Source organism: Callospermophilus lateralis, chromosome X (genome assembly GCF_048772815.1).
Source record: "Callospermophilus lateralis isolate mCalLat2 chromosome X, mCalLat2.hap1, whole genome shotgun sequence".
In the NCBI taxonomy this organism is placed as follows: Eukaryota; Metazoa; Chordata; class Mammalia; order Rodentia; family Sciuridae; genus Callospermophilus; species Callospermophilus lateralis.
The window spans coordinates 68,475,371-68,619,549 of record NC_135325.1 but is presented as its reverse complement, the minus strand read 5'-3'; the positions used below and the strand labels follow the sequence as shown (position 1 = coordinate 68,619,549).

At 38.3% G+C, this 144,179-nt stretch overlaps 2 protein-coding genes and 1 pseudogene across 3 annotated transcripts; 1 reads left to right on the top strand and 2 right to left on the bottom strand.

Annotated features, from left to right (window-relative positions):
• Positions 1-46,505: 46,505 nt before the first annotated feature.
• Drp2 (dystrophin related protein 2) lies at positions 46,506-73,953 on the top strand. 2 transcript variants are annotated; one of them, XM_077106776.1, is made up of 22 exons: positions 46,506-46,622; positions 50,856-51,019; positions 52,702-52,858; positions 54,052-54,172; positions 55,969-56,237; positions 56,615-56,761; positions 57,433-57,511; positions 59,155-59,215; positions 59,517-59,578; positions 61,447-61,521; positions 62,370-62,528; positions 62,773-62,877; positions 64,426-64,583; positions 64,923-65,089; positions 67,019-67,130; positions 68,374-68,510; positions 68,821-68,886; positions 69,134-69,199; positions 70,036-70,179; positions 71,795-72,032; positions 73,345-73,465; positions 73,762-73,953. In XM_077106776.1, exons 1-22 carry the CDS (start codon positions 46,506-46,508, stop codon positions 73,884-73,886), a joined length of 2,850 nt encoding a protein of 949 aa, XP_076962891.1. In that variant the 3' UTR covers positions 73,887-73,953. The 2 variants fall into 2 exon arrangements, with proteins under 2 accessions (XP_076962891.1, XP_076962890.1); XM_077106775.1 differs by having other exon boundaries at positions 62,370-62,571; positions 62,792-62,877.
• Positions 73,954-84,540: 10,587 nt separating this feature from the next.
• On the bottom strand, positions 84,541-125,456 carry Taf7l (TATA-box binding protein associated factor 7 like). The gene is made up of 13 exons (XM_077106464.1): positions 125,201-125,456; positions 120,632-120,699; positions 119,747-119,825; positions 115,037-115,170; positions 110,397-110,523; positions 110,132-110,187; positions 104,540-104,581; positions 103,308-103,380; positions 102,856-102,966; positions 102,163-102,420; positions 101,855-101,967; positions 100,634-100,700; positions 84,541-84,704 (listed from the first exon to the last, which is right to left on the bottom strand). Exons 1-13 carry the CDS (start codon positions 125,454-125,456, stop codon positions 84,541-84,543), a joined length of 1,548 nt encoding a protein of 515 aa, XP_076962579.1.
• On the bottom strand, positions 122,241-122,511 carry LOC143639499 (U6 snRNA-associated Sm-like protein LSm1 pseudogene; annotated as a pseudogene).
• Positions 125,457-144,179: the final 18,723 nt, after the last annotated feature.

The window sequence follows — 144,179 nt, the reverse complement described above, 5'->3', positions numbered from 1 at the left end:
GACAGTGGAATGCATTTCAATTCTTATTATACATATAGAGCACAATTTTTCATATCTCTGTATATAAAGTATGTTCACACCAATTCATGTCTTCAGACATGTACTTTGGATAATGATGTCTATCATACTCCACCATCATTGCTAATCCCCTGCCCCCTCTATTCCCCTCCCACCCCTCTGCCCTATCTAGAGTTTATCTATTTCTCCCATGCTCCCCCTCCCTACCCCACTATGAGTCAGTCACCTTATATTAGAGAAAACATTCGACATTTGTTTTTTGGGGATTGGCTAACTTCACTTAGAATTATCTTCTCCAACTCCATCCACTTACTTGCAAATGTCATGATTTTATTCTCTTTTATTGCTGAGTAATATTCCATTATGTATATATGCCACATTTTTTTAATCCATTCATCTACTGGAGGGCATCTAGGTTGGTTCCACAGTTTAGCTGAAAAGATACTTCTCAGAAGAGGATATACAATCAATCAAGATATATATGAAAAAATGTTCATCATCTCTAGCAATTAGAGAAATGCAAAACAAAACTATTCTGAGATTTCATCTCACTCCTGTCAGAATGGCAGCTATTATGAAGACAAACAACAATAAGTCTTGACGAGGATGTGGGGAAAAAGACACTCATACATTGCTGGTGGGACTTCAAATTGGTGCAGCCAATCTGGAAAGCAGTATGGAGAGTCCTTGGAAAAGTATTTGTTTTTGACAAATACTCCCCTGGTGGAGACTTTTGCACTACATTAATTCTGGATTAGGTAAAATACAGGTTTTTTTTTCTTTCTTTCTTTTAAGTAGTGTCTTCCAGGGAACCAACCACCAGACATGTACAATAGTGGCAATTGTCTAGGGATGATACTTTGAAAGATATTCAGCCTTTTCCTGCTTCCTTGTTTGTCTGTGTGACTCCTGTGGTGCTTGTTTTCTTAGAAATATGGGCTGTTTTTCTTAATTTATTATACTGGAGATTGAACTCAGGGTCACTTAACTACTGAGCCATATCCCCAGCCCCCCCTTTTTTTAATATTTATTTTTTATTTGTAGTTGGATACTATACCTTTATTTATTTATTTTTATGTGGTGTTGAGGATTGAACACAGGGCCTCACATGAGCTAGGCGAGTGTTCTACTGCTGAGCCCAACTCCAGCCCCCCCAGCCATTTTTTAAATTTTGAGACAGGGTCTCTCTAAGTTGTTTTAGGGTTGCTGAGGCTGGCTTTGAACTTGTGATTCTCCTGCCTCTGCCTCTCAAGTTGTTGGGATTACAGGCATGTGCCAGCATGCCCAGCTGGGCTATAATTTTTTGAGGCTACCAAAGAGTTGGAGAGTGGGAGATAAGTTAAAATGACATTAAAGCTCATTGTTATTAAGGAGATTCAGGTCTTTTTATATGTGTGTAGTGTTGGAGACTGATCCCAGAGCCTTGTGCATGCTAGACAAGTACCCAAACCCCCTAGGTGTTGTGCTTGAATACATGTTCCCCATTTAATTAAGCTTTTGGTTAATTTCTACAGTTCTGAAAATGTTGATCCTGACTAATTTTGCCAGGATTTTTTACTTTTATGGAGGAGTGAATTTTGGGGGGTCTTTACTGTGCTATTTTCATTGACATTACCTCAAGGATTATTTTTTAATAATGAATAATACATTATCATGTGCTAAAATTTTAACAGCAATGGTATAGCTAGTAAGTAGACCATTTAAATTAAAGTCTTTGACAGTAAAGAAATAATTCATCCATATCCTATAATATTACAAAAAATGAAAAATGATACACATAATTAACTGCTATATTGACTAGTTCTAAGACTTTCGACTCAAGAGAGCAGAGTGTTTACAGCCAGTAATACCATCTGTATTCTAAATAGTTTTTTAATGATACTAGCTTTGGTTAAATTATGTTACATAAAACCTCCCAGAGAAATGAAAAAGAGCACAATAATGAACAAGACATATAAAGTTCCCAAACTCCATTAGCCTTTCCAATGTGGTCATCCCAGTAATGAACATAATTAATTTCTAAAAAAAAATTTCTGTGAAATTAATTTATCCCACATATGATACAGCAGTCTCACTACTGGGTATGTATCCTACGGAAATGAAATCAACATGTTGGAGAGACTTCTGTATCCACATGTTCATTATAGAACTATTCATAATAGCCAAGAAATGAAAACAACTTAAAGGTCTGTCAGCTAATGAAGGGATTAAAAAATGTGTACATATACACAATGGAATACTCCTTGGTCATCACAAAAATTAAATCCTGTCATTTGCAAGAACATGGATTGAACTGGAGGTCATTATGCCAGGCACAGAAAGATAAGTACCACATAATCTCACTCATATGTGGAATCTTAAAAAGTGGATCTCATGGAAGTTGAGAGTAGAATGTGGTTACCAGAGACTGGGAAGAGTAGGATGGGAGGAATGGAGAAAGGTTGATCAATATACTAGGAGCAAGAATTTATGGTTTGCTTTTTCACAATAGGGTAACTAGTGATAAGAATAATGTACTATACATTTCAAAAAGCTAGAAATGATTTTGAAAGTTTTCACCATAGAGAGGTGATAATGTCTGAGGAAATTGATATGTTTAACCTGATTTGAATATTACATAATGTATACTCAAAACATTACATGATATCCCATTAATATATATAACTTTATGTTTTTATATATTTATTAAAATAAATTTTTAAAAATTAAGAGTTTAGGAGTGGTAAAATGCATTAATAAAAATATGAAAAACAAAAAAGATCACAAATGGGTAAATCCACCTCTGGTTCACCACTACAGGATTTTAATTCATTGAGATTTTAGTTTGTAACTGATCCAAATAAATGTACAAGAAATTCTTTAAATAATTTTTAAATTGACATATAATAATTGTGCATATTTATGGGATACAGGGAAAATTGTGTATACAATTATTAATGATCAAATCAGGGTGATGATTTTTTTCCATCTTAAAGTTTATCTTTTTGTGTTGGGAACCTTCAAACTTCTTTCTTCTCATTCTTTTTCAAATATATAATAAATTGTTTTAAACAATAGTCACCTTTATGTTCTGTAGAACACTAAAGTTTATTCCTTTTTGTTTGTTTGTTGTTGTAGTTGGACACAATACCTTTATTTTATTTTTATGTGGTGCTGAGGATCAAACCCAGTGCCCTGCATGTGCTAGGCGAGCGCTCTACTGCTGAGCTACAACCCCAGCCCTAAAGCTTATTCCTTTTGTCTAGCTATATTTTGGTACCCTTTTTATAACCTTTCTCTGTTCCTCTTACCTCCATCCTTCCTAGCCTCTAATGGCCTCTATTCTACTCTGTACATTTTTTAAATCAACTTTTTTAGTCTTCACATATAAGTGAGAACATCTGGTATTCATCGTTTTTTGCCTGAGTGAGTTTGTTCACTTAACATAATGTCTCCCAAATGCATCTATGTTGCCACAAATGACAGAATTTCATTCATTTTTATGACTGAATAATATTCTATTGTGTATATATACTGCACTTTCTGTATCCATTTGTCCACTGAGGGACATATCTAACTTTATAGATTCAGAATCACCTTTTTCTTAGAAAGTATCCATCATGATCTAGTATGGAAAATAATTTTTAACATTACTGTAAAACTCAAAGGGCATCCAAATTTTCTAATTTAGTGATATCCACTTATTTAGTTCTCATTATTCATACACAGATAGTATCTACTACAGTTCCCAGTCTATATTTTTATTGATTTGCCTCTTCTTGCACCAGCTGAAATGTCTCTCTCAATTGCAAGGTTTTGGGAAATACTAACGATTATTTCTAGAAGTATTTTATTGTGTTTGAAACTGGGCTAAGGCAATTAGTCATGCTGAAAATTTTAGTTTGTCTATACTTAGTTCTGCTATAGCCTGCCTATTTGAACAGATTCTCTCTCAATGAAATTTATGGTATTATATGAAAAAGAATATAATGACAAGAGGGCTGAAGTATACCTATTTATACAATGTACCTATGGTCCTAATTCTGCCCTCTGGAAGGTCAAAGAATAAATTCAGTTCCTCTTCTCTATCTTGGAGAAGATGGCTGTGGCTCCTTTTCATCTTTGCCCTAAGCATTCTCCTTTTTGAGTGTAAATAACTACACTTTTGCTCTTTTGGTTATCCTCAATATGCTGTCTAGTTTATTGATGTTTTACTTAACGTTATCTACTTTTTAACAGCCTCAAATCCTGTTTGTTCACACAATGGAATATTATGCAGCAATAAAAACATATGTATTGCAGTTTATTGCATCAGAATGAATGAATCTCACAAACATAATGTTGAATGAAAAGGCCATGCACACAAGAATATGTCTTATTTGATTACATGTGTATAAAAATTCAAAAACTAAGAAACCAAACCATTAATGTTCAGGGGTACATGCTTAAGTGGTAAAGCCATAAAGAAAGATAAGGACATAATTCTCACAAATGTAAGTCTAATGATCACCTTTGTGGATGAGAAGTACTCAATGATGATTGGAATTTTGGGGAGCTAGTATAAAAATGTGTATTTCATGATATGGGTGCTGGTTACATGACTGTTTAATTCTTGGTAAACCACTGAACTATATATTTCTGTGTGCTTCCTTTTCTGTATGTTATTTTGTTGTTGTTGTTGTTTTGTACCAGGGATTGAACACAGGGTTGTTTAACTACTGAGCTTCATTCCTAATCCTTTTTGAAATTTTTTATTTTGAGACAGGGTCTCACTAAGATGTTTGGGGCTTTACTAAGTTCCTGAGGCTGGCCTCCTCAGCCTCAGCCTCCCAAGCCACTAGGATTATAGACATGAGCCACGACACCCAGCTGTATATGTTATTATTTACAATATAAAAAGTGTACAGCAACATGATGCTTTAATGCTTTCAGATTTCTGAAGCTCTTCCTTTGTCTCTGTTTCTGAGCAATTGATTGGGATTCAATATTATCCATAAGTTCTTTGGGATCCATCCAGGTAAAGAGAAATTATTCTTGATGTTTCAAATAGGGAGTTTCATAAAAAGAACTAGATACAAAGAGGAATTAGAAGAAATTGTAAGGAAAAAAAGGAATGGTAGAGTTAAAAGGAGAAGGACAGGGGCAAAAGAAGAAGAAATGATGCTCAGAGATCAGAAACTAATACTGATACACTACTTGTACCACTAGAGACGTGGCTAAAAACTACTGGGGCTCTTGCCATCAACCCATACACTGAGCCAAAAGCAAGAAACGTGCCTTTTTCCTGCTTTCTGATCTCCTACCAGTGCCTCCTATTGGCAGACCTTACCTGCAGCTATGTCAGCAAGAAGAGAGCCTGGGAAATTAATACAGCAAAGAGTCAATGGGGCAATTGGTTTGGGCCCTTACAATTTAATTTTAGAGTGTATAGATGTTGTCTTGACAGGTGGCTTACTCATTTTCAGATAAAATAATCAATAATTGCTTTACCGCTTCCAGACCAACAAATGATAATTTTCTAACACAGAAAAGACAGAACACAAAGAGATATGGTGTAATTCTGCTTTCTCTCTTTTGTTCTTTAAAATTTGAATGTTTGGAAGTGTCCAACAAAAACTTGACTTAATAGAGTAGTGGTTAAGATTCTACACTCTGAGCTGGGCACCATGGCACATGCCTGTAATCCCAGCAGCTGGGGAGGCTGAGGCAGGAGGATCACAAGTTCAAAGCCAGCCTCAGCAACAGCGAGGCACTAGGCAACTCAGTGAGACCCTGTCTCTCAAAAAAATATAAAATAGGGCTTGGCATGTGGCTTAGTGGTCAAGTGCCCCTGAGTTCAATCCTCGGTATCCTCCCCCTGGGGGAAAAAAAAAAGATTCTACACTCTGAAGCTAGATTGCTTAGGTTAGTATCCACACTCTTCCACACTCTAGGTGTATGACTTAGGTGTATGACTTTGTTTAATCTCTCTGTGTCTCAGTTCCCCTATCTGTAACACAGAAGTAATAATACCACCTTCTTCTCAGGTTTTTTATGAATATTTTGTGAATTAATGCATCTGAAGCATTTAGAACAATTCTTAGTATATAATGATACTTGATGAATGTTAACCATTACTAATATTACTTCTTTACCAAACTTATTGCCATTAAATAATAATATATAGAAAGCAATAATGACTGTAATTGATGGATTTAAGATTTTTTTTGCCTAAGAGTTAAGAGTTCTCTGAAGTGATAATCTTTATTCAAGAGGATTCTGAGTATTTACTGGGAGGAATTGAGTTATGGGGAAAATAGTTAACTTGGTTCTTGTTAATGGTTCTGCCATTGATATATATTATCATTAAAAAATAATGAGTAAAAATAAAACTGACAATTCAGACATTAGCCATTAAGAAATAAAGGAAGATGAAGGGCTGGGAAGGAAATAGGAATGAGCTCTTGTGATCGTCTCCTAAGTGTTTTTCTATTGCAAATAGAAGAGGTCTTTTTTCCTGGAGACCAAGTGAAGGGAGAAAGGAGCCTGTGGGTCCTGCAGCTACTAATAGAAGGGCAGACATTTGAGAATACTGAAATAACAATATAAATATTGAGAGAAACTTAGAACTGTAGAAGATGTAGATGAGGGCTAAATCATTCTGGTTAATTTGTCTGAATGCTTGTCCCAGGAAGGAAAATTTGTGAGACCAGGCAATCATGTGGTATGTTTAGGATAGGAAGTTCAGTTCTATAACATGAATTAGGTTGCCCGTGAGATCTTTTTTTTTTTTTCATTTTTAAAATTCAGGGTAGAATAAGGAAAGTGTTGTGGTTAGCTATTTTTATGTAGCAAACTACTTCAAGTCTAAAATGATTTTTATTTCAGTGTTGTGGGTTGAATAAGCTCACCTGAGCAATTCTTGCCTGAGGTTGAAGTCATCTAAAGGTTCAGTTAGTCTAATGTTCAGAATGGTTTATGCACATCATTGGTGGCTGATACTGGCTATTGGCTATGAACCCAGATGGGGCTGTCAACTGGAGCACTCACATGTGCTGTCTCCATATGACCTGGACTTATCACAGCATAATGGCCAGATTCCAACAGGAAGTGACACAAGGGCCTAGGTGGAAGCTCTTTGGCTGCTTCTAATGTAACCTCAGTACTCACATAGTGGTACTGCTATCTATTGGTCAAAAAACTCCCAGAACCAGCCATGATTCATGGAAGAAGGATATGGGATAGGTCACATAGGGTATGATTATAGGAAAACATGGTTTACTAGGGAACCACCAAGGAAAAAAGGTAGTAATGTGTATTTTAGCTTATACAGAAGTGTCAGAGCAACAAAGAAATAATATGAAATGAAATAATGCCACTGAGGAATTACTGGGGATTATCAACCATGAAATAGAGAGGGAAGGGAATTGAGTATCAAATGTCTACCATGAGTAGGCACTGATTACAAAGATGAATAAAATATAGTCTGTTTCCCCTTTAGGGTTAAGATCACTTGAGGGAATATTTTGAAAATATTTTCTGTCTTTTTGTTGGTAGTGCATGTGAGTATGGAGAGAGACATATTGAATGTTAACACAAAAATAGTGCTTTTATTTTATCTCTAATAAAAGAAGGAGAACCGTGGGCATAGGCTTAGTCATAAATTTCCTTTTGTGCTCAGTTAAGGAATTCAAATGCATCTTAAATGATATGGGGAAACTTGAAGGGTATTAAACAGTGAGTAACATGATCAGATTTGGGTTTTCAGAAAGCATGAACTATAGTGTGAGTAGGGAGTGTATTGGAAGGGACTACACTGGAGGCAAGGGGACCAACTAAAAGACTTTTTGCTACAATTAAGGCAAGATGAAGGCCTGAATTAAGGCTGTAACAATAATAATAGAGTGACAGATTAGAAAGATTTAAGACATAAAATTGAATGTTGAACTTTCTGACTGATTATATAGGAGCATGTTAGGTTAGGTTTCTAACCTAAGCTAGTGGGTAAATAAAACAGTAACGTTCACTGAGTTTAGTTTAATCAGAGAACATTGGTTGCAAGCAGCAAAAATATTCCGGCTGGCTTAAACAAACAATGAAATTTATTGGAAGTTTATGAGATGGGTCACACCAGAAGGAAGAGCTGAGCTACTAGACCTTAGGAGGGATAGGAACAGAGTAGCTATGAGTTTTTCTGTAGCCAGATATTGGGGAATGTCTCTTAGTGTGATGTTATTGGACAACCAAGCCCTAGTCAACTTCCATTTTCATATACGCTTGAGATTCACCTTATTTAAGACAATCTGACCTTGCTTAGGTCACATACCCACTACTATGGCAGGGAGGTGGAGGTACTGTGATTGATTTCCACAAGAACTAATGAAATAGGGGCAGTCCAGTTCCCTCAAACAATGATGACTTTTTTTTTCCCCAGAAGTAGGGTCAATTATAAGTAGACATATATCTACTCAGAGGAACAGATTATGAAAGAAGAATGGTTGTATAGAAGTAAGCTATGGTGAACTCATTTTTTCATACTTTTATTGGTGCATTATAATTATGCATAATAATGGGATTCATTGTTACATATTTGTACATGCACATGATATAAGAAAGTAATTTGTTAAATATCATTTTTCAGTGTTTCCCCTCTTCCTCCACTCCTCCCTCCCCTAATCCCTTTCCTCTATTGTATTGATCTCTCTTTGATTTTCATGAGATACCCTACCAACCTTTCTTTTCAAAAAGGAACTCAGTTTTTAAGCATGTTCAGTTTGGGGTGCCTGTGAAACATCCAGAAAGACCTAATCAGTAAAGTCTTTAAAATGTGGATAATAATAGTTACTACCCCATAGTGTTGTAAAAATTACATGAAGTAAAACATGTAAAGAATTTAGAATGGATTTTGAACTGCTGAATACTAAATAGGTGTCACTTACTATATTATCCCATGGCCATCCTTTCAAAAAGTATTTTCTGAATAATATGAGCTAGACACTGTTCTAGATGCTTAGGGTTGCCATGGGAATGAAAAAAGAATGCATATAAAGCTCTCTGCTGAGTATCTGCATGTGGAAAGAAGCAGAAGCCAAGTAGAGGAAAGATCTACTGAGCAGAGGATGCACTCTGGTGGTTGGTAGGGGTAAAGAAAGGGAGAAAATAATTTATTCTGTTTTTATTAACACATTGTTAAAATATAGGCACTTCAATGGGCTGGGGTTATAGCTCAGTGGTAGAGCACTTGCTTTGCATGTTCAAGGCACTGGGTTCGATCCTCAGCACCACATAAAAACAAACAAACAAACAAATAAATAAATAAATGTATAAAAAGGGCACTTCAAGATGTGATATCACTTTTAAGATAACCAGCCTCAATTTCTCCATTTGAAAAATGGAAGTAACACGAACTACTTCCTGGGCTGTGGTGAAAAATAAATGAGATAATGGCTATATTGTATAGCACAGTTGGTACTCTATACATATTTGTTGAATAAGTGAGACTTTTAAAACTCCCCTATTGTATTCCTAATGCCACAAGTAAATCGAGGATGAAAGAAGAACATGATGATCCTTAGGATAAGTTATTTCAGGTGCTTGACTAGTGATATTGTTGTAAACCCTAGCAGAAACTTCTCACTAGTCCCATAGATAAAAGCTTCCACTAGAGAAAAATCTACCCCCAAAGATCCTTTATGCAGAGGACGTTCTTACGTCTACCTTATGTCCTACTAGGTCTTATTCCTAAAAAAACAGTAATTCCAATTAGAAATGGTCCTCATTCATTCAACAAATATTGAATGGTCCTGTATTAGTTGTATCAGTGTGCTCAGTCTGCCATAACAAAGTGCCACAGGCAAAGTAACCTAAACAACAAAAATTATTTTCTCACAGTTATGGAAGTTGAGAAGTCCAAGATGAAGATACTGACTAATTTAGTTCCTGGTGAGGGCTCTTTTCCTGGCTTGTAGACAGTTGCTTTCTCACTGTGTTTTCATATGGCCTTCCCTCCATGTGTAAGTAGAGAGGGAGAAGTCTGATCTCTCTTCCTCTTGTTACAAGGACACTAATCCCATTGGATTAATACTCTGCCCTTATGACCTCATCTAGCTCTAACCACCTCAACAAAGGTTCTGTTTTCAAATATGGCACATTGGAGGGTAGGAATTCAACATATGAATTCAGGGATGTTACAGATATTCAATCCGTAACACTGTGTAGGTACTATGAATAGAATAGGGTTAGAAAGATAAAGGAAGAAAAATCCCTATCATAATTTATCTTCACAGTACATATTTATTATAGTACAGCAGGGTGATTTTGAAACTACAAAGATTTGAATTAGAGTTACAGCTATGTGATCTTGTGTAATTTATGCCCTTTTTGACTTATTTGCAAAACAAAGTAACCAACAATACCTAGTCCATTAATTCATTTAATAGACATTTGTTGAGCTCCTAATATATGTCTACTATTTGTTCAACACATTAGATTGTGAAGCTGAAAGGACTAAAAATACATAATATACTTAGCACAATGTAAGTATTCCATTAATGTGAGTTATCATTACAAAGCAGGGGTTCACTGAAAATTGAATTCTAGGGTTAATGCTACCAACTTGATATGTCCAAAAATCAAGGTCATAACTTCCTCATGATGTGCCTTTTACCTCTTAGTATTCCCTTACCCAGGCAAACAAATAAATCTGTTCTTCCTCCTTGATTCCCTCTCTCCATCCCCTTAATATCTAAAGAGTTATCCATATTAGACATGTCCATGATCTTTGATTTTTCTCTTTTCCCTCCATGTCTAATTGGCCATTTTATAGTGCTATGCTGCAGCTGGCTCATACTGGCTCAAGAGAGCTGATTGAGCACATGACTCCCAACTCTACACTCAGCAATGTCCTGTTGGTAGCTTGAAATCAGCCACAGGAGACTATTTATACCATAGAAATCAGCAAACACTATGAATGAGGATCTTATTTTTCTTTTGGGGGGGGCAGTTGCTTGCCAAATTACCACTGTTTCTTAATGTTCAAATCTGCTATCTTTTGATCCCTGTAACCACTACTCTAGATGTAGTTCTCATATTTCTTATCTAGACATTTGCTAGAGCCTCCTGAATAGCCTTCTTACCTATGCCAACCAAACTCTCTTACCTGAGCTCATGTTGTAAATGTGGATTGAATTGTTTCATCTTCTTAGAATACCCCATGGCCTAAAGAAGTAACCCAACTCCCTTAACATGGCATTCAATGCCCTTCACAATCTTCCCCACCCTACCTTATTCCTTGCTCCTACTGCCTCCATTGTAGCCCCCCTCTGCTGTTTACTTTCTTGAACTTGAATATGAGAACAATGCACTTGAATACCTCTGTGTTCTTGCTTATCACTCGCTCAGCCTGAAATGTTTTTCTGTACCTGGTGACAACTTAAATATTAGCCCCTCTTGGAAGTTTCACAGATACTCTTTCCTTGAGGTCAGAATAAATTTCTCAGTCCACGTGCTATCAGGCTGAATTTCCCTCCAAAAAGGAAATAGTGGTTAAAAAATTAGTGATAGAAGTAGTCTCAAGCTTTCAATAAATAGACCTTTTGGCTAGCTTGGGCCCTGGTAGGTTTGAACAGAAAAGATTTTCTGAGTTGGTCTAAACCTGCTTCTCTCTGTGAGAGTAGGGAGTGTAACCAAGATTCACAGGGCTGGAAGAGGCCATCTCTTTACTTTCAGGCAGAACTGTGCCTGACCCTCCCAAGAGTTGCAAAGTAGAACTTTTTGAACTTGTCTTGCAGAAGAGAAAAGTAATCATAGAAAATTACTTTCCTCTCCCTGGTACTTCCCCCTCACTGTGAGCCTTCTTACCCTAAGTGGGAGGTACAAGGAACTCTGACGGAGGAATCTGGAGAGTGTACCAATGCGTGGGTTGGTAGTTCCTTGCTGCATAAGGTTGATTTTGCTCAGTCTGCCATTGCCCTGCTTCCCTAACAATTAGATTGCTCACAAATGGTTGTTCACCAGCCCACTGTTTCTGAGAATCAGTCCATGGGGAGTGGAAAACAAAAACAGGGCCTCCAAATGGCAAAGGGACTTGAGAGAAAATAGCAGAGCTGGCATAGGAATGCCTCATGATGTTAACCCACAAGATGTTTGCCCTAGTGGTCCTCCAGTCCTTTCTTGGAAGGCTCAGAGATATTTCACTGGGTTACTTTTTTTGTTGTTTAATGCATGTGCACGTGTGTGTGTGTGTGTGTGTGTGTGTGTGTGTGTGTGGTATTATACCCAAGGCCTCACATATGCTAAGCAAATGTTCTACCACTGAGCTATCTCTCCAGCATGGTTATTGTTTAAAGACTATGGAATGCCAGCCCAATGAGGGACTAGTGTAGCAGAGAACATAAACATAGAATTTTATGCAGTTCTGGCTGCAATCCTATAACAAACAGAAGTGCCCACACATGGTTTTATGTCAGTTTGTGAATTGAGTTCAAAAGGCCCTAACTCTAAGGGCTGTATATAAAATAAAAGCAATTAGTGCAGCTGTTACCATTATATTCTCCAATCTGAAATTAAGTTACAGGCAGAAAATACAGAATATTTTTCCCACTTCAGTTTAATTACAGTTTGGAAGTAGGAAGCTCATTTCTTGTTTCTTTTGTCTCCCTTGCAATGCTTGGCACTACAGTACACAGGGTAGACATTCAATAAACATGAAAGCCAGGAATGGGGTAAAATAGATTTCTACTTGACAGCTATTAGTATAATCCAAATAGAATTCCATTATTCTGTGGCCTGGGAGGCTGAGGCAGGAGGATTTCGAGTTCAAAGCCAGTCTTAGAAACGTAGTGAGGCCCTAAGCAACTTAGTGAGATCCTGCCTCTAAATTAAAAAAATATATTAAAAAAGGGCTGGGGATGTTGCTCAGTAGTTAAGTGCCCCTGGGTTCAATCTCCGGTTTAAAAAAAAAAGAAGGAGGAGGTGGGGAGGAGGAGGAGAAGAAGAAGAGGAGGAGGAGGAAGAAAGGGAGGGAGGAGGAAGAAAGGAAAGAAAGAAAAGAATTATGTCATCTCCACCTATATTTCTTTTGAGCCTTGTCCTGGGAGCAACCCCCTCAAGTTAGTTCTAAATTAATTCTTTCCTCATTATGCTTATCAATCAGCTTTTCTCTCTGCCAAAATTTTGCCTTCTCTTGGGGTCAGTTGGGGTACCCTCAATGCTTAGAACTACTTCCAAGTAAAATATTACTGGAGGAAATTTGGGATAATTTGGTTCTAGGCTTTGTATCCGAGAATCATTGCCCTAGGTCTGCATTGTACTTTATATCCTGTGATGGAAAACAGGGATTCTAGGGGCTGGGATGTGTGAGCAGGAATCATTTATCCTATAGCAGAATATATTGATGTGCAACAATGTCTTCTTTGGTGTTAATATTCTTCTGAAACTTCAGTGCTGCAGTAAGTTATTCTCTGGCATTTAGGTGTCATTTCTGCTTGAGTGCCTCCAATCATGACACCTCCTCCACCACTCTTCTCAGCATGTACTTCTTCCTCAGAACACTTCCAGCAATGGGCCCATTAAACTAACTGAAGGGTTCTAAAATTTTACTCCATAACCATTTTCTATTGTCCATTGATCCCTGACAGGCTTGCTCTGATTCAGCATGAACAATAATAATAGCTAACACTTATTAAATTATTACCATGTGTCAGGCAGTGTGCTAGACCCTTCACATGTAGATCTCATTTTATCTTCCTACCTACCCTCTGGCATGAATAATTATATTTTTTGTTTACTGAGAGAAGAACTAAAATCAATAAGCAGAGAGTAGGTCTTCAGATCTTGTTCTGGTAACAACTATGCCAGTACCACTCTGAAGTATTGAAATTAAGCATTCAATAAATATTTGAATAAGTAAATTATTAGAGGTCTCTAACTTCCAAAGTGCTTTTCCAAGGCCTCCCTCAGGTGGAATCACATGTTTTGGGTCCACTGCTTTGAGGAGAGTTTAGACAGATGATTGAGGGCAATTAGATTGTGCTTGACATTTTCAAGCACAATCAAGTCCTACTTCAGGAAAGTAGAGAGCAGTTCAAAAGTGAAATTAACTTCTCTGGCTGTTGAATATGAGTTAGCTGTGCTCTGGCATCCTTCTTACTCTTAGCTACTCTTAGGAGAAAGGTTTAAGACCCCAAACTTACATCATTAGTAACTGTAGCTTCCTCATGGTTAGGGGCGGGGGTAAGATGGGGAAGACTCATAGAAGTTTAGTGTGACAATGAGATTTCCTTTTAAATTTATTGGTTCAGTTAATCTCTATGTGCCTCAGTATCTCCATTTATGAAATGGAAGCTTCTATAGTTTGAACGCTGAATGTCTCCTAAAGGTCCATGTGTTAAAGACTTGGTTTCTAGGGTGGTACTAATGAAGGTGGTGGAAACTTTGGGAGGTGTGACATAGTGACAGGTCCTTAGTTCATTGGAGGTGTGCCTTTGAAGAAGACCATAGGACCCTGGTTTCTTCCTGTTTCTGAGTTGGGAGTTTGGAAGTTCAAAGCCAGCCTGGGCACTTTTTGTCTGCTTCCTAAATCATGATTTAAACTGTTTGTTCTGCCCCACACCTGCCATCATCTGCTGCCTTGTTAGAGGTACAAAGCAATGGGGCCACTCAATCTTATACTGGAAACTCCATAGTTATGAGCCAAAAATCCTTTTCTCCTTATAAGTTATCTTAGGTATTTTATTATAGTAATGTGAAGCTGACTAACAGAGGAGTAATCTCCCTGGATTTGCTTCTTATTTCCAAACCAAAATACTGAATCAAAGTGGTTCTAAGACTACAAAGTCTCTCTGAAGACTTAACTGATTATAAGTACTAACTCCAAAAGTTGAAGTGTATTGATGCAAAGAGGTATAATGGGAATGAAAAAGGTAAAACGGTAGTTTGAAGAGGGGACAATGAGAACTGCTGAAGTAATATATGTTTGTTTTTGGTAAGAAAGTTGCAATGAGAGATTATTACCGATAGTGTAGTTTCAAATTACAAAGCACTTTATGACCATTTTTTAGTATAGTCCTATAAACTGATATAAGACCAAAAGTAGTGAGGCAAGGCCTGAAAGAGTCAGCCAGTGGATGGGAACTATGAATCATCAATGTAATGAGAAAAGGACAAATATACCTCTTAGACTTGTTCCATGCTCTTACAACTATTTCTTAGAAAACTCTGGTTTAATGATCTAGCTGGGTAGGAAGGATGAAGATCTGGGCTACTTTGTAACATTTTGAGTTACTTAGCACTGTATTTTGGAAGAATTGTCTGCTTTGCCCTAAGATCACTCTGTATTTCCATTGCTTTATTTATAATACTTCTTGTATTCTCATTTTTCCCTAATTTTCATTGGAAGCAAGTACTGAGCCAGAAGCAGCACAAGAATGAAGCAAAAGTCTGTCTAGACTTTTATAATTTATAAACCAGTGGTGAACTAAGTTGTAGCATAGAACTTTTTATATTGTCAGGTAAAGACATGACCAACTATATTCTTCCATGCCCATCATTTCATAAAAAAAAAAATTAACATCTTATTGTGGCCAACTATGACTTACAGACTACCCCTCCTTAGGTGCTGTTCAACTGCAGGAACCTAAGCAATTCAACTGGTCCTAGTGCTATATGGCCTAATAATGGCCGATCAAGCACATGCTCAGGAAACCAGCTAAACAGAAGCATTAAAGTTTTTTTCTTTTTAAAATAATTAGGTATTTGATATCTCAAAACAAGGATTGGCTTAATACCACTTTACACCCTCTAGGATGCCTATACTTTAAAAAACCCAGACAATAATAATTATTGCAAAGGATGTAGAGAAATTGAAACCCTTGTACATTGCTAGTGGGAATGTAAAAATGGGTAGCCACTTTGATAAACAGTCTATCACTTCCTCAAAAAGTTAAACATAGAGTAACAATAAAACTCAAAATTGTATTCCTAGGTATACACATAAAAGAAGTGAAAACATAACCCAGCATAGTGGCACACACCTATAATCCCAGCTACTTGGGAAGCTGAGTTGGGAGGTTGGAGGTTCAAAGCCAGCCTGGGCAATTTAGTGTGACTCTGTCTCAAAATAGAATACAAAAAATGGGCCTGGGGTTGTGGCTCAGCGGTACAGCACTTGCTTAGCACACAGGAGGCCCTGGGTTCGATCCTTAGCACCACATAGAAATAAGTAAATAAAATGGAGGTATTGTGTCCAACTACAACTAAAAAATAAATAAATATTTAAAAAAGAATATAAAAACGATTGAGAAAAAATAATAATAGAAACAAAAGCAAAAACTAAACTAAAAAAAAAGAAAAATTGCTGGGGATGTAGCTCAGTGGTAGAGTGTGTGTCTACTATGTGCCAGGGCTTAGCTGTGGATGTAGCTCAGTGGTAGAGCGTGTGTCTAGTATGTGCCAGGGCCTGGGTTCAATCCCCAGTCCTCAGTAATCCCCAGTCCTCAGTATTGGGAAAAAAAAAAAGAAGGAGAAGGAGAAGAAGTGAAATATGTCCATGCAAAAACTTGTATCAATGCTCATAGCAGCAATATTCATGATAACCAAAAGGTAGAAACAACCCAAAAGCCCATCAACTGATGAATGGATAAATAAAATGTAGCATATACATGCAATGTAATATTATTCAGTCATAAAAAGAAGTGAAATTCTGATACCTGGTACAACATGGAAAAACTTTATTAACATGCTAAGTGAAAGAATACAGATGCAAATGATTGCATATTCATGATTACATTTACATAAACTGTCTGGAATAGGAAATTCTATAGAGACAGATGTAGATTAGCAGTTGCCTAGAGCTGGGAACAGAGTGAAAGGAAATGGGAAGTGACTAATAAGTATGGAGTTTTGGGAGGGTGTGATGAAAATTTTCAAAAATTGATTATAGTGATGGTGGCATAACGCTGAATATACTAAAAGCCATTGACTTTTGTACTTTTTAAAATTCTAATCTGTTATATATGACAGCAGAATGCATTACAATTCATATTACACATATAGAGCATGTAGAATTGTGTATTTTTAAATAATTAATTGTATGTCAATAAAAAAAAGGATTGCAGTAGTAACTATGGAAAAGTTTAGTTTTTAACTCTCTTGCTTAATTTACAGGTTAGTATCATTTTGATTTCAAATTATATATGGGTGTTTAAAGTTTGTACCATTATCTCTTCGGTGCTTGGGTTTTTAAATGTCTTAACCTAGCCCTGTTAAACTCTAGCTGCACATTGTATATCACATTGGATCTTTCTTTTAAAATTAAAATTTAAGGGCTGGGGATGTGGCTCAAGCAGTAACGCGCTTGCCTGGCATGCGAGCGGCCCGGGTTCGATCCTCAGCACTACATACAAACAAAGATGTTGTGTCCACCGAAAACTAAAAAAAATAAATATTAAAAAATTCTCTCTCCCTCCCTCTCTCTCTCTCTTAAAAAAATTAAATTAAATTAAAATTAAAAAAAAAAAACTGCCGCAGTCTGGCTGGGCACAATTCAGGAGCCACTTGTCAAAAGAAACGAACTTTATTTTTAGAACACACACACCACACCACACAGCTCCTCAGGAAAACCCTCAGAGCCCAACTGCCACCACCGGCTTCCCACAAGCCTCTCAACCTCCCCCACTCCTCCTGTTCTTGAGGCCGATTGGCTGAGTCGTGTGGGCGGAGCCAAAAAAAAAAAAGTCCCTCAATGAGCAGCTCCATGGTCTGAAAAGGTGGGGAAACAGCCCAATGTGCATCACCGCAGAGGAGCCAATCAGTTGGCAGCTAGAAGTTTGCTGGGGCCCTGTGAGCCAATCATCAGCTGGCAGCTGGAAGTTTGCTGGCAGCTGGAAGTTTGCTGGGGCCCCTTCGGCTGTGGCTCTCAACATCTCCCCATCTCTGTTTAAACAACAAGCATGTGGCTTAGGGACCGTTCCTGCCTTAGGTTGTCCAATACTACATATGGTTCTTACCCGTCATTGGATGAGCTGACCTCAAGGCGTCAGCCTCCTGTCTTAGGTTGGTTCCATTGCAATTGGATCTTACCCGTCATTGACTACTGGTCCAGCATACAGCCACACCTGTGGATAGGTCTTTGTACCAGCGGGGGGGGGGGGGTGAGGTTCTTTGCCTTACCTATGTTGGCCCCCAAATTTTAGCTGAACGGCCATCACAAGCAGAAGGGAGGAAGATACACCAAGTCAATTGACAGCTCCTTTTGGAAAAATTGTACCACCGATGACAACATCAGCAAAAATATCCCTACACTACCACAAGTCGCTGCACCAACAGATAGTTCACAATGCATACAAGTGAGTTCACAATGCATACAAGTGATGCATAGTCCAGGCAAGTTCTTCAAGCAGTTCAGTGATAGCTATTGCAGAAGCTGTAGATTGGTTTTATCTTTGTCTTCACCAGCACTGGGATGAAGATAGGAATTCTGGCAATGAGGGCTGAAGAAAAAATTATGTAACATTCCAGAAGGCACTAAAAGAAAACAATTTTCTGAACAATTTACATTATCTTGAACAGAATTATTAAATATAATGAAAAGGAAAGGTGAAAGTAAACAAACAGATCTGTTAGCCTCCTTTTTTGTTCACATTTTAAAACAATTCTCAACAGCTGTTTACCCAATTTAAATTAAACCATTTAAATCACGTGAATAAAAAAAAAATATTTGGATCCATTTTTTCATAAGCGCTCATCATATATGATATATGGACATACGTACATACAAACATACAACACAAAACACAAGTGTGCACACATAATATAATACATACAACACATAACATAATAGTAAAGGCCTTATAACTTTTTACAGGTGAAATATCCATTGCAATGTTTAAAAACTCTATAGTCAAAAAATAGAACTGATCAGCAAAACATTAACCTAGGTCTGTATGAATTCAAAAAACAAAATAGAACTTCATGATGTGGGAAAGGGTAATAATAAAATAGATATTGAAAAAAGCATCCTGGGGGGGAAGGAAGATGGCAGCAAAGGGAGTGCATCACTCCTGTGTACCGCGTCACTGAGCAGGAAAAGGACGAGGTAGAATGGCTAAAAGTTAGCTGGTTAGGAATTTCCAGCAAAATCGGGGTGCTCCGAAACCTAGAGGAAGGATTTCCATCGGATGAGGATCAGCTACTGGGGCTCAAACACGAGAGATTTATCCGCAAGGAGGGTCACGCTGCTTATTCAACAAATCGCCCCGCGGCCAGAGTCTGCGGCCCGCGCTGGAAAACCACGAGATAACAACGTAAAGATACAGCGATGCGGATTCTGCAGGCTCCTGCCAGCTATGCAATTACTGTACTCAGAGCTGAATTCTGGGTTTGAGACGGGGAAGGAAGTGGTTCAATTCGGTTCTCCACACTGGTCAGAAAACAGAGGAAGCCAGCGGCCACCATCTTGGAGAGCTGACGACACCATCCCTGTTTTCGTCTGATCGCAGCTCTTTCAGCTATAGAACAGCGGCGGGGGGGGGGGGGGACTTAAGTGCCCCTCCCAGCTCTCCCGTAAGCGCGATAGCCAGACCGAGGGAATCAGGAGTGGCCCGGGACTCGCGGCGGCCCGGGACTCCCGGCTACTGCTCCCACCAGTGCTGACAACTGAGGTCTCTTGCACCAGATATCGGGGGCGTGGCTACCGGAAGGTAAGCAAATTCGCTGGGGGTTCTCAGCCCAAAGCTCTACAAACTTAGGGTCTGAGGGAGGCAAACAGGGAGAGTGTGCCCAGGCGCTAATGAAAACAGGGCTCCCAGAAGCAGCAGACCTGGCGTGTAGCCAGTATTGTGAGTGAGCCTCACAGGTGACCAGGGCCTGGCTCCAGGAAACACAAGAGAAGGCCCTAGACACTCAGGATTGGAGACCCGCCCAGTCTGGGAGGAAGAGCTGCTACACAGTGACTGGTTCCCACCTATTGAGAGGAGAAGCTTGACCCAGTGGGCACAGCTCCACCTACTGGAAGAGAAGTTAATCGAACTCTATGACTGCATTTATTATTACTATTATTATTATTATTGTTGTTGTTGTTTTTTAGTTTGGGTGTTTTTTTTCTTTTCTTTTCTTTCTTTCATTTTCATTTTGTTTTTTGTGGTTGTTGTTCTTTAACTTTTTTTAATGTTTTTAAATTTTTTTAACTTTTTAAAATTTTTATTATTACCTTTTTTAAATTTTAACTTTCATTTTTTTATTAGCATTATTATTTTTTTTAAATTTTTTTCTTTCTTCCCTTATTTTCTATTTTTTGTCTTTTCAATTTTCTTATTCCCCCATTCTTGAATTCTACTTGCCTACCCTCATTCTCTTTAGTGACTTCTTCCCTTCCCTTCTAATATCTTTCCTCCCAAGCATCAAATAAATTTATAAGAGTCAACAGTAACTCAGCAATCAAACAGAACAAGAAGTAACATGAGCAGCATAAAAAAGCAAGGAAGAAAGGGAGTACAAACAATGAAGGACAGCCTAAATATTCAGGAGGACCTAGAGTCACCAGAAAAATGGTCATACAAAGAACTCAAGGAACACCTTAGACAGATGGAATGGAACTTTAAAGAGGATACGAGACAGCAAATCCAAACTGTGAAAGAACACATTGAAAATGAATTACATAAACAGATAAAAGAAGAAGTAAAGCATCTTTATCAGGAGGTAGAGATTATAAAAAATAATCAAACAATAATTCTAGAAATGAAGGAAACGAAAAACCAAATTAAAAACTCAATTGAGAGCATCACTAACAGAGTGGAGCAAGTAGAAGCCAGAATGTGAGATAATGAAGACAAAATATATCATCTTGAAAAGAGTCTAGCCAACTCAGAAAGGCTGGTAAAAAATCACAAGAAAAACATCCAAGAGATATGGGATAACATTAAAAAACCAAACATACGAGTCATCGGGATAAAGGAAGGTACAGAGAATTGAACCAAGGGAATGAGTAACCTTCTGAATGAAATAATTACAGAAAACTTTCCAGAAATAAAAAAGGAAACGGGTATACAAATTGTAGATGCATACAGAACACCAAGCACACAAAATCACAGTAGACCAACGCCAAGACACATTGTTATGAAGATAGCCAATATACAGAACAAAGAGAAAATATTAAAAGCTACAAGAGAAAGGAGGCAGATTACATTCAGGGGTAAACCAATAAGGTTAACAACGGATTTTTCATCACAGACGCTGAAAGCGAGAAGATCCTGGAATAACATATTTCAAACACTGAAAGACAATGGATGCCAACCAAGAATTCTGTATCCAGCAAAATTAAGCTTCAGGTATGACAACGAAATAATAATCTTTCATGATAAACAAAAGCTAAAAGAATTTGCAGCCAGAAAACCAGCATTGCAAAGCGTCCTGAGCAAAACACTACACGAAGAAGAAATGAAAAACAACAACCAAAACCATCAGTGGTAAGTGCCTCAGTAATGTCAGAGGTCAGGGGGGAAAGCTAATCATAGAGAAACAAACTAAATTTTAAAAAAAAGAAAAATAATCAAACATGGCTGGCAGTACAAACCATATATCAATAGTAACTCTAAACGTTAATGGCTTAAACTCTCCAATAAAGCGACATAGGCTGGTAACATGGATTAAAAAAACAAATCCACCAATATGTTGCCTCCAGGAGACACATCTGATTGGAAAAGACATACACAGACTGAAGGTGAAAGGGTGGGAAAAAATATACCACTCACACAGTCCTCGGAAGCAAGCAGGGGTGGCCATTCTCATATCGAATAAAATCGACTTCAAGACTAAGTTAATCCAAAGGGATAAGGAAGGACATTATATACTGTTAAAAGGAACCATTCACCAACAAGACATAACAATTATCAATATTTATGCACCAAATAATGGTACTGCGACGTTCATAAAACAAATTCTCCTCAAGTTCAAGAATCAAATAGACCACAACACAATAATTATGGGTGACTTCAACACACCTCTCTCACCATTGGACAGATCCTCCAAACAAAAGTTGAATAAAGAAACTATAGAACTCAATATCACAATCAATAACCTAGACTTAACTGACATATATAGAATATATCATCCATCATCAAGTGGATATACTTTTTTCTCAGCAGCACATGGATCCTTCTCAAAAATAGACCATATATTATGCCATAGGGCAACCCTCAGTAATATAAAGGGGTGGAGATAATACCACGCATTTTATCTGATCATAATGGAATGAAACTGGAAATCAATGATAAAAGAAGGAAGGAAAAACCCTACATCACATGGAAAATGAACAATATGTTACTAAATGATCAATGGGTTACAGAAGACATAAAGGAGGAAATCAAAAAATTCTTAGAGATAAATGAAAATACAGACACAACGTATAGGAATCTATGGGACACAATGAAAGAAGTTTTAAGAGGGAAATTCATCGCCTGGAGGTCATTCCTCAAAAAAAGGAAAAACCAACAAATAAATGAGCTCACACTTCATCTCAAAGCCCTAGAAAAGGAAGAGCAAAACAACAGCAAATGTAGCAGAAGGCAAGAAATAATTAAAATCAGAGCAGAAATTAATGAAATTGAAACAAAAGAAACTATTGAAAAAATTAACAAAACTAAAAGTTGGTTCTTCGAAAAAATAAATAAGATCGACAGACCCTTAGCCATGCTAACGAAGAGAAGAAGAGAGAGAACTCAAATTACTAACATATGGGATGAAAAAGGAAATATCACAACAGATGCTACAGAAATACAGAAGACAATTAGAAATTATTTTGAAAACCTATATTCCAATAAAATAGAAGATAGTGAAGACATCGATAAATTTCTTAAGTCATATGATTTGCCCAGAATGAGTCAGGAGGATACGCACAATTTAAACAGACCAATTTCAATGGATGAAATAGAAGAAGCAATCAAAAGACTACCAACCAAGAAAAGCCCAGGACCGGATGGGTATACAGCGGAGTTTTACAAAACCTTTAAAGAAGAATTAATACCAATGCTTTTCAAGTTATTTCAGGAAATAGAAAAAGAGGGAGCTCTGCCAAATTCATTCTATGAGGCCAACATCACCCTGATTCTGAAACCAGACAAAGACACCTCTAAGAAAGAAAACTGCAGACCAATATCTCTGATGAACCTAGATGCAAAAATCCTCAATAAAATTCTGGCGAATCGGATACAAAGGCACATCAAAAAAATTGTGCACCATGATCAAGTAGGATTCATCCCTGGGATGCAAGGATGGTTCAATATACGGAAATCAATAAATGTTATTCACCACATAAATAGGCTTAAAGATAAGAACCATATGATCATCTCGATAGACGCAGAAAAAGCATTTGACAAAGTACAGCATCCCTTTATGTTCAAAACATTAGAAAAACTAGGGATAACAGGAACTTTCCTCGACATTGTAAAAGCTATCTATGCTAAGCCTCAGGCTAGCATCATTCTGAATGGAGAAAAATTGAAGACATTCCCTCTAAAATCTGGAACAAGACAGGGATGCCCTCTATCACCACTTCTATTCAATATAGTTCTCGAAATACTGGCCAGAGCAATTAGATAGATGAAAGAAATTAAAGGCATAAAAATAGGAAAAGAAGAACTTAAATTATCACTGTTTGCGGATGACATGATTCTATACCTAGAAGACCCAAAGGGGTCTACAAAAAAACTACTAGAACTAATAAACGAATTCAGCAAAGTGGCAGGATATAAAATCAACACGCATAAATCAAAGGTATTTCTGTATATCAGCGACAAAACTTCTGAAACGGAAATGAGGAGAAACACTCCATTCACAATATCCTCAAAAAAAATAAAATACTTGGGAACCAACCGAACAAAAGAGGTGAAAGGTTTATACAATGAAAACTACAGAACCCTAAAAAGAGAAGTAGAAGAAGATCTTAGAAGATGGAAAAATATACCCTGTTCATGGATAGGCAGAACTAACATCATCAAAATGGCGATATTACCAAAAGTTCTCTATAGGTTTAATGCAATGCCAATCAAAATCCCAAAGGCATTTCTTGTAGAAATAGATAAAGCAATCATGAAATTCATACGGAAAAATAAAAGACCCAGAATAGCAAAAGCAATTCTAAGCAGGAAGTGTGAATCAGGCGATATAGCGATACCAGATTTCAAACTATATTACAGAGCAATAGTAACAAAAACAACATGGTACTGGTACCAAAACAGGCGGGTGGACCAATGGTACAGAATAGAGGACACAGAGACTAATCCACAAAGCTACAACTATCTTATATTTGATAAAGGAGTTAAAAGCATGCAATGGAGGAAGGATAGCATCTTCAACAAATGGTGTTGGGAAAACTGGAAATCCATATGCAACAAAATGAAACTGAATCCCCTCCTCTCACCATGCACAAAAGTTAACTCAAAATGGATCAAGGACCTTGATATCAAATCAGAGACTATGCGTCTGATAGATGAAAAGGTTGGCTCCGATCTACATATTGTGGGGTCGGGCTCCAAATTCCTTAATAGGACACCCATAGCACAAGAGTTAATAACAAGAATCAACAAATGGGACTTACTTAAACTGAAAAGTTTTTTCTCAGCAAGAGAAACAATAAGGGAGGTAAATAGGGAGCCTACACCATGGGAACAAATATTTACTCCTCACACTTCAGATAGAGCCCTAATATCCAGAATATACAAAGAACTCAAAAAATTAGACAATAAGATAACAAATAACCCAATCAACAAATGGGCCAAGGACCTGAACAGACACTTCTCAGAGGAGGACATACAATCAATCAACAAGTACATGAAAAAAAGCTCACCATCTCTAGCAGTCAGAGAAATGCAAATCAAAACCACCCTAAGATACCGTCTCACTCCAGTAAGATTGGCAGCCATTCTGAAGTCAAACAACAACAAGTGCTGGTGAGGATGTGGGGAAAAGGGTACTCTTGTACATTGCTGGTGAGACTGCAAACTGGTGCGGCCAATGTGGAAAGCAGTATGGAGATTCCTGGGAAAGCTGGGAATGGAACCAGCATTTGACCCAGCCATTGCCCTTCTCGGACTATTCCCTGAAGACCTTAAAAGAGCGTACTACAGAGATACTGCCACATCGATGTTCATAGCAGCACAATTCACAATTGCTAGACTGTGGAACCAACCCAGATGCCCTTCAATAGATGAATGGATTAAAAAAAATGGGGCATTTATACACCATGGAGTATTATGCAGCACTAAAAAATGACAAAATCATGGAATTTGCAGGGAAATGGATGGCACTAGAGCAGATTATGCTTAGTGAAGCTAGCCAATCCCTAAAAAACAAATACCTAATGTCTTCTTTGATATAATGAGAGCAACTAAGAACAGAGTAGGGAGAAAGAGCAAGAAGAAAAGATTAATATTAAACAGAGACATGAGGTGGGAGGGAAAGGGAGAGAAAAGGGAAATTGCATGGAAATGGAGGGAGACCCTCAATGTTATACAAAATTACATATAAGAGGTTGTGAGGGGAAGGGGAAAATAAACAAGGAGGGAAATGAATTACAGTAGATGGGGTAGAGAGAGAAGAATTGAGGGGAGGGGAGGGGAGGGAAGGGGGGATAGTAGAGGATAGGAAAGGTAGCAGGATACAACAGTTATTAATAGGGCATTATGTAAAAATGTGGATGTGTAACCGATGTGATTCTGCAATCTGTATTTGGGGTAAAAATGGGAGTTCATAATCCACTTGAATCTAATATATGAAATATGATATTTCAAGATCTTTGTAATATTTTGAACAACCAATAAAAAAAAAAGAAAAAAGCATCCTGGTTCTGTTGCAGATGTAAGAATAGCCAAACTGGAGTTTTGGATATCAGCTGTTATGGATTTGAGTCAAATCATCTTCTTTTTGGTCTGTAGAAATCGCTTTAGTTAATCTTTCTGGAATCTAAATCGGCTGCTGTTCTCCCTGTGGAAACACACAAACAGACCCCGGACTCCAGACAATTACTGGGTCAGGACCTTTCCATTGTCCTGTTAGAATATCCTTCCAAAGTACCTTGGGCTTATGTACATTTTTTGGACACATATGCCTTTCCGTAGCACTAAGACCTGATGAATCCAAATTTAAAAAGTTTAGAGTAAAAAAGTGTTAAGTTTATCTTTGGGGAATATATCCCCCTTCCCAATTCCCTCTTTTTGCTTTAATAAGTACATTTTAATAGTTTGATGAGCTCTTTCAACTATGCCTTGTCCCTGTGGATTGTATGGGATTCCTGTTATATGAGTAATGCCAAATGATGAGCAAAATTGTTTAAAAGAGGTAGAAGTATAACCAGGGGCATTATCTATTTTTAACTGTTTTGGAACACCCACAGTGGCAAAACTTTTTAAGCAATGAGCTATAATATCTTTAGTTTTTTCTCTGGCATGAAGGGAGCCCATCAAAAATCTGGAAGAAGTACCAACTGTAACATGCAAATATTTTAATTTTCCAAATTCTGGCAAGTGTGTGACGTCCATCTGCCAAAATGGTTAGGTATCAGTCCTCTAGGATTGACTCCAAGATTAACTTGTGGTAAAAAGGTCACACAATTTTGACATTGTTTTATTATTTGTCTAGCTTGTTCCTTAGTTATTTTAAAACGCTTTTGTAAAGTATTAGCATTGACATGGAACTTTTTATGAAAATGTGTAGCTTCTTCTAGTGTAGAGAAAATATGTATGTCATGTGTACTTTTATCTGCTAAATCATTGCCCAAACTAAGGGCTCCAGGCAATCCTGTATGTGCCCTGATATGTCCTATAAAGAATGGATCTTTTCTGTCCCAGATTAGACTTTGTATAGTGGAAAGCAAAGAGAAAACAGTAGAGGAAGGGGAAATCCTACCAGCATCTTCAAGGGATACTAAAGCATTAACTATAAACTGACTATCAGAAAATAAATTAAATACAGAATCTTTAAACATCACAAAAGCTTAAATACTGCACTAAGCTCTACCTTTTGAGCTGATTGTTTGGGTACCAAAAATGTAAAAGTTTGATCAGGTGTAACTATTGCTGCTGTACCATTATTTGACCCATCAGTGAATATATTTGGAGCATTCATGATAGGTGTTTTTCTTGTCATTTTTGGAAAAATTACAGGATGCAATGACCAAAAAGACAATAAAGGATTAGATGGTAAGTGGTTATCAAATGAAACATTAGATTTGCACATGATTATTGCCCCAGTATTTAACTCATTAGCTAACTCATTAATTTGATCCATAGATATGGAGTAATAATTTTATTGGGAGAAATTCCAAACACTTCCTTTGCTGCTTTTATTCCTTTGAGTATTAATTGTCCTACAGTCTCAGGATACCTAGTAAGAATATTGTTAGGAGAATAAGATAAATGTATCCATAATAATGGACCTTCTTGCCAAAATACTCCTGTAGGAATATTTTTGTTGGTAGTACAATAAATAATAAAGGCAAACTTTTATCAATTCTATCTAAATGAATATTTTCCATATATGTTTCAATAATTTTTAATGCCTTTCTTGCTTCAGGCGTTAACATTCGGGGTGAATTTGGATCTGATGGACCTTTTAGGACATCAAATAAAGGTCCCAACTCTCCTATTGGTATACCTAGATAAGGCCTTATCCAATTTATGTCTCCTAATAACTTTTGAAAGTTGTTAAGTGATTTGAGTTGATCTACTCGAATTTGAATTTTTGGTGGATGGACCATGGTTGAGGATAATAGAACTCCTAAATAATTAATTGGAAAATTTAATTGTACTTTATCTATTGCTATCTTTAGATTATAATTTTTTAATAAGTTTGTAAGTGTGGCTTAACATTCTAGCAATGTGTTTTTATCTTTGTGTGCTAATAATACATCATCCATATAGTGAAGTATTTGTAGTTCATGATTTTGATTTCTAAGTGGCTGGATTACTTTGTTAACATAAATTTGACACATAGTTGGGCTGTTAGCCATCCCTTGAGGGAGTACTTTCCATTCATATCTCTGATCAGGACTTTCATGATTCAGTGCAGGGATAGTAAATGCAAAACGTGGACTATCCTCAGGATGAATTGGAATTGAAAAAGAAAAACAATCTTTAATATCTATAACTAAAACATACCAGGTTTTTGGCAAAGCAGACAATTGAGGAATCTCCGATTGAGCAGGTTCCATAATAACCATCTCATTATTAATGGCTCTTAAATCTTGCAATAATCTCTATTTACCAGATTTCTTTTTGATGACAAAAATGGGAGTATTATGGGGAGATACAGAAGGTTGTATATGTTGTTCCGCTAATTGTTGTTTGACCAGGTCATGGGCTGCTTGTATCTTTTCTTTAGTCAGGGGCCACTGAGGAACCCATACTGGTCTTTCTGATTTCCAGTAATCTTTATTGTCTCAGTGACCCCTCCTGAAAACCCAATCCATGTCTATTTATTCCTTGATCTATTTGAATTGGTGCTGCTATACCTTGTTTTTGTTCTCCTAATCTTTTTTCTTTCTTAAAACCTTGTCTAGCCCTAATAGTGGGTGCATTTGGATTGATGTTATTTGTAATGTCAAACCTAATTGATCTAGGACATGTCGTCCCTATAAATTTATAGGAAGATGATCCAATACATATGGCTGTATAGTTCCTTCACATCCTTCAGGATCCTTCCGATCTAATACCATTGCACTTCTGTGGGGATTAGTCGCCACTCCTAGGCCTCGAAGTGTTTGAGTGGCTTGTTGTAATGGCCAATGTTTTGGCCATTCTTGACGAGAGATTATGCTAAGATCTGTACCTGTATCCAGTAGCCCATTAAATTCATGTCCTTGAATATTTAGTTTTAGCATGGGGCGAGAATCTAAATTTAAAGAAAGCATAGCCCAATCTACACCTGTGGAGCCTAATCCCTTGGAACCTCTTTCTACAGTACGACTGGAAAATTTATCATGTAGGCTGGGTACTATTAATAACTGTGCTATTCTATCTCCTGGTGAAATTACTGATATACCCTTTGGAGAACTGGCTATAATTTTTATTTCACCTTCATAATCGGGATCAATTACCCCAGGACTTATCATAAGTCCTTTTAGAGTAGAAGAACTGCGTCCCAATAATAAGCCTACTGTTCCTTTGGGAAGAGGTTCTTTTACCCCTGTGGGAATGATTTGAATTCCCATCTCTGGAGTTAGTACTGTTCTGGCGGAGGCGCAGATGTCCAATCCTGCGCTTCCTCTGGTTTGTCTAGTGAGGGATCTAATGGACAATGTGTCCTGGGTACCACCCTGATGGGGTTGCTGGGTTCCTCCAGTGCCCCGTATATTTGTGGTCTTGGTTCCTGGAGCATTGGGCCCCCCTGTTCGTTTTTTGGCAATGGAGCCTGATGCCTTTCTCCATGATATTGTGGATAGACACCTGGTCCTTGTTCGTTTTTTGATAATGAAGTACCCTCTATGGTGGTTTGAGAATGGCATTCATTAGCCCAATGTCTTCCCCTATGGCATCGTGGGCAAATACCCGGTATTCTACTCCTTTGATACCTAGTTTTGTTAAACCCTCCTCCTATGGGGCAATTCCTTTTAAAATGTCCTGTTTGTTCACAATTGTAGCATGTTCTTGGCCTGGCATCTAAAACCTGTTATACTGCAGCTGCCACGACTTGCCCTTGTTCATTAATGTCTCTACATAATTTAATATATGTGTTTAAATCTTCATGTTTCCATGGTCTAATGACTTCTCTGCACCAATGATTCACTTGCTCATAAGCCAGTTGTTTTATTAATGGCATTGCTTGTTAGGTATTCCCAAAAACTCTGGTAGCTGTTTAAATAAGCCTATCTACAAATTCAGCATAAGGTTCATTAGCTCCTTGTATTACCTTAGATAATTGACCTTGTAAACCTCCATGTCCTTGTAAAGTCTTCAATGCCCTAACCACATCAACAGCAATTTGTAAGTATACGCCAGGATCATATGCAATTTGTTGTTACTGATCCTCATAAGGTCCCTTTCCTAACAACATATCTAGATTTCTCTGAGGATAACCAGCTGCTGCATTTCGCCTAGCCGTCTCCTTGCAAAATTCCTCATTGACAACCTTCCATAACAGGTATTGTCCTCCATTTAGCACAGCTTTACACATACTAGCCCAATCTGCTGGCGTCATGTTCACGTTGGTAATGGATTCGACCATGCTTACAGTGAAGGGTGCTTGAGGACCATAGGTTGCTTCAGCCTCTTTTAGCTGCTTCACTGTTTTGAAATCTAAAGCATGGTGTATTTGCTGCCCTCCTGCCTGCTCAAATACAGAGCATGTTAATATTTGAGGTCTTGTCTCAGGATCCCATCTATCAACTGCGGGGGTTAGGGGCCTCCCAGCATATGGAGGTGGCGCTGTTGGTTGGACACTTACGCCCTCTGGTGATAGAAAGGTGTTAGTAGCAGTCTCCTGTTGTAACTTTTCCCCTGATGGCTTTTTCTGCTCTAAACTTTCTTCCTCTGTCTGACTAGTTCGAGAGACTTTCTTTTTTACTTGAATTTTTTCCTCTGTCTGACTAGTTTGAGAGACCTTCTTTTTTACTTGAATTTTTTTCTCTGTCTGACTAGCTCGAGAGACCTTCTCTTTTACTTGAATATTTCTACTATAACTATAATACAATCCAACAAGATAACGCCAAACAAAACTGAAACAGAGTGAAACAAAATTGGAACAACAAAAAATCATTATATCATCCTTTCTATCCTCCTGAAATGTCCATCCGTCCTTTCTCCCTATCTGTTCCTCAGATGTGAGTGGTTTTTCTTCCATCTTACACATCTCCAGGGACAGGCAACTTAAAACAAAAGTGAAGCAAAACAAAAGAAGAATCTTAAAATGGCTACCCATCCTCTCACCCTGCCCTCAGGGTCGAGCAGTTTACCTTATCACTTACCCTCAGTCGTTCCCCATGTGAGCCACCAAATGCCGCAGTCTGGCTGGGCACAATTCAGGAGTCACTTGTCAAAAGAAACGAACTTTATTTTTAGAACACACACACCTCACTACACAGCTCTTCAGGAATTTCCTCAGAGCCCAACTGCCACCACCGGCTTCCCACAAGCCTCTCAACCTCCCCCACTCCTCCTGCTCTTGAGGCCGATTGGCTGGGTCACGTGGGCGGAGCCAAAAAAAGTCCCCCAATGAGCAGCTCCGTGGTCTGAAAGGGCGGGGAAACAGCCCAATGAGCATCACCGCAGAGGAGCCAATTGGTTGGCAGCTAGAAGTTGCTGGGGTCGCTGTGAGCCAATCATCAGCTGGCAGCTGGAAGTTTGCTGGGGCCCCTTCAGCTGTGGATCTCAACAAAAACTTTTTTAGTTGTAGATGGACACAATACCTTTATTTTATTTAGTTAGTTTTTAATGTGGTGCTGAGGATTGAACTCGGTGCCTCATATGTGCTAGATAAGTGCTCTACCACTGAGCCACAACCCCAGCCCCTGGATCTTTCTTTTTACCTTCCCCTTCAAAATCATTTTCCCTGTGTCTCATACCTCTCTGGTGATTAGAATGAAAGTGACAAACTAATGAGTATAATGTGCAACAACTGAAGATAGCACTTACATTTTGACAGGTGTTTTAACCTGAAGGAAGTGATTAATAGGGAATTGCAGGCAATGTGACAGGGCCAGTGGGAGAAGTAATTTTGATTAGTGATAGCATTTCAGTCTTCCTCAAATCATACCAAAGTATGTACCTATTGTCTCTATCTACTCCTGTAAGATTGAATTTAACATTGAGTCTAAGAAGGGGCCAGTATGAATTTGATTAGTTATTGGCCAGGCAACTGTATGAGGCATCTTTTATCACTGACAGGTCCTCACCTTTAAGTTGTCATTTTTGCCTCTTCCAGGCAAATATCTTGCCTTTCTTTTGTGAGATATATATAGTTCACTATGAGATGTAAAATATGGACAGCTCTTATCTTTTAGGCCCAGGCTTGCTTTAGATTCCAAAGCAAATTCAGGATTTTTTAAGGCATCCATAAAAGGGGCCTCTACCAGTTGATGGTCAAGGTATTTGCCAGGTGTTATACCAATAAATGTTTAAAAATATATATATATATATATATTTGAGAGAGAGAGAGGGAATTTTTTAATATTTATTTTTCAGTTTTCGGCAGACACAACATCTTTGTCTGTATGTGGTGCTGAGGATCGAACCCGGGCCGCACGCATGCCAGGCGAGCGTGCTACCACTTGAGCCACATCCCCAGCCCCCAATAAATGCTTTTGAGTGTGCCAAGAATTATGAAGTTGTAAGTTATAGGATGTGTCCTATTTTTAATATTGTGGGCCTGCTTAGAAGTAGGAGAGAAGTGGGAAGAATATCAGTTTGGGAATCAGAAGGATTTGGGATTGAATCCCAGCTTGCATTTCTTAATGGCTTTCTAAACCTGTGCATATTGTTTAACTTCTCTGAGCTGCAGTTTTCTTGTCTATAAAGTTGGAAATAATAACCCCTACCTCATGTTGAACACTACGGAGGTCATAGATGTCAAGTATCTTAATACTGTGTTTGGCACAGGGTGTGATCCCCAAGAATGTTAATTCCCCTTCCCCTCTCAATGCAAGTAACAAGTAAGAATTGCTTACCTTGCTTCAGCAACCTAAACCTAATGAAACAGTAGTAGTTCTGTTTAGTCTAGAAAACCAGTCGTTCTTATTGAGTTTTATATCTTATCCTGGAAGCTCATGGGAGTATGCATATGTCTAGCCGTCTGGGTTGGAATAAGGATAATGTGAAGGATGGTAAATAATAGTCTGAACTGTGTTGTTGGTATGTCTAGTTAAAGAACTATGGTATCTGATCCAGCATGGAAACAGGGAGCTAATTATATTCCTGACACAGCTTCCTTAGCTACTACAATCTATTCTAGGTCTTTATGTCCTCTGTAGAGAGGGAAACCACCAGGACCTTGAAGCAATGGAAATAATAATCTCTTATGTTTAAAGAGCACTTTATGATTTTAATGTATTCAATATATATTCACACCCATTATACCATTTGATTCTCAACCTAATCAAATGAAGTCAACAGAGAAAATATCCCCTTTCTGGTGAAGGAAAATAACCAGAACTCAAAAAAGGTTAACAGCAATTTTGTAGCAAAATTGGGAGTAGAACCTTTGTCCTTTGACTCCTAATTCATTGCTCTTTCCACTGTACCACTCTGTAGCTTGGATGATTTTTGTCTAAATGAAATATATCTGAAAACATAAATAGAGCATAATATTTTGTTATATAACACCCCAGCTGCTGGATCTGGTTTAGCAGAAGCTTGAAGAAGAGGGTGGGAGGTCTGAATTTTAGGATGTTTAACAAAAGCAGCAGAGAGTGTTCAGAGCATTGACCGGGATGACACTAATTCTTCAACCCTCGTATATTATGGCTTTTTGGCCTTTTGACATTGTGCCCCTACATCTCTAACATGTTCCTTCACCTTATCTCTCAACTACCTACTTCCTTCATTTATGTCATACATGCTTGGTGGAAACCTGTCCCTGTGGCTCATTCTCCCATCCCAATTAGTACTAATCTTGCTTGTCCTGAGGCATTTAACTTTTCTGTTACTCTACCAACCCTTTAAAATTTACTACATGGAATTTCCATTCATTGGAAGCAATCTCTGCTACATAAATAAAAGAATATGACAGAAGACATGTTGCAAATAATAACTGATAAATTATTATTATCCTCTATATTTTAGTCATATATTTTATTATTATTATTATTATTATTATTATTATTATTATTATCCTCTATATTTTAGTCATATATTTTAACTTCTTAATCTCAGCTGAAACTTGAGAATTCTTTGCTGTGTTGATTTTGCTTCCCTCCATACTTTCTCCAGCTTGTCAGTAACATGGTTTTGACCTGGTTGCATGTATGATGTGTGTGGGGTGGTGCTGGGGGGAACTTTGTCTAGTGGGGAAACATTATTCCCACTTCCCAAATTCATAGGAGTTAGCAAACTTTCTGTTCCTAATGTGATTGTAGGCAACAGGAAAAGACTCAGAGATAATGAAAAGATTGAAAATTTTTTAAAAAGCGAGGGGGGCAGTGGGGGGAGAGGATTGTATAAGGAAGTGCCCAGAGGAGATAAGGAGAGAATGTTGCAAAGTTATTAGGTAGAGACGTTTACCTCAGGAAGGAAAAAAAAAGATTTTATTTTGTCCAGAGATGATGTAAAGGGAAGACTTAAGAAATTCTGAAGTAGAGAAGATTTCAGGGATAGCAAGAAGGAAGGTTATTTGCTGAGGTAGGTTTAGGAACAGTAGAAATATTTGAAGTAGTACTTTTGGTAAACTTGGTCAGAGAGTCAACAGTAAAGTTGTGGAATGGTAAAAACAGCAATGGGAATTAACTAGACCACCTCCCAGTTTATTGACTTTAGTGACTAAGCAAGTAATCAAGCTAGGAAGCAAAGATAAAAGGAAATGGCAATATGAAGGAGATCCACTAGGGGGAGAAGGCCCATTCTTCCAAGACAGGACTAATTACCCATTTTTCCACCCTCACTACAAATTGCCCTACTTCAGGTCCTCAACAGATGAATGTGGCAACTGCCACCCTACTAGACTCAAGCTTCCAGCCTTTCTCCCTTCCAAATCATCCTTCATTATACTCATCACCCTGTTGCATTTATGTTGAATTAGTTATCTCACCTATTAGTCTGTGAGCAACTTGAAAGGAGTTTCAGAGCCTTCTCTGTGTCCTTGGGTCTAACACAGAACCTAGTGTGTAGTAGGTATTTAGTACTGTTTTTTTTAAATTGAAAGCCACTCATTAGGTTGATATTTCTAAAACATAAATCTGATCATGCCACTTTCCTATTGAAATTTTTAAAATGATCCTTAGCATGAGATTCCAATGCCTCCAGGGTCTCTGATACTTATGCTCTTCAATGCTTTGTATCTTGCCATCTTCTCCCCTTCCCAGCCCAATCCCTATCTTAATTTAGTCATACTTAACTAGTACTTACAGTCCTTTGGCAAGCCATGTTCTTTGAGCTTTGTGCTTTCATATATATTTTCTCTTTACCTGAAATGACCTACCTATTCTTGTCTACCTAGCAAAGTTTGGCTCAGTAATATCAGAGCAGGTCTCAACACCCTCTTTCCAGTTACAAGGTGGGTGAAAGTCAAAGCTTGTGACCCAATCTATTTTATCCTTGTTTTCTTCCTTGCAGAAAAAGTTGAGGCTAACCTATTATCTTCTCTGTTTTGTATAGATGTCTACTGGGCAAAAATGAATCTTCCTGATGTTTAAATGTGAGAGTTGTGATGGTAAACAAAGAAATCGTCTCTCCTGAAACACAGCTAGAGGCTCTATTCATCCTAATACCCCCTAGAAAACCCAAAACAAAATAATCCTCCAAATACCCTAACAGACCAACAACAGTAAGGACCACACCTTCACTGGCATAGGAAAGGCACAAAATATAGATAAACTACCCTGGGAATTGTGCCCTAGTCGTATTTAGTCTAATTAAGACTAATTAAGACTAAATCAGGCCACTGCTAGGTGAATGAAGGCACTATCGCATAGTGGTTAATTATGTAGGCATTGCCCATAGGGATCTATATTAAGTCTTAGATCCATAACTTATTAGCTATGTGACATTGGGCAGGTCACTTAACCTCACTGTGTTACAGTACCCTTTTCTGTAAAATGGGAGTAATAAATAGAAGCTACTTATTATGAGGATGAACTGAGCTACTAAGTGTGCAAGACCCTTTAAATGGTGCCTAGCTTATAGTAAATGTTCAGTAATGTTGGCCATTATTAATATTTTATTATCATAATCTAATAATTAAATCTTAGGTGTGACATACTGATAATGGTTTAATGTTTTCTGTCTCCTGGAGCTGCTAGAGCTTTAATTCTTGATCTATTTGTATAGAATGGTAGTGATGGGGGCCTTCTGACTACTAACTATTCACCCATTCATTCATCTAATTTACTCATTCAACACATATTTATTAAGTAACCTGCTGTGTGCTATGCACTTAGTAAAGAGATGTAATATCCCCATCCTATTAATGGTTTCTTCCAGGTTCCTCAGGGTGTTTGGAACTCAAACCTTTAATGAAGGTGGCAGGTAAGAGTAAGGACTGGTATAGACAAAAGCAGGAAGGGTGACTCGGGTAGTCTAAGAAGAGATATGGAGGAGCTATATTTTCTCAAACCATTCAAAGTTGATTTTGTTTTTCCTACTTGTTGAGATTTTTTTTTCTACATATAAGATCTATGAGGGGGTGAAGGTAGGATACAGGGGGTCAGACTGGAAGACTGCCTTGGTCCTAAGACTGTTCTTTGAGTACCAATGACAATTCTAGAGAAGAGTGTTTCAACCCCTAACACAGAAACTGAATTCTGGACTGGCTACCAAGTGCCCTTGCCAGCTCTGGCCCTGAAGTTGGTTTGGCTCTGCGATAGATCTGTGTAAGTTGGGGCCCAGCTTGCTCAGCTCAGCAGCTTGTATTGATCTCCCGGGTTCTTTTGTCTCCTCCTTCCCAGTAGAAGCCTCTCCTCTCCCCCTCTCTCCCTCTGCTTCTCAGGCTCTTCCGCTTTCCTCCTTTGCCTCTAATGAATTGAAATCTCTGAGAGCCGCCACAGCTCTGGTAGTTTTACAAAACTGTCCTTGCTCTTTCTGCATTTGCCCAGTCAAGGGTGTCTTTGCCTGAGGTCGCAGTGATGCTATTAGTCCTGGTGATGATTGCATAGCAACACAGAGCAGCTCGGAGAGGGGAGGAGGAAAAGGAGAAGGAGGGCAGGGAGGTGGGAGAGACAGAGGGAGAGTGTGCATACAGCAGCTGTCGGCATCCCTGTCTCAGGGACTTCTTTGCTGATTCACAGAGGCAGTCCAGCCCCAGCCTCCCAGCTTCCAGCTACCGCCTGCTTCTCAGACCTGACGGAATCAGAAGGTAGGCCACAGAGAAATTATTTCCAAGCCTCACCCTTGTTCAGCTAGCTGAGGGGAAAAACTGAAGGAGGGGAAGCTCCCGAGGTACTGTGTAAGTGTGTGTGTGTATGTGTGTGTGTGTTGCGCGCGCGCGCAAGCCTGTCTGCCTATCTGCCTGCATGTGCCTTTGGGGAAAAACTTGCATTAAAAATGCTCATAATGAAGTAGCCCCTGCTCAGATTCATAAAGAAAAAAATGTCCAGGAATACAAACTCAAGGCAATTTGATCAATGGTGATCCAAAAATGAATAAGAGGGAGGTCCATGGTCTGCTTCTTTGAGAGGAGAGGATTGATTATTTATTTATTTATTTGTTTGTTTTAGGTTCTCAATGACATGCTTTTTGTCCAAGGGTATATTTCCTGGTGAGAGGGAAGGGAAGGTGTGTAGAAAACATCGCCTAGAAAAGGAGAAGAGAGGAAACACAGGACCTTTGAGTAGATTTTCTGAGCATATGACTATTCTGACCAGCAGATAAGACACAGGAGTTCTTCCCTGAAGTAAATGGGGCTCTGACCTAAGAGCCTGGGGCTCAAGGGCTCATCTAATCTCTGCATATACTTCCTTCATTTTCCATGTTGCATTTCAGTTCCTTTTGTTCTTCCCTTGTTTCCTTTCTACCCCCCCCGTAATCAGGAGGCATCTCTCTATTCTTGAGAACATAGCTTGGAGTGGTTCAAAATCGAGCTTACTTCTCTTAGAATCCAACCCCCAATTTCCTTCTGCTCTCCCTACCTTTCCAAGGATCAGACCAAGCACCCCAGCCTGGTAAATGAGCCCAAGACTGTATGGGTAGTTAAGGTTTATTCTTCCTTTGGTAGACAGGTAGAGACAGGCCTCATAGGTACTGGGTCCAAGCAGGTGGTGGAGCTGGGTTGGGATAGAGGAGGAGGGATGTTAGCAACATCTGCTGTTTGCTTCCGTTGAGCATGGTGTGTGCTGTCTGGAAAAGAACATACTTTTATGTTTTCTTTTTGATTGTTCAAAAGAACAAAGGCCTTTAAAAAGCTGTCTAGTTCACCTTACTCCTGACTTTTCTAAAGAAATCCTTGTTTCTAGATTAAAGGTCCTCAAGTAAATCACCCTTCAAAAAGACCCAGTGTGAGCCACAAACCTCAGATATTTCCCTCTAAATTTAGGTGGGGGAAATGGCTCCAAAAAGTCTTAAGGCCTTTCAAGGACCACCCCCCCCCCGCCCCAAAAGGTAGTACTGCAAGTTGAATAAGTATCCTGTCTCTGAAAGAAGACTGAGCTCCTCTTTCCCCGGGAAGACAGGCCTATTTGCAGTCCAGTTCCCTGCAAACTATTTCTGTGGTATGAAGGCACATGGAAAGAGCTCCTTTTCCTATGAAATTTGTAACTCCAGGTATTCAGCCCTAGCTAAACAGCTCAGAGCTCCTACCTGAAGCATCCTTCAGCTCTGCTATCACCTAAAGGAGGGGAACATGGCTTGAAGTAGAAACAGCAAAGGCATAATAGCCAGATATAGAGAATTTATCTGGGATACAGCCTCCAGCCACAGATGCTCAGAAGTTTCCGATGTTAAATTTTCCACAATGTCAACTGGGATGGAGTCTCACTAATGAAATCTGGGAAGATAACCTTATAAACTTATCAGCAATAATCACTCATAGGAACTCTACTCAGTAGAAATTATACTATAAAACTACATTGCTCACTTACAAAGGATTCTAAACACACTTTAGAAACTAAAGTAACAAGTAAATCCTTTTATGATAGCCTTTATTCTGGGAGATCATTAATAAATTCTGTTCTACATTGTTGCTGTGTATGTGTGCTTGTATGTGTGCATGTATGTGTGTTTATGTGTATGAGCATTCTGTGGTTCAGTAGATTTTTGGAAATACTTCTTAACTGAATTTTCTTTTTTGGGACTCACAATGTACATAAGCATATTAAAGGCTCTGAGAAGTACTGCTGTGAATAATAATTTTATTTAACCCAGAATATCTCAAACTGATTTTACCAGGGAACACTTTTCTAAATGAAAAGCACTTTAGCATCTTGTAGACATGATTTTGAGAATTGCTGCTAAAAAAGACCCGCCAACAACCAAACAACAACAAAAAAACTTGAAAGCAGTAGTCACATGGAAAAAAAACTTGTAAAATAATCTAGTCCAACACTGCATTTTTAAACATAAAAAACCCAAGAGGTTAAAAATATTCTTCTCCTCATAACTGGTAGATTTCTCAGATTGTCTTCTGATTTCCAGCTTACTGCACCCAACTGCTTCTGCTTCTCTAGCAGGTTCTGTCTTGTGAAATGAGTTCCAGGAAAACTAAGCAGATTTGAGGAATAATATTTAATTTCAAATCCAACATTTGTATTTAATACATTTCCTTTACTATTTTATTATATTTCCAAATGATTGACTTTCCTTTCGGCATGGGATTTGTGGCAATTTAAAAACATTTTGTTGAGGCTGGGGTAGTGGCTCAGTGGTAGAGCACTCACTTATTACAGGTGAGGCACTGGGCTTGATCCTCAACAACATATAAAAATAAATAAATAGGGGCTGGGGTTGTGGGTTCGATCCTCAGCACCACATAAAAATAAAAAAATAAAATAAAGGTATTGTGTCCAACTATAACTAAAAAATAAAACATAAATAAATAAATAAAGGTATTGTGCCCATCTATAACTAAAAAAAATTAAAAACATTTGTCATGAAATATTTTGTATATTCAAAAGGGTATAAATAATAATACAGTGAAAATCAAAAGTCCCCACTACCCAGTTTAAGAAACATACTAGTGGAGTTAAACCCCACTTTCTATCCTTCCATAATTAAAATTCCCTCCCTCCAAAGTAACCACTGTTCTGGATGTAGTGTTTATTACTCCCATGCATTTATTTATATTTTTACTACAGATGTATGTATCTTTAAATAACATATACTATTGTTTTATATGTTTAAATTTTATATCAATAGTATGTTACATATATTGTAACTTGTTTTTTTATTCAGTATTATATTTGTGAAATGCATCCATGTTGTAACATGTGGCTCTAGTTCACTATTTTTTTCACTGATCTATTTATAGACATGCCATAATTTGACCATTCTGCAATTGATGGATATTGAGGCTATTTCAAGTTGGGGATGATCACAGTTACTGTGATCATTATTGCATAGATATTCTTAGGTGCTTTTTTTTTTTTGGTACTGGGGATTGAACCCAGGGGTGCTCACTGAGCCACATCCCCCACCCTTTTAATTTTGAGACAGGGTTACACTAAGTTGCTTAGGGCTTTGCTAAGTTGCTGAGGCTGGCTTTGAACTTGTGATCCTTCTGCTTCAGCCTCCTGAGTTGTAGGTGAACATTTCAGGAAGATATGTGGGATGGAATTGTCCCCTCACAGAGTATGAACCTCAGCATCCTCAGGCGATATTGTATTCTCCAAAATGGTTTATAAATTATACTCCCACTAGCAGTATATAAAAAATTCTGCTTTATTGCATTGATTGGCTCTTGGAATAAAATTCTCATCCATGGGGATATATCTCTGATTTTTTCAGAGGAAACTACATTTCTCAAAATTGCTTTACCACTAACTTCTCAGGAAAACATTTTCTTGTTTCCATTTGTAAACAAGGGGATTGGCCTAAGTGATATCAAAGGTCCCTTCCAGTTTGACAATCTGAGTTCCTCTGATTTATTCAATAAGTGAGGTACATCTGAAGCACAACCTTGGTTTTTGGCTGTATTGTAGGAAATTACTTGAGGAACACATAACAAAGTTAATGAAATGTGTGTCTCCTCTCTTACTGCTATGCCATCAGGTACAAGGGCAGTGTTACAAGAGGGAAGGCAGTCACGCAGCATCACCTTAGATTGGGGAGAAGAATCTGTGGCCCATGAGAAGGGGAGTCTTTTTCCCACTTCCATGTTATTTCTCACACTTCTCCATCTTAGAAGTCTTTCCCTATTTCTTGATATTTTCTTCCCCCCAAATTATTTTAAAATATATAATATATAATATATATGCATATATCTGATATGTGAAAATCCCTTCATACAACTCGCCAGAAATAATGTCAACAGTTTGGTGTGTATTTATGCAGGCTTTCTTTCTGTACATATGCACATGTACCGTTTAATTATTTTTTTTACAAAATTGGACTTCTACTAGACATACTATTCTGACACTTGTTTTATTTTACCTAAATATATATGCTTGACATTTGTTAATTCTTTCTAACAGTTTACATAGTATTCCATCGTGTGAGTGGCTATCATAATAGATTACATTTGAGTCCTCACTGAATGCCAGAAACTATGGATTAACTGCTTGCAACAAGACTACAAGGCAGGTATTTTTTTTGTTGTTGTTGTTATCCCTACTTTATAGATGTAAGAAGTAAAGTACAATAATGTTAGGGAGCATGTCCACATCTATTCTAGTAAGTGGTAGAGCCAGAAGCAAACCTGAGCATCCAGGCTCCAGGCCCATGTCCTTAAGCAGCACACTGTGCCATCTCTTGGACATTGCGCACTAACCAGTTCTCTGTTGATGGACATTTGAGTTGATTGCATATTTTTACTATTACAATCAGTACTATAGTAGACATCTTTGTTCACTTCTGTAAGTCTTTGTGTAATGGAAGTTCCTAGACTTCTCTAGGTTTAAGGAGGAAAGAGCTTATTCTTTAATTCAAAAAATATTTATTGAACTCTATCCACTGGGGAAGCTCTGAGCTCAAGTTAAGAGAGTTGACCAGAACTTTACTTCTCAGATGCCCTAGAAAATTCATTTAAGTGCTTTGTAAAATTTGCCAGCCTGGTGCTGTCCCAGACCTAGGACTTAACTACATCCTATCTGTTCTTAATTGCTTGTGTCTTTGCTGGGATAGTGGTATAACTGAATTGGTGCTTGGACTTCCATCTGATGGGCCATAGCTAAAAATCTTCTCTACCTTCTAGGATGTCAGTGACTACAATGCCTCAGATTCTGGGTTCCAGGATTTACACAGGCAGAATAGTATAATGGTGAACTTATAGTCTGGGGCACAACTGTCTGGGTACAAATCCCAGCTCGTCACCACAAATTCACAGTGTGACTCTGCACATGTTACTTACTGTCTCTGTGCCTCTGTTTTCTCATTGCACATCAAATATAACAGTAGTAATTACTTCACAGGGTTGTCATGAAGATTAAATGAGTCAATTTATATAGACTTCTTAGTTAATATATGCAAAACATGGAATACAGTAAATTGTAACTGCTATTATTTATTTGGATATAGAAAAGCTGCTAAACCAATCTTGCCATAAAATTATTGAAGAGCTCCATGATATTTTGGAGAGGAATGGGGAAGGAGAGAAGTAACTGTTATTAAATGGGTAATATGTTCACATGGTTCAAAATTCAAAAAGTACACAATAATATTCAGTAAAAAAATCCTATTAATGTATCTACTATTGATGATGAAGCTTTTGTGGTGTAATAATTAAATTTCTCAACCTGGCCAGTGATTGTATGGGGATTTGCTTTATAATAATTCAGTATACTTTACATATATGCTTTATGCAATTTTTATAAGTATATTTCTTTATTAACTAGGGGGAAGATAGAGGGAAATACCAAAGGAATGGAGAGAATTCTCTACAGTAGCTATTCAGTTCCTTTATCTGATGGTAACAGGTTCTTTGGTATACTTCCAATGATATTTTATGCAGATTTAAGCACAGGTTTTCCTTTTCTATACAAATGTAGATTAACCACCTTGTTTTTTTTCTCTTGTTTTCTTTTTACTAAAATATATCTTAAGAGGCTTTAAATAAAGTATTCTTAATTCTTTTTAAATAGTTGTATAGACCTCAATTATATGGAGTTATTTTATTTAAATAATCCCATAGTAATGGACATTTAGTTTGTTTGCAACTTTTTGCTGTTTCAGGACTTGCTAACATTGTGCATACAATTCTCATACATGCAAGTAAATATGTGTACAACAATGATTATACCTAACACTTACTGAACCATGCACTATTGCCAGACACTGTGCTAAATTATTTAACTACATGGTTAATTTTAATCATTAGAATAATTCTGGTATCACTGTAAAATAATGTTTTAGATATGTAGGTAATGGTACTCTAAAATGACCATGATATAACAAGTAAAAAAAAAAAACAGGACACAAAATGATAGCTAGCATATGATGACTATTTTATTTAAAAAATGCATGTATATATTTTTTACAGAGAAACTATCATGTCTTCAAACCTGTTATTAATGGTTATCCCTGGATGGTAATATTAGAGATTATTTTTATTTTTATCCTCAGGATTTTTTTGTATTTTCCAGTTTTTCTATAAACAACATGCATTAAGAGCTGATGGAATGTTGCCTACTATGCACAAAGCCCTGAGTATGATCCCTAGTACCACAAATCAATACAATTTTTAAAGAGGATAAACTTTTAAGGTCTGAGGACATAGCCCAGTGATAGAAGATTTGCCTAGCATGCATGAGACTCTGGGTTCAATCCCCAGCACCACAAAAATCTGTGTTTTTTTTTTTTTTGATTTTTAAAAGCATCATTATCCTTGAAACAAAAATAAAATATTAATCTAAAAAGAAGTCTGAAAGGAAAAGAAAATGTTTACATATACACATATTACTCAGCCATAAAGAAGAATGAAATTATGGCATTCGCTGATAAATGGATGGAACTGGAGACTATCATGAAAAGTGAAATAAGTCAATCCTGAAAAAAAAAGTCTGAATGTTCTCTCTGATATAGGAATGCTGACTCACAATAGGAAGTGGGGGGCAGGAAGGAAGGGAAGATTACCTGATTGGACAGGATGGAGTTGGGGGAAGAGAGAGGAGATGGGAATGGGAAAGATAGTAGAATGAATCGGACATAAATTTCCTATTTTCATATATGAATACGTGACCAGTATAACTACACATCATATATGACCACAAAAATGGGAAGTTATACTCATGTATATATGATATGTCAAAATATATTCTAATGTCATGTGTAACTAAAAAGAACAAATAAGAAAATTTAAAAAGAAGTCTTAAAGTAAGACTTTTATAGCCTTTATGCTCATAACACATTCATAGCAATACATTTTTTTTATCTGAGTGACCAATTTTTTATGTTGGTGTCTGATCATAGAGGAATCATTTTTTTAGCCATTCTTTGGGGAATTTACTTGTGAGTAAGGAGCTCTGTAGCTATTTTCTCTAGGGATTTTGACTGCAAAGTATCCTTCTGGCCACAAACTCTTGTGCCTTCATAATCTGTAATTGTTTCTAATCTTTGGGCTACAGACCCCTGAGGAAGAGGGAAGAGTACTTGATGCAAGGAATCTAGAGATCTTTAAATGTACAAGTGTTTTTCTCACTCTGTAAGTTCTAAAAGTACAGATACTATTGTGGGCATGAGTGGGTGAAGTGAGATTTTTTTTTTTAAATCTTAAGAAGGGGCCCTTACACCTAAAATGTAGGGAACCACTGGAATAGAGTCTAAAAATGGTGGCTGTTTAATCATCAGCATTGGGAATTCAAGAGACTCAGTTCTTGCCCTTTAGATCAGGATTTTTATGTATTTTGCCAGGCATTAAGAGAGAGCACCTTTATCATTTACAAGCATCGTCTTTGCCACCCATGCTCATCACATTTGTGTACATTTGTACATATTCACTAAACCATCAATTGGTTTGTACATTTAAAAGTTTTGCTCAAAACTCTCCTTTTCTAAGCTTAGCTCCTGACACCTAAAACTTATAAGCACAGCTATTATGTAATACTATTCTCACACTTCTTAGCATACCAAATTTTCTCTTTCTCCTGTCTTCCCTCACTTGCTGTTGGCAGTATTGTCCATCCAGCTCCCAAATTAAGAACTCCTTCACGTCCCTTACCTTTCACATCCATTTGATCACTGAGCCAAATATATTTTCTCTCTCTTATGTATTTCCAAGCTGTGCTGCCTGCTCTATCCTCACAGCCTGCCTGTTATACCAGCTATTCAATGGGTTCTTCCCTTGGGAGAATCACTCCACAAGGCAGGCAGAGGACTCTTTATAAAATGAAATTCTGGTTATGTCACTCTACTGCTCAAAGTGCCTCCCTGTTGTCTTCAAGATAAAGGCTAGAATCCTCTGTTTGTCATTTAAGGCATGGCCCAATCTGGCCAGAGCCTCATTTTCCAGCCTTATCTCCTGCTACACCACACAAAGCACCTACCTTGTCCTCTGATCATATTGAACACACCACATTTTATTTTTGTGTTGTTTGGAATGTTATTTTTTGTTATTTTTTTTTCTCTTTTTGGACTGGGGATTGAACTCAGGGTCACTCGACCACTGAGCCACATCCCCAGCCCTATTTTGTATTTTACTTGGAGACAGGGTCTCACTGAGTTGCTTAGGGCCTTGCTAGTTGCTGATGCTGACTTGAACTCATGACCATCCTTCCTCAGCCTCCTGAGCTGCTGGGATTACAAGCATGTGCCACCATGCCTGGTTGGCTTGTTTTTATCTTCTTTGCCTATTGGAAGTTCCATTTCATTTTCATGACTCACCTCAAGCATATTCATTGTTCTTGAATGCGCTTGAACTTACTGGATAAAAGTCATCTTTCCCTCATCTGTCTATTTACTCAATACCATAAATACTTCTATTACAATGAAAATAACACTTCCTGGTCTCTATTTTCCCTGTATGTGTTCTCTCTCTATGTGAACTCCTTAGGATCAGGCTCCATGATTTTTTCTTCTCTGTTCCTCCTAAACTCTAGCTAGACTGAACTCACTGTTCTCTGAATATACTGTGTCTTCTTTTTTAAAATATATTTTTAGTTGTAGATGCACGAATACCTTTATTTTATTTATTTATTTTTATATGGTGCTAAGGACAGAACTCAGTACCTCACATGTGCTAGTCAAGCACTCTACCCCTGAGCCACAGCCCAAGCCCATGCTATGCCTTTTTGTGACATCAGCATTTGCAAAAGTGGGTTAATCTGCTAGGAATGCCCTTCTCCATTTCTCTCCTCTCTGCATAGGCAAACATCTACTCTTCTTTCAAGACTTATCTCAAATAGAGTGTCTTTGAATCTGCACATTCTCAAATCGAGTTATCTGTTCCCCACTCTCTGCTCCCCTAGCCTTCCAGTCTAATCTTGATTGTAACATTTGCCTATGTGAGCATTCTGTTATAATTATTAGTTTACCTGACTGCCTACCCTGCCTACCTCAGGCATCAATTCATCTTTGTATCATTGGCATCAAGCTAGCATGTAAATAATAAATAATGACTTAATCAATAATTAAAGTATTTTATGGCATATGGTGGCCAAGGAAGAATTAATTGATCATCAGTAAGCTTTGAATACTTATTTACATAACTGATCAAGGCACTAGTCTTGACTTGAAATTTGTCCTTGTTATTCTTCCAGGTGCTTAATGCTCAAAAGTCAGTCTACTGCCCATCCTCACCCCCCATGAGCCTTGGTTCTGATGCAACCTATGGTCATGCAGGGATGCCCTTACACCCTCCCACGTTGTCATGAATGGCGGGCTGCTGACAGATTCCATCAGAGCAGCAGTCTCCGAAGCACCCAGCCTCAGGTAAGAGTCCAAGAGTAAAAGAAAGACCTGTGGAGAAAGAGTGGACATGGAATCTATGTCAGTCCTTGGGGTACCCATGTTTTCTAAGGCTTAGGGGTGTTCTCTGTATGCATGAAACCCTTTGGATAGCATGGGGTCTCTTTGAGGCCCATTCATTATCACTGATAAGGTCTTTTATTGGGGGCATGGTGCAAGGAAGGTGTTGGGCTGGGCAAGCCAAAAGGCCCACTGTGAGTTACAGATCTGGGGAGGCTCAAGAATAGCATGAACCTTCAAGGCATTGCCTAGGACGAATCAAGGCCTTCCCTTGCTTTGTGATATACCTCACATTCTGCAGGTATCTTTCTCATGCCATTGGCTTTTCCTCTCATGTCCCCAGTATTCCCTGTAGTTCCTGGCTCAGCCAAGATTAGAACTCCTGATTTCATACCTGTCTCTCCTCTCTCTCTTCTCCCTTCTTAACACAGTGATGGCAGTGTACATATCTATATGTGTATGCTGGTAGGAGGGTAGACAATGTGTGAAAGACAGTAATCTAGAGAGGGCATCTATCTTTCCTGATGATGAGGGAGGTCCAAGGAAAGTTGAAGGGAGATGCATAAGTATACTTTGGGTTGCTTTGAGATCCAGGGACCACAGGGATGTGAGCAAGCACTATGTCTCCTAGAGTCTCATAATTGGACTGCAGTGCTGTGTCACTGCTAGAGTACCAAGGGCAGCTAAATGTACAGGGAGAAGAAAGGAGGGAGAAAGTAGGATGAAGAATGTGGGTTCTGGAGAGCCTATATGTAGAGGATAATGAGGGAAGGTCCAGGTCCAGGAGACATGAAGGTCAGGTCCTTCTGAATTGTTTCCCATATCTAGCCAGAGAGAAATTTCTAGCTCTAGCATATTATCAAACCCAGGGTCATTTTATGAGTCTGCCAGTTACCTACCCCTTTCCTGGAGTGGGGCTTTCATGAGGTTGCAAAATTGAGATGCCTGGGCCCTTCTAAAAGGCTGATTTGCTCAATGTTCACCCATTCCAGGCTTCACCACCTAGGCAGAGGGGCCTGAGAACTTTATTTTGTGAGTGTGAATGGTATATCCCAATTACTCTTTTCTGCCATGGTTTTGTTTCTCTTCCCACACAGCCTTTGTCTCAAAGTTTCAAGGGATGTGTAGAAAGCCCTTTGGGGAGTTGGGTGTGAGAAGCAGACATCTTGGCCACAAAAGCCAGAAGTAGAAGGCAATTGATAAGGAAATAGAAAACAGTTACTTTTCATGATTTGCCTATTTTGTGCCTAGTTCTGTTAGGTGGGACTTGAGAGTATAAAGAGAACTGGGGGAGAGAGGAGAACAGGGTGCTGGAGAATAGTGTGGGAGCTGGGTGGGGGTTAGGAAACCAAGACGGCTGGAGGGAATTAAAAGCTAACATGGATAGAACCCAGATTATCGTGGGTGCTTCCTCCGGGACAGCCAGGACAACTTGGTTATGGCTAGGTCACATAGACTATTTCTAACTCTGGGGTATATTCACTCCAGAGGACTCTCTGAGACTGGCTTGAGCCCAGTTATGCCAGAACAAGTGAAGCTGCATGTAAGAGCTAGAGCCACTCCCCACTCTTGGCCTGTCATCCCCTAGCCACCACAGTTGGCTCCACCCAAAACCCCTAGAAAGGGTCAGACAGCTGTTCCAACTATTCCTGTAGGTGGGCCTCAGCATGGAAACAATGTGAAACTGTGTAAAGCACAGAAAACTCTGTGGGAGATAAATGAGGATGAGAACAGAACTCTTTTTGGTAAAAATGAAGTGTTTTCCCTAAGTGCTGAGGGGTGGAAACCCAGCTCAGGAATGTTAACCTTTTCCCAGGCAAGTCTGCTAGGATATGGAAAACAGCAGCCACTTCCAGGAGGGGTCTACTCCTTGGTCAGTGACTTATGGGAAAGGATTTCCCTGCGCTCCACCAAGGGTAACATGGGCTTTACAGGAACCTCTTTGACACTGGCACCCTGCATGGAGCTGCTAGATTCCGTTGCCCCTCCCTTTCCTGAACAGCTCCACAGGGAAGCCCAGAGACCATCCATGTTCCTCTGTCTTCAGAGTACAGTGAGAAATTTCAATGTTATGACTCTTCCTTCAATCCTCTCTCTCTCTCTCTCTCTCTCTCTCTCTCTCTCTCTCAAAGTCAGGGCAGAGCACTCCCATATTTTCACAGTGGGCTCCAATGAATCTTTTGGCCCCTGCATTCATTCAATGAGAATTAAATTAAAAGGCATTTGGCTGCCCCTGCTTCCTGTTGCTGCCATCCCATGGATCTGTCCACAGGTGTGCCTCATATATTCCTTACTGCCTCTGAGGAAGCTTGGTTAGTTACTGAGTTGAGGAGAAGGCTTGTCTCTCTCCCAAACTTATCCTCCTGCCAGGCCTTGGGGAAATTACTTACCAGAGGTTGTCACCAAAGAGGTCTGATCCTTTCTTCCACCTCAGAGGATGGGATGAACCTGGAGGTGGAGTGAGCCCTTTGTGTCTTCCATGGAAAGGGAAAATAAATCAACAGAAGCTACTCTCTGTATGCCCCTCCTAAGCACCATGGAATGCCCAGTCCCACTCCTGCCATCCTTGCCAGCCTGGGAGGGCCATCCTGGCCCCGGTGTGGCGGGCCCAGTTGGGAGCGAGCCGGAATTCTGCAGGAACAAAGCTGTGATTCAACAGCCAGGCCCTGACATAGCCGCCCCCTCCAGATTCCTGGGGGGTCAATAAACAAACAGGGTGACAGCCCCCGCCTCCTGGCCTGGCTCAGTTCTTCCTGCCTCCCTGAGTAGGCTTGCTCAGAGCTCATCAGGACTCTGCCTGCCTGTGGCTCACTAGACACTGGATCTGGTTTCCTGCTGAGGGATAATCATGGAGCTGCCTGATCTGGCCATGGACTCCCCAGGCAGCACAGGTAGGGTCAGCTCAGGAACCACAGGGTGGCTGAGTTCTGAGCGTGGTCCCCAGAGCTTGGAAGCTCCTTCACTTAGCTTTCATAGTGTGGTTGTGAGCTGTGATTTTAATGAGATGATTGATTTCCTAGATTGCCTGGAGAGTCTTGTGTGAGGACAAAGTATGGTTTAAAGGGAGGGGAGATTACAGGAGTCTCAGCCACTAGCAGAGCCAGTTTCTTTCCACAGGAAAGCAGCAAAATAGACAGGCAGGCCTGTGGGTCTCTAGCTGGGGCAGAGCAGCTCAAGTTGAGATTTCCTATTCTAATTCCCTTGCCCTTGCCCTATCCTGATCCCTGGCTGAGCAGGCTTGGGACTGTGCTATGGGTAGCTACTTTCTTAAAGGCTATATAGCATAACTACACTTCCCCCAAACCCCACAATAACCTAATAGGGTCCTACTAGTACATGGCAGAGCAAGTAATGGACTATGAGCCAAAGTTCCCAAGGCTAGAGCTTGGTAAGTTCCATGGCTTGTCCTCTTGGCTGCTGACTTTGGGTCAAAGTCCTTTGGAGATCAGGATTCAGATTGCTGCTTAAGTCCTCGCTTAGTTCATGCTCATCTTCATAACCAGTGCTCTTTAGGATGATTTCCAACCTTCCTGACTGGTGGGATGTACAGGTGGGAAAGTGAAGAGACCACATAAAGGCCTAGGTCCATTTGGGGAGTAGAATATATACTACTGACAGCTCTGGTTGTTCTGCTCCCTCTCTGAATCTTTTTTTTTTTTTTTTTTTTTTTTTTTTTTGTGGTGCTAGGGATTGAACCCAAGGCCTTGTGCATGCAAGGCAAGCACTCTACCAATTGAGCTATATCCCCAGTGCCCCCTCTCTGAATCTTTATGGGCCAGCCTCTCAGCTTTATTTTCTAAAAGATTAGTTAAACTGTGGGACCCTGAAATATGAGCCTATGGCTCAATTTGAATGCTATGGTTGTCAGCATTTGGGTAATTCCAACCAGCTTCTTACTTAATGCAAAAGTTCTTTCAGAATCCCATCTGGACAGTGGTCCTGGCAGAACTTACAATAAGAGTAGCAATAATAGTAGTCAGCATTTCTATGGACTGACCTGTAACAAGAGAAAGCCTTGCAGTGAATAGGGGTCACAGATTCTTTTTGTATCTCACCCTCTGAACACACCCATAGAAAATAGGATTTCTGAACCCTGGGACCAGCTCTTCTCTCTTGTTGTTTACTCTTGTTCCATCCTTGACTAGACATAGATGAAGGCATGGCACACTCCAGGGATCAAAGGATGTCTGTGTTTCTGTCCAGGTTAGAGCTGCTGTCACCTCCCCTGCACCTTCTCAGGATGGTGCCAGGGTTCCCTGCCTAAGTCCAAAGCTGTTGAACGGGTCTATTGGTGCTGTTGACCCCCTGGAACCATCAGCCATGAATCTGTGTTGGAATGAAATAAAAAAGAAGTCTCACAACCTCCGGTAAGGCCTGGCCCCTAGAAACAGGTACCCATAAAGAATTGGCTGTGACAGCATTGGGCTTCTTTAGCTGCTGTACTTTGTCGTTCTCCTCTCAAGCCTGTGTCCCCTCCTTTTCTCAGCTTTACTATCCACTTTTTTAATGCCCTCTATTCCTACCCATTAGTTTTTAGCCCAGATAAGAGAAACTCAGCAAGAGCCTAAAGATAATTTCTCCCCCTCTTTATCTGGCACTGGGGAAAGAACCCTGAGTTAGAATTTAGGACATTTAAATTTGAGCCTCAATTTTAAGTAGTTGTGTCACCTTGGATAAGTTGTTTGAGTTCTCAGAATGTTAGCTTCTACTTTTTTTGTTTTGTTTTAAGGGGAAAAATCAGTGAAGGAATAATACCTATCCTTACTACCTCAGTATTATCATGAGAATTCAAATAGAATGTGAAATGTTTTCTAAACTTAAACATGCTGATGCGTAAATGAAGAAAATGATTCCCCCTTCCTCCACTTCCTCTCATAGCTGTTCTCTATCCTGTGGGTCTCATGATTGTTTCCCATTTTTTAATGCCCTCTATTCCTACCCATTAGTTTTCAGCCCAGCTAAGGGAAACCCAGTAAGAGCCTGAAGACAATTTTTATGTGTTATTCTCTTCCCCCTACCTCTCTATGTGTGCCTGACATTTTTCCTCTCCACCCCATCATCAAAGCCCAAACTCCTGGCTTCTGGTGGGCTCTGGTGAGGTTGAGGCAATGTGGAGAAATTGAAAGAATGCCAGCCCTGAAGTCAGATAACCTGGGTTCAAATCATAGCACTACCAGTGACTCTTAACTGTGTGACTTTGGGCAAACTACTTAACCTCCCTGGGCAATAGTGATGCCTATCCCATAAGGTTGTTGTGAGAATTAGTTGAATCAATGATTTAGGTAAAGGGCTTAGCCCAGGTTAGGGAAGCAATGCATGAAGATAATTGTTATTGCCAGCTAAGGGAAATGGGCTCAGTGGCTGCACTCAACCATGACTAGCCTCTAACTTCCTACCACTGGGACTTAAGCTCATGTTTCATTTGCTGGATAAGGGGAGGTAGAGATGATCATATGGTACACATTTATTGTTCCATATCTTAGACCTTAAGCCAATACTCCTTGTCATCCTTTGGGTCCCTCAGGCTGATTATATTTGTATGCATCCTTGCACATATGTGTGGCCCTGATCAATCATCTACCTTGCCTTTTCCATTTCCCACATCCTCTTGTGCTTAGAAGGCAGGCTCAGAACAGCCTCTATGGATGAACAGTTTTATGTGATTTAGATGTTTTCCAGGGGGAGAAGGGAACAGCTGTCATCCCTAATGCCCCTGCTCAGTTTTCTTTCCTTCCCAGCCTGATGATGAGCATTCAACTGAAGTAACTGACATTCAAAAAAATGACATTTAAGCTATTTGAATTTGGGTTATCTGACCACCTGTGGTGTGACCCATTGGTTTTGGTATTGTGATCCATTTGGAGGGGCCTCAGGAGCTTCTGTGGATGGGTAAGAAGGAGGGATTTGGGCGTCCTTTCACTCCAGTAGAGCAGCTACTCTTAAATATGTTTTATATATTAAAGTTCCACATAAGTGTTTGTTTGAGAAAAATATGTTTTGTTACTTAAAAAGAAGTTTGAACAACACTGGTCTTACCCATTGTGTGCAGTGCTCGCCTAGAGGCCTTCACAGACCACAGTGGAAAGCTTCAACTCCCTCTACAAGAAATTATTGACTGGCTCAGCCAAAAGGATGAGGAGTTATCAGCTCAACTGCCCCTACAAGGGGATGTGGCCCTGGTGCAACAGGAGAAGGAGACACATGCGGTAGGTTAGAATCCTGGAGGCCATATTGTATAGCCTCTCATCATGGGAGGAGTCCCTTCCATAATACACTGATAGACAGGCACCCAGCTCTGCTTAGACACCCAAATCAACAGGAAGCTGTATGCAGACCTACTAGTCTGTGCATAGTATTTCACAGACTGTTTTTCTGTCCTATTTAGAATCCTGCCTTGATTTTTAACAGGGACATGGAGAAATGAACATAATATGATATCAGGTGAAAATGCATAGGATACAAAACCACATTCAGATGAATCTCAATTGTGTGAAAATGTATATAGATATGTATGCATATATATAGATATGTATATATATCTTGACATTGGAAGGAACTATATAAAATGTTATCAATGGTTAACTCTAGGAGATGAAATTGGAATTCATTTTAATTTTATTGATTATAATTTTCTAAAATTTTAAATATTTTTGTGACATATATTGCCTCTATAATCAGAAAATAACAATATCTCTTAAAATGAAACAGAATGGAATATAATACAACAGGAAAATAAGCTATAACTGCATGGTATAACATAGATGAAATTTACAAACAGTATCTTGAGTGAAAAGCAACCAAATATAAAAATAAAACATATTGTATTATTCCACTTATATTTGAAAGTAAGCAAAAAACTAATTGGTGATTAATCAGGATCATGGTTACCTTTTAGGGGAAAGGATGAGATACTGACTGGTAGGGGCCACCAGGGTGTCCTTTGGGATGCTGGTGGAGTTCTATTTCCTGATCTCAGTACTAGTTGCACAGATGGAATCACACTATGAAAATTTATCAATCTATGCACTTCTGATATATGTACTCTGTGTTTCACAAAAATTACAAAAATGAATATAATTTCTGCCCATTCTGTTTTTATTCCTGTTAGTCTCTCTCTTAAAAGGGACTTTCTCAGTCTTCCAGTAAAACAAGATCCCCACATTTCTTTTTATCCTGTGACACAGCCAGACTCATCTCATACTAAATAGACCTTCATGAGTTAGAATTATTCTTCTGCCTATAGGCAGGACCATACCTCTTTTGATCTAGTAACTCAAAGACATTTGGTAATGCCAAATCAAGTTGTACTGATAAGAAGAAAGATTATTAATTGTAGAATGTAATTTAAAGTGATTGAAAGACTTTCCTTTCCTGTTGACTACATTGCTAAACTTCACAGGCCTTTATGGAAGAAGTCAAATCTCGGGGCCCCTATATTTACTCTGTGCTGGAGTCAGCTCAGGCCTTCCTGTCCCAGCACCCATTTGAAGAATTAGAGGAGTCTCATTCTGAGAGCAAAGGTGAGTGGTCTTCTGTTCTATCCCCTTCTTTTTGAACTATTACCACTAAACAAACACCTTCCAGCTTTCCCCAAACTCATTTTCTCATATAAGGGAGGCTAGTTTTCTCCCATGAGTTCAAAGTTGGAAAGAAGCAGGATTCATATTGTAAGAAAAAGCTGAAAGAGAACAGGACCTGGAACAGGGATCACCAGCATATGGCCCAAAGCTGTATATGGCTCTCTGGAATATCACATGAAGACTTTAATGAGACATGAAAATATTTTAAAACATTCAAATCAATCAAACTAACTGTGAGTAAAAGTAGCAGTAGGTCCTTTCAAAAAATACTGTTTTCTAGCAACTCTGGAGGCTGAGGCAGGAGCGTTGCAAATTCAAGGCTACCGTTGCCAACTTAGCAAGACCTTATCTCAAAATTAAAAAGTAAAAAGGGCTGGGGTATACCTCAGTGGTGGTAAAGTGCCAGTGGGTTCAATCCCCAGCATAAAAACAATTCAACAAACATACTACTTTATTCCAACATTAGAGGGACATGTAGCAATACTCTAATCAACCAGCAACTAAAAACCTTTTTAAAATCTTAAAAATTAGGCAACGACCTTTGAGAGAAAAAATTGAGTGTAGCTCTTTGAACAACCTTGATGACTTCCAGCCCCTCCCTTGATAGAGAGGGATACTCTCAGTGGTTTACAAGGAAGCAGGGTAGGATCCATATTGACTAGGTCTAATCGCCAAGGGATGATAGCCCAGCAAGCCCTCTTCTCCAAAAAGAATCCTCAACCCTCTGAGATAGGCTGTAAATATCTTGGAGAGGAGCCCTCACTAATTGAGCCATTTGTCAGTTCCATTCCCTTTCTGTTTATTTCTAGCTTCACAGTAAGAGGGCTAGTACTTAATTTGTTGCCCAATGGGTCACAGATAAGACATGAGCAAAAGAAAGCAAGACAATTTGAATTCGCCTGGGATTTTAGGGCTCTGAATCTTCTTCCATGGGGAAGTCTAAAGGAGGAAGAAGAGATCTACAAACTATGAGCCTATGAAGAAAACCTGGGCACTTTATACCAACATTATCCATGCTGGAATTTTATAAAATGCCTTCCTCCTTTAGATATAAGTGGATAGCAGTCACTAATGCAAAACCATCCCAGGGTCATATGGATATGACTGAAATATTTTACTACTTACCTTGCCCATTTTAAAAATATTTTTTTAGTTGTAGATGGACACAATATCTTTATTTATTTTTATGTGGTGCTAAATATCAAACCCAGTGCCTTACACATGCAAGGCAAGCGCTAAACCACTGAGTTACAACCCAAGCCCCACCTTGCCCATTTTTTAAAATATGAAGAAAACTTGATGATATAGTAAGCAGGAGAAACCAAAGTGGTAGTAGATACATGAACCAACATGGGGTAAAATTGTATAGAACTAAAGTGGGAACTCTGAACAAAATTGGTAGATTATGTCAATGTCAAAATTCTGGTTGTAATATTGTACTATAGGTATATAAGATGTTACCATTTGGGCAAAGGGGGCATGAGATCTTTGTACTATTTCTTACAACTACCTGAGAATGTATAATAATCTCAAAATAAAGTTTAATTTCAAAAGAAACTTGAATGTGCAAAAGGAACTCAACCATGTAAAATATGCATTTGTGTGAGTATGAATATATATGCAAACATGTACACAAGCATGCACCTGTACACACACATTATACAAAAGGATGTCTGTCTTTTCTTGGGCTGCTCTGGCCTGTTTAGCCTGATCTGGCTTCCTGTCTACACTTGCAGATACCTCCCCCAGACAACGGATCCAGAATCTTAGCCGCTTTGTATGGAAGCAGGCGACAGTAGCCAGTGAACTATGGGAGAAACTGACAGCCCGCTGTGTGGACCAGCACCGTCATATTGAGCGCACTCTAGAGCAGCTGTTGGAGATCCAAGGGGCAATGGAGGAATTAAGCACTACTCTGACACAAGCTGAGGGAGTCCGAGGCACTTGGGAACCTATTGGGGATCTCTTCATTGATTCACTTCCAGAGCACATCCAGGCTATTAAGGTATGCAGGACCTCTCCCCTGATTATAGTCACATCTGAGACCTGATGCTTTTCTGATTCCCGATAATATTCCTCCTGCTGAGACTCCATCATTGTCTTGGAACACAAATGAACCTCTTCTGGTTTATGTGCTAGATTTGGGACTGGCTTGGCTGTAGTTCCCTCTATATTTCTACAGTTTTTCTCTGATTTTCTATGATGAATAGAAGATGAGTATGAGAACAGTGGCCACACACACTTATTCTTGTTGCCCTAATAGGAAAGCACCTAAGTTGTGTTTTTGAAAGAAAACCTGGTAAAGAGGAAAGAGTTGAGGTCAATGACTAATGAGTTCTCTTTCCCACTCTCTGCTGTGTTACTTTGGTCCTGGTTCTCCAGCTATTCAAAGAAGAATTTTCCCCCATGAAAGATGGAGTGAAGTTGGTGAATGATCTGGCACACCAACTTGCCATTTCTGATGTGCACTTGTCAATGGACAATTCCCGGGCCCTGGAACAGATCAACATCCGGTGGAAACAGCTACAGGTAGAAAAACAGCCTGGAATGAGCTGTGCAGAAGCACCTCAGTGTAATTAGGCTTGGGGAAAACTTCTTCAGGCACAAAGGAAATGAAAGTGTATTGAAATGAAACCTACATGGAAAAAGAGTACTAGAAAATGTGTGATCTGGGAATAAGCTTCTTGCCTCTGAGCTACAGGGAATGATTGAACTGAAGAAATGAGAGGGACCTGTTTAGATTTGAGCACTCAGGGTAGACAGGGACAAGAATGACTGTGACCTGGAGTTAGGGTGGCTCTTCTCTGCTTTGGAGAATGTGGGAAGGCTAGGAGTTGGGTGATGATTGGAGGGGCTGGAACCAGAGAAAAGCCAGCCTATAAAGGAGTTCATGAAGATTTTTGTTGGGCCAGGCACAGTGGCACATGCCTGTAATCCCAGTGGCTCTGGAGGCTGAGGCAGGAGGATCATGAGTTCAAAGCCAGCCTCAGTAAAATTGAAGTGCTAAGCAACTCAGTGAGACCCTGTCTCTAAATAAAAGATAAAATAGGGCTAAGGATGTGGCACAGTGGTTGAGTGCCCCTGAGTTCAATCCCCGGTACCAAAAAAAAAAAAAAAAAAAGGATATCTGATGGAACCTGGGGATCCAAAACTAAATAACTAGAATAGATCTATTGCTTTTCTACCTGTTCTTTCCATAGGTGTCAGTTGGTGAGAGGCTTAAGCAGCTCCAGGATGCCCATCGGGACTTTGGACCTGGGTCACAGCACTTCCTCTCTTGTATGTGAGCCAAACTGAACTTCACTTAGCAGAACCTCAACCACCTTCCAAGAGAACCTACATTTTTCTCTGGGGGCCTCGTGAAACCTAGGATAACTTGGCATCCATGAAGCAATAGGGATAAAGCAGAGTGATAGTTAAAAGAACAGGTTCTCCAACCAGAAAGACCTGGGTCAGAGTCACTGTTCCTCAATTTAGTAGCTGTATAAGTTTGAAAAATCTTTCTGAACCTCAAATTTCCTATCTATAAAAAGAGGAAAACATTATCTAGCTCATCAGGCTATGGGAATTAAATGATTTTATTTGTTAAATAATGTTATTGTGGACCAAATACTTTTTAGATACTGGAGGACAGTTTACATTCTAGTGAAGAAAGGCATATTACAAACCAATATGTAAAATATGTATAAGGTCAATTTATAACAAGTGCTATGGAAAAAAAAATAAAGCTAGGAAGGCATGGTTAGGGAGTACTTAAGGGAAAAGATATTACAGAAGCCTCACTGAGAGGGTAACAATTGAACAGATGCCTAAAGGAACCAAAAGAATGAACCATGGGGTAGCTGAGGAAAGATACTAGGCAGCAATTTGAGATTCTTAAAGCAGAGGTGTACAGAGGAACAGAAAGGAGGTCCATGTGCAATAGAGCAAAAGGAGGAAGAGTAGGGAGGCCAGAGCACAGCGGGTCTTGTAGGTGAAAATAAGAACTTAGGATTATTCCAAATAGAATGGAGGTATACTGGCAGGGTTTGAGATGAGTGATGATGTGATCGGACTTATGTTTGAATATAGTGTTAAGAGTAGATTGTTGGGAGGCAAGAATGGGATCAAGGAAAACTGTGAGGAAGCACATTGCAGTAATCTAGCCCAGACCAGGTGGGTAGCAGTGGATATACAGAAAGGAAAATTAGATCTGTATACAAAGTATGAGCACATCTAACCTGGCACATAGTAGGAGAACCATAATCATTAACCATGGTCAGGTTTGTTACTGTTATAATCAGTGACATGCATCTACACCCACAGAGGATTCTTGTACTCAGGGAAACTGTCGTGAATAGGTCAGTCAGACTTGCTGAGTCTCTCCTGGGAGATCTGGTGGATAAAGACACAGGGATGATAGAGGCATGAGTTTCCAGAGTTCCTCATAAGAGGTGGGTAGGGTAGGGGAAAGAAGGAGAGAAATGGGCAGTACTGTTTCCCTCTATCCCACAGGATAAGAAACTTGGCCTTCTTGTGGAAGGGCTTTAAATCCCATGAGGAAAGTAGGATCCACTTCATATGCACAGGATCAATCCAGCTGCCTGCAGCTAAATGGGTAGAAATGGCAGTCTGTTCAGGGAGAAGAATGTCAGGGTAGGCAACATCATGTATTCCTGTTTGTATCCTAGCCACATTTCTGATGTATTAGGGCACAGGGACAACTTTTTCCCCTTTCCCAATATCAGGGAGAGCAATGTATTCTTTAGAAATGTTTGCCCACCCTCATGGGTTATTAAGAACTGGCAGTGAAATTGAGACATCTCCTTTGGGGCTTGACTGCCTTTTTGGGGAGGATAGAGCAGGGGAATGGCCAGGAGACTGGGAGGCCTGAAGACCATTAGCGGACAGTGGCCAGCTTTCTTTCTCTTTTCCTTTACCAGCCTCTGTCCAGGTTCCCTGGGAAAGAGCAATTTCACCCAATAAAGTTCCCTACTACATCAAGTGAGTGATCGTCAGAATCAGAACTGGTCGGTCAACTGCCCACCCACTTCCTTGGTTGTCCTACCTATCCCCGTCATTCCTTGTCTGTGGGGATTCCTCCATCTACTCCAGTGTTTCCTCTTACTCATCTCAAGAGCTCAAGATTCTACCTGGGTAAAGGTGAACCCTTGTGCTTTGGGACCTTCAGGGTTCTATTGTAGCTTTTTACATCCAACCTATCACTGAGTGTATCGCTGTGTGTGTTGTATGTGTGTGTGTGTGGGGGGGTGGATGATGGCACTATTGATGCTTTTGTTTGTAGCCACCAGGCTCAGACCACATGCTGGGACCATCCCAAGATGACTGAGTTATACCAAACATTAGGTAAGAATGTGGGGTACTTGTATAGGGTGGGGATCTATACAGCTCCCTTTGTCCTGCAATGTACATCAATGGATGAATGGATGGAGAAAATATATCTACACACAATGGAATACTGTTGAGCCTTAGAAAGAAATCCTGCCATTTGTGAAATAAGCTAGGCACAGAAAGACAAATATCACATGACTTCACTTATGTAAGGAATCTAAACTCATAGAATGAGAGAGTAGAATGATAGGTTTCAGGGCCTGGTGGAGGAAGAAATGAGATATTGGTCAAAGGCTGCAAAGTTTTAATTATATAAGATGAATAAGTCCTAGAGCTCTACAGCATAGTACCTATAATTAATAATACTGTTTTCATACTTTAAATTTTTGCTAAGAGGGTAGATATTATGTTCTTATCCCATACATACTACTACTACTACTATGACAACAACAATGACCACTAATAATAATAATAATTAGTAAGGGGGCAGGAGGAAACTTTTGGAGGTGATAGATGGATTTGTGACATAGATGGTGGTGATGATTTCACAGTTTATACTTATCTCCAAACTCATGATGTTTCATATTCATTAAATACATATGTTTTTTATATCAATCATACTTGAATAAAGTGTTTTTAAAAAAAATAGAAGGGAACCTCAGTCAATAAGCAGGTGGAACAGAAGTGAGTGCTTTGTTCTTTCTCCAAAAGCATTCCTTTCTTTCCCCTCTGCACCTTCCTCAACTGGAGGCTATACATTTCTGACCAACTATTCTATCATTACATTAGGGAATTATGACCATAGATGTGAGGTCTAATCTGCTTTGAAAGACACTGACCAAGCTGCAATGAGTGTGACATTTGTGTGCCGTATCTTTGACTAGGAAGAGAGACTCATCATTATGTTGCAAATCTTATCCATGTTGATGAGGTGAATACAGTTCATTCATTTTCACTGTTCTAGTGTGTTACATTGTATATAGTAATTTCTTTATCCATTCTACTGTTGATGAACATGTGGGTTTCTAGTTTGGAGCTAAGAAGAACAATGCTGTTAAGGATTTCTTATACATGTCTTCTCGTACTTGTGTGCAAGCATTTCTCTAAGGCATGATTTTCAGTCTATGGATTATAACACCATTTTGGTGTGTTGTAACAAGCATTTAAAACTGAAATAGACTAAGAAATGTCAATATGTAACAAATCCTTAGTAAGTGTTGTATTTGATAGTAATTTTGTTTTTACATTATTAAAAAGCAGATTAGACCTCACATCTATGGGCATAGTTCCCTAATGTAATGATAGAATAGTTGGTCAGAAATGTACAGCCTCCAGTTGAGGAAGGTGCAGAAGGGAAAGAAAGGAATGCTTTTGGAGAAAGAACAAAGCACTCACTTCTGTTCCACCTGCTTATTGACTGAGGTTCCCTTCTATTCTTTTTAAAAAATACTTTATTGAAGTATGATTGATATACAAAAAACATATATATTTAATGAATATGTTAGGTATTGTTTTCTGACATGTTTAAGTCATTTAAACATTCACAAAAGAGTGTTTGCATATTAGGTCATGATGTAAAATGAATTTCTTACTGTGAATCTTGGTCAAAAATGTTTATAAATTACTGCTGTGTGATATATACCTGGTTATGTGGTAGGATACATGAGCATTCCATTTTTCTAGGCAATGCCTGAGTTGTTTTTCAAGGTGATTATATAAATTCACACTTACACTAGCAGTTTTCATTCATACATATTTTCGTTGACACTTGCTGTTGTCAGACTTCTATTTTTTCCCCAACCTGGTGGGAATAACATGGTATCTTGTTGGGGTTTTAATTTGCATTCTCCTGATCTGAGTGAGTCTCTTTCCATTCTTTGCAGCTGATCTGAACAACATTAAGTTCTCAGCTTATCGCACTGCCATGAAGCTCCGCAGAGTCCAGAAGGCCCTGCGCCGTATGTCTCCTGTCACATTTCCCTAAGGCTTTGACCTTCATTGTCCTGTTCCTCATCTGTCTGCTGTTTCCTACTTTCATCCTATCTTGGCCAGGATTGTTGTTTATTGGTTTGGTGGGAACTCTCCAAAGGCTTGCATATTTTGTCTGTAGACACATGCTCTTTCTAGGGTTCTTCTACTCATTCCAACCCCTAGACTTGTTTCCAAATTAACCCTATAGCTATCCAATTCTTTGTCCCTTTCCCCCTGCCCAACAAGGATAATCAAGCAATTAGTTCCTGTCCAGAAGTATCCAGATCATGGTTTGCTATCTTGGGGTTATTGGATATAGCAATAACTGTTCTTTCAAGTTTCCTGGCCTAGGCATATCTGGGTAGGCTCATTCAGCCTTGGAAGTCATTAAAATGTACTCCTGATATGTGTCATATTTACCCAGCCATACCCAAGCCTTCACCAATATTATCTAGGTTTTCAGAACAAGGTTCAAGTATAGACCTACTTAAAGTTGAAAACTATGTAAAGACAGAGAAACTTAAAACAAAATATGATCTCTTAGGAGATCATAGGAGATGAATTTATTCATGCCTCATCATCTTCTTGAAACTGGTGTCAAAGAAAATATGAGTATATAAATATGTTTGATTAATTTAGGGGATCTTTTGCTGCTCCCCCTTCTTGGGATAAGGGTCTTTAGTAAAGGAGAAGCTTATATTATCCTTGTACATGATATAAGCACACAGTCTGGAGATTGAGTCAAATGTGGGGATGTCGGTGACTTTATCTCCTAGTTCAATACTTGGTGTCCTACTTTTGGCTATATATTTTCCCTTTCTCCTCTCTCTTCCAGTGGATCTGGTAACTCTAACTACAGCCCTGGAGATCTTCAATGAGCATGATCTGCAGGCCAGTGATCATGTGATGGATGTGGTAGAGGTCATTCACTGCCTGACTGCCTTATATGAACGGCTAGAGGAGGAAAGAGGCATCCTGGTCAATGTGCCACTATGTGTAGACATGAGCCTCAACTGGCTCCTTAATGTTTTTGATAGGTAAGCAATTTCAGTCCTGCCAACTTCCAGGATAAATTCAGTGGGACATCTTCAGTGGATATGGTGGGAAGGGGTTGCTCCCGTGGTGGACTTGGACCCAGCTCAGTTTGGGGCATGTTTGGTCAGAGCTCTGCTGGAGTCAACTCAGTGAGGACAGTGACTGCCCAGATGTTAACACTTCACATATATTCATGTTCTTAGTCTCTTCTTTTAAACCTAGTGGTCGCAGTGGAAAGATGCGGGCATTGTCCTTTAAGACTGGCATTGCATGCCTGTGTGGCACAGAAGTGAAAGAAAAGCTTCAGTGTGAGTACAACTCCAAAGTCTGGAGTGGTCTTGGGTGGAGGGAGAGGTGTTTCAGGGAGGAGTAAAGGTCTAAGATAAACAGAAGGTAAGTCTTGTGACTCAGCAGAAGGCTGCTTGACCCACTTTGTGATGGTTCTTGGTCCAGGATTGCCAAGAATGCATGGCACCCAAAGGCCAAATTAACCCTAAGGCTTGTTATTATTCCCAGTGTCATTCTGAGGGGCTTAGTTTCTTCTGATCTGATGTAAGTACTTAGTTAGAATCCATGTTGATATCATGGGGTTTCTAGGGCCCTGACTTTTAGTTCTAGTCTGAAGCTGAAGGTGTGTCACACATTCTCCTGGAGATTTCTCATGTCATTACATAGACAGGTTGCAATAATCAACATTCTCTAGGAGATGAACAGTACGTAGTTTTGTAGTTTTTAAACTTTATGGTTTATGGTATCTTTGTTTTCCCCTCCATCCTCAAACTTGTAATTCAGCATTTTGAACTTTTCTGCAGCACAGCGGCAGCTGTTAAATCCTAATGTATATAGAGCTCTCTGCTAAATGGGGTGAATGCTAGGTCAAATTAAATATGGTCCTTGCTTCAAGGGGTTTACAGTCTGGAGAAGGAGATAGACGTACATAGAAAGCATGTACTTTCCAAAGGGAAGGGGACTTTTCCAAGTATGTTTATGGCTCTATTATTTATTTTATTCAACATTCCTTTGAGATGAGATGATATACAGTGATTATTTGTCCTCAATTTTCAAGTAATGAAACTGCAGCATAGAGAGGTTTATGACTTTTCCAAGATTCTGAAGCTAGTGAGCAATGGATCCAGAACTCAAACCCAGGCCTTTTGCCTTCTGCTTTTGTGTATTTTCTAGACCTTTGGCGAGGTATGAAGCAGACAGACAATAACCTCTGGAAGAGGTTTGCTAAGATTGGCCTGAGATGGAGGAGGTTCTAGAAGTGCCAATTCAGTCCATATTCAAATATAAGTACTCTAGTATATTGCACAGCACGTAGAGGTCATTTTTAGATGATCGGATGTTTTGAATTAGCACCTCTTTTTGATTTATCCATGCCATTGCTTCCTTCTATTTGTGTGGACTATTGAGATATTACTGCAGTATTAAACTACATGAATAGGATAGGGTATGGAAGCCCAACTGTGATGCATGTGTAAATGCCCCTGAGCCTGAGCTCTCATACTGCTTCTTAAGGAATCTGTTTTCTCAGTGGCATCATTGTGTCTGGCACTACTCTTACACACAGCTTGCTTTTTGTCCTTCTTTGTCTCTTTCTATTTCTCCCTCTCTTCCTGATGCTTTCCATGTGTGTCTGTCTTGCTTTTGCTCCCTGAACTCAGAGAATGCTCTTTTTAGAACTTCTAGGCTTCTAGAAGCTAAGGGATAAATCTCTATGTATTCTGGTTTCAAAAATCATTAGCTTCATCAATATATTCTCTCCCTGTCTTCCTTTTCTGATTTTTCTCCTTATATCATTCTCTGGCCATTCCTGCATTGGGGTTGGCCATTCTTCATGGTGGGCCCAGCAGACCTCTTCAGCCAAGTGGCCAATTCAGGCAGCCAGTGTGACCAGCGCCACCTCGGTGTCCTGCTTCATGAGGCCATTCAGGTGCCCCGTCAGCTGGGTGAAGTGGCAGCATTTGGGGGCAGCAATGTGGAGCCCAGTGTCCGTAGTTGCTTCCGTTTTGTGAGTATGGAACTGTGAAGGGCAGGATGGAGGGAAGCAACATGGAAGAAAGGGTTGGAGGAACTGAAGGAGGACCAAAAACTAGCTTTTAACATGAAATATTCAGATGTAAGAGAGTTTGTTGGGATGGGACAACAGAACAGAGGATATTCTAGGTCTAGGGTTGCAGTACTGTTGGGGAATGTGCCAGCTCCATTAAGACAGGGTAACAGGTGGAAACCTCTGAAGAATAGGCCAACCCAGACCCTGCTGGTTCCCCTGTTTCTTGGAGGGCTGCCACTCTTAAGGACAAGATATGTTGGGCCTCAATCATATCCATTGGACTTGTTATTTCCCCAGAGCACAGGGAAGCCAGTCATTGAAGCTTCCCAGTTCCTGGAATGGGTCAACTTGGAGCCCCAGTCCATGGTGTGGCTGGCTGTCTTGCATCGGGTCACCATTGCTGAGCAAGTAAAGCATCAGACCAAGTGCTCTATCTGTAGACAGTGCCCCATCAAAGGGTTCAGGTAGGAGAAACAATACCTGCTGGGATGATAATCATCATAAATATGTCATGGGAAATATAAATCAGATATTACAAGATAACACATTATATAATTATTGTATAGTTATAGCTAAACTATTGTGTATGATTATATATTGTTGTAATTCTTTCTATTGCAAAATGTTTAACTTTTTAAAAATTGAAAATTATGAAATATTTTAGTTTTGGTTTATTTTTGACAAATGAAGTACTAAAAACCTACAAAATGTATAGCAAATACTATAAGAATTCCTATGTACCAAATGGTGTGCCAACAAACATTTTACAATCAACTCCCCAGAAAGTAAAAAAAAAAAAAAAAAAAAGGAAACCTGATTTGTAATATTTGCTAAATTCTGTGGTATAAATATCCCTACTCTGGCCTATGTCAGGTTACTTACAGGAGGTTCCTGAGCAGAATCAGGAAGAGATGCACAGCATTTATAGTATTTCCACCAAGCAGATGCAAGATGAATATCCCCAATCCAAAAATCTGAAATGCTCCCAAATCTATTTTAGAACATTGTGGATTTCTAGAGTAGGGATGCTTAACCAGAAAAGCATGTGTGAATATTTCAAAATCAGAAGAATTGAAATCTGAAACACTTCTAGTCTCATGCATTTCAGATAAAAAAATACTTAACCAGTACAATAGTTGTAAATAATCACAAGAGCATAGATCATAATAAACTTATTAAGAAGTGATGAGATTTGAATATTACCTTTGTTTTCAGTATCATTTATTTAATTGTGAGCATTTATAATTTCATTATAAGGTAATGGCTTAGAAAACACTTGAAATTGAACAGCCAGTTCTTGCGAGCTAATAAGGAACCGTCGCTAGCACACTACAGTATATACCCACAATCAAACTTAAGGAATAAAACATTATTATAATTCATCTTAAGTCTCCCTGATTACATTCTCCTCTCATTCTTCCACAAAGGTAACCACTGTCTTGAATTTGGCCTTCTTCATAAAATATTCAACTTTTTAACTCATACTACTGTTCCTAAAAATACCCTGATATTTTTCGTTTGTACCAGGGATTGAACTCAGGGGTTCTTAAGCAGTGAACCACATCCACAGCCCTTATTTATTTTTTGAGACCGGGTTTCACTAAGTTGCTTAGTGCCTTGCTAAGTTGCTGAGGTTGGCTTTGCAATCCTCCTACCTCAGCCTTCCAAGCCACTGGGAATATAGATGTGTGCTACCACACCTGACAAATACCCTACTTTTTATAAGATGAGCAAATGAGAAATAGAAGTGGAATGTGACTTGCCCAAGTTCACACAGCTAGTTGATGGTAGATCTAGGACTAGATATTGATTCAGCTGAGTTCCTTTAAGTCTCAGCGTTTCATTCTTCTATGCTAATAAGTCTGGGTGTTTTAGCCAGGCTTTAGAAGTAGATCTAAAAGGCTATTCTATATTATGTAATAATAGAGTTATTATTATAAATAAACTTTGGAAATATCTTATAGCCAGCTTAACCAAGGCTAGGATAGTAAGCTGCCTTTATATTACATGTGTAACTACTCCAAGGTAAGTGGTGGTACCTGGGATCCTGGATGCTTTTGGACTACTCTTGTTTAGAAAGCTATTTGCTCCAATGAGATCTTTACCACTATTCCCCTCCCCACCTACTTTTTAAAAAATAAGGTGGTGAGACAATGTTCTTTCTCATACTTCATGGGAATATGGGCTTATGATATCATGAAGAGTTATAATCTCTAAAATAAGGCTCCCCATCTGTTGAGGATTCAGCCACTGCTATGTCTATGAGGTTGAGCATGTTATGACTCCATGTCCCATCCCCTTCTAACACATGTGTATATTTAGATGTCAGGGGAATGGGTGAAGTCACTGTGGCACACTGGATTATCTTTCGTACAATGTCTCCTTTCCCCAAGGTACCGGAGTCTGAAACAATTTAATGTGGATATCTGCCAGACCTGCTTCTTGACTGGCAGGGCCAGCAAAGGCAACAAGCTGCATTACCCCATCATGGAATATTATACACCGGTATGGAGGCTCTGGGCTAGGTGGGAGGGGTAGGCAGCTCTCAGGTTCTAGGCTTTGATCCATTTTTCCCAAAGTTGACTCTGTTCTGCTATCCTATTGGGAGCATTCCCCAAAATGTCCCAGTAATTCACCAGTTTAGGGGATTCAGACCTCTATTTTTCCATTGGAGCTTTTCCCTCACTAGAGCCACAGTTGGCCCATGACACTCTCAGCCATTTAAAGAACACCCATTATTTTACTGCAGAGAAAAGGCTCAGGAAAGAAATAGAGTGAAAAAGACAGTTGCAGATGACTCATGTTATCCTGCCCACTTGAGTTTTTCCTGGCTAGCTTCCTTCATTGCTTCTACAGTAGACCACAATGTCTTTCCTTGCTACTTTGTCATTGATTCTATCTCTTCTAGTCAACACCAGAGTTTGTGCTCAAATTAATTACTCAGTTCCTCGGGAAGGAAAATTATATGTTCTTTACCTTATCCCATAAATTCCACTTGATCTTCACTGGCAACTGTGCCCTTCACAGTCATCTGAGCCCAGATTGGTCAGCATTTCTGAACTGCAGCCATAACTGCTCCTGTGATTTGTTCAAGACCCATAGCTCCCTGTGTAACTTCCTGAGACGACTCTGCTCCCCCACATATTCCAGAGCCCCAAGTATATCCCAAATTCCCTTCTCACTGCTCCTTCACCCATCCCATCTCCCCATATTTCAACCTATTTCCCTATAATCCATATTTCCAAACTGTCATCTCTTCTTCAAATTCTGTTGCACAGAAACATGTGTAACCAGGTGGGAGCAGGGACCATTCCCTTTACTTTTTATTTATTATCATTTTGAAGAAAACATTATAAAAAGTCAAATACAGAAAACTAGCTGGAGAGGATAAGCTGATAATCCTCTTGATCATTCTCTACATTTTCAGAATTTATTTGAAAAGATATTTTTAAATTAACAAAATATGCTCATTGTAAAAATATTTGAATTATACAGATAGAAGCATTTAAAATATAAAATGAAAGTATACCTGTATTTACCTGGCCTCCATTCCTCCAATATAAATTCTCAGAGACAACCAGTATTCATAGTTTGGCGAGTATCTTTCTAGAACTTTAGCTAGGAGCAGGGTGTGGAAGGTATCAACAGGAGTGGAATTCCAATCACTTTTGCTCTAGGGGATTAGCCACAATTTCCCAGAATATCTGGAAGCCACTAAAATGAGTCTCTCTGTCCTGTCTCCCACCAGACAACATCCAGCGAGAACATGAGAGATTTTGCCACAACCTTAAAGAACAAATTCCGCTCAAAACATTATTTCAGCAAACACCCTCAGCGAGGTTATCTGCCTGTACAATCAGTGCTGGAGGCAGATTGCAGTGAGACGTGAGTACCAGTGGTGGAGCAGGGACTGTGGGCAGTCTCACTGACCTTGTGTTTGTGCTGTGAAGGAGCTAGTCTCAGGTGGGCTAGAAGAACATTCCAGGGAGAATTCCACCAGTGACAGGGCAGTTCTGCTTGGGCTGACCTAGACTCAGGCCTGAGATATAGGCTAGAATCCAGATTCTGTATCCTGTTCCAATCAGCTCTTGCCCATCTCCACAATGTAAGGGGTAGAATGGGGGAAGGCATTGAGGAAACAGGTGATGTAGCTGTCTAATCTTTGGTCCTCTGAATCTTTGTTGCTTTTTTTCAGGCCGGCTTCTTCCCCAATGTTGCCACACGCTGACACACACTCTCGAATTGAGCATTTTGCTAGCAGGTACAAGGTTTTGGTGGGGGGATTGTAGGAAGTCTAATGGGGAAGGGTTTTCAGTTGGGACAATGAGAATTGAATCAGGGCCAGGGGATGTACACAGTGGGATGTGCAGCAACCAGCAAGTCCCAACACTTAGGGGTGGTTGGAACAGCTCCCAGTGCCAATGATCCTATTATGGGATTAGAGTTCTTGAGATGAAAGCAGGCCCCCACATCCTGTTTTCTCTACTGTCTCTGTTCTTTCTTCCCAGACTTGCTGAAATGGAAAGTCAAAATTGCTCCTTCTTTAATGACAGCCTATCCCCAGATGACAGCATGTGAGTTTCCACAGCTGCTTGTTTTCCAGAAATAGCTCTCCTTGGGATCCTTCTGACACTATCCAGGAGGGTATAGCCTCAAGAGTGTGATGGTTAGGGTACTTGACTCCCTAAAAATGGAAGGCTGCTTCCTGGCACAGTGTTTAGAAAGAGAAGCAGTCTTCCTTCCATCCACTGAATGAGCCATCTGCCCAAATCCCTTCCTGTTGTGAAATTCTGTTCTTCTATGCCCAACTTTGGGAAAGAAGAATATATGCCCTCATCTAAAGCTGCAGAAAGGAGCTATTCTCTTGTTCTCAAGATACCAAAGCCCCACCTAGTGTTACTCTAATCCTGGGAGACATCAGGGATTTGACTAAAGGATAGCCAAAGGCATTCACTTGTGCTATAGTCCAGGGAAGAGGTCCTACATCTCTGGGGAAGTTCCTGTTCTGCTCTGATAGCCTAGGAGGAGTCAGCTACATAGACCAATCTGGTCCTGACTGAGACTTAAATCCCTCTGGGAGGTGAGGAAGGCAAGTGGGGTACAGGGAAAACAGCACAGAAAAGGAAATGATTCGCTCATTATATCTTAGGGATCTTTAAGGAGAACCCAGAAGACCCATAAGCCTGAAAATATTCATTCCCAGTACCCCTGACCATATCTGCTGCCACCTTTGAAAACTTCTATCCCTCCAAAGCTTGAATATTTAGCCTTTCCCTCTCTATGTGACTTAACAGTGAATATTCCAGCATGTATCACCAGGGACCTGAACGGAGTGCTTAGAACTCTTACCCTGAGTTGTTTCTCTATTTAAAGCTGGCCACCTGTTTTCCTTTCCTAATACCCAATGCAGAGATGAGGACCAGTACCTGCTGAGGCATTCCAGCCCCATCACAGACCGGGAGCTAGCCTTCGGACAGCAGGCTCCATGCAGCATGGCTACAGAAAGCAAGGGGGAGCTAGAGAAGATCCTAGCCCATTTAGAAGATGAGAACCGGTGTGTGTGTGGTCACGGCACAATTTTGTGTGGGTTTCAGAAGCAGACAGCTTGGGTTTAAGACCTGGCACTTCCACATTTTAGTTGTGTGATCATGAAGAAGTTACTTATATTCTGTGGTGCTCCATTTCCTTGTCTAGAAAGTGACCTCCTAGGGTCATTTATGAAGACCAAATGAGATCATGCATATAATGGGTTAGCCCAGTGCCTAGTTTACTGTATCTGTTCAATAAACACTAGCACTTACAGTAATTATTTGAATTCTTTTAATTTAACCCCAAGTTTTCCATGTACCAACTAGATGCATATATAGAAAATACAGAAAATATAGATAAGACTATGCCATGTCCCTGCTCTCAAAGAACTTTCCATGCCAGAAGTAGAAAGAATTATTTATCACCTAGTGAAAATATTTCAGAAGATGATGACACTATGGATCACTTGAAGGCTTGAAGAGAGAAAGTAAAGATTATAGGGATGGCATTAATCTCCATAAAGTAGGGATGGTAGCAGGAGTTTTGGAAGGTCCAAGGCACTTTGAAAGAAGTAGAATCTGTAATAACTCTTAGAGTAGCATTTGTCAAACATTAATGTGCACATGAGTCACTTGGGGAGCCTGGTAAACTGTGAATTCTGATTCACAGGTTTGGGTAGGGCCTGAATTTCTGTATTTCTAACCACCTTCCAAAGGGATACCCATACCACTGGTCTACAGACCACACTTGGAGTGGCAAGTCTTCGGAACCCTGCTCCTCAGAGTGTAGAATGCAGACAAGAGCCAATCTGCAAAGTGTTTGTCACCAGTCCAGAAAATACAAATACATAAAGAGTAAGCTTTTAGAAACTTTTCTAGCAATTGGACATTGCCATGACATACAGACACATCATTAGTGGACCCATCTCATTGAGGCTAGTTTGAGTGTTGCTGAACTTGTATGGCGGATTTCAAGTGGTGTGAACCATGGACTAGTCATGTGTGTTAGGATCACATATCATTCCACAATGGAGTAGGAAAAAACCCTTGTTTCTCACTAGAAAGTTTGAGAAATACTGCATTAGAATATCAGAGGGCAGGCCTTGGGAAATACTAGGCAGATAATGATTCTGATCTGTTGCAAAATAAATAAATAAATAAATAAAGAGTAATGTCCCCCAAAGTAAGCTGTATCTTTGGAATCTGTTTTCTTGATACCTAGCATGGCCATTCAAAGTGGGCCACACAGGAGGGCTAAGGAGAAAAGAGGCAATATGGGCGAGCTCTTGTTTATATCTTTTCCTGGAATATAAAAACAGAGAAGGTGAGTCAGTGGCCCTAATGCCTCTTTTATTTGTAGACCACATTTCTGTCTGTTTTTAAGGTCAGAATTAATCCCTAAATCAGTACATCAAAGCCCTGAGATATTTCTTATGTTAAATGTCAGCTCCCTCTGCTCTAAAGTCTCAGAATGTCAGAGTAAATGGCATACATGCTGGAGAGGAAGTAGTTCGAGCAAGAATATGACTGGGAAAGTGGGATGGGAGAGCATGGGGATTGCTTTCACTGGTATATGAAGGGACATCTTGGATCTGGTCAGTACTCTCTTAGAGCCATAGATCTTGGCTTTATCTTTGGCAGGATTCTCCAAGGAGAGCTGAGGCGCTTGAAGTGGCAGCATGAGGAGGCGACTGAGGCACCCAACCTAGCTGAGGGCTCCACTGAGGTAGCACAGGACCACTGCAATGAGGAGCTTCTGGCTGAAGCCAGGATTCTCAGGCAGCACAAGAGCCGCCTGGAGACGCGCATGCAGATCCTTGAAGACCACAACAAGCAACTAGAGTCCCAGCTGCAACGCTTGAGGGAACTGCTCCTGCAGGTGAGACTACAGACAGAAAAAGAATGAAGGTAATACCTGAGCATAGGGGGAAGGTTTGGGGAGTTGGAGGTGCATCAAAGAGGAGGAAGAAACAGCTTTTTGGCTGTGGCTATCAGGTAACTTCCTGAAGAGAATTCTTGGGCTGGCAGTGGAGAAGATGAGGGAAGGAAGGGAATGGTATGGGTACATCCTTAGTCCATTCACTTTCACCCCTCTTCCATACCACCTTTGTGTGTAATTCTCAAGGGGTAGAGGGAAGACTTTTGAGGACTCACTTCTTCACAATCCATTGTAATCTGGTACTGAAACAATGAACTTCTGCCTGGTACAACGGCACACACTGATAGTCCCAGCAACCAGGGTAGGAGAATCACAAGTTCAAGGCCAGCCTTAGAAACTAAGCAAGACCCTGTTTCAATTTTTTTTTAAAAAAGGGCTGTGGATATTGTCAGTGGTAGAGCACCCCTGGGTTCAATCCCCAGTAATGGAAAACCTTCGAAGTCATCCCAAAAGTTGATTTTACATGTATGGTATTTGCTAGAAAGAAGCAGGTTTGGATGGATATGTTTGGCAAAAGAGGAATTTTACAATAAAGGAGTCTCTTGCTAATTTTTGCTCCTTTCATTTCTGGGAGTATGCCTCTGGAGTCAGACAGCCCTAAGTTTGAGTATGACTCTGCCAGTTTGTGACTATGGGATATAAGGAAAGTTACTTAACCTCATTAAACCCAAGTTCCATCATAGAGAGAATAATAACACCAACATCATAGAATTGTGGTCAACATAAAATGAGATAATGTATTTACAGTATTTAGCATGATGCCAGGAATGTGGTACACTTTTCACAAATGTTACTTATTATTGTCATTATATCTACCAGGGAATAGTACTCCCTGACCTTTTCCCAGATCCTTCAAGAGATAGTCTCTAAATGAATTCCTGGAGGTTTATAACATATGCTGTTATGTCATAAACCAAAGATCAGGTGTACAACTCTCCATGTCCAGAAAAAATGGGTTCTAAATAGCTTGATTATAGACAATATGACAGCAAGATAGCTTTAGATACATTGCCATCCTTATAAGAATTGGTAGCCTTTGATACATGTTGCTGAAGGAACAAGTTAATTGGTAATTGAATATATTAAGAAGTTTCCTAAAAGGGGAAGCCATTGTTTCTGTGCACTGGCAAAAGCTTCTAAAATTCAAAGGGACAGGGATGATAATGCATTTCTAAGGTCTTTTATAAGCTCAGGAGTCTGTCAAAGTAAGGTTAGGAAAGCAAAACTCAAGTTATGCTTTACTTCTTACTAGCCACCCACTGAATCAGAAGGCAATGGCTCTGCAGATTTGTCTCTAGCTTCATCTCCACAGCAGTCAGAAAGCAGTCACCCCCCAGAGAAGGGACAGACAACTCCAGATACTGAGGCTGCAGGTGAGTTCCCTAACCCCTCTCAGCCCCTTCCTCCATGGCTTTGTTCTGCCCCAGATTTCCTGCCCGAGGTTCTGCTAAGGATAAAACTGGTTTTTCCTCATGCCTTCAATCTTAGAGTGAGGGATAATTCACTCATATGTTTCTTCTATTGAGTGCATCCTGCATAATAGTCATAGTAACAGGAAGATGTAAATGTTCTGGGTCTGCCCACTACCTAGCTGCATCCTACTTTGGCTTCTTGACCTCATATAAGAGAGTTTAATATTATCTTCACAAATCTCTCTTTTCCAACTCAGATGATGTGGGGTCAAAGAGCCAAGATGTCAGCCTGTGTTTGGAGGACATCATGGAGAAGCTCCGCCATGCCTTCCCCAGTGTGCGAAGCTCTGATGTGACTGCCAGCACCCTGCTGGCCTCTTGATGGAGCCAGATCCCCATTCTATAGTCCATAATTCTTCCTGATTCTGGTCAATATCTTCCCTCAGCCTTCATCCAACCTTTCCAGTCCCCACTGGCCCCACATTCCTCAAGCAGAGTTATTTGGGCTCTGGGCAGCAGCAAGGCTGGTGGTATGTGAGGTATGTGTGGTGGGGGAGGGGGTCAGGTAAAGAGGAGGCCTGATTCCTCTAACTCTAGAAATATGCCCTTTAATTCTGAAGTGCAAGACCAGTCCCTTATGCTACCCTTTTGTTGCAGCACGGGCAAATGGCACTTGGCCATTCAGATGAGAAAGAGAAGCTGCTTTGCAGAGCCAAGTAGTGCCCATTGGCCCCTTTGTCTTCTCCATGGAATTATAGATAGGGAGAAGCCTAATGATCCCAGGGTACCAGCATTAGGAATCCACAGGGATTAACCCTACTCTCTGGCCCAATTCAGGGAGACAAAAGGGTATTACTGAACCTCCTCCCACCTCCAAAGTGTTCCTAAAGAACTCTGGGCAATATGTGTCCTATTTTTTCAGCTTCAGGACATAACTCTAGCCCTTCAGATTCTACCTATATGTTGTTTCTTCCTTGAATAACTACAGTTCCTTATGCCACTGTCCCTAGCAGAATTTCCTCAAGGAGGAAACAGTTCATTCTGGTTCCTACTTCTACTTTACATTGGGAATATTAAAGAAATTCTTTCAGGTTTAGATTCTTGCCTCCCCGCTCAATCCTCCTCTTTCCTGAAGGTTTCAGCATTCTAAGAGAGCCACTGAGATGCTCTGGAGACCCCACTGAAGCCACCCTTTGCTCTTTTGACTCTTTCCTTAGAGATCTGGAGGAGGAGTGGCAGCTTGCTCTCCTTGGGTAAGGAAGGGGAAGCCATCCTCTAGCCTGGTAGAGTATGACTGCCTTACACCCTTCCAGGCTATGACCCTTCTGTCTCTTAGGCTGAGTCAGGTGAGGTTTCTGGTTACCCCCAGCCAATCATAAGGCAATTGTAACTAGCCATCCTTAATAGTGGTCCCTTCCTAAGAGCCACTGGCCACGAATCAGGAAGCTGGTCACTTTCTCCCTAGACAACAGTGGAGCCTTCCTGTGCATAAAACTGTTTTTTCTAACTCTGAAGGTGAACCCAATTCTCAAACTGAACTAACTCTTCCTAGACAACATATACCGTGGCCTCTTTATTCATAAACTGTTCAAGGTATATAGTGGGGGTGGGAAGAGTGGGCTTGGGAACTTTGAACAGAGTCAGAACCCACTTAGGCTGCTTTCTACCAAGAGGAAATTTTCCCCAGTCCTGCAGTCAACTTAATTTGCCTGAGTTTATATACACACATATCTACTCTACATATCTACTGTACATCAGTGCTCTCCTGGCCTCACTCACACATTAAACTCTAATACCTCTTGAAGTATTAATGTTCTGCCTTGCTCTTTGTTAGCCTCAGCCTCTGGTTGGAAAGATAGAAGCGCATCCTGGCTGCTTTCCTAGGATGTCTCTGTCCATTGATGTTTGGGGTGAGCTGCCCTCCAGACCAAAGCAACAGAAGTCTGTGGCCACAGAGGGATCTAACAGGAAGCATCAATATGTTCTTTTCTCTCATTCTAAATCTTATTCCTTGGAAACCTGAGCCTTGGAGGAATTTTCCTGGACCCCCTAATCAGTGGTTCAGGTGCCAAAACAGAGTGGATATAAGCTCTACCCACTCCTGAAGATAAGAAGGAACAGGAAGGTCTTTATTATCTTTTACATGGCTAAAACACAGAATACATCTTCTGGCCACTTTCAATTCCTAAAGTCCAGTTCAGGGTCTTAAGAAATGATTACCATCAAGATCAGGAGGGAGTAAGATGTTTGGACTCTTGTGCTGTAATCAAGCAGTGGTCAGTGGATAGAATTGCTGGGAACCTAGATTGACCTGCTCCAGGGGATGCAGGGAAATGGCTTGGGTCCAGAAGCCAAAGATTGCTTCCTACCCCACTAAGCCACAGGTTCAGGGTGTTAGATGTTTTATCATGACATCTGCCTCAGTGTTCATGAGGCCTCTGGGCAGGAGAACTGGGTATCTGGCTTTATGATAAGCAGATTGTAGGCAAGTATCAAACACAGAGCCTGGACATCATTCAGAGTGGGGTAACTTTGTAGGGGGCTTGATTGTGGGTAGGAATGGAATAGAAGAAATTTGTTGTGGTTAGAGGGCTCAGGAACTTTGAGGCATATACCTGTCTTAGGAGGGCAGATAATATGGAAAAATCTATTATCAGTAAAGTCTTTTCTCTAACCCCCATTCCACCTGAGAGCTCTTGGGCTGCCTGTGATAATTGCAGTGGGCCAGGTATGGTAAAAAAAGATGTAGATCTTGTTATGTAGGATTTGTGCTGTAGGTGGACCGGAGCAGCGGGTCAGGAGTTTTATTCTTCAGTAAGGGGGTCATGGACACTTTGCGGTCTTATGTTTACCTGTAATACCTGAGGTGAGTATACTGCTCAAGGGTCCAGTGACAGTCACTGCAGCATATGTGGACAGTTTGCCTCTAGTGAGGTAAATGGATCCTTGGACACTGTGAATCCACATTGGGGTTGGATTTACCAAAATGTGTTGTATGTTGTTAGGTATTTGTCATGTATCATGTCTCTTAAAGGTATTATGTGTGGTGCTGTGTAGTTTATGGCCCTGTAACTGGAATGGAGGCAAAGGGAGTTGCTAGGTTGGTAATCTGAGGAAAACCTTCTGATTTGTAGGATTAGCATTAGTGATAAGGAATGTGTTTGCTGGAGTTGCCCAATAGTACCAGGGAACAGTTAGGATTGACAGGCAATTTGTCCTCAAAAGAATTTGATTGAAGTCAAAATGCCATTGTGAAGGTACCTCTGCTTCCAGCTAGAGCAGAGTGGATTAACATTGGGGAAGGCTGAATGTGTGGAGAATATGAAGCCATGATAAAGTTCCTTATAAAATAACCCACCCAGGAGGATAGATATATGCCCTTCCCTCAATATTGGAAAGGCTGGAATCAAGGCTCTCAAGTGCCCATTTCCTTCAATGCCCAAAGTTGGAAAATATTTCCCTACAGAGAACTATTTGAGTTTCTGGTGTTCCAAGAACTGGGCTGGCAGGCCATATTAATGAGAAACCCTGAGACCAGGCAGAGGCCAATCCTGGGAGGTGTTTATCCACCAAATTCATTTTAAGGGATACCTGTGCTGCCTGGTGGATGCTTTGAAAAGAGTCTGGACTCTAGATCCAACATCGAGCCAGAGCATTCTTTAAACTCACATTCTCAATAGCAGACTAATGGCCTGTGAAACCATGTCTGGCTAGGAATTCCATAAAATTTCCTTTGACATAGTTGACACATAACCAAGAAAATAGCTGCCTTAACACAGTCTTGGGAGAGAAACTGGAAGCCCTATCCTAAGGCTATGAGACTTAGCTCCTCAGCTGGGCAGCTCTATCTCTGGGCATTCCTGCCAAAACCTGGCTCTTGGAACAAAGAAGTACTTCATTGACTTCTCACTATTTTAACACCAGTGGCCATGGGAGAGGATAAGGTTCAAGGCCAGGGCTCTGCTCCCAGTGTCTATCTCCTCCCACAGTTGCCATATTTGGAGGGTGACCTGCTGAATGTATTTGCTGTTCCCAAGGCAGTATTAAGTCCAGCCTGAAGCCTGCTATGCTGCTTGCTTGATGCAAGAACTGGTCATAAGATAAGAATTTTGGACAAGATTTGGGGGAGGTGGCAAGGGTGACATGCAAGTGTAGAAAAGTTTGGGATTGAAGGGGTGGGAAGCAAATTAATTAACTTTGCCACTTACTGTGGTGCTTTTCCCTTTACCTTGAATTCTACTTTAAAAAGAATAAATTTGTATTTGTTTACCTTGTTTCCTCTAGTTATTATCTCTGATTCTGATAGTCCACATCTTTCTCTTATTTGGAGGTGGGAAGACAGGATGGAGCACTGCAAAACATAAGGCCACCAGGTGGGACCAACAACTGTGGGATGAAAGACACCCCTACTGATGCCATCTTACACTGTTACCTGGAGTGGTGGCCCCTTAAGCTCTATCCCCTTCCAAATTAGCGAGTTATCATGTTACAAGATGAACTCTATATGGCAATGGTTCCCAAAATTCATCTTCATCAATCCAAAGACTTTTTTTTATCAGCTGAAGCAATATAAAAATCAGGATACTGTAGTGAGTTTCCATAAAGTTACATTTATTTAGTAAAGATCTCTCCTTTATTTTGAGAATATGGCTATATTTTTGTTGTTAAAATGTCCTTATGAATTGATGGTTATGTTTTTAATGTCATTTTATGGCATTAGTACCTCTTCTACACCATCAATTTCTCTTTCCTTACCAAACCACAGCAGTGCTTTCCAATAAAAATGCAAGTTGTAAACCAGGCTTGGTGGTAAACACACCGCCAACTAGTTGTGAAATTCCAGCAACTAGGGAGGCTGAGGGAGGAAGACCACAAGTTCAAAGTCAACCTGGGAAACTTAAATAGACCATGTCTCAAAATAAAAAATGGAAATGGCTGGGGATGTAGTTCAGTGGCAGAGCCACACTGGGTTCAATCTAGTACTGGAAAAAAAAGAAAAACAAAACATATATGTTTTGAAATTTCCTAGCATATTAAGCCATGTTCAAAAACACATCAAGAAGATTGTGTATAGCATGATCAAGTGGTTTCATCCCAGGGATGCAAAGTTGGTTCAACATAGGTAGATTAATAAATGCAATTCACCATATAAATAGAATGAAGAACAAGAATCATATGATTATCTCAATATATGCAGAAAAAGCATATGATAAAATCCAGCACCCATTAAAAATGCTAGAGAAAATAGAGATAGAAGTAACTTAGCTCTATATATGACAAACCCAAAGCCAACGTCAAACTGAGTGGAGAAAAAATGAAAGCATTTCCTCTCAAATTAGGAGCAAGACAAGAATGTCTACTCTCACCACTTTTATTCACTATAGTTCTTGAAACTCTAGCCAGAGCAATCAGGCAAGAGAAGTAGATTACATGAATACAAATAGGAAAGAAGAACTATATTATCTCTCTTTGCTGTTGACATGATCCTATATCTATGACCCCCCCCCCACAAAAAAAAACTCCACCAGAAGACTTCTAGAGTTGATAAATAAATTCAGAAAAGATAGCAAGATACAAGATCAATATTCATAAATAGTTTCCCAATAATCTAACAATGACTCTGCTGAAGGAAAACTATCCCATTCTCAACAATCTAAAAAAAAAATCTACTTGGGAATTAATCTAACCAAGGAAGTGGAAGATCTCCACAATGACAATTATAGAATACTGAAGAAAGAAACTGAAGAAGACTTTAGAAGATGGAAAGAGCTTCCATGTTCTTGGATAAGTAGAATTAACATTGTCAAAATGGCCATACTACCAAAAGCAATATACAGCAATCACCACCGGAATACCAATGATGTTCTTCACAGAACCAGAAAACAGTCCTAAAATTCATTTGGAAGAAGAATAAGAGACCCAGAATAGCCAAAGCAATCCTGAGTAAGAAGAGTGAAGCAGAAGGCATCACAATACCTGATCTCAAATTATACTACAGAGCTATAGTAACAAAATCAGCATGGTATTGGCATCAAAATAAACATGAGCACCAAAGGAATAGAAGAGAAGACAGAGACAAATCCACATACTGATACTTGACAAAGGTATATATGTTGGAGGAAAGGTAGCCTTTTTTTAACAAATAGTGCTAGGAAGTTAGATATTCATATGTAGAACAAACAATCTAGATCCTTAATCTCTCACCCTGCACAAGAATCAAATCAAAGTGGATGAACACAAGTTAGACCAGCAAATACTAAACAAAAACTAGGGTCAACACTCCAACATATTTGTGCAGGCACTGACTTCCTTTGTTTGTTTGTTTGGTGGTGCTGGGGATTGAACCCAGGGCCTTGTGCATGTGAGGCAAGCACTCTACCACATGAGCCATATCCCCAGCCCCTGACTTCCTTAAATAAAAAAAACCAACCCTACAGCTCAAGAAATAAAGCCAAGAATTAAGAAGTGGGATGGCATAAAATTAAAAAAGCTTCTTCACTGCAAAGAAAATCATTGTGTGAAGAGAGAGCCTATAGAATGGGAGAAAATCTCTGCCAGCTAACGTCTGACAGGAGATTAATATCCAGAATATATAAAGAACTCAAGAAGCTTAACACCCCAAACCAAATAACCCAATCAATACACAGGCAAAAGACATTCAAAAGAACCAAACAGATATTTCTCAAAAGAAGAAATACAAATAGCCAACAAATACATGGAAAAAAATGTTCAACATTCCTATCAATCAGGGAAATGCTAATTAAAACTAGACTAAGAGTTCCTCTCACTCCAGTCAGAATGGAAATTATCAAAAATACAAAAAAAAAAAAAAAAAAAAAGGCCAGGTATGGTGGCATACCCTTGTAATCCCAGCAGCTCAGGAAGCTGAGGCAGGAAGATCATGAATTCAAAGCCAGCCTCAGCAAACAAGTGAAGCGCTAAGCAACTCAGTGAGACCCTGTCTCTAAATAAAATACAAAATAGGCTGGGGAGTTGGCTCAGTGGTCAAGTGCCCCTGAGTTCAAACCCCAGTACCTCCCCAAAACAATACAAAAAAATGCCCAGTGTAGTGGTATATGCCTGTAATCCCAGCAATTTGAGAGGCTGAGGCAGGAGGATCACAAATTTAAAGCCAGCCTCAGCAACTTACAGAAGCCCTAAGAAACTTAGTGAGAACCTGTCTCAAAATAAAAAAAAAAATAAATTAAAAAAGGGCTGGGGATATGGCTCAGTGATTATGTGTCCCTGGGTTCAATCCTGGGTACCAAAAGAAAAAAAAAAGAAGACAAATAATAATAAATACTGGCAATGATGTGAGGGAAAAGGTACACTCTTATTTGTTTGGTAGGACTAAAACTTAGTGCAACCACTTTGGAAAGCAGTATGGAGATTCCTCAAAAAACTAGGGATGGAACCACCATATAACCCAGCTATCCCACTCTTTGATACATATATCTAAAAGTTCTAAAATCAGCATTCTAAAGAGAATCAGCCACATCAAATGTTGGAGCAGCATAATTCACAATAGCCAAGTAAGTATGAAACTAGTCCAGGTGCTATCAACAGACAAATGTGGTATATATATACCATGGTGTTCTACTCATCCATAAAGAAGAATGAAATTATAGCAATTGTAGTAAATGGATGGAATTTTACTTAACATCATGTGAAGTGAAATAAGCCAGACTCAGAAAATCAAGGGTAATTTTCTCTCGTAAGTGGAAGCTAGAGCAAAGTAAGGGGAAAAAGTGGTGTCAGATACTGTACAGATAGAAGGAATGTCAGTAGAGTATAAGAAGGAGATGGAGGGGAGGAGAGGAGGGACAGGAAAGGGGAAGAAATATAGAATTAATTTGACAAAATTTCACTATGAGCATGTATAAATATTCCACCATGAATTCCACTTTTATGTATATCTATTAAGCATAAATAAATAAATAAGTAGAATAGAATACCAGTAGGGTAGAGGAAGGGAAATGGGGCTTAGGGACAAAGGGGAGGGAAAAAGAAGATACTGAGGACTGAAATTGAGCAAATTAAATTTCATGCATGTATGATTATGTCAAAATGAACCCAACTATTATGTATAAAACTATAATGTACAAATAAAAGAATTTTATTTATTTTTTTTAAATATTTATTTTTCAGTTTTCGGCAGACACAACATCTTTGTTTGTATGTGGTGCTGAGGATCGAACCCGGGCCGCACGCATGCCAGGCGAGCGCGCTACCGCTTAAGCCACATCCCCAGCCCCTAAAAGAATTTTAAAAATAAAAGTTTCCTAGCATATTTAAAAAGTAAATGTAAATGGTTGAAATTAATTTTAACATTGCATTTTATTTAATCCAATGTATTTTAAGTATGTAATAATTATAAAATAAAACAATTATTGAGAATTTTACATTTTTTTAAACTAAGTCTTTGGTATTGTCAAGCAGTCAGCTGGTGAAAAACCAAAACAAAATAAGAAACCCAGATACCTTATTACTTAAAGAGGCAGCAAAAACAAGATTAGTAATAGTATCAACTCCCTGCATTTCTTGTTGCACAGGATGATACTGAGTTTAAAGGGGCCAGATGACATGCAACATAAGTGGTGGGACCCCCCTGGTGTTGAGTAGCCAATGTTACACTGCAGCTAAACAGTTTTATGACCTACAGCTGTACCTAGGCTGGAAAAAAAACCAATAATTTATAGGAATGAGGGAAGCATATAAGAAATTGCCTAATTTCAGCTTTTCTCAAGATAGGGAAGTGAATGCCAACCAGTCTTGTAGCCACTCCTCACAAGACTACTTATTTTCATATATTCTGGCAGGATCACAGGGCATTCTGCCAAGACCTGAATCATCTTGCAGTTGAGCCTTGTTTATGTGGCCTATGTGGCCTATGTGGCCTATGTGGCCTACATGGATAGGGCAAGGGTTTCAGGGCCCACACCAAGCAGTTCCCCTACAAAAATCCTGTGTGTGTGTGTGTGTGTGTGTGTGTGTGTGTGTGTGTGTGTGTGTTGGTACTGGCTATTTAAACCAGGGGTTTTATATACCCAGTCCTTTTTGTTTTTTATTTTGAGATAGGAACTCACTAAGTTGCTAAAGCTGGTGATTCTCCTGCCTCAGCCCCCCGCCCTAAGTTGCTAAAATTATAGGCATGTGCCACTGTACCTGGCAGTATGTGTATTTTATACTTATGGCACATCTTAATTCAGGCTAGCCATATGTCAGGTACTCAAAGATATGCATAGGTAGTGGATACCATTGCAGATCTGCAACATGGCAAAAGTCAGAATCACTGAGCTACAGCAAAGGAAAACGTGGGGTGTCAGAGTGTTTATGTGCAAGTGTGTGGGCACACATGTGCATGTGTACACATGTTGAGCTCAGGTGAAGAGTCAGAACAGCAAAAACCTTGTGATGAGGGCACTAGTGAAGCAGTTCCCCTGGGTTACATTGAGAATTGGCAGCAGAAGAGATGGAAGGACACTGAAGACACACTAACGTGCCCTTGTTATAGTTAAAGCTTTGTCCCGGGGTTTCATAAATTGACTTCCAGACCACTCACGTATAATCGAATCAAGCCTTTATTGAAGCACACAAGTGGAGACTGACCAGGAACATAAAGCTGTTCCCCTGATCAGCCCCGAACAATTGAAAGGGCACTCCTTATAAACCTGAAAACTGCAAAAGGGATGTTCAGGGGTCTAGCCAATGCAAGCAAGCCAGGTTACAGAAGCGGGACAGTTCAGTCAAGCAGCGGGAAGCCTAACCAATCACAGTTAGCCCAAACACCCCAGTTACAGAAACAGAGCCCTGTTACCCTAGTTACAGAAACAATGCCCCATTAGGTAGTTCCGTGTTCTTAAAGGTTTCTATAGAAAAAGGAAAGAACATCTTGCCCCAGTCATGACTCTTCTACTTGGCATGGTTGTTTTACAGAATGGAGTCACAAAACAAAATGGAGTCACATTTGCTTTTACTATTACACCCTTGCCGCTTTCTGTTGTGTACCCTAACACCCTGCCTCTCAGCAAAACTCTGACTGCTCTTAGACTACAGAATCAGACAGAGGCTGCACAAGGGCTCTTCTACTTTTCTCACTCCTGGAAGTTATCTATGGCATATGTGCTAAACCTCACCAACCTCAGCCTTTCTTGCAAGGTACTATTTATGTTTTTGTCCCAGCCCTCTGCCTTCCTTTATCTGGAAAGGCTTGTCTTCATTTCACACTGTGCCTCTTCCCCCACCTTCTGCCTCTAGCACTCCTTTCCCCATTGTCTTTCCCCTTATTTTCATCTTTTATGTTCAGAATTTCTGACAATATTTATATCACCTTGGTTTTTAAGTTGTCCTCTAATTTCTCTTCTAATCGTGGCTTCAATTTAGTTGAACATGCCTATCTTCCATACTCCAGCTTACTTGCCCGAATTTTCCCCAGCATTCCTCCTGTCTTCATCCTACTTTCCCAGGCTCTTCCCATATATTTAGACCTCCTTTTCTCTGAGCATGGCTTATTAATTTCTGCCTAGAGTACTAAAAGTGGTGCACAGAACTTGGGAGTATATTTCCTAGAGCAGCACTGATTTTCTTCAATTAGAATCAGAACTGGGGCTAGCTGGGCTACTTCTGGAAAACCCTCAAATGTCTCTTGGTAATAAACATTACCACTATTTGTTTTTCAGATGAGAAAACAGAGCCTCTAAGATGTGTGGACTTGCCCAAGACAAGTGAGAATTGGGATTCCAACCTGTGTTTGTTCCACTACACAATTCAATCCAAACATTAAATTGTTGCCATTTATTTTCACTTCTCTATACTCCTCTCCAAATCCCAATGTTATATGGGTATTATGAGATAATTTGCTTAGATCATAGGAGTTTTCCTAAGAACTCTTTGGAAGGATGCTTCAGTATAGACAGTATCTTCTGTCATTTCTTAATCATAAAGTGCTATGGTCTGAATGTGTCTTCCCCCCAAGTTTATGTTGAAACATCATCTGCAATGTGGTACTCTTAATAAGTAGTGCTTTATGGAGGTGATTAGTTCATTAGGTCATTACCTTCATGAATGGGATTAGTACTCTTGTAAATGAGACCTGAAGGAGCTTGTTTGCTCCTTCTTCCATGTAAGGATGCAACCAGAGATACATCACCAGATACTGAATCCACTGGCACCTTGATGTTGGATTTCCCAGCCTCCAGAACTGTGAACAATAAACATTGCTTATAAATTACCCAAGCTGGTGTATTTTTGTTATAAAGGACTGAAAATGCACAAAGACACATAGTTTATTGCTTGTCTTCTTTTTCCTTTTGGATATGAGTGCTCATTGTGAAGGCAATTTAATAAATTGAAAGAAACTAGGGGCTGGGATTTAGCTCAAAGCTAAAAGAACATTTGCCTAGCCTGTGAAAGGCCTTGGGTTTGATCACCAGAACCACACACACATAATAAATTTACAGTATCATTTTAAAAGGAAGAATTTATTTATTGTTTAAAGAACACAGACCAGAAAACAATTAATAATACAGCCTTTAAAAACCCACCCCCAAACAACCCTGGATTGTTAAGGAAGTCTTCATAGGCATTACAGGCATCTGGTTTTTCCTAACCTTTTCTGATGGAGGTTAGGATGAGGAATCTCATAATAAGGATAATTGCTTAAAATTTTTTCATCTTTGCTCTCACTTAATTAATAACAACCAACCACAGTCCTAAATACACAACAGAACAAAGATATGTAGCAGCAAGAAATCATCCCTGAGAAAGAGAGCAGACTTATCATTTGAACAAAGAGGACAGAACTTAGCTAACTGCTGAGAGGTAGACTCTTAAATTCACTGTTGCAGGAGCTAGCCCTTAATAGAAATGAAAATTTCTACATTTAGGAAATAAGCGCTTAAAATAGAAGAGTTTGGAAAAGCTAAAACATGCTAACCAGATGGATGGTCTTCTAGGTTAAAAAACTGTCTCTGACAAACATGGCTGAATCATCTGATGGCACCATAGGTCAGGAGAAATATATGTAATTCACAAAGAGAATATTATCCCTTTCTACCTGACTATTATATTAAAACATTTTATAACCAGCAAAACGTTCAGAGAAACAAATATAATTGATTCAACATAAGGCAACCAAAGGGAGAGAAACATGCACAATTTCACACAGTAACTGGTCTTGATGGAAAAACCAATGTTTATGGCCAGGTTGAAGACTCTTCTCACTTCTTCAGAAAATATTTCAATTGCTCCTGTAGGGAAATGAGCTATAAGGAGAAGCAGAAAAACAGAAAAAATCATCTTAAATCTTAAGTTCTACTACTTCATCAAATATTTACTTATATAAACCATAAATAACAATTGTCAGTTGGTATTTATAAGGTTATCTTACAATGTTCCAAAGAACAGTTCCACAGTAAAAAATGCATGTCCAATATTTTAGTCATGATGGTGCCCTTTATTATGCCAAACTTCAAAACCTTTAAATTGAATATGCTTGCTGTTAGGAATCTACGTTTCTGTGAAGGATATACAGAGGCCATAGTTCAAGGAGAAATGAGATGGGGGTTCATTGTAGCCATATTCTAGGTGTCAGAATATAAGGCAGTTTGAATAGTCTCTTGTCCCAATGAACATGATTAATCTTATACTAAGTCTTATCTGCTGCTTCTTGACATGTTTCAAGAAACTAAGAAACCCAGTCAGGGTCCTGACCATCCTGACTTATCAGCAACCTGATGATGTTCTACTTATGCTTTCTAAATCAAAAGTCATGAATCTTTTGTGGGTGTAGAATGTAATTTTTTTTAACTTGAACTGTACTATGACCAATTATATTTATAGATGTATACTGTCTTTGGGACAAAAGCTGTTTTTTACATTATCCAATTTAGGTCATTCCATATCAGCATGGATTTTTACTCTGAAGTGAAAGGAAAAGAGCCGTATAAAACAAGCCTGTGCTGCACAATACCTAAAAACCACTCTATTTGCTGTTTTCAGTAATTTATATATTATTCTCACTCAGATGCTGAGTGACTCTAAAGGATCATGACCACAGCTAGTCACTGCTCCAGTTCTTTCTCCTTTGTGGGCTCTTTTTCCTACTTCCTGCTAAAGGTAGTTTTTTCCCTTAAGTCCAGACTTCTTGCTGAACAATGAACCCGACCAACTCATCTAATCCCACACATTCAATGATTATTTCTGTGTATGGGCCTCTCAGATCTCCCATTTTCAAAAGCACTTCCAAGAATACTCATTATCTTTTCCACCCCTCATGCCCTCCAAATCCTCTTCTTGTTGTCTTAATTTCAATTAATAGTACACCATTTTCCAATTATACAGTCTTTAGACTCTTAGACTATTTTCCCTTTGCCCTATAAGTCTGCTAACATTTAGATATGGAATGTGCCCCACAGGCCCAAGCGTTAAAGGTTTGGTCCCAGTTTGTGGCACTACTGAGAGGTATCAGAACCTTTAAGCAGTGGAGCTTTGCGGGAGATTTTAGGTCATTTGGGGCATGCACTAAAAAGGAATCGTGGGACCCTGGTCTCTCCACTCCTCTTTTTTTTTGCTTCCCTGCTATGAGGTGAGTGGCTCTGTTTCACCATATGCTTCCCACTGTGATGTGCTGCTTCACTACAGACCCAAAAGCAAAGGGTCTCAATGGCCATGGACTGGAACCTCCAGAACTGTAACCCAAAATAAACCTTTATCTTAATAAGTTTGTTATCTTGGGTGTTTTTTCAGTAATGGAAATCTAACATAATATCTAATGAATTCTTAAGTTCTGGTTCCTTCTATCACTTGCACCTCCCCATTCTAATTTTTCCTACATGCTGCTAGAAGATAAATCTTTCTGAGTTACTCTCCAGGTAAAACAAACCAAAACAAAATCTGTTGGCTCTTTATGACCTCCACCCCAAATCTAAACTCTTTAGCCTGGTATCACCAACTTTGAGCCATTGTACATGCTACCCAGTCATAAAATGCCTTGCTTTCTCTATGTCCTTATTAAAACTCTACCTAAATTTTAAGGTCCCAGGTAAATACTATCTTCTCCATAAAGCCTTCCCTAATCTCCATAGACAAAAGCAAGCTCTCATTCCTTTAAATCCCTACCCCTCTTGTCAATAAATCTATGTTGAATATATAAGCTAACATAAAGGTCTCTGAGTAAATAAACTTTATAGCCACATTTCTACATTGAAAATAGCACTCCCCACTACTAACTACTTACATGCAGTAATCTTTGTATTAATTGTTCACCTGGTTGTCTACAAACAGTACTTGAATACGTAATTTGCTGAGAAGAAGGGAATATATAGAACATAAGAATACCTCTGGCCTTGTAGGGATGGGGGAAGGGAGCAGTGCCTCTATCTTAAGAGCTCTGAGCTAAGCCTATTGTCATAAAACAAACACTGGTTTCTTTAAAATTGTTACCTGCAATGATATAGGGCTGGAGTTAGCATACATTTTCTATACAACTACTTTACCTTCATTTATCTCACTTTTCTCTCTTCTCTTTTCACTCTGCACACTTTCTTGTGGCTTTGAATACTAATCATTCAACTTAGAAATCTGACATGTATCCTTAACACTTCCTTCTCCTTCACCAACTGGTAACTGACTCAAGTCCTGTCAATTCTTTTAAATATATTCTCTCGTATGTAAATGTTCATGGTAGCATTATTCATAATACTCCAAAAGTAGAAACAACTCAAATATTCGTCAGTACATGCATGCAATAAATAAAATGTAACATATCTGTACAATGGAATAATAAAAATATGGACAATTATTTAGTCTTACATGGTATAAGGTACTGGTACATACCACAACATGGTTGAATCTTGAAAACATTATGTTAACTAAAAGAATCCAGGGAGAGAAGATGGTGGATTAGAGGAAGTATGTACTTCCAAGCAGTTCCTTAGCAACAGACTTAAAAAGCGGAAGATTGCTCCTTGAGGTGGGTAACTAAGGGAACTCACTGAAATTCAATACTGGACAGTAAAAAAAAACATAGAGACACAGAAAGTCAGAAACTTCAAACATAATAAGAAATAATACTTTAGAGAAGCAACAGCTAGGTTGATGACCATGGCTGCATCCCTGGCTGCTGGCAGGAGGGAGTACACAGGCAGAGAGAGCAAAGTTCACTGAAAAAAATTGCTTGTAGGGTAACCTATGTAATACAGAGGGAGGATGATCTTAATGGACCCAGGGTCAGTGGGGGAAGCTGTTGAGTGAAAAGTGCTCAGCCCATGGGCAGACAGTTTGGAAGGAACCAGTGTCACCTGTGCAAGAATTATTTATAAGCACTGTGTGGCAGCAAGCAGAAGCAAGAGATTGGGAACTCACAAAAAAATTGTAAGCAGTCACCTATATGGGTCACAGAGGGTGTCTAGGTCAGTGTAACTGAAACAAGTGCAAAAGAATTGTTCTTAGAAAATCTAGGCTTAAGCTACCAAGAAGAGAGAACTCCCTTCATTGTTGACAACTGATAACAGCTACTGGGAAGATACCAATCACAGCCAGATAAGAATGTCTGCACTCCAGGGTTGATACTGGGTAATTCACATCCACAGCAGTGAACGTGAAACCTGTGGAGGTTTAGACCTTACACCTAAAATAGAATTTACAGAAGGCATCTGTGATCCAAATGTCCTGTAGAGATTGGCATATTCCCAGCAACTGTGGGTGTGGATCAATCTCAAATACCCATCAACAGAGTTCCAAAGGTCAGCCAAGACTAAATCCCAGTTATTGGACTTGCTAATTCAGAACTCCACTCCATCCCCATTTCAGGAATATACCATTTGTAAGCACTCCCTAATATATTCCATCCTATACTGGGAGACAGGAAGCTGAGAGCTACTACCATCAGCTTTGGCTCCTAGCCAAAATGACTGGTAGCTAAGTAAGGAACATGAGGATGCTGGACTTAACCCCCAGCCCTTGACCTAAGTGTTACAGAGCCTGTAGGGCATAATGTAACGTGGGACATGTTGTATCAGAAAAGAGGAAACTTATCTTGCTGGCTGCTACTCGCTTCCCAGTCCTGGGGCCCCATGTGGCTAAGAGAGCACCTAGCGATTAGCCAGAAGGCATTGCCCTGGGTTGTGATGAAGAAAAAGACCACCTCTAGGATAGGCTCAGAACCCCTCTGCCCTCATGGACATTACTGCCTGTAGGATGGGTGAAGATGTAAATTCTCTCCACCCTGCTGACCTTTATCCTGATTGGCTCCTGTACATTATATTAGCTGTGTATGTTTTCTCATTAAAGGAGATCCTGCTTTGACAGTTCTCCCTGGCGCGTCTGATTGTCCTCCAGGGAGGGAGGGCTGGGTGTGGGCAGCCAGTCGACCTTTACCTTTCTTGGCGTGCTCCCCCAATCTCTCCCACAGGTCAGGAGGGAAGGGGGGGCGGCTAAAAACCCCGACAAGAGCCCATAATACAAAGAAAGAAAATCTATCCTTGCCAACAGTTTTGAGCACCTCTGGAAATAAGCCCTTTATTTCTCATTACGATTTGTCATATTTTTCTACATGCCCCCTTTTTAATTTTTAAATTTTTAATTTAATTTTTCACACACATATACATATATATTTATTTATATGAATTTACTTTAATTGCTTTCTTCATCACCCATTTATTATTTAGCTTTGGTCTGACTTAAGTGGGATAAAATTATATGTGGGTTTGAGTTGATCTTACATTTGTCCCTATTATTAGGCCTACTATTACCACTTCTTTACTCTCTTCCCCCACTAGTAACCAAATTTTCCTGTTGCCTCTTCCTCGCTTTCATTTTTTTTTAAACCGAGGATTGAACCCAGGGGCCCTTAACCACTGAGCCACATCCCTAGTCCTTTTTATGTTTTATTTAGAGACATGGTTTTGCTGAGTTACTTAGGGCCTTGTTAAATTGCTGAGGCTGGCTTTGATCTCACAACCCACCTGCTTCAGCTTGCCGAGCTGCTGGGATTACAGGCATATGCCACTGCACCCAGCCCTTGCTTTCATTTTTAAAATTACTTTTAGTTATTTTTTACTCCTTCTTTATAGCCATCATCTGCTACCTATCTCCTGCCTCTTCCCTGTTAGTATTTTAAATATCTCAAACTTTATCTTGCCTTCCTTCCCTATTTTCTCTTCATTTAATAAACTGTAATTGTAATATCTGATAAAATAATACAGTTTTTGTAATTCCTACACCATTTATGTTGTGATTAAGTGGATGTTGTAGTAGACACCTGGTGTATAATGCTCGATCTAGTTCAGTTTTCTTTTTTTTTTTAATGTTGGAGCTGATATTAAATGCTGACCCTACCATTCCTATGCAGGTAGCAGTTAGTGTTATAGATATCAAAACAGACACCAGACATTTATCTTTAGGCTGTACATCTGTTGCTAACATTAGTGCTATTCCTGGCTCCCCTCTTCCTCTAAGAGGGGCTGGGAAGGGATTGACACATTTCAGTTTTGTTAAGTAGAGATCCTGCTGCTGAGCAATACTCACAACTCAGTCAAGTAACAGCAAATCTCACCCCACATGATCTAGCCCCACCTGAGCCCCAACAATATTTCAACACAGAACTGGGAAGACAAAACCCCTAAACTAATAACCAAGCCCCAAGGAGGAACAACCAGAGTGGGACCTCAGGTCTCATTCCTGGATACATATTCATACATCAAAAACAGGGAGAAATCTCAGAACAAAAAAATATAACTACATATAAAAGGACATATGTATGAAAGAGAAAGAGGAATCCATTTTAATTGATGCACAAGTCCAGGACCTCTGAAAACATATGAAAAAGGCAAACAAATCTTCTCCCCACAAAATTTACAATCCCCAACAAAGGATCCCACATATACAAAAGTGGATGAAATTCTAGATAAAGACTATGGAAACTGTTTATTAAGGGGCTGGGGTTGTGGCTCAGTGGTAGAGTGCTTGTCTAGCATGTGCGAGGCCCTGGGTTCAATCCTCAGCATCACATGAAAATAAATAAATAAAATGAAAAAAGAATTGTGTCCAACTACAACTAAAAAAAATTTAAAAATTGATTATTAAAATGTTCAATAAACTAAAAGAAGCTCTAAGGAATGAATTAAGAGAGCAAATACAGGAGATGAAAGATCATTTCAATAAAGAAATAGAGACAATGAAAAAAAAACCAATCAGATTTCTTAGAAGTGAGAGACATAATGAATCAAATTAAAACTTCACTTGAAAGCATCACCAACAGATTATATTGTGTAGAAAATAGAACATTAGGTCTTAAAGATGGGGTATATGAACTTGAATACCAAGTATACAATAAAGAACAAAAAATAAAAGACCATGATCAGAATACACAGGAACTCTGGTACAGCATCAGAGAATAAATTCAAGAGTCATTGGAATAGTAGAGAACATGGAGATAAAGGCTAAAGGCATAAAGAACATCTTTGAATGAAATGGTAACAAAAATTTCCCCATATTAGAAATGAGATACACATCCACATACAGGAGGCATATAGGACCCCAATTAGACAAAATCAAAAGAGAACCTCTCCAAGATATACCATAATCAAACTGCTTCACATAGAAACTAAGGAAAGAATATTGAAAGTGTCAAGAGAAAAATATCAGTTCATATTTGGAGGCAAACTAATATGGCTCTTTTCTGACTTATCAATTCAGAGTCTAGAGTCAAGGAGGACCTGAAATGATATATTCCAAGCTCTAAAAGAAAACAATTGCCAGTGAAGATTGCTATATCCTGAAAAGCTATCTTTCAAAACTGAAAAACTTTCCATGACAAGGATAAACAACACCAGCACTACAAATATCAGAGATATACTGCCATAGAGAAACAACAACAAAAAAAACCCTCAAAAATTCCCCCAAGAGAAATGAATTACAGTAGAGGGGGTAGAGAGAGAAGAGGGGAGGGGAGGGGGGAGGGGGATAGTAGAGGATAGGAAAGGCAGCAGAATACAACAGACACTAGTATGGCAATATGTAAATCAATGGATGTGTAACCGATGTGATTCTGCAATCTGTATACGGGGTAAAAATGGGAGTTCATAACCCACTTGAATCAAAGTGTGAAATAAGATATATCAAGAACTATGTAATGTTTTGAACAACCAACAATAAAAAAATCCCCCCAAAATGAAGACCATTAGAAGGACAACAACTAAATGAAAATCAAGACAGATTTAAATACAGCCATCAAACCAAAATGTCAGGAAACAACACATACTCAAATAACACTGAATGTAAATGGTCTCAACTCCCTAATTAAAAGACATAGATTTAGTAACATAGATTACTAAATGGATTAAAAACAAGATCCAACTACATGCTGTTTGCAAGAGACTCATCTAATAGGCAAAAACAACCACAGGCTGAAAGGAAAAGGATGGAAAAAAATTCCATGCAAACGGGAGTCCAAAAACAAGCAGGATTTACTATTCTCATATCTGACCAAACAGATGTCAAGCAAAAATTAATCAGAAGAGACAAAGAAAGCCAATACATACTGGTAAAGGAAACAATGAACAAGAAGATGTAGCAACAGCAAATATATATGTCCAATGTCAGTGAACCAAATTACATTTAAAAACCCACTTCTTGACATTCAATCCCAGATGTGCCCCAATACAATAATATTTGGTACCAGGAACAGTGGCACAAACCTGAAATCCAGAGGCTCAGGAGGCTGAGGCAGGAGGATTGAGAGTTCAAAGCCAGCCTCAGCAATTTAGTGAGGCCCTAAGCAACTCAGTGAAACCTTGTCTCTAAATAAGATACAAAAAAGGGCTGGGGATGTGGTTCAGTAAATAAGTGCCCCTGAATTCAATCCCTGGTACCAAAAAAAAAAAAAAAAAATACTGGGTGATTTCCAATCATATATATTCCAAATAATATAAATTATTATTTATAATACTAAAAATCAAATGAACCGAATAAATATCTATAGAATATTTCACTCTAAAACAACTGAATTTATTTTCTTCTCAGCAGCTCATGGGACATTTTCCAAAGCCTTATTCTTGGTCACAATACAAGTCTTAGTAAATACAAAAACTAATATTATCCTATGAGATCATAATGGAATGAAACTAGAAATCAACAGCAAGAAAAATAATAAAAACCACATAAACACAACAGAGATTGAACAATACTCTTTAAAATGAGGAATGGATTATAGAAGAAATGAGAGAAGAAATCAAGAAATTCTTAGAAACAAATGAAAGCAGAGACACCAAAATCTCTGGGACAGTATAAAACAGTTCCAAGAGGAAAATCTATAGCATTGAGTGCCAAATTAAAAAATATATCCCAAATAAATAAGTTTATGCTCCACCTCAAGGCCTTAGAAGAAAATTAGCAAACTAATTACAAAACCAGTAGAAGACAGGAAATAATTAAGATCAGAGCCAAAATTAGTGAAATTGAGAGTAAAAAATCAATACACAGGATCAATGCAACAAAGAGTTGGTTCTTTGAAAAGATAAAGAAGATTGATGAATCCTTAGCCAAACTAACCAAAAGAGAGAGAACCAAATTCTAAATAATTAGAGATGAAAAAGGAGATATAACCACAGACATTTCTGAAACCCATGGGATTATTAGAAACTATTTTGAAAATTTATATTCCCATAAACTGAAAAATCTAGAAGACACTGTCAAATTTCTAAATACATATGAGCTCGACAAGTTGAACAGGAAGAGAGAAAAATCTGAACAGACCAATATTAAGTAATAAACCTGAAACAGCAATTAAATGCTTTCCAACAAAGAAAAGCCCAGAACCAGATGGCTTTCAGCTGAATTCTACCAGGTCTTTAAAGAAGAACTAATACCAGTCTTTCTCAAATTATTCCATGAAACTGACAGAGAACACTCCCAAATACATTCTATGAAGCCAGTATAACCCTGATACAAAAGCCAGACAAAGATACAAGGAAAGAAAACTACAGACCAATATCCCTGATGAACACAGATGCAAAAATCATTAATAAAATAAAATAAGCATTCAAAAGATATCAAGAAGATAATATACAACATGATCAAGTGGGTTTCATCCCAAGGATAAACATGTTGGTTAAACATGCACAAATCAATAAATGTAATTAACCACATAAATAGAATTAAGGACGAGAATCATATGGTCATCTCAATAGATGCACAAAAGGCCTTTGATAAAAATCCAGCACCCAATCATGTTGCAAACACAGGAGAAAATAGAGATAGAAGGAGCTTACTTTGACATTATAAAAGCTGTATACGACAAACCCAAGCCAACATCAAACTGAATGGAGAAAAAAATGAAAACATTTCCTCTAAAATCAGGAACAAGACAAGAATGTTTACTCTTACCACTTCTATTCACTATAGTTCTTAAAACTAGTCAGAGCAATCAGGCAAGAGAAGGAGATTAAATGGATACAAATAGGAAAAGAAGAACTTACATTATCTCTGTTTGCTGTTGACATGATCTTACATATAGAAGACCCCCCCTCAAAAAAAAAAAAAACTCCACCAGAAGACTTCTAGAGCTGATAAATTCAGCAAAGTAGCAGGATACAAGATCAACATTCATAATTCAATAGCTTTCCTATATTCCAACAGTGATTCTATTGAGAAATAAATCAGGAAATTTATCCAATCTGAAACAACTTAAAAAATATTTGGGGATTAATCTAACTAAAGAGGTGAATGATCTCTCCAATGTCAATTATAGAACACTGAAGAAAAAAACTGAAGAAGACTTTAGAATATGAAACCTCCCATGTTCTTGGATATGCAGAATTATCATTGTCAAAATGGCCATACTGCCAAAAGCAATATGCATGAATCACCATCTAAATACCAATGATACTCTTCATAGAACTAGAAAAAAACAGTCCTAAAATTCATTTGGAAGAATAAGAGACCCAGAATAGCCAAAGCAATCCTGAGTAAGAAGAGTAAAGCAGGAGGCATCACAATACCTGATCTCAAATCATACTACAGAGCTATAGTAACAAAATAAGCATGATATTGGCATCAAAATAGAAATGAACACCAAAGGAATAGAACATAGAGACAAATCCACATGCTTACAGTCATCTAATACTTAACATGTATGTCAAAAATATATATTGGAAAAAAGGTAGCCTTATAACAAATGGTGTTAGGAACTGAATATACATATATAAAAGAATTAAACTAGATCCCTATCATTTACCTGCTAAATATGCCCAATTAAAATGGATCAGAGACTTAGGAATTAGATCAAAAACCTTGCAGCTGCTAGAAGAAAACACAGGGTCAAAAATCCATCATATTAGTTGGGCAGAGTGGCACAAACCTATAATCCCAACAGCTCAGGAGGCTAAGGTAAGAGAGTTGCAAGTTCAAAACCAGCCTCAGCTACTTAATGAGGCCTGAAGCATTTCAGCAGGACCCTGTCTACAAATAAAATGTTAAAAGGGCTGGGGCACCCCTGGGTTCAATCCCTGGTACCAAAAAAAGAAGACGACGAAGAAGAAGAAGAAAAAGAAAAAAATCATATTGGTATAGGCACTGACTTCCTTAAAAAGATCCCTACAATAAATAAAAATAGGAATCAATAAGTGAGATGGCATAAAATTAAAAAGCAAAGAAAATGATTTAAAAGTGTGAAGAGAAAGCCTATAGGAGAAAATCTTTGCCAGCTACTCATCTGAGGAATACTATCCAGAATAAATATAAAGAACTTAAAAAGCTTAACACCAAAAAAAAAACCTCCAAAAAACAAAAACCAAATAACCCAATCAATAAATGGGGAAAAAAATGAAAGAGACATTTCTCTAAAGAAGAACTACAAATGGTCAATGAATATATCAAAAAAAAATTCAACATCCCTAGGAATCAGGAAAATGCAAATCAAAACTTCTTTATGACTTTAACACACCTCTTTCACCACTGGATAGATCTTCCAAACAAAAACTAAACAAAGAAACTACAGAGCTAAATAATACAATCAACGATTTAGACTTAACAGACACAGAGTATTTTATCCATCATCAAGCAAATATACCTCTTCTCAGTAGCACATGGATCCTTCTCTAAAATAGACCATATGTTATGCCACAAATACAAAAAAATAGAGATACTACCCTGCATTCTATCAGATCTTAATGGAATGAAATTAGAAATCAATGAGAAAATTAAAAATAGAAGCTACTCCACCACATGAAGACTAAATAATATGCTACTGAATGAACAATGGGTAGCAAAAGACATCAGTGAGGAGATAAAAAATTATTAGAGAACATATCAAAATACATAAATACATTATATCAAAATCTCTGGGACACCATGAAGGCAGTACTAAGAGGAAAGTTCATTGCATTTAGCTCATTCATAAAAAGAATAAAAAGTCAACAAATAAATGACCTAACATTACATCTCAAAGTCCTAGAAAAGGACGAACAAATCAACTCCAAAAGCAGAAGACAGGAAATAATTAAAATCAGAGCTGAAATCAATGAAATTGAAACAAAAGAAACAATTGAAAAAAACTGACAATGAAAAGTTGCTTCTTTGAAAAAATAAATAAAATTGATAAACCCTTAGCCATGCTAATGAAGAGGAGGAGAGAGAAAACTCAAATTACTAATATTTGTGATGAAAAAGGAAATATTATTACAGATACTATTGGAATAGAGAAGATAATTAGAAACTAGTTTGAAAATTTATACTGCAATAAATCTCTAAGACATCAACAAATTTCTAGAGACATATGATCTGCCCAAACTGAATCAGGAGGACCTAAAAAATTTAAACAGATCAATTTCAAGCAATGAAATTGAAGACACCATCAAAAGCCTACCAACCAAGGAAAGCCCAGGACTATATGGACTCTCAGCTAAGTTCTGCAAGACCTTCAAAGAAGAACTAAAAACAATACTTCTCAAATTATTCCATGAAATAGAAAAACAGGGAACCCTTCCAAACTCATTCTATGAGGCTAGTATCACCCTAATAACAAAACCAGACAAAGACACATCAAGGAAAGAAAGCTTCAGACCAATATCCCTGGTGAATATAGACACAAAAAATTCTCAATATAATTCTGGAAAATTTAATACAAAAACATATTTAAAAGATAGTGCGCCATGATCAAGTAGGGTTCATCCCAGGGACGCAAAGTTGGTTCAACATACAGAAATCAATAAACATAATACATCATATCAATAGACTTAAAGCCAAGAATCATATGATTATCTCAATAGATGCAGAAAAAGCATTTGACAAAATACAGTATCTCTTCATGTTCAAAACAATTTAAAAACTAGGGATAGTAGGAACATACCTCAACATTGCAAAAGCTATCTATGCTAAGCCCAAGGCCATCATCATTCTAAATGGAGAAAAATTTAAAGAATTCCCTCTAAAAATTCCCTCTTTCACCACTTCTATTTGAAACTCTAGCCAGAGTGATTAGAAAGACAAAAGAAATTAGAGGGATACAAATAGGAAAAGAAGAACTAAAACTATCACTATTTGCCAATGACATGATTCTATAATTAGAAGATCCCAAAATTCCACTAGAAAACTTCTGGAACTAATAAATGAATTCAAAAAAATAGCATGATGTAAAATCAACACCTATAAATCAAATGTATTTCTATAAATAAGTGATTAATTCACTGCAAGAGAAATTAGGAAAACTATCCCATTCACAATAACCTCAAAAAAAAAAAAAAGAAAGAAAGAAATACTTGGGAATCAATCTAACAAAAGAGGTGAAAGATGTCTACAATGAAAACTACAGAACACTAAAGAAAGAAACTAAAAAAACCTTAGAAAATGAAAACATCTCCCATATTCTTTGATAGGCAGAATTAATATTGCCAAAATGGCCATACTACCAAAACTGTTATTCAGATTTAATGCAATTCCTATTAAAATCCCAATGACATTCTTCATAGAACTAGGAAATGCAATCATGAAATTCATTCGGAAAAATAAGAGACCCAGAATAGCCAAAGCAATCCTTAGTAAAAGAGTGATGCAGGAGGCATCCAATACCAGACCTTAAACTATACTACTGAGCAATAGTAATAAATACAGTATGGTATTGGCATCAAAATAAACATGTAGACCAATGGTACAAAATAGAAGACACAGAGACAAACCCACATAAATACAGTTATCTCATAGTAGACAAAGGCGCCAAAATCATACATTGGAGAAAAGATAGCCTATTCGACAAATGGTGCTGGGAAAACTGGAAATTCATATGTAGCAAAATTAAATTAATCCTGTCTCTCTCTCTCACCCTGTACTCAACTCAAAGTGGATCAAAGACTTAGGCACTAAAACAGAGACCTTACACTTAATAGAACAAAAAGTAGGCCCAAATCTTCATCATGCCAGCTTAGGACCTGACTTCCTTTACAAGACTTCTAAAGAACAAGAAGTAAAATTAAGAATCAATAAATGGAATTGATTCAAATTAAAAAGCTTCTTCTCAGCAAAGGAAACAATCAATAACGTGAAGAGAAAGCCTACAGGATGGGAAAATATCTTTACCACATGCACATCAGATAGAGCACTAATCTCCAAGATATATAAGAACTCAAAAATCTTAACACCACAAAAACAAATAACCCAATCAATAAATGGGCTAAGGAACTAAACAGACACTTCACAGAAGAAGAAATACAACTGATCAACAAACATATGGCAAAATGTTCATCATCTCCAGCAATTAGAGAGATTCAAATCAAAACTACTCTAAGATTTCATCTCACTCTAGTTGGAATAGCAATCATAAAGAATACAAGCAATAATAAATGTTGGCAAGGATGTGGGGGAAAAGGTTCATTCATACCTTGCTCGTGGGACTACAAATTGGTGCACACTACTTAGGAAAGCAGTATGGAGATTCCTCAGAAAATTTGGAATGGAACCACCATTTGACACAGCTATCCCACTCCTCGGTTTATATCCAAAGAACTTTAAATTCAGCATACTACAGTGATGCAGCCACATCAATGTTTATAGCAGCCCAATTCACAATAGCTAAACTATGGAACCAACCTAGATGCCCTTCAACAGATGAATGGATAAAGAAAATGTGGCACATATACATAATGGAATATTAGTTAGCCTTAAAGAAAAATGATATGGCATTTGCTGGTAAATGGATGAAACTAGAGAACATCATGCTAAGTGAAATAAGCCAATCTCCCAAAACCAAAGGCCAAATGTTTCGTCTGAATCTTTACTTTGAATCTTGCAGAAGGGAGTGAGGGTAGGGATGGGGCTAAGGGGATGGGAAGTATGGTAGGATTACACAGACATTATTACCCTATATATATATTTGATTACACTACTGGTGTGACTCTGCACCATGTACAGCCAGAGGAATGAGAAATTGTGCTCCATTTGTGTACACTGTCATGTTTAACTAATTTACAACAAATTTTTAAAAATGGAAGGGAGGACCAGTAGAATAGAAGAAGAGGAAAAAGGGGAAGAAGAGTATGTAAAAAAAATCCTTATCATGCCTGCAAGGGACCATACACTGCAGCTTCTGCCACTTCTCCAACTTTATGTTAAGCCACTCTCTTCCTTGTTTAAATATTCCATAGGTCCTCAGAGAGGCCAAATTGTTTCCCAATGTGAAAACTTATATTTATTCCACCCAAAGAATCTTTTTATCCCAGTCTTGGCTTGGACTTATTCTTCAGGTCTAGGCTTAAATATCGTTTTCTCAGAGAGGTCTATCATGATCCCTCAATTTAATTTAGGATTCTCTTTATTCTAATAGCACCACTAACTTTTTTTCCTTCATAGCACTTCCTTACAATTTTTACCCTTATATTTATATGATCATTTGTTTACTGTCAGTATTTCCTGCTAGAGTGTTAGCTCCATGAAAACAACATTGTAACCCGATGCTTTTTCATTCCATAGGCCATCACTGTTAAATGAGTGAATTTTCACAAGGACCTTGATCTATCCTGATACCCTTATTAGAAGATTTGTCCACCACTATTCCTTTGAGAGTAATAGCCAGAAATAAGATTAGTTGTAGGGTGGGGAGTTCTTTGTATCAAATGTTTTCTGGTTAATTTAAAAACATACTTCTCACCTGATCATTTTTTTGTTTTTCCTGTATCTTAAGCCTCTCCAGCACAGAGTGTAGATGACTCTGGAAAACAAATTGTATGGAATGATTACTGCTGAGTCTCAAAGGAAAATAGAACCAAGGGAAACAGTTCGTTAAATGATTTGATAAGAAAACTGTCAGTTACATAAAATACACTCCTTTTCAAGAAATTAGTGTGTAAAAACTACTCCCTAACTACGTGCTATCTTCTTTGATTTTATACACTCTACACAGCAGGCCTTTTCTAGTTTAGCATAAATCATTTAGCAATGGGGACCTATTAAAGAAGCTGTCTTGGATTCTAGTGCTAATTTCTCCTCCATTTTGGATTCCTACTCAATTTCCACTCACTACAGCAGAATATTGCTAATCTTAACTAATAGCACTCGTAGTAACAATAACCATAATAATACCACATACCTATATTTTTCAGAATATGTTCATAGCTATTATCTTTGGCTATTCTAAAAGAAAACTCCCAAAGTGGGTACAGCTTGTGTAAAGTTGCTCCTTTTCTATGACTACCATTCTACAGGGAATGAAATCTCGTAAATAATTCTCCAGATGCTTCAGAATTTCTCTCACTATCATGAGGGAAGCAAATGTTGCCTAAACACACATTTTCCTTTTGTTGATGCTCTTAAACATGTAATAATAAAAATAAGGCAACATATTTGTTCTTATTTAAGCATGCATCAGAAAAATTTAAAAATGAATTTAGCTAATTCTTTTCACTGAAATGAGTACATTTTGGTACAAATAACAGGGTTAAATCTATGCCCTAACATTTACTGTGATTCTTAGTTACTTAAACCTCTTTGAGGTTCAATTCTTTAATTATAAAATGGGAATGATGAATGTATCTATTTCAGAGCTCTGAAGATGAAATGAGATGATACAAAGCTCTTTATGTAAAAAAAATAAATAAAAGCTCTTTATGTGCTAATTGCATAGTAAATGCTCAATACTGGCATTTCTTTTGTCAAGTCACCTGTTACCCTCTATGAAATGCTTACATTAGATGACCAAAATTATGTAGGTAAAATGAAACAGGGCTTTTATTGGAGGTTTCTAAGAGGTTTTTTATGTTCATGAATGAATAAAAATACTGTATAAATATATGTGTGGAAATACAAAGATAGAGATTTTGAAAGTAAGATATCAGGATTTCTTCATACCAGCCATCAAAAACTTACCTTGAGAGTCAGGTTTTCCACTTTTCTGATGAGATCCTTTTGTCTTTGTGCTTTGCTCTGAATCAGCTGGAGCTTTTTCTCCTTGTAATGAATGTGCTTCTGAATCTCCACAACTAACAGAAGTAAAGAGAGACTTTATATGTTTGAATGTAGCCTAAACTAATAGACTGAGATTCAAGTAAAGTAAAACCACTAGATATCTAAGCAAGGACTCTCAAATTTGGTCTTCCATCTGTTGTGTATTTAGCCTTAGGCTTTAGCACTGCCACTCATCTCTATCCCATCCCTTGTCTTTTCCTCTAACTTACCTATTGAATTTATACTTTCCTTTGTCTCATACTGGCTACATTCAAAAATTTTGGCCTGTAGCTCCCTTTCTAGAGCCTCTTCAGAATCATCTTCCTCGACCTCTTCCTCTTCCTCCTCCTCATCTTCATCTTCATCATCTTCATCCTCTTCTTCCTCCTCTTCCTCCTCCTCCTCATCTTCCTCATCCTCATCCTCATCCTCGTCATCATGATTATTACTGCTGGAATCACTGAACATCTCCGGAAGCATATCATATTCTATTGGTTTTAAACAAAAGGAGAATGAAAACACTGAAGCTTTGCAAATGACTCTCACTCCAGATACAATTATACTCCTTACCCTCAAATCCACTGGGCAACCAGTGGATTTTATAAATGTTTTTTTTTTTCCTTGCAGGAAGATTATTCCCTTCATGAAACAAGGAGAGGAAATACAAACACTAACATTCATTCATCTATTCCATGACCAAGACATTTAGAGAATCTAAGGGTCCATAGGAAGTTGAATACCAGGCATGGATGGGAGGTAGAATTCTACTCTAAAACACTTAAGGCACTGGAGAACCAATAAAAGTGAAGAAGGACAAAGGTATCCTTTTTCTATGACTGGCCTGTGAGTCTCTGAATAATCATCTGGCATACAGTTAAAGCCTGCACCTATCTGAAGCTCCAGCTCTGTCTTTACTAAAATACCTGAGATATGGCCCTGCTTGTAGCCACTCATTCCTGGGGATATTGGAAAGCCTGGAATGCAGCCTTGACTTTCTATTTCCTTGGTTTCATCATCAGCAATGACTTCCCATCCTGAAAGGAAGAGGCAGTCAAGGGAAAAACAGAGGGAAGTGAGAAGGCACTGTTGAAATGGAAGAAGCTCTTTGCTAAAAGTGCTATTTAATTTCGTCCAACTTTAAGTCATTTGTATCTGTATTCCTAGTGTGGAGATGTGGCTTATATTAAATTACACAAGTAAATAAATTTCTATTACAAGTATTTACTGTTCCTAGTTATTAAGTAACATTTCTCAAAAATCTCAAGTACTGTATATATACTTCAAAATTGGTTCACAAATACTGGAAGTGACATTTGTCAGCACATGCACATGGGGTGGAATAGACTATACAGAAAATATTTGGTACAAAGGATACGGGCACTGACAGCTTCAGCATCTGAACACAGCAGTCTCTTCACTTCTTTCTCCACATCTGGAGAGTCAATGTACTGAAGCAAAGTACAGGAGGGAATACCAGTGGCTTCATTTGACAAGCTATGTTTTGCAGGATTGCTTTTTTCCTATATACCAAGGAATTCAAATGATTAGTGCTCATCACATGCTCATCCTAGATGCTCAAAGTTCTATTTTATTTATTTTTATTTTAAAAATATATATTTTAATTGTAGATACAATACCTTTATTTATTTATTTTTGTGGTGCTGAGGATCAAGCCCAATGCCTAACACATGAGAGGCAAGCACTCTACCACTGAGCCACGACCCCAGCCCTTCAATGTTCTATTTTAAATAGTGATATTTATCACGAATTGGTGTGAATATACTATGTATACAACCAGAGATATGATAAATTGTGCTCTATATGTGTAATAAGAATTGTAATGCATTCTGCTGTCATATATAAATAAAAAATAAATAAATTTTTAAAATAGTGTGATATTTATGAAAGAATCTTTAGCCAGGGTCTATATTTTTGTAAAGTAAGCTTATTATTCCCAATTAAACAAATTATTTGAGACATTTAAACTTTTCAGTCTTCAATTCTATAGTAAAGACTTCCTTCAGAGGTACAATCCTTAGGCTCAGTTATTACTTATTTGCCCTGATTCTTACTGGCAAAGAACTATAATACCTATTAGTTATTTAGAAATAATTTGGTTTAAAGATCCAAATTCCTAGATTTCACCTCCCTGTATCTTTATTATTAGAGATGTTCCTACAAAAGCTTAATCCTAACTACATGTTCTCCCTTTAATCCAGCTTTAGACAATTATCTCCACAGCAACTAATTTGTCATGCCACAAATAGAAATCAAGAGGAAATAAGCAATTAATTATAAATAAATGTTGGTAAGAGTGAATCCTGGCTTCAAAGGAGTGGCTTTTGAAATAAAATCAGATAAAAAGCAGACTGGAATATACAGGGCCACTGGCCACACTGTATCTTTTCATTTAGGAATTACTGGACATTCAACAATGAATTCATTATTCAGGAAATCAAATCTAGTATATGTATGTGGGGAGTGGGTGTTAAAAGTGAGAAGGAAGGCTCAGAAGTAACCTTTATAATTTATATTACTTGTTTGAAACTAGTGAGCTATTTAAACACATTAAAAGTAAATGATGATGTTACATTATGATTTTTCTACCTCAGTAAAGGTGATTTCTTCAATTTGCTTGAAATCAGCAGTCTATGAAATAAAACATAATAAACAGTGAAGTTATTTTATGATTGTTCTATTTCAGTAAAGCTTCAAGAGCGCTATAACTATTCTTTTTTAAATATTTTTTTAAGTTTAGTTGGACACAATACCTTTATTTTATTTATTTATTTTTATGTGGTGCAGAGGATTGAACCCAGCACCTCACACATGCTAGGCAAGTGCTCTAATGCTGAGCCACAACCTCAGCCCCATACAACTATTCTGAACTTAGTTTTACATTTAGTAGGCCCTCAATAAATGCTGCTGACTAACAAGAGTATAAAGTCCAGGCAACACATGGATTGAAAAACTCAAGAGTAAAGATATCAGTTCTCCCCAAACCGATCTATAAGTTTAATGCAATTCTGATCAAAGCTAGGCTTTTTGTAGATACAAACAAGCTTATTCTAAAATTTATACAGAAATGTATAGGCTCTAGAATGATTTAAACCATCCTGACAAAGAAAACTGAAGTGAGAAGTTTTCTGATTTTTAAAACATTGCTTTGAGATATGCTGGAGAGATTGACACATGGATCAGTTGAACAGAATAAAGAACTCAGAAATAAACACACACAAATACGTCCAACTGATTTTTGGCAAAGGTGTGAAGGAAATAATACAATAAAGGAAGAATAATAAATGGTGCTGGATCAATTGAACATTCTTAAGCAAAAAAAAAAAAAAATGAACCTGGAACTAAACCTTACACTTTTACAAAATTAACTAAAAAATGGATTGGAGACTTAAGTATAAAGTGTAAAACTTTTAGAAAAGAAAAAGGAGAAAGTATTTGGGATCTGGGCTAAGAAAGACTCCTTAGATTTAACAAAAAATGCAAGATCCCTTAAAGAAAATAAATTTAATAAATTAGACCTCATCAAAACTAAAACTTTTGCCCTTCAAAAGATCCTGTAAAGAGGATGAAAAGACAAGCTACAGTCTAGGAGAAGATACTGGCAAACTACATATATGATCAAAGACTTGTATTCAGTATATAAGGAAAACTCTTCAAACACAACAATAAAGTCATTTCAGAAAATGAGCATAAGGCATGAACAGATGCTTTACTAAAATGTATATATCTGTGCAAAATGAACACATGAGATGTTCAATATTGTAGCTATCAGGGAAATAAATACAAATTATTATTGCAATGAAATCACTATATCCCTATCAGGATGTTTAAATTTTTAAAAATGGTGATATTATGGCTTTTGGGGAACAAAAGCAGAATGTTACGGTTTAGATGTGGTATACCCTCCCAAAACCTCATGTGTGAGACAATGCAAGAAGGTTCACAGAGAAATGATTGGGTTGTGAGAGTCTTAATCCAATTATGCATTAATCCTCAGGGATTAACTAAGTGGGAACTGAAGTGGTAAGGTGTGGCTGGATGAGGTGGGAATTGGGGGTGTGGCTTTAGGTATACATTTGGATCTAGTGAGTGGAGTCTCTCTGCTTTCTGATCACCATGTAAGCTGCTTTCCTCTGCCACACTCTTCCTCCATGATGTCCTGCCTTACCTCGAGCTCCAAGGAATGGAGCTGGCCTTCTACGGAGTAAGACCTCTGAAACTGTGAGCCCCCAAATAAAGCTTTCCTCCTCTACAATTGTTCTGGTCAGGTCTTTTAATCACAGCAGTGGAAAAGCTGGCTAAAACAGAAATTGGTACCGAGAGTGGGATTGTTGCTGTGACTAGCCTGACCATGTGGTTTTTGATCTTTTGGGAATTGGTGAGAGGAATTTTGAGATGTGTGGCAGTGCAAGCTGGAAATTCTTTAGATTGTTGTAAGTGGAGTTTACAGGGCTATTATAGGGAAGCTCAGAAGACCAGAATGCCAATAGGATCGTGGTCAGTGAAGACAGGGCTCAAGAGGGTTCAGAAAAGGAGAACTCTATTGGAATTTGGAGTAGAGGCCATTCATACCATTCATGTTATGTTCTGGCTGAGAAGTTGTCTACATTTTGCCCCTGTCCTGAGACTTTCTGTGGAGATGATTTTAAAAGCAGTGGACTTACTTTTTCAAACGTTTTTTTAGTTGTTAGTGGACCTTTATTTTTTATTTATGTGTGGTGCTGAGATTCAAACCCAGTGCCTCAAACTTGCTGGGCAAGCACTCTGCCAACTGAGCCACAACCTCAGCCCCCAAGCAATAGACTTCTTAATCTGGTAGAAGAAATGTCTAGGTAGCATAGCATTCAGATGTCGGCATAGATATTGCTGGCAAATTTTAGCCAAATTTATTGTGATATTCAGGAGCAGAAAGTAGAGCAGAAATATTTGAAAAACTTGAACTTGAAAGGCAGGAGTAAAACTGGAGCTAAGAAAGTTGCGGTTGTTAAAGACATTACTGACACTAAAGAAATGCTAAGGACTTTGCCTAGAGACTATTAGAAAGATGGTTTTAGGGCATCTCAGGAGCTGGCAAGACCACACCTCTCTCAGGCTCAAGGGAGTAAAAGAGAAAATTCTCTTGAGAAGAGACCAGTGAGGAATCCTTCTGTACAAGGGGACCTGGAAAGCTTTTTCAATATGCTCAGCCACCCAGACACTGAGAGGCTGCTGCAGCTAGGGTTCGTGGAGGCTTGGTACTACTCAAGATGGCAGCAGACCTTGGCGTCAACCACATGGTGCTGGTTCTGCAGGAATGCAGGATGCTGGAGTTAGGGGGTCATGGAGGCTTCCACCAAGATTTCAAAGGAAGGCCTTGGAAGCCAGGCAAAGTGCAGCAGGGTTGAGTCCCTGCAAGCACTCTCTGAGAAAGCAAGGTATGGAGATTTGAGGAGGAAGCCAAAGCTGCCGTGGAGACCCCCGAGATTAAGAAATGCCAGTGACATGGGATACTGTCCTAGGAAAGCTGCAGGAATTGAGCAGAGACAAGCCAAAGAAAAGCCACTTACACTGTAACCAACATGGCCACAGGGGTGGAGTTATAAAAGCCTTTTGGAGAGAACATCACAATGCCATGTGCCCCAGATGCTGGACATGGAGCTACAGGACTTGTTTGCCCAGCTGAATTTCCATCTTCCCTTGGTCCTATCCTTTCTTTCTATATCCCTAATTTGGAAATGGAAATGTTTACTCTGTACCATTATATACTGGGTACTTGTAAATCGCTTTTAATTTTACAGGAGCTCACAATGTGAGTTGTCTTGAGCCTCAGAAAAGACTTTGGACTTGAACATTGAGCAATCTCTGAACTATTGAGACCATGGGGACTCTTGGGAATGGACTAAATATATTTTGCATCATCAAATAAGTATGAGCCTTTGGGGGCTCGGGATGGAATGTTATGGTTTAGATGTGGTATCCCCCAAAAGCTCACATGTGAGACAATACGAGAAGGTTCACAGGAGAAATGACTGGGTTGTGAGAGTCTTAACCCAATTAGGGAATTAATCCCCTGATAGGGATTAACTAAATAAGTAGTAACTAAAGTGGTAGGGTACGGCTAGAGGAGGGGGAAATTGGGCATGTGGCTTTGGGGTATATATTTGGATCTGGTGAGTGGAGTGTCTTTCTGCTTCCTGATCACCATGTGAGCTGCTTCTCTCTGACACACTCCTCCTCCATGATGTTCTGACTTACCTTGAGCCCTGAGAAATGGAGTCAGCCTTCTATGGACTAAGACCTCTGAAACTGTGAGTCCCAAATAAACCTTTCCTCCTCTGCAACTGTTCTGGTCAGGTCTTTTTTTTTTTTTTTGAGGAAAATATAACCATTTTATTATACACACTTTCTTATTATGAATGGCAACTATTGATAAAAAGCATAAGGTTTCCCAACAAAAACTATCAACGATAATGCACATTAGATATAGGAAGTTGATCAACTATCACTGTCATTAACTTTTCATTAATTCTTTGTAAAGCCTGCTTTGAAGAAGTCAAATAAAGAAAGGAGGCAGCAACCTATTTCTTTAACAACTGGAAACAAAAGAGGAGATCAGCTTGGCATCAGCTATAATTTTTAATTTATTTATTTAAGAAAACATATTTATGAAGACTAATCCTATTTATGTTAAAATTTTTTTATTGGTTGTTCAAAACCCTACAAAGCTCTTGACATATCATATTTCATACATTAGCATACATTAGCTTCAAGTGAGTTATGAACTCCCTTTTTTACCCCAAGTACAGATTGCAGAATCACATGGGTTACACATACACAGCAGTGAAAAAGCTGACTAAAAGATGACAACACCTAATGTTGATGAAGAGGTAGATAAACTGAATCACATTATTGGGGTGGAAATATAAAATGGTACCTTCCTCTGAAAAAAGCATGGCAGTTCCTTATGAAACTAAATATGTAACTGCCATACAACCCAATAATTGCACTCCTGGGCATTTATCCCAGAGAATTGAAGATTTATGTTCACTCAAAAAACCTGTTCACAGTTTTACTTATATTGGTGAAAAACTAGAAACAACCCAGATGTCCAGTTAAACACATTGGTACATTCATATTAATGAATACTACTCAGCAATAAAAAGGAACAAACTATTGATGCATGCAAAAGCTTACATATATCGTAAGGGCATTATGCTGAGTAGGGGAAAAGCTACTCTCAGATATTATATACTGTATGTTTCCACATAGATGATATCCTAAAAAATACAGAGATGAAAAACCAGGAGTGTAAGGTAGAAGGGAGGTGGGTATGATTATATAAGGGCAAGTTAAGAGATCCTTGAGGTGATGGAACTGTAGTATTCTAACAATGTAGGTAGGTACATAAACCTTCACATGGGATAAAACTGCATAAAACTAAATACATGCACCAAACACATGAGTACAAGTAACATGGGATTTGAATGAGACTGGTGAACTGTAATAATGTTAGTTTCCTGTTTATAATTATTATATTATATATTGGAAAAATGATATAATGGGGGAAACTGGGAAAGGGGCACATAGTAGCTCTCTTTTATTTCTTAAAATTACATGTGAATCTAAAATTATTTCAAAATAAAAAGTTCAATTGAACAAAAGAAGTCAAACTACAGTACTCCTGTAACTTACCAAAGTTTCTGCAAGCCTGAAGTAAGGTAAAGAATATAACCACAATTCCCAAATCTCAGGTTCTATATGGGTTCATTTTAAAACTATATCTTGAGGGCTGGGGTTGTGGCTCAGTGGTAGAGCACTCACCTAGCATGTGTGCACCCTGGGTTCACTCCTCAGCACAACATAAAAATAAATAAATAAAATAAAGGTATTGTGTCCAACTACAACTAAAAATAAATATTAAAAAAAACCTATATCTTGAAATCCAAAAATAAAAACATGAGTTTCAAATTCATGGTCTTTTCCAGACCCCTAACAACTAGCCTTAAAAACAGGTCTATTTTTATTCATTGCTATATTCCCAATGTCTAACACACAGTGTCAAACATTTAGCCCACTTTCAAATGTTTAATGAACATATAAATGAATGAGCAAATTAATTTTTAACTAACTTTCTTCCTTTTCTTCCTGCTCAATATCCTCTTCTCATCTACCCAGCAGACACACAAATAGCATGAGACTCACCTTTTTTTTTGTTTTCCGGAATCTTTTCTTTCTGACATTCTTAAGTGGTGGAGTAACTAAAATAAATACAACATGGTGAAACATACTTATAACTGAAGGTATTTACATGTCTATCAGAATTTGATAGAGGGATCATACTATAAGCTACTGGTTCATGACATGCCTTCCTTTAAGAGTGTTTGTGAGTCTAATAAACCAGGAAAGAGGTCCCTGATTCAGCAGATAAATACAGTCAGCCAGAATGAGCAAGGGGCAGGTGACTTACTGCCGTGCTTCCAGATATATTTTTTTTCTGTTTCCCTTTCATTATTCCCGGTTATACTGACATCAGTAGAGGTAATTGGTTCTTCCGGAGAAGAGTGAAGATCACCATCAGCACTGCACACAAGCATCTACATGCAAAGATAAAACATAAAAATAAATAAATAAAATAAAGGTATTGTGTCCAACTACACAATACCTTTTAGCAGCAAAGATAAAAAGTTGACTATAGCCACAAATCTTGGGTTAGTAATGAATCATGAACATTCTTACCACCATATATCCTGGAGCACAGAGGAGACTGATACTTGCCATTTCCAGAAAACCTAGTATTATGTAATATACATTCATATTCTCTCTTTTGCTTTCAAATTCTTTCTCCCTCTCTCATTCTTATTCTTTCTCTCTCCTCTCTCCAACAGCACTGTATATAGACTGTGAACTTTTTTTTAAACTGGAGTGTTTACCATTGCAGAGAGAATATGTTAAAAATGCATACATCTTAGCATTTTGATCTAGAAAAGAAATTAGAAAGCAATGAGATGATGAATAAGAACCAATTTAAAACTCCAGAGTTAACATACTACTTTAGTAGAAAGTTCAGAAGATTCCAGCTGTTTATATTTTTTAAAATTTTTTTAGTTGTCAATGAACCTTTATTTTATTTATTGATATGTGGTGCTGAGAATTGAACCCAGTGCCTCACACATGCTAGGCAAGCACTCTGCCACTGAGCCACAACCCCAGCCCCGTATCTTTTAATTAATAAAAGTCACTATAAATGGCAAGTAGGTGATTATAAAAGATATTTGAATGAAATAAGGTAGGAAAATTTCAAGATAAAACACTAAATAAGAAGTTAATATTTTTTTCCTGTGCACAGGGAGAACAGCAGCTGATTTGGATTCCAGACAGATTAACTAAAGCGATTTCTACAGACCAAAAAGAAGATGTGATATCCAGAACTCCAGTTTGGTTATTCTTACATCTGCGACAGAACCAGAATGCTTTTTTCAATATCTATTTTATTATTGCCCTTTCCCATATTTTTTTTTTTTTGAGCTCATACAGACCTAGGATAATGTTTTGCTGATCAGTCCTATTTTTTGACTATAGAGTTTTTAAACATTGCAATGGGGATTTCACCTGTAAAAAGTTATAAGGCCTTTACTATTATGTTATGTGTCCAAAAAATGTATATAAGCCCAAGGTACTTTGGAAGGATATTCTAACAGGACAATGGAAAGGTCCTGACCCAGTAATTGTCTGGAGTCGTGGGTCTGTTTGTGTGTTTCCACAGGGAAACAGCCCAATGAGCATCACCGCAGAGGAGCCAATCAGCTAGATGTTGCTGGGGCCGCTGTGAGCCAATCATCAGCTGGCAGTCTGAAAGTTTGCTGGGGCCCCTTCAGCTCATCAGCTGGCAGTCTGAAAGTTTGCTGGGGCCCCTTCGGCTGTGGCTCTCAACATCTCCCCCTCTCTGTTTAAACAACAAGCATGTGGCTTAGGGACTGTGCCTGCCTTAGGTTGTCCAATAGTCCATATGGTCCTTACCCGTTATCGGATCAGCTGACCTCAAGGCGTCAGCCTCCTGTCTTAGGTTGGTACCATAGTAATTGGATCTTACCCGTCATTGACTACCAGTCCAGTATACAGCCACACCTGTGTAGAGGTCTTCGTACCAGCGGGGGGTGAAGTTCTTTACCTCACCTCTGTTGGCCCCCAAATTTTAGCTGAACGATCATGACAAACAGAAGGGAGGAAGATACACCAAGCCAGCTGACGGCTCCTTTTGGAAAAATTGTACCACCGATGACACCATCAGCATAAATACCCCAACACTAACCAGAAGTTGCTGCACCAACAGATAGTTCACAATGCATATAAGTGATACATAATTTTTTCTTTAGCCATTATTGCCAGAATTCCTATCTTCAGTGAAGACAATGTAAATTGTTAAGAAAATTGTTTTCTTTTAGTGCCTTCTGGAATGTTATATAATGTTATATAATTTTTCTTTAGCCATTATTGTCAGAATTCCTATCTTCATCCCAGTGCTGGTGAAGACAATGTAAATTGTTAAGAAAATTGTTTTCTTTTAGTGCCTTCTGGAATGTTACATAATTTTTTCTTTAGCCATTATTGCCAGAATTCCTATCTTCAGTGAAGACAATGTAAATTGTTAAGAAAATTGTTTTCTTTTAGTGCCTTCTGGAATGTTATATAATTTTTCTTTAGCCATTATTGCCAGAATTCCTATCTTCATCCCAGTGCATGAAGACAAAGATAAAACCAATCTACAGCTTCTGCAATAGCCATCACTGAACTGCTTGCAGAACTTGCCTGGACTATGTATCACTTATATGCATTGTGAACTCACTTGTATGCATTGTGAACTATCTGTTGGTGCAGCAACTTCTGGTAGTGTTGGGGTATTTATGCTGATGGTGTCATCGGTGGTACAATTTTTCCAAAAGGAGCCGTCAGCTGGCTTGGTGTATCTTCCTCCCTTCTGTTTGTCATAATCGTTCAGCTAAAATTTGGGGGCCAACAGAGGTGAGGTAAAGAACTTCACCCCCCCGCTGGTACAAAGACCTCTACACAGGTGTGGCTGTATACTGGACTGGTAGTCAATGACGGGTAAGATCCAATTACTATGGTACCAACCTAAGACAGGAGGCTGACGCCTTGAGGTCAGCTGATCCGATAACGGGTAAGGACCATATGTACTATTGGACAACCTAAGGCAGGCACAGTCCCTAAGCCACATGCTTGTTGTTTAAACAGAGAGGGGGAGATGTTGAGAGCCACAGCCGAAGGGGCCCCAGCAAACTTTCAGACTGCCAGCTGATGAGCTGAAGGGGCCCCAGCAAACTTTCAGACTACCAGCTGATGACTGGCTCACAGCGGCCCCAGCAACATCTAGCTGATTGGCTCCTCTGCGGTGATGCTCATTGGGCTGTTTCCCTGCCCTTTCAGACCACGGAGCTGCTCATTGGGGGACTTTTTTGGCTCTGCCCATGCGACCCAGCCAATCGGCCTCAAGAGCAGGAGGATTGTGGGAGGAAGAGGTTGTTGGGGTGTGTGGCTTGTGGGAAGCCGGTGGTGGCAGTTGGGCTCTGAGGGTTTTTTCCTGAGGAGCTGTTTTGTTTATCTTGTGTGGTTCTAAAAATAAAGTTAGTTTCTTTTGACAAGTGGCTCCTGAATTGTGCCCAGCCAGACTGCGGCATTAGAAAGGTTTTAGTAGCAGTCTCCTTTTGTAACTTTCCCCCTGATGGCTTTTTCTGCTCTAAACTTTCTTTCTCTGTCTGATTAGCTCGAAAGACCTTCTCTTTTACTTGAATCTTTTCCTCTTTCTGACTAACTTGAGAGACCTCCTCATTTACTTGAATCAATATGTCTTCTCCTTCCTCTACCTTTGTCTGAATTGAAGGTTTTGGACTAAGAAAACCAGATACCAATGCCCACAATGCCAATGTGCCAGCTGGCAGAGTTCCTGGGCTGTTCTTTTCTATTCTTTTTAAATCTTCACCATGATGGTTCCATTGTGATATATTTAACAACTCCTCCTTAAAAAGCCATGGGCTACATTTTTGCATTGTATCAACGTATGCCCTGACTGTTCTTGATTTTACTGAGATGCCTTCTTCCTCTAACAATTTACTTAACACTCTTTCAGTTTGTTTTTTACTAGTTTCTGATCCCGTATTTCTACTATAATACAACCCAACAAGATGACGCCAAACAAAACCGAGACAGAATGAAATAAAAATGGAACAACAAAAATTCATTATAGCCTTTCTATCCTCCTGACATGTGCATCCGTCCTTTCTCCCTATCTGTTCCTCAGACGTAAATAGTTTTTCCTCAGAAGTGAGCGGTTTTTCTTCCGTCTCACTCATCTCCAGGGACAGGCAACTTAAAACAAAAATGAAGCAAAACAAAAGAGGAATCTTAAAATGGCTCCCCATCCTCTCACCCTGCCCTCAGGGGCGAGCGGTTTACTTACCCTCAGTCGCTCCCCGTGCGAGCCACCAAATGCCGCAGTCTGGCTGGGCACAATTCAGGAGCCACTTGTCAAAAGAAACTAACTTTATTTTTAGAACCACACAAGATAAACAAAACAGCTCCTCAGGAAAAAACCCTCAGAGCCCAACTGCCACCACCGGCTTCCCACAAGCCACACACCCCAACAACCTCTTCCTCCCACAATCCTCCTGCTCTTGAGGCCGATTGGCTGGGTCGCATGGGCGGAGCCAAAAAAGTCCCCCAATGAGCAGCTCCATGGTCTGAAAGGGCAGGGAAACAGCCCAATGAGCATCACCGCAGAGGAGCCAATCAGCTAGATGTTGCTGGGGCCGCTGTGAGCCAATCATCAGCTGGCAGTCTGAAAGTTTGCTGGGGCCCCTTCAGCTCATCAGCTGGCAGTCTGAAAGTTTGCTGGGGCCCCTTCGGCTGTGGCTCTCAACAGGAAATTTCAAGATAAAACACTAAATCAGAAGTTAATATTTTTTTCCTGTGCAATTTATCTGGAAATCAGAAATGGCAAGTAATCTTTCACCAAGTAGAAAGGAGTAATGGGAGAAAACAAAAGGGATTCTTGAAGGATGTGAGGGCTAGAATACTAAGACAATTAGTTCATACCTGGGAAATATCTGCAGTTTCATAAAAGGTTTTTTTATCAAGAGTTTTCAGGCTTCCAATGACACAAGGCAAATCAACCAGCTTAGCAGATAGTGAGACATCTTCTACCTCAACAACTGCATGACGTCTATCAGCTAAAGAGAAGTAGAGAAGATTAAAGCTGACATTTTCCTGATGAATTCCTAAGCCTCCTAGGTTTTAAATAATGAAGACTTATGTGGGACAGATTAGTTTTTCAGTGAAACCCACTATTTCTCAAAATGTTAGAACTGTGTACACAATTGGTAAATTCGGAGAGAAAAGAAGGGGGTTCATTATCCCAGCATATGTCACTCATTCAAAAGTAGCTAAGTTTCTTGGTAATGATTGTGAACTAAATTTGGTTGAAGGAGAAAATTTATCATTTTCATTCAGAAAGGCAAATTCTATTCATTTAAATAAATTCCTTATTTTATTTATTTTTAATTTTTTTCATGGATCACTTTCTTTTTATAGAAAGGATAGAATATAATATATATTCTTTTTAGCATTCCTCTTTTAACTTTAACAGTGTATTCTGGAAGGCATACCATATCAGTTCATTGAAATCTTGATCATTCTTTTTTTAATAGGTGCATAGTACTCCTTGTGGATTTATCATAGTTTATATAATCACTCACTTAATATCTCTCCCATATATCTACATTTATTTCAAAACTTTACAAATACAAAGCATTCTATAATAAATAACCTCCTGCATACATATTTTTATTTTATTGATGAAAGTATGTCTTCAGGGTACAGGCCCACAAAGTCACTTGTTGGACTGAAAGGTAAATGTACCTGTAATTTTATTAGGTATTGCCACATTTCCCAACAGAAGGGTTAAACAATTTGCATTCCCACCAGTAATGTATGGAAAGTGCCTGTTTCTACACAACTTTGCCAACAGATACATTCTTTATTTAAATTTTTTTAGTTGTAGATGGACACAATATCATTATTTTATTTATTTTTATGTGGTGCTGAAGCTCAAATCCAGTGCCTCACACATGTGAGGCAAGTGCTCTACCACTAAGCTGCAGCCCCAGTCCCACATTCCTTATTTTTTAAGAGACATTCAATAATGTTATCATATATGTATTTTTAAAGGGTTGGATGAAGAAAGAGCATGATCTTACATTGATGCTACATATCAAGTTAAAATCTCTAGTTGGGAGGGGCTGGGGTTGTGGCTCAGTGGTAGAGCACTTGCCTCGCATGAGTGAGGTACTGGGTTCGATCCTCAGCACCACATAAAAATTTTAAAAATTTCTAGTTGGTTTCACAATGATAAAACTCTATACTTCAGAAATGTTGTGAACTCTAAGTCATGCTCAAATGTCTCAAATATGAATAAAAGAGGATTTTGGCATAATTTTCTAATATTAAGTGAAAACAGAAGATGTAGAACCATGTTTAACAAAATCTTTTTGTGAGAATTAACTTTTAAAATACAAAGAGATAATTTATAGTATTATATATAAAACTTTCTCTGTAAGAAAACACAAGAAGAAAGAATTAATACTGGCTATCTTTGGTATCAAGGTTGGGACACTGAAGCAGGCAAGCTTCATTTTTCCTTTTGAATTTATCTGTTTTGAATTTTCTAACCATGAATTTGTATCATCTTTTATTTTTAAAGTGAAAATAGATGGGGCTGGGGATGTGGCTCAAGTGGTAGCACGCTCGCCTGGCATGTGTGCGGCCCGGGTTCGATCCTCAGCACCACATGCAAAACAAAGATGTTGTGTCCGCCGAAAGCTAAAAAAAATAAATATTAAAAAAAATTCATGAAGTGAAAATAGAGTTAAGTGAGTAGTGGGATTATGGGCCACATTTTATTTTCTTCTTTATACACTTTTCTGTATTTTAAGAAAGCTAACAAAAATCAATCTATCTATCTATCTATCTATCTATCTATCTATCTATCTATCTATCTATCTATCGGTACTGAGGATTGAACCCAGGGGCACTTAAACACTGAGCCACATTCCCAGCCCTTTTATTTTTTATTTTAAGACAGGGGCTTGATAAGTTGCTTAGGGCCTTGCTAAGTTGTTCAGGCTGGCCTTGAATTTGCAATCCTCTTGCCTCAGCCTCCCAAACTGCTGGGATTACAGATGTGCACCACCACACCTGGCTAACTGTTTATTTATTTTATTTATTTACTTAAAACTGTGTGTTTTAAGCAGACAAACTCTAGGTGAAAGCATTTATTTACTTTTTCTGTGGGATTTTTTAGAATTAACATGATTTTTAATTGACAATTATATTACATTTATGGGGTACAATGTGATGCTTTGATATATGTATACAATGTGGAATGATTAAATCAACCTAATTAACATAGCTTTGCTTAATATTTTTTGGAGTGATACATTTGAAATTTACTTTTTTGGGGAGGGTACCAGGGATAGAACTCAAGGGCACTCAACCCCTAAGCCTCCACCCCAGCCCTATTTTATATTTTATTCAGAGACAGGGTCTTACTGAGTTGCTTAGTGCCTCACTTTTGCTGAGGCTGGCTTTGATCTCACAATCCTCCTGTCTCAGCCTCCTGAGCTGCTAGGATTACAGGCATGTACCACTATACCCAGCTGAAATTTATTTTCTTGCTAGGCATGGTGGTGTGGCCTGTAGTTCTAGCTACTTGGGAGCAGAAGTATTGATTAAATCTAGGAGTATAAGCACCTTGGCAGCATAGCAAGCTCCTATCTCATAAGAAATAAAAAGAAGAGAAATGAAATTAACTTTTTTATTATTTTGAAATATATATTATTACTGAGTATAGTCACCCTGCTGTGAATGGATCTGAAAACTTATCCCTTCTGTCTAGCCAAAACTTTGAACCTGCTGACCAGCAACTCCCTATTCCCTCTCTCTTCCCCCACCAGTGCTCACCAGTCTCTGGTAATCACCAATCAACTTTCTGGTATGAACTCGATTTTTGAGATCATACTGTATTTGTTTTTCTGTGCCTGCCTTATTTGACTTAGCACAATGTCTTCAATATTAATCCATGTTGTTCCAAATGACAGAATTTCACTCCTTTTAAAGACTGAATAGTATTCCCATAGAGTACCAAAATTTTCTTTATCCATTCATTCCTTGATGGACACTTAGGTTGATTCAATATCTGAGCTATTATGAATAGTACCACAATAAATATGGGATTACAGCTATCCCTTCAACATACTGATTTCAATTTCAAATTTCAGTTTATATTCCCATAAATGGAATTATGGGATCATACGGTAGTTCTAATTTTAGTTTGTTGAGGAACTTTCATACTGATGGCTGTAGTGATTTACATTTCCACTAACAGTGTGCAAAGGTTTCCTTTTCTCCACATCCTCATCAAAACTTATTTTTCTTGCTTTTTTCCATGTTTTATTGGTACATTATAGTTGTACATAATGGTGGTATTTGTTGTTACATATCCATACATACACACAATATAATTTGGCCAATATCTTTTCCCAATATTTACTATGCCCTCCCCTTTTCCCTCCCCCTGGTTTCTTTCCTCTACTCTCTTGATTTTCCTTTGATTTTTATGAGATCCTCCCCTCGCACACCTTTCTTTTACATTTTCCTCTCTAGTTTCCACATATGAAGGAAAACATGTGACCTTTCACCTCCTGAGTGTGGCTTATTTTGTTTAACATAAGATTCTTAAGTTCCATCCATTTCCTGCAGATGACATAATTTCATTTTTCTTTATAGCTAAATAAACCTCCATTGTATGTATGTGTGTGTATGTATGTATGTATGTATGTGTATATATATATATATATATATATATATATATATATATCATATTTTCTTTATACATACATCTGCTGATGGATACCCAAGTGGGTTCCATGGTTTAGCTATTGTGAATTGTGCTGCTATAAACATGGGTATGCATGCATCGCTGTAGTATGATAATTTTAATTCTTTAGGATAAATATTGAGGAGTGGTATAGCTGGGTCAAATGGGGGTTCCATTCCTAGTCTTTTGAGGAACTTCCATACTAATTTCCATAGTGGTGGTACTATTTTACAATCTCACCAATAGTGTAAAAGTGTTCCATTTCCTCCATATCTTCTCCAGCATTTTTTATTGTTTCTATTTTTTTTTTTTTTTTGGTACCAGGGATTGAACTCATGGGTACTTGACCACTGAGCTACATCCCTAGTCCTATTTTGTATTTTATTTAGAAACAGGGTCTCACTGAGTTGGTTAGCACCTTGACATTGCTGAGGCTGGCTTTGAACTGGAGATTCTCCTGTCTCAGCTCCTGAACTGCTGGGATTACAAGCGTGCACCTCTGTACCCGGCTATTATTTATATTTTTGATGGCTGACACCCTGCGTGTGGCTCTCTAAACCATGATTCCATCAAAATAGAGACTATATTCCATTCTTTTTTAAAAAAAATTTTAGTTGTTGATGGACATTTATTTATTTATTTATTTATATGTGGTGCTAAGAATTAAACCCAGTGCCTCACACATGCTAGGCAAGTGCTCTACCACTGAGCCACAACATCAGCCCCAGTAGGGGAGTCAAACTCAACACCACAGTGGTGGCTACCTAATCTATTCTTTTTCACATGTTTAGTACCTAGCACAATGCCTGGCACATGGCAACCACTTAGTAAATCATTATTCAGTGTATGGTGAATGGATATTAACTACTTACGAGATAAGTCAATTTTTAGTTTATCCTTCATTTTGACACTTCCAGAATGTATTAGGCTCCTGACAGTAGAAGCATGCTCCTACAAAAGAAGTAAATTAAAAAATTACAAGTGTTAATTGTGTATTTAGCATCAAATAGAAAAGATATATCAAATAGAACCCTCCCTTAAATAAAACCTTACATATCCCAAATGTTTCTAACAATTCCATGTACCAAGAGAGACCATGCATTATATACATTAAATTAGGATAAGGACAACTCCAATTTCATCATTATCTTTTAATAGCTATAGTTAGTATCTTCTCTCAGCTCTAAATTTCTGCCCCTCTCTACTACCCTTCAGTAGTAGTTGCTAAAGAAAGGCTTTGCTACTGTTTACTAGGTATATTAATTAACCCCAACTGGGGAACTATCTTTTTGAGCCCCATCCTTAACACAGCTTCCTAAACTAAATAATGTTTGAGTATGTGTATCAATGGGGGAAGAGATTCAAACACAATGTTTGAGATGAGCTTTGATAGCCTTGCATGGTGATCAGTTCTCAGGAGACAAAGTTCTGGTCCTTCTTACTGCCCCTTTTGAAGTGACAAAACAATTTTAGAAGCCTTATTTTGGCTTTCCAGGAATAGCTGTTAGTGTTTGTGATAAGTGACTAGATATGTCCCAGTTGTTTTGCCAGGGAATAAACCCATGTGATAGTTGACATGTATGGGAGGAAAGAAATGCTGCTAGAAGAATACACACAAGAATAGGACTGATTAGTAGAATATGATTCCTGGGAAATATTCTCAGTTTTTATAGCTTGAAATAGAAATGTTACAGAATCCAAGCAGAACTATACTTTTACACCGAAGATATTCTCTCTGAGACACAAAAGTTTCTTACCGGAGGCAGACGCAATATAAACTGGTTCTCAAGTTCATGAAGAGGTTCATCCTGATTTTTACTCATCTCTGTTTTGGGGTTCATGAAAACAAAAGAAAAAAAAAACAAGAGAAAGTCACTAAAAACTCCTCTTACTCCCTCTGCTGACCACTTTTGATAGTACTGGTTAAATTATACAAGATCTTGCCCATAATCCTCACTGGAATGATGTGTACAGTTCAGCAACATCTTATTTCACATATCTTGATTATATCTAAAATTACACCATATCTCCCCTCCAAATGTACAAATTTTCCTAAGTCAATCCAAATTACATGATGTAATCTGATAAACAAATGAACTGAGAGCTGTTATGAAAAATGATTTAGTCTTCTTAATGATATTCTTAGACTCTCCAGTAAGGGAGTCAAACTCAACACCACAGTGGTGGCTACCTAATCAAACTAAATTACCTCTGCATGGAAGAGTATACAAACTAAAGACTAAAATCAATCCAGTAATCACTTGCAGAAGTGTTCAAGGATGTTTTGAAATTAACAAAGTTTAAATTTTCAATATTTCATCCACTCTAATGGACCAATAGGAATTAAGCAATCCATAGGAGAGTAGGCAGATTTTTATGACTCTAGAGGGAGCATCAATAGCACTAAGATACCTTGGGGGATTTAGGAGTCCACTTCTCATGGCTAGATTGTCATTATGAGTATACCTAACTTCGTGGAAAAGATGCATTTCTGAAGGAGTGATATGAATAGAATAAAATCTCATTCAGTTTATTCATTGTGAACATTTATTGTGTACATTCTATGTGCCTTGTACTACACTGAGTGCTTTAAGCCTATTATTTCATTTAATCCTTGAAACCACCACTTGTTTGAAATACCCCTAAAAGCTATTTTAAGTCAATCCTAAGAAGGATCCCTTTATTTAAAAATACACTTTCAGATCTAAATAGAATGAGAAATTTATCTCTGCAATTTTCTTTTTTGTAAAGTGAAAATATATATATATATATATATATATATATATATATATATATATATATAATGGAAAATGCAATAAATTATGAAAAATAAATGCTGATATTAAAATCAAAATTACACTTTCAGCAAATAAATAATCTTGTCCAAGTAGATAGGTTTTCTGGACAAATAATAATCATATATAATTACAGAGTACTCAATGATGTTAGTGATCCATGTATACAATGTGGAATGACTGCATTTATCTAATTAACATATCACCTTATATACCTATAATTTTTTTGAGATTCATATTTTATTTACAAGTCAATGAAAAATGTCCTCTGTAAACTCTACATTAGGATATGAAAAGCAATATAAACATGTGGTTGCTGGCTGCACAGTGAAGTGTGTGAAAGGATTCTATGCCACTGTTATTTAAACAATGATTCTGTTATTTAAAACAAAGCAAAAACAAAAACAAAATCCGACATAATTTCTTCATGTTGCATATATGAAATAATGAAAAATAAAAATGACTTTTCAAAACTCTACAGTCTGTTCAAATGTGTTGGGTGACCAAGATATCACTTTCATTCAATGACAGTCCCTACTCTCCAAAGCTTCAGAGGCTTCTGAGTAATTACTTAATATTCATCAAGAGTATCTGCTTGAGGAATGGACAGATCCTGATCTTTAAGGGCTTGAACTTTCAGCTTCTCTGCTTCTAGCTTGGTCTGCTGTTCAACCCTCTGTTCTTAAATTTCTACAATAGACACTTGCAGGAGAGGTGTATCACTCTCCTTTTTCATGTCCAAATTGATCAATGCTTCTTATAAAGCCTCCATCTTGAAGCAGGACCAAGTGCTTTTTGTTGATGTCCTTGATGAGGCTGGCAGTGCCAGGTATATAGTTCATTTTGAGCTGAGATGAGGCTGTAATGTACAGCAGCCACTGCAGTTGCAGCCTTGGTGGAACCAGAACAGGAATGTCTTGTCCCAGACCTCTACTTCTGCCTGGCTTTCAGCTGCTGGGGTCTGCCCCAATACTTATAATTTATTCTTCCTTACTAAGTGCTACTTTCTACACTTTAACTAACATCTCTCCATCCCCCCACTAGCCTTTTGTGACTATCACAGTACTCTCTGCTTTAAGTGAGAATATGTGGTTTTTCTCTTTCTGTACCTGGCTCATTTCACTTACATAATGTTCTCCAGGTTCATCTATGTTGCTTTCAAATGACAAAAATTCCTTCTTAATGCTGAAGAGTATTCCACTGTTATATAAACCTCATTTTCATTATTAATTTTATCTGTTGATCAACATCTAGGTTGATTCCATAAATTGGCTATTGTAAATAATGCTACAATGAACATGGGAGTGTGGGTATCTGTTTCACATACTAAATTCAAGTCCTTAGAATACATCCCCTGAAGAAGGACTACAGGATCCCAAGTTAATAATTATTTATAATCTTTTTCCCATTTATTTAGGATGTATCTGTAATGGCTTGCACTTTGAGAATTAGGGCCCATGCTTCTGAGGAAGGCTTTTTCTTAAAGGTGAAAGAAAGCAATTACATACATGAAACCTAACAAAGGCCTCTTATGTTCTAAGGACATTATGCTATGCAGGAAATTATAAGATCTTATATCTTTAGTTGGAATAAAAACTTCAGCTAATGAACTAATACTAATAATATTAATATTAACTAATACTAATAATATTAATATTAACTACTATTACTACTACTACTACTACTAATAATAATAATAATAGTATTAGCTAATGAGCTAACACTCTGTAGACCATTAACTGGGATCTGAGTTTTGAATCTGAATCTCACATAAAAGCACTGGAACCTTCTCTTACCACACAGAAGTAGCTCTGGGATACTCTTAGGGTGAAGGAATTTACTAGTTATGAATTAACTCCTTCAGTATAACTTGAGAAACTATCAGAAAGGTATCAAAAGTATGAAGAAGAAAAAGAAAGCACCAAGTGATCAGCAGCTGAAAAGCAGACACACAGGGTGGGAGTGGGTGATACATTATTTGTAATAGTCATTTCTTCTCTTTTTGCTTAAGTGTGTGTGTGTGTGTGCGTGTGTGTGTGTGTGTGTGTGTGAGAGAGAGAGAGAGAGAGAGAGAGAGAGGAAAATATAAGGAAAAGTTAATTAAATAAAGTAAATGAAATAATGAATCTTGGAGTTGGGTTCATTGCCTAATGGGAAAAAGTAAAGAATAGTTATGGTTGGGAGCAGAAACACAGATTATTGGAAGAACTAGCTACTAAGCAAGATTTTATCTGATCTGTAGTAACTTTTAGATTTCTCAGCAGAACTAAGATTAGCACATTTTGTTCATTTTATTTCTTTTCTGACAACTCCTCTTTTTTATGAAAGAAAGAATTTAATAAGTGAAATCATTTAAAAATAGTTCCTGTAAATCACCCAAATAAAAGGTCTGGTGAAGAGAAGATGGAAACCCTAATTGGAATAAGTTTTAATTAATTTTAACTTTGTTACCTTCATTAACCCAAAGTACTGTATGGCATTTACTCTAAGAAAGGACATCTACTTTTTCCCAGTAAGAACTGTTTGATGCCTAATTAAATTCACAGGTTCACCCTCCACCATCAGCCCTAGTTCCATCTCACTTTAATAGAATTACAATTTGAATTTAACTAGACGGAGCCTGTTTAGCAGCACCCTCCAGGCAGTGCAAGTCAATGCAAACCTAGGTCAGTATTTTTTTTCACGTTTATGGCCGTAGGCTACAGTTTGGAGGCTGTAACCACTATCTCTCCGTCCTTATTCCTGGAGCACTAAGATTCCAAAGGTAAAGTTCAGCTTACCTTGAAAATCTCGCATAGCCTTCACACCTCACCATCCAGGATTGCTGGAGAGGGCAACACGCCAGAACCCCCTGCCCACTGCCCAACTCACCCACTCCTCCGCCGACTCGCGCTCGTACCGGAAAGGCTGTGCGGGTTGGGACCCGCCTCTCTTGCCAGGTGGGTTCCCGGCAAGCCAGGAGAAGGCTCCCGCTGGGGCCGTACGGGCGTCGGAGCGGGAGGCACGCGGAAGAAGCAGCCGACAGGTTGAAGAGCCCCGCTTGCGGAAGGAAAGGCAGGCCGCTTCCCGGAGGCAGCCGGCTCCCGCGTGTGGGGCGGGAATGCTTGAAAGGCGTTAAGCATTGAGAGAAAGCAATGACTTAGGGGCCACGTGGAGCAAGACCGAGGCTTTCAAAACAAGTTACTTTTTACACATAAGGGGAATGTCTGGCCGCCAGAGAATTTTTACCAGTACAAAGTAAAAAGAATGGTGCATTTGACTGCTTCTTGATTCCATTAGGTTGGACAATTTGTCACTAGGCTAGGTAACCTCATTTGATGACAAATACACCACCATGCAAACTCATTAAATTAAGTCCGCTTCAAACTCCTTTAACATGATAAGCCACTCCCTTTTCCTCTTCAAAATCATTCTTTTATCTACATATTTTTATGTACATATTTCTACCACAGTGGGGTGGGTAGCAGTTCTCTTCTCCCAAAGAAGATACCCAGATTGTGGGGTGGGGGGAGAATTTTAAAAGCCACTTACCTTTGACTTCCTGTGGGTTTTCCAGAATAGTTTTGTCAGCTGGTGTGGTGCTACTATCAGCATCGATTTTAGCACCTTGATCGGCAAGAATTTCTGTGCCTTTGTTGCTGTCAGTTTCCGGGCTGCACTCACAAACAATTTCAGCACCATGGTCCACAGAAATCTGGGACTCTTGGTAGTTCATTACTTCCAATGTTGGAGCTATTGTTGAATCATTTTCTGAGGAATTGGGGACCTCTCCCTCAGGGAACTCCATGATCCACTACGTTGGGGGTTGGAATCATAAAATGGCTTCCAGTTCAGTCATGTGACCTGCAGTGTTCCAGAACTTTCATAAAAAGATGACAGAGTTATGTTTCTTAAAGACATAGAGATACCATTAAAGACATTTTGATGCTTGTTAAAGATTGAAGCTGTAAATTCTCTACAGCTGACCTCTGATCTAACATAAGTGTAAGGAATATTTTTGTACAACAGTTTCTTATAGATATATGATTTTTTTTCATTCAGTTATGCTAGACTATTAGAGCTTTAGATATAGACAAAATAGTTTTGATCCCTTTTAGAACCCATCCACTGATCTTTATTTTGGCATTATACTGTCGGGCTACCAAGAGACCAGTTTTGCATTTAGTATAGAATATGCTTGACGACCTTTAATAATGATTTGAGGGAAAATTCTATTTTTGATAAATAAAATGGCTTAGTAATTGTTTGGAATCATATAGGTAATATAAATAATGTAATTAACATTCTTTGTGATGGATACTACGAAGCTCAAAACCAAGTTTGCAACTCTCCTCTGAAAACTATGGGCCTTGTTGGCATCTGTCAACCTTTCCCTTATTTTAAATACTACTTTCTTTAGGAATCCCCTAAAAATTTTATCTCGCACAGTAAATAACAGTGAAAACTGCTCAACCCCCCCTTTTTAAGAATCAGATATAAATGTTATAAAATGAAAATAGTGCCCTGACAAAAGTGTCTCAGGAAGCATCCCGTGGGTTAATGAGGACAACACAGTGAGAAACTGTTCCCTAATAAATTCAATCATCCAGAAAATGTTAATTGATAATTTAATGTGCCCAATCTGACTTGAAATACTTATCAAATGCCTAAAATATGGCTTATCATGAGAAGGAAACAAAATTATCCTTAGGAAATTTACAATCCAGCTGGTCACAGTGTCACATGTCTTTAATCCCAGCAACTGGGGAGGCTGAGTGAGGCAGATGGCAAGTTCAAAGCCAACGCCAGCAACTTACTGAGACTCTGTCTCAAAATAAATAAATAAAAGTGGCTGAGGATGTACTTCACTGATAAAGCACCCTGGGCTCAATTCCTAGTAGAAGAAAAAGAAGGTGGGGGAGAAGGAAATCTACAATCTAGTTTAAAATACAGGTATACACATATGCAATTTTCCACTTATTGCTAGATTTCCAAACACTTCTTAATTAAAAGGGGAATGAGAAGTGGAAGAAAGGATAAGGCAAGAATTATGGTTTCTCTTGGTAAAGGAGAAGCGATCCAAGAAGCAACATGATGTACAGATTTTAAAAGTATCATGTACATGCTATCATATTGTCAAGTCCACATAGGATATATTTCTGGTTGTATTCTGTCATGATGCTGTTTCTTTCCATTAAGTTAATCTACATCCTTTCTCCCTTGGAAAACATTCTTCTCCATCCCCAAGTATAGCCTCAATAAATTTCATCATTTTAGCAAATATGAGTTGTGTATTCTGCTTTAAAAGAAATTTATTGAGTTATGTATCAAGAAATCTTCTAATGTCAATAATAACTAACATTCATTGAGCACTTTTTATGTATTAGGCTCTTGGCTAGGGCTTTATATGCATTATCCAATTTAGCCCTCACAATTGTGTTGTGAGTTTGTTTTTTCATATTTTATAATTTCTATGATGACTTAACTGAGATTTCAAAAGATTAATTAACTTGGCACATTTCACACATCTAGTAAATGACAGAATCAATATTTACTTGAAGATAGGTCCATTTGACTCAATGCATCTACCTACTCAGATCTCTCCTGCATATTTAGATGTTTAGTTATCCCCCATCACCCCCTCACCCCATCCCCTGGTAACTTCTACTTTCAGTCTCTATGAATTAACCCATTCTAGATACCCTTTATAAATGAAATCATGCAGTATTTGTCCTTTTGAGTCTGTTTTCACTCACTTAGCATGATGTTCTCCAGGTTCATCTGTGCTGTAGCATGTATCAGAACTTTATTCCCAGCCAGATGTAATGGAACACTCCTTGTAATCCCAGTGACTCAGGAGGCTGAGGGGGGGGGGGAGGATCACAAGTTGAAACCCAGCCTCAGCAACTCAGTGAGGTCTTAAGCAACTTAGCAAAACCCTGCTTCAAAATAAGAAATAAAAAGGGCTGAGGATGTACCTCAGTGGTTATATGCCCCTGGGTTCAATACCTGGTACCAAATAAATAAATAAATAAATAATTTTTTTCTTTTTAACATGTCTCATGTTTATGGATTCAGACGATTAATATTATTAAAATGTCCATACTATCCAAAGCAATCTATAGATTCAATGCATTCCTCTTTCAAATACCAATGACATTCTTCACAGAATTAGAAAAAAAAAATCCCAAAATTGACATGGAAACATAAAAAACCCTGAATATCCAAAGCAATCTTGAGCAAAATCAGCAAAGCTGAAAGCATCACAATATCTGATTTTAAGACATACTACAGAGCTATAGTAACAAAAACAGCATGGTATTGGTGTAAAAACAGATACATAGGCCAGGGGTACATAATAGACTACTCAGAAATAAATCCATGCATCTTCTGCCAGCTGATTAAGAGGTTGTTAATAAAGTTTAAGGAGTTTTATTTTAATTGTTTTAATGCTTTTTTAATGTTCAGAATGTTTTGGGGAATATAACTTTTTTAACTGAGAATTGAACCTTATCACTGAGGTACAGCCCTAGTTTTTAAAGGTTAGTATAATACAAATTTTAATTTTATTCTAGGGCATTATAGTTATATATAGTAGTAGGGTTCATTTTGATAAAATCATATATACATGGAATTTTTATTAACTCCATTTCAGTTCCCTTTCCTTCCACTTTCTCTCCAATTCTCCCTCCCCTATTCTCTCTACTTCCTCTACATTACTGATCTTCCTTTCGTTAATTTATTTATTTTTTAACATTTATTTTTTTTAAGTAGTTGAACATAATACCTTTATTTTATTTACTTATTTTTATGTGGTGCTGAGGATCGGACTCAGGACCTCGTGCATGCCAGACGCACACTCTACTGCTGAGCCACAACCCCAGCTCCTGTTCATTTATTTTTTACTTATTTTTATTTCAGCCAACTGATTTTTTTTAAAGAGAGAGTGAGAGAGAGAGAGAGAGAGAATTTTAATATTTATTTATTTATTTTAGTTATCGGTGGACACAACATCTTTGTTTGTATGTGGTGCTGAGGATCGAACCCGGGCCGCACGCATGCCAGGCGAGCGCACTACCGCATGAGCCACATCCCCAGCCCAGCCAACTGAGTTTTGACAAAGTTTCCAAAAACATACATTGAAGAAAGGACAGCCTCTTCAACAAATGGTTCTGGGAAAACAGGATATGCACATGTAGAAGATTAAAACTTTACCTCCATCTCTCACCCTATACAAAAATTGACTCAAGAGCTGGGGTTGTGGCTCAGTGGTAGAACGCTTGCCTAGCATGTGTGAGGCACTGGGTTCTATTCTCAGCACTGCATATAAATAAATGGGACAAAAAGGTCCATTGACAACTTAAAACAACAACAACAAATTGACTCGAAATGGATCAAAGACCTTAATGTAAGATCTGAATACACTGAAATTACTAGAAGAAAACATAAGGGAAACACTTCAAGACATTAGAACAAGCAATGATTTTCTGGATAGGATTCCAGTACCTCATGAAGCAAAAGTAATAATTGACAAATGGAATGACATCAAATTAAAAGCTTCTGCATAGCAAATGATTCAGCAATCTATGAATGGAAGAAAATCTTTGTCAGCTAGTTATAAAAGAGTGTCAAATTTTGTCATGAGATTATAGTGTGTTTTTCCCATTAACTTTATAAAGTGGTATATTACATTGATTTTCATATATTGAAACATTCTTGCATTCCTGGAATAAATTCCTCTAAGCCATGGTGTATTACCCTTTGAATAATTTGCTGAATTCTGTCTTTGAGTATTTTGTTAGGGATATTTGCATATTTGCAAGAATATTGGTCTGTAGTTTTCTTGTAGTGTCTTTGTGTGGCTTTGATTTTAGGGTAAGCTGACCTCATAGTGTAAGTATTTTGGAAGAGTTTGAGAAAGACTGGTGTTGAGTTTTTTTGTTTTTTTTTTTTTTTTTTTTTTAATGCTTGGTATCATCTCCTTACTAATTGTAAGCCTATTGTAGAATCTTAAGCAAATTTACTTTAACAATAAGATGCTTGACTTAAAGGAAAAGCTAAATCTGTTTAATTATGGTAATTTGCCCCTACTTAATGACATATTGCCCTACATACAACAGCTATATACAAAATGTTATAAAATTGTTCTATGTTTTACAATGACAAATGAAAAAAAACCTTAAAATTCTCCAAACAAGGTATACAAGGATTTTTGCATGCTTTTCTTTTTGTTATTAAAACAGAGCAAAACAAGTTACTGGAAAATAAGAAGCTGAATGAGCCTGCCACTAATGGAGAAATGATAATTTCACAGAACCACTGTTTTTCCCCCTTCCATTTTCATTTGATGTCAATCGAAACATACTATCAGCCAGTTAGTTTAAAAAAAATACAATGTACTTGTGCACAAACACCAGTTATTTTATGTACATTAAAGGAAGGGGGAAGGAAAAAATGGCCCTTTTTTATATTTTAATAGAAACAGGGTCTTGCTGAGTTGCTTAGGGCTTCACAAAGTTGCTGAGGCTGGCTTTGAACTTGTGATCCTCCTACCTCAGCCTCCTGAGTCGCTGACATTATAGGTGAGTGCTACTGCACCTGGCTATTGATTGTATCTTAATCTTCCATATCCAACTCTGTAGGTGTGTCTGTTTCATTGATTGGATACTTAACAGATCACAATCTGATGTACCTCATTAACAACCCTGTTGTTCACATTAAACTTTCCTTAGTTTACTAAGTGATGTATCTTAATCTTTTTGTTTTCTTTTTGCTGTTCTGGGGATTGAATCCAAGGGAGCTTTACCGCTGAGATACATCCTCAGCCCTTTTCATGTTTTATTTTGAAACAGCATCTCATAAAGTTGCTGAGGGTCTCACTAAGTTACTGACACTGGAATTGAATTTTTTTTTTAGTTGTAGATAGACACAATACCTTTTTTTTATTTATCTTTATGTGGTGCTGAGGATCAAACCCAGGACCTTACACATGCTAGGTGAGTGCTCTACCACTGCTCCACAACCTCAGCCCTAGAATTGAAAGTTTGATCCTCCTGCTTCAGTCTGCTGTGTAGCTTGGATTACAGGTGTGTGTCACTATGTCTGGTTTACAGCTCTTAGTTTTAAACTGCACCACAGAACCATCTTGCCTTAGATTTCAAAACAATGTAGTCACTAATCTCACTCTTGACTTCTTCCATGTTTTTTTTTTTTTTTCCCAGCCATGGCAAAGCCAGAATGTCCTTAGCTACTGCTTCACAAAAGACGTACCAGGTCTGCGTTGAATGAGTACTGTAGTAGCATCAGGAATGGCAGTAGAATTGGGCAGCATCAGTAGAAAGGGGATAGCTGTTGAGATTTTCTATTTCTTTATGATTCACTTTTGATAGATTGTGTATTTCCAGGAACTTGTCCATTTCATGTAGGTTATTTGCTGGCATACAATCATGAGTAATATTCTCTTATAATTCTTTTTATTTCTATAAAATCAGCAGTAATGTGCCCACTCTCTTTTCTGGTAATTTACCTTACCTGTCTTTTCTCTTAATTAATTTGGTTAAAGGTGTCTCAATTTTGTTGCTGTTTTCAAAGAACTTACTTTTGGCTTCATTGATTTTCTGTATTGTTTTGCTATTTATTTATTCCCGCTCAACTTTTTCCTTTTTATGCTAGCTTTCAGTTTAGTTTGTTCTTCCTTTTCTGGTCTTAACATTTAAGGTTAGGTTGTATATTTGAGATGTTTTTTTCTTTTTTAATGTCAGCATTTACATTTATTAATTTCCTTCTTAACACTGTTTTCACTGGATCCCTTAAATTTTGCTATGTTGTGTTTTCATCTTAATTTGTCTTATTTTCTTTTTTCTCTTGTTATTTATTCTTTGACCCAATGATGTTTGAGTATGTTATTTAATTTGTGAACTCTCCAGTTTTGCTTCTGCTCTTGACCACAATTTGACTGTGATCAGAAAAGATTAGAAAAAAAAATTCAGCCCTTTTAAACTTATTAAGAATTGTTTTTTGGTGTAACGTATGCTTTATCCTGGAGGACAGTCCATTTTCAACTGAGAAAAAATGTGTACTCTGCGATCATTGAGTGGAGTGTTCTGTATATATCTGTTAGGTTCGATGGATCTATAGTGTGCTTTATGTCCTTTATCTCCTTATTGGTATTGTTTGTTTTTCATTGCTGGTCTTCATCCCAGGGCCTTGCACATGCTGGGAAAGTTCTCTATCACTGGGCTATACCCATGGCCCCATTACTGATATTCTTTCTCATTGTTCTACCCATTATCAAAAGTTGGGTGCTATGGACTAAAAAGTATCTCCTCCAAATTCACATGTCAAACACCAAAACCACACTCTGATTGTATTACATAGGACTTTAAGGAGGCAAGTAGTTAAGGTTAAATGAGGTCACAAGGGGGAAGACCTAATATGATACAGGATTTGGTAGCCTTATAAAAAGAGAAAAAAAGAGAAATCTCTCCATGTGCAAGCACTGAGGAGGACACAGAGAGAAAATAGCCATCTGCAACCCAAGGGGAGAGCCTTCACCCAACAACTGACCCTGCTAGCACTTTGATCTTATGTTGTGTTTTCATTTTCATTTGTCTTATTTTCTGATTTCTCTTACTATTTATTCTTTGAACCAATAATTATTTGAGTATGTTGTTTAATTTACAAATATTTGTGAATTCAAATATTCTAGAACTATGAGGAAATAAGCTTCTGTTATTTGAGCTACTGAAGCAAATAGCCTAAGCTTACTAGGACATGGGGTATCAAAGTCTCCTGCTATTATTGAAGATCTATTTTTCCATTCAAAATGTCAATCTTTGCTTTATATATTTGGGAGCTCTGATGTTTGATGCATTATTTTAGTTAGCTTTTGTCTCTGTAACCAAAAGATCTGACAAAAACAATATTAGGGGAGGAAAAGTTTATTTGGTGCTCAGAGTTTCAAAGGTCTCAGGCCATATGAGGTCAACTCAATTGCTCTAGGCACCAAGTAAGGCAGAAGAAGACTTCCAAACTCATTCTATGAGATCAGTATCACCCTGATTTCAAAACCAGACAAAGACACATCAAAGAAAGAAAACTTCAGACAAATATCTATAATGAACATACATGCAAAAATCCTCAATAAAATTCTGGAAAATCAAATACAAAAACATATCAAAAAGGTAGAGCACCATGATCAAGTGGAGCTCATCCCAAGGATGCAAGGTTGGTTCAACTTACAGAAATCAATAAATGTAATTCATCACATCAATAACTGAAAGAAAAGAATCATATGATTGTCTCAATAGATGCAGAAAAAGCATCCAAAAAATACAGCACCCCTTCATGTTCAAAATACAAGAGAAACTAGGATAACAGGAACATATCTCAACATTGTAAAAGCTATCTATAATAAACCCGAGATCAACAACATTCTAAATGTAGAAAAATTGCAAGCATTTCCTCTAAAAACTGGAACAAGACAGGGATGCCATCTTTCACCACTTTTATTAATAAAAAATCCCAATGACATTCCTCATTGAAATAGAAAAAGCAGTTATGAAATTCATCTGGAAAAATAAGAGACCCAGAATAGCTAAAGCAATTCTTAGCAAGAAAAGTGAAGCAGGTGATATCACTATACCAGACTTTAAACAATAGTACAGAGCAATAGGAACAAAAACAGCATGGTATTGGCACCAAAATAGACTTGCAGGTAAATGGTACATAATAGAGGACACAGAGACAAACCTACATAATTTGTCAAAAAACATAAGAAAATATAATCCTTTCCACAAGAAAATATAATCCTTTCCACAAATGGTGCTGGGAAAACTGGAAATCCATATGCAACAAAATGAAATTAAACTCCTATCTCTCACCATGCATAAAACTCAACTCAAAGTGGATGAAGGACCTAGGAATTAAACCAGAGACTTTGCAACTAATAGAAGAAAACGTAGGCCCAAATCTCCATCATGTTGGATTAGGCCCTGGCTTCCTTAATAAGACTCTTACAGTGCAAGAGTTAAAATCAAGAATCAATAAATGTGATGGAATCAAACTTAAAAGCATCTTCTCAGTGAAAGAAACAATCAGTGAGGTGAATAGAGAGCCTACAGAATGGGAGTAAATTTTTACCACTTGCATGTCAGATAGAGCGCTAATATCTAGGATATATAAAGAACTTAAAAATCTTAACACCAAAGAAACAAATAACCCAATCAATTATAGGCCTAGAAACTGAACAGACACTTCTCAGAAGATGACATACACTCAATCAACAAATATATGAAAAATGTTTGACATCTCTAGCAATTAGAGAAATGCAAATCAAAACTACTCTAAGATTTCATCTTACTCCAGTCAGGATGGCAGCTATTATGAAGACAAACAACAATAAGTGTTGACGAGGATGTGAGGAAAAAGGCACACTCATACATTACTGGTGGGACTGCAAACTGGGTGCAGCCAATATGGAAAGCAGTATGGCGATTCCTTGGAAATATGGGAATGGAACCATCATTTGATCCAACTACCCCACTCCTTGGCCTATATCCAAAGGACTTAAAAACAGCATACTACAGGGACACAGCCACATCAATGTTTATAGCAGCACAATTCACAATAGCTAAACTGTGAAACCAACCTAGATGCCCTTCAGTAGATGAATGAATAAAGAAAATGTGGAATATATACACAATGGAATATTACTCAGCGTTAAAAGAAAATAAATCAGGGGCTGGGGTTGTGGCTCAGTGGTAGCATGCTTGCCTAGCCTGCATGAGGCACTGGGTCTGATTCTCAGCACCACGTACGAATAAATAAATAAAGGTCCATCAAAAACTAAAAAAAAATTTAAAATGAGAATAAATCATGGCATTTGCAGGTAAATAGATGGAGTTGGAGAACATAATGCTATGTGAAGTAAGCAAATTCCCAAAAACCAAATGCTGAATGTTTTCTCTGATTTAAAGATACTGAATCATATTGGGAACAGGGGGTGGGGAGCATGGGAGGAACGGAGGAACTTTAGATAGGGCAAAGGGTGGGGAGAGAGGGGCCATGGGAGTAGAAAAGATGGTAGAATGAGATGGACATCATTTCCCTAAGTACAGGTATGAAGACACAAATGGTGTGAATATACTTTGTGTACAACCAGAGATATGAAAAATTGTGCTCTTTATGTGTAATATGAATTGAAATGCATTATGTTGTCATATATAACAAATTAGAGTAAATAAATTAAAAAAAAAACAGAAAAAAAAGAAAAGCTGCCCATTTTGAGGCCTATGTTTTTCATTGCCCCAGCAAGATGGTAACTCCCCTAGCTGCATTGAATGTATTAGCCAGGTAAAAAAATGGGACTCTTCATGTGGGTCTTCTGTTAACATCAGTATCATTTTTATTGCCTTTCTTTATTCTTAATTTAAACTCTTATATCCCCCAATTATTTCTGATAGTATTTCACTTGTACTGAGGATATTCTTTAATTTACCTCATTTATTTGTTAAGGATAACTTTTAAATTTTAAAGTGTTTAGAATATACTGTATATTTCAGTGAATAATTTTCTCATGTAATAAAGTCCAATCAACTAATGTTCTTGAATTTCTACTTCTGTAATAATTTTTGTTTAGTTTAATTTACCTATCTTATGTGCCCTTTGCTGCTTTTTACTTTGTTTCCAGGAGTTGCCCAATAGAATTAAACTGACAGCCATTTTCATTCAATTGAAACACTAGAAAAGTTTCATGCAATACAGGACATTGTAGTGAACTTGGTCATTTCTACCATCTTGTCAAGTGTTGTCTACCCTAAGTCTAGAGATGGAATTCTAGGTTTCTTTACCTTTTATATGTTTTCCTGCTGTTAAATTTTATCTTCTTAATTTTTGAATGAGCAATTGAATATTCTAAGAAAGGTGCTTAATGCATGTTAATTGTTCCACACGCTGTGGTACTGGTGATCTGTGCCCAATAGAGGCGCAGATTTCTACCTTGACATGAATGGCTGAGGACCTTAAAAGATCCAGGTACTGATGAAGAAACTAGAACATAGTTTGTATTTTAACATCAGTGTTGAGAAAGCTCCACATTAGGACCAAGAACTACCTTCCATAAACGGAAGAAAGCTCAGACCGAAGAAACAGATGGACCACTTCAGGTTGTTAGATAGTCAAAGATATTTTCAGAGGAAATTTACAAATGAGGCAGTCTTGGGCAATAGCAAGAAGAGTATGTTTCTGTACTTACAATGCATGCTTTCTGCCATGAGAAGAAAGAAAAAGTCACTGATGGCATATTAAGCCATCTGGTTGCTTTCCTAATCTATTTAATCTCACTGTTTGAAGGGATCATTTGGGTGCTCTATAATCTGGTGTTCCTAAGGGGATGGGGATACGATGTTCTGAGTAGCAGCAGAAATCTTGAACTGATGAGTATGCTTTCCTGGTTGCTGCATTTTATTTCACAACAATCACTTTTTAATTTTTATTTTAAAATCAGTTAATTGAAGTTAGAGTATGACAAGGTACAGTTTATTACAGGAATGCAAGAGTGATTACACATAAAATTTATCATCATAATGCATTCTATCAAAAAATTAAAGAAAAATACCCTATTATAAGCACATAAGTAAATGATTAAAAGTAATTTGATAATATCCAACAGGAATTCCTAATAAAAAAATTAAGTAAAATAGGAATTGGAAAAAACTACTTAAATACATCTTTACTAAAATGCAATCACAAATAGTAGCAAAAAAATAAAAGATATAAAGCATAAGACTAAAATCATTTTTATTACAAGCCAAGACTATAAAGACATACATATTATTTTCATTATTATTTAACATTATTTTGGATTTTCAAGATCTGTGCTATTCAATACAATAGCTACTAGCCATTTAAATTAATTACTATATTTAAATTAATTAAAACTAAACTTTAAATTTAGTTCGTCAATCTCACTAGCCACATTTAAAGTACTCAATAGGTACATACATTTAATGGCTACTATATTAGACAGCATAGCTGTAGAATATTTTCATCATTACACAAAAGTCTATTGGACAATGCTATTCTTTTTTGCTTTTTCTTTTTTTCTGTGGTGGTACTGGGGATTGAATCTACATTGAGCTACATCCATATCTTTTTTTTTGAGACAGGGTCTCACTAAGTTGCCCAGGCTGGCTTTGAACTTGTGATCCTCTTGCCTTAACCTCCTGCAATTGCTGGGATTACAGGCATGTACCACCATGCCCTGTGACAATGCTGTCCTTAAGAATGAAATAAGGGCCAGGCATAGTGGCATATGTCTGTAATCCCAGCAGCTTGGGAGACTGAGGCAGGAGGATCATGAGTTCAAACGCAGCCTCAGCAATGGTGAGGTGTTAATCAACTCAGTGAGACCCTGTCTCTAAATAAAATATAAAGCAGGGCTGGGGATGTGGGTCATGATCAAGTGCCCCTGAGTTCAATCCCTGGTACAAAAAAATAAAAAATAAACAAATGAAATAAGGTAAGAAAAAATATATATATTGGGTATATATTGTGGGATATATGAGATAAAATGATCTATCTCTTTTTAATAAATGTAGGTGCTAGTCAACTTTTACTTAATGTAACCTAACAAGAACAACCAAGAGGAGGTAACATTTATTTTGAGCTCAAAGATTCAGAGGTCTTGGGGATGAGTTGTAGTTCAGTGCTAGGGTGGTTTGCCTAGCACATGTGAGGCACTGGGTTCAATCTTCAGCACCACATAAAAGTAAACAAAATAAAGGTATTGTGTCCATTTACAACTACAAATATTTTTTTTAAAAAAAAAAGATTCAGAGGTCTCTGTCTATAGTCAGTGACTCAATTGCTCTGTGGCAGAGGTGAGCCAGAACATCATGGTAGAACTGTGTGGCAGAGAAAATCTGCACACAAAAAAAAGAGAGAAAGAGAATACATGTGAGGAGCCAAGGATAAGATATAGTCCCCAAAGACATGCCCCCAGTGACCCACTTCCTCCACACCTCACCTGCCCACAGTTATCACATTTAGTACAATCAGTTATGAGTGGATGAATCCATTTGCTAGATTATAAGGTCAGAGCCCTAATGATTGCCTAAAGGCCCCACACCTCTGAACTTTGATGTTTGGGATCATGCTTTCAAAACATGAGCTTTTAGGGGGAGATTTTTATGTTGAAACTGTAACCATACACATAGAAAACCAGAAGGACATTAGTAAAAACTATAACAAAACAATTTGGATTAAAGATAAATACACAACAATAAACAATGTTCAATATTATAGCTATACATGTCTAGAAAAGTATAAATGAGAAAAATATTATATATACAATAGCATCAAAAATAACTTATAAAATGCTTTGTAGTAAGTTTAACCAGAAAGGCACAGGGCCAGTACTAAAAGCTATAAAGTTTCATTATAAATAAAAACAATCTCTGAGCTCCTGTGCATTGTTCTTGAATGAGGGAGAAGGATCATAAGTTTGAAGTCAGCTGAGCCACTTAATGAGACACTGTCTCAAAATAAAAAATAAAAAGGGCTAGAAATGTATCTCTTGGTAGAGAACTTACATTTTATGTACAAGGCCCTCAGTTGCAGTTCCAATACATCAAAATTAAAAAAGTAAAAAGGTAACAATGGAAAGTCTACTAGACTATGGGTACAGTGCAGAGACAGAGGAAATCTTTCTAGCAAAGACTACATATCCAGAGTTACATAAAATAGACCTATTCAACTATAAAAACATTAAAAGTATAATTTTAGAAAGATAAAATAATAAATTAATACTGATATTTCCATCCAGGCACCATGACATGTGCCTCTAATCTCAGTGACTTGGGAAGCTGAGGCAGGAAGATTGAAAATTTGAGGCCAACCTCAGCAACTTAGAGAGGCCCTAAACAATCTAGTGAGACCCTGTCACAATATAAAAAAGGGCTGGGGATGGGGTTCAGTACTAAAGTACTTCTGGGTTTAATCCCCAGTACTGAGAGAGAAAGAGGGGGGGTGTGTGTGTGTGTGTAGAGAACAAGAACGAATGAATATCATATTGATATTTCTAGTTCAAAATTAAAATGATTGAATCTTTATCCAACTTCTTTGATATTATATTTACATCTCTTTTATGCTGAAAAGCTTAGTTACTAGTGACATTAACATAATTATTTATTCTATCTTACGCATCTAATAGTTTTTAGTAACAATCCCAGTATTATTATTAATAAGCATAATTCTCAAGTATAAATTAAAATTTCTTTGTAATTCTTTTTATATTTGGGACTTGTCTCACCAGTTTATACAAATTACTGTATTTTAAAGTAATATGGAGCCAGGTGCAGTGACACACACCTGTAATCTGAGTGGCTCTGGTGTTGAGGCAGGAGGATCCTGAGTTCAAAGCCAGCCTCAGCAAGTTAGTGAGACTCTGTCTCTAAATTAAAAAAATATATATATAAAAGGGCTTGGGGTGTGGCTTAGTGATTAAGTGCCCCTGGGTTCATTCCCTGGTAATATATATGTATTTTATTATAATGGTATAAAATGGACTTATATACTGTTCTATGCCTTGCTTTCCTCACTTCACAGCAGATCCTGGAGATTACACCCTAGTTGTATATAGAAATATTTATTATTTTTATAGCTGCATAGTATTCCATTTTCCAACATTTAATATTTTATCCAGCAAATCTCCTATGATGGACATTCAGGTGTTTTAAGACTGGCAAAATATATTTCTGATGAGCATGAGGGAAAGGGTATTATTACGCACTAATAGTAGAAATATTTAATATTTCAACTATCACATGTAATCAGGTCCTATGAATTGAAAAATTTAAAGTTGAATATAATATGCTACCATTTTCAAAAGCAATGATCAAAAAGCATTTATCCATCTATCTGAATAGGAGAAAAATGGAAAGATACATCTTACTTTATTAATTAGATCCTATTTAATATTGTGGCATAAAATTTTACATATAGGAATAAAATATATTGTTTGACCTATATGAAAAGAACTTTAGCCCTTTGATGAGAAACATCAAAGAAGACTCAAAAGAGGCATCCTGTATTTCACAAAGGAAAGAATTAATATTTTAAAGTGTGTTCTTAAGTCATTTACAATTATATTGGAATTCCAAAGCATTTTACTTTAGAAATTAGTAAAATAGAATACCCTGATTTTAATGTGAAAGAAGAGACAATTTTTAGAAAGAGTGAGGGATACTTGCCCTACTAGATATTAAGATGTATTTTAAAGATGCAATAGATAACAAAATGAGGCAATGTCACAAAAACATGGAGTGGTAAAAATGACCAAACATTCCAGTTTGCTCAGGATTGAGAGGCTTCCTTGGACATGGGCTTTTCAGTACTAAAGATAGTCCTGAGCATCCTGAAATGACAGGTCATTTTGACAGTGAAAAAGAATAGAAAGCCCAGAAACACACCTGAAATAAGTCATAGGGAATCACAGATTTGCGGGGAAAAGATTTTGTAAGACATATTGCTCAGGGAAATGGTAACTATTTGGAAAAAAATAAATTCAATGTCTACTATATACCATATTTCAAAATAAATTCCAGATGGATTATTGAATTGTATATCAATTTAAAAAGTTAAAAAATATAAAATAATAAGAAATTATATGGATAAATATTTTCTTCATTTTGGCATGTGAGGGACTTTCTAAATATAAATGCAGCAGAAGATATTACAGGAGAAAATACTGATATATTTGAATATAAAATTTTAAATACCAACATATAACAGAAAACAGTGTTCATAAAATGAAAGAAATTATAAATTGGCCACTTTTATGTGGAATCTGGAAAACTCAAACTCGTAGAAACAAAGAAGAGAATAGTAGTTGCCATGGGCTAGGAGATGTGGGAAATGAGATTAGTTAAAGGATAGGCTATGGTTTGGATATGGTTTGTCTTCCAAGGGTTCATGTACTGGAGGCATGGTCCCCAGTGGGTATATTAGGAGATGGGGTAGAACCTTTAAGAGTTGAGACTTTATGGAAGGAATTTAGGTCATTGGGAGCATCACTTTTGAAAGAGATTAATGCTGGTCTTAAGAAGTGGATTCTTAAAATAGCATGTTTTTATAAAGAGAGCAAAACTGGCCCCTTCCTGGTCTCTGGATTACCATCCTGTAATGTGACCTCTTATTTCTACACATGGCTTGTTCCCTTTCCGTTTCTCTACCATGTCATGATACATCCAGGGAACATTTGCTATGCTGTTGAACCCTCCAGCCACTAGAATCATGAGCCAAATAAGCCTTTTTTTATAAAGTATCCAGCCTTAGGAATTTTGTTATAGCAATAGAAATTATACTAAAATGTGGCATTTATACACAATGGAATATTACTCAGCACTAAAAAATAATAAGATCATGGCATTTGCAGGGAAATGGGTGGCATTAGAGCAGATTATGCTAAGTGAAGTTAGCCAATCCCAAAAAAACAAATGCCGAATGTCTTCTCTGATATAAGGGGGGTGACTCAAAATGGGGTAGGGAAGAAGAGCATGGGAAGAAGATCATCTCTAGATAGGGAAGAGAGGTGGGAGGGAAAGGAAGGGAGAAGAAAAATTGCATGGATGGTGGAAGGAGACCCTCATCGTTGTACAAAATACATGTATGAAGATGTGAAGAAAAAGAAAAAGAATTTCTTTCCTTTTCATGGAAAAAAAGAAATTATACTAATAGAAGGTAGAAATTTTCAGTTAAAAGAGGAATAAGTTCCAAGGATGTAATATACAGCACAGTTACTACAATTAATAATGTTATATAGTTTATTTGAAATTTGTTAAGAGAGTGTATCTTTAATGCCCTCATTGCTCCCCCAACAAACACTATGACCATGTGTGGTAAAGGATGTGCTGATTTTATTGTAATCATTACAGAATATATATGTGTGTTCACTTTTCATTGCTGTGACCAAAATATCTGACAAGAACAACTAAGAGTTGGAAAAGTTTATTTTAGACTCGTGGTTTCACAGATTCAGTCAGGTTGACTGACTCCATTGCTCTGGGCCTGAGGCAAGGCAGAATATCATGGCAGAAAGGTGTATTGGTGGAAAGCTGCTCAGCTTGTGGTAGCCAGGAAGCAGAAAAAGTGAGACAGGAGCCAGAGATAAGATATAGCCCAAGGGTACACCCCCAGTGACCTACTTCCTTGAGCCATACCCCTTTTGCTTACATTTACCACTCCATTCAAATTATTAATCCATCAAATGGATTAATCCACTGCTGGGGTTACAGCTCTCATAACCCTATCATCTCATCTCTGAACATTCCTGTATTGCCTAAAAATATGAGCTTTTCAGGGTACATTAAAGATCTAAACCAGAGCCAGGAACAATGCCACATGCCTGTAATCCCAGTGGCCTGGGAGACTGAGTTACAAGGATCACAATTTTGAGGCCAGTCTCAGGAACACAGCAAGGCACTAAGCAACTTAGCAAGATCCTGTCTCAAAAAATTAAAAAAGGACTGGGGAGATAACTCAGTAGTAAACCACTCCTGGGTTTCATCCCCAGTACCAAAGTAAACAAACCCAACTTAACTTTCTGCCCCAGGTCCCCAAAAGATCATGCCCATTCTACAATGCAAAATGCATTCAGTCCATCTCTAAGAGCCCCGCAGTCTTTACAATTCCATGACTGCCCCAAAGTACAAGTCCAAAGTCTTCTCTAAGACTCAAGGCAAATTCTTAGTTGTGAGCCCCTGTAAAAATCAAAATCAAGTTTCATACATCCAATATACAATGGCACAGAGTAAGCATTCCCATTCCAAAAAGCAGGAATAGGGACATAGAAAGAAGGAATGGGACCAAAGCAAGGCTGAAATCCAGCTGGGCGAACATTAAGTCCTATAGCTCCATGTTCAGCATCCAGGGCTCATGATGGTGAGATGTGCAGTCCTGACCCTTTGGCTTTACTGGCTGCAGCCCACATTGCCTCTGTTGGTCTGGCTCTGCTCACTTCCTGTAGCTTTTCTTGGTAGACATTCCATGTTCCTGGTATCTCTTAATTCCTGGGTTCCCTATTGCAGTTTCAGCCTCACTTTTCACAGCTTCATTCATCACCCATTTAAGGGATACATACAGAGATTCTGACCCTGTTATATTTTAAGTGCCTGGCCCCCTTTCTTTGAAATCTCAGTGGAAGCTTTGGTGACACCGTAACTCTAGCATCCTGCACTCCTGCAGAACCAGCATCATTCAGACAATGCCAAGATCTCTTGTCAGCTCTAGCAGTAGCTTGGTCTCCTTTGACATTGACTGCAGCTGCATTCAATGAAAGGAATCCTAGGAAATAACTTTCTAGGCATTAGTGATGCTATCTTCTCAAGGCAACATCTTCCAAACATGTTTTCACTTGATAACCAAAAGCTTGCAATGGGTTTAGTCTTGCTGACTCCTGAGATGGCCTCAAGGCAATCTGTGTGCAAAATACTTAGCTTTAGTGGTGGTAAACTCTTCAGCAACCAAATCTTCCTTGACCCATTTTAAACATGATTTTTATTTGGACAAACTGCAAGGTTTTTTGTTTGTTTGTTTTGGTACTGGGGATTGAACACAGGGGTGCTTAACCACTGGGCCACATCCCTAGCCCTTTTTTGTATTTTATTAGAGACAGGATCTTGCCTCGGTGCTTAAGGCCTTGCTAAGTTGCTGGGGCTGGCTTTGAAATCAAGATTCTCCTGCCTCAGCCTCCTGAGCCACTGTGATTACAGGTATGTGCAACCATGCCTGGAAAACTGCAAGTTTTTCAAATATTTCACTCTGCTTTCTGCTCCCAGTTAACACAGGTTTATTGTATTAACCTTCAAGTTCAAGCACCATCATTAGTTACATAATTTTGAGCAAATCATCTAAATCTTTCTAAGCCCCACTTATCTGTAAAATAGGAGCAAAAACAGCTTGTCTGGGAGTTGTAAGATATAAACGAGATTATTCTTGTGTTCAGCACAGTGGCCAGGAGACAGCAAGTAGTAGCAACTCATAATAATGATGTAGATTTTTACTACTGAGGGAATGGAATCAGAGTGTATGTGTCACTTAACCAATGACACAGTAAGTGGCAACCCAGAAAGCGTGATTTCAAAACCTGGGCTTATAATCACAATGCTAAAATATTAGCTGCTACTTCTTTTTTTGATAATTGTTTTAGTTATACATTGATACAATATCTTTATTTTGTTTATTTATTTTTATGTAGTGCTGAGGATTGAACCCAGTGTCTCATATACACAAAGCAAGAGCTCTGCCACTAAGCCACAACCTCAGCCCATTAGCTGCTACTTCTGCTGCTGTGGTGCTTAATAACATAGAAAAATGCTTATAGTAAAATGTTGATTTTAAAAAGTAGAACACCACATTTTATGTATAGTGTTATTCTGATTTTGCTTTGAAATTTTTGTGTTATGCATAAACAATGAATGAATAAAAGACTGGGAAAATATCAATATATTACAATCATTATCTTTTGGTATTA

What these genes read in the sequence shown, in the direction of transcription:
- Drp2 (XM_077106775.1), top strand. Translation starts at nt 46,506, where the DNA reads ATGCAACCTATGGTCATGCAGGGATGCCCTTACACCCTCCCACGTTGT. An exon ending in AGCACATCCAGGCTATTAAG is followed by an intron (nt 56,238 to 56,614) that starts GTATGCAGGACC and finishes CTGGTTCTCCAG; the next exon opens with CTATTCAAAGAAGAATTTTC. An exon ending in AAAGTTCCCTACTACATCAA is followed by an intron (nt 59,216 to 59,516) that starts GTGAGTGATCGT and finishes TTTTGTTTGTAG; the next exon opens with CCACCAGGCTCAGACCACAT.
- Taf7l (XM_077106464.1), bottom strand. Translation starts at nt 125,456, where the DNA reads ATGGAGTTCCCTGAGGGAGAGGTCCCCAATTCCTCAGAAAATGATTCA. An exon ending in AAACCCACAGGAAGTCAAAG is followed by an intron (nt 120,700 to 125,200) that starts GTAAGTGGCTTT and finishes ACCCCAAAACAG; the next exon opens with AGATGAGTAAAAATCAGGAT. An exon ending in AAGAAATCACCTTTACTGAG is followed by an intron (nt 103,381 to 104,539) that starts GTAGAAAAATCA and finishes ACTTTGCTTCAG; the next exon opens with TACATTGACTCTCCAGATGT.